The sequence below is a fragment of the Salvelinus namaycush genome, chromosome 1, assembly GCF_016432855.1.
Source record: "Salvelinus namaycush isolate Seneca chromosome 1, SaNama_1.0, whole genome shotgun sequence".
Taxonomy (NCBI): domain Eukaryota; kingdom Metazoa; phylum Chordata; class Actinopteri; order Salmoniformes; family Salmonidae; genus Salvelinus; species Salvelinus namaycush.
The window spans coordinates 75216331-75340915 of record NC_052307.1 but is presented as its reverse complement, the minus strand read 5'-3'; the positions used below and the strand labels follow the sequence as shown (position 1 = coordinate 75340915).

General features: G+C 42.3%; 2 protein-coding genes across 2 annotated transcripts; both read left to right on the top strand.

Moving 5' to 3' along the window:
• Positions 1-19119: 19119 nt before the first annotated feature.
• Positions 19120-54001, top strand: LOC120056849 (neuronal acetylcholine receptor subunit alpha-7-like). The gene is made up of 9 exons (XM_039005094.1): positions 19120-19293; positions 27182-27226; positions 30402-30511; positions 31740-31819; positions 47453-47620; positions 48386-48580; positions 51317-51403; positions 51900-52009; positions 52511-54001. Exons 1-9 carry the CDS (start codon positions 19120-19122, stop codon positions 53042-53044), a joined length of 1503 nt encoding a protein of 500 aa, XP_038861022.1. The 3' UTR covers positions 53045-54001.
• Positions 54002-63007: 9006 nt separating this feature from the next.
• Positions 63008-124345, top strand: trip4 (thyroid hormone receptor interactor 4). The gene is made up of 12 exons (XM_038995100.1): positions 63008-63190; positions 63600-63769; positions 64051-64403; positions 64566-64641; positions 66359-66467; positions 67073-67288; positions 67792-67921; positions 68055-68248; positions 72100-72224; positions 72407-72498; positions 95567-95669; positions 124234-124345. Exons 1-12 carry the CDS (start codon positions 63111-63113, stop codon positions 124296-124298), a joined length of 1713 nt encoding a protein of 570 aa, XP_038851028.1. The 5' UTR covers positions 63008-63110; the 3' UTR covers positions 124299-124345.
• Positions 124346-124585: the final 240 nt, after the last annotated feature.

The following is a 124585-nucleotide window of genomic DNA, read 5'->3' as shown; positions in this document are numbered from 1 at the left end:
TCCTCATCTCGTTACCACCAGGTAGAGCATCTAGTCTCACGCTGCATTCATTTCCAAGTTCTCTAAGGTACAGTATAACAATTAACTAAGCCCTTGCACTCGTGGGAATTGGCCTGTATGGATAGGGCTACATTGAAATGTTTCTTACAGAAGAAATATGGAACGCATAACCATGGTAACAATGAGAAGGGAACAATTTGGCTTTTATGGGAACATTATTAGACTAAAGGTGAGGACACAACAGACTGAATTCAAACCTTACACTGTTGATTTGATGTGAGTTTTACATTAACTGTACTTTTCGCCGAGAGGTCTAACTGGTGTTTCCAAGTGGCCACACACCTCTCCAAAGTGTGCACATTTCTTTAAAGGAAAGATTCACCCATTTTGAGTGTTATATCGTATGTGTGCATCCTTTGAGCGACGTTCTATCGATTCCCGGAGTAATTTCATGTTTTGAAGTGTATCGGAGCTATTCGCCGTTCAAGCAGGCAGAAATACAGCCGGTATGATGAGTTTTACATCCGTCTGCTTCAAGCAAGCAGCAGTTTAATATTGGACGTGAGGAGCATAATTTTACAACGAACCGGAACAGAGCCCTAGGCACTAGATATGGAGAAGGAGATGTTTTGGGATCACACTGAATATCACAGTTCTGTTGTACATATTGTGATGTTTTGCCGACAGCCTAACTCTCGTTAGATGAATTAAATGTCAGCTGATGATTTAGCCTCACGGCCAACAGCTCTACTTCTCCAGCTGATCTGTGCACTGTAGAATAGATACACTGTAGAATAGATGCACTGTAGAATAGATGCCTTGTAGAATAGATACACAGTAAAATAGATGCACTGTAGAATAGATACAATGTAGAATAGATACACTGTAGAATAGATACACTGTGTCAGCAGGTTTCTGTAGTTCAATTGTGTCAAGATGAATGAGCAGACAGTACTGCTCTTAGATACGGTATAACAACCACAATATGATGGAGTATCATTTCTGTCTTGGCTGTGAAGTCTGCAGTATGAAAAACACAAGGGAAGCAACATAAACAATGATTTATGAGAAGTTCTCTACAGGTCTGATCTATTAAATGGTATTACTGTTCCATTTCTCCATAGTTCAAACGCTTAACAATTTAGTTATTGTGGTGGGTCATTCTTGAATTGTGGTGGAAATGCTGTCCTTTGACTTTGGCACCATGTAAAAACACTTTACAATTACAAAAACATGACAAATACTAAATGTTCAGTTTTATTTAACTGTTGTTTAATAACAAAACATGTGTACATCCTTTATACTGCAACACATCTATTTGTATGCATTGTAGAAACTACTGGGGGCCAGCAAATTGGTTTGTGCCACTGGTGATGTGTAGTGACATGGTTTTGGGATTTAGAGCCAAGGAAGCAGCTACTCTTCCTGGGATCCAACCAGACTTAAAGCATCACAACAAAACACAACAGCAACCTACATCCTCAATCAAACAATACATCATAAAAAGGTATTATTCTAATGTGAGCCAGAGGTGTCAGGGAGGGACAGAACGATCGGTCAGGGATACACCAAAACACATTCCTGGTGTTGTAGTAAGGACACTACAAAAAGAAAAGCACTGTCCAAATACATCCAGTTGAACATTTTCCACAACTTGTATGCGCACCCCAACCAGCTCTTTAAAATAATCCTTAAAGGGGCAGTCGGCAGGTCCTACATGAATGTTTGTATAAATACATTTATTTTATATACTCATTGATTCTTGAAAAACTTAACTTATAAATGTCTCATGAGCTTAGTTCAACTGTCACACCCGATCAAAACCCAACATAGAAGCTTGTTTTACTCCGATGTTGGTAAACAATGAAAATGTAAACAAACACTGTAGCCTCAACTTGGTTAGAACTATAATTTTGATATCATAGATGGTCAGTCCTGTCATCCATAGCTCTGTCTATGAATTAGGTGGTTACATTTCTCTATCCCCATCCCTCAGAAATACTTTTTTCAACTGCTGATTGCTCCTTTAACAATTTGGACTGACCAACCAGAACAATTCCATGCTTAGGAGAGAATAGACAAACAGTGCCTTCAGAAAGTATTCAGACCCCTTGACTTTTTTTCACATGTTACATTACATTTTCCCCCTCATCAATCTACACACAATACCCCACAATGACAAAGCAAAACCAGGTTTTTAGAATTTTTTTCACATTCATTAAAAATAAAAAACAGAAACACCTTATTTACGTAAGAATTCAGACCTTTTGGTATGAGACTCGAAATTGAGCTCAGGTGCATCCTGTTTCCATTGATCATCCTTGAGATGTTTCTAAAACTTGATTGGAGTCCACCTGTGGTAAATTCAATTGATTGGACATGATTTGGAAGGGCACACACCTGTCTATATAAGGTCCAACAGTTGACAGTGCATGTCAGATCAAAATCCAAGCCATGAGGTCAAAGTAATTGTCCGTAGAGCGCCGAGACGACAGGATTGAGTCGAGGCACAGATCTGGGGAAGGGTACCAAAACATTTCTGCACCATTGAAGGTCCCCAAGAACACAATGGCCTCCATCATTCTTAAATGGAAGAAGTTTGGAACCACCAAAGACTCTTCCAAGAGCTGGCCGCCCGGGCCAAACTGAGCAATCAGTTATAGGTTTGAAGAACTCCTCAGGACATTTCCTCACACCGTATTATAGACAGACCTTGATTTTCATCTCAAGAAAGCTTTTGATGTTTTTTTCTCTCTGTCCATCCTTGTAGCCACATTCAAAGGGTAAGAAAGAGAACATTAGTGGTTGGTATTCCGCAAATACATATACAAATACACTTCAATAATGAACACAAATAGGCCCGCTCAATACATTATGGAAACAGAACAAAACTCTAATTCTCTTGGACGATCACTAGATGTCACCTCATCTTTAAAATAGAATATCCGTATCTGTGTTCCCTTTTGAGCATACATTTATAAATTTTATGTTGGGGTGTTGTTTGTGAATGGAAATAGAAGAAACAAATGCAGTTCTGTCCAGCTGATATGTCATCAGAGCAGATATGTCATCAGAGCAGATATGTCATCAGAGCAGATATGTCATAAGAGCAGATATGTCATAAGAGCGGATATGTCATCAGAGCAGATATGTCATAAGAGCCGATATGTCATAAGAGCTGATATGTCATAAGAGCAGATATGTCATCAGAGCAGATATGTCATCAGAGCAGATATGTCATAAGAGCAGATATGTCATAAGAGCAGATATGTCATAAGAGCGGATATGTCATAAGAGCTGATATGTCATAAGAGTGGATATGTCATAAGAGCAGATATGCCATAAGAGCTGATATGTCATCAGAGCTGATATGTCATAAGAGCAGATATGTCATAAGAGCAGATATGTCATAAGACCACTAGCGGCAGAACTTTCATGAAGGTATGTGCCAGTTCGACAATGAAATACTTAAATGCTAAGTAGGAATGTGAATATGATAAAGGTGTTCATATTTTAATATTATTTTGCATGATGCCATCATGCCATAATTAAATTACAAAAGTTAAAATGATATTGAAAATGGTTAATTGGAAAGGGTTAACAGAAATTCTAAATGAAAATTGTAAATCATAAATGCAAAATGGTAAACAGAAAATCGTACTTGCAAAGTGAAATTGAAAGTGTCTGTTTTCATTTTCTAACTATCCAATGTAGTATTTCCTGTTTAAAAATTTTTTTTTTTAAACGTATGCAAATTGATTCCTGGAGGCGTGAACCAGGAGAGCAACACCACACCCCCATGTAGTAGTACATCCTAGCCATGTCAGGCTCTCTGTCACTTAATGTTAGACTGGAGAAACCAACAGGGTTAGAAACCCAGATCTCCTGCGCACCAGAAAATAGTTGGCCTGCTAAGCTGAAGCCTAGGCATTGACTCAGGGGGCCAATGCAACTCTTCAGGTCTCAGGCAAGGTTAGGCCTATTCATCATGTACGTGTGATCGCTGAACCACCTCTGTTACAATTCACCATCCTTTGACCTCCTTACAGAGATCCATCTGAGCCACGGCACAAATGACTGCCAGGGTTTGAACAAGGGTGTTCTGAACATCAGAAGAGATCATTATTTATTTTATTTTATTTAACCTTTATTTAACCAGGTAGGCTAGTTGAGAACAAGTTCTCATTTACAACTGCGACCTGGCCAGGATAAAGCAAAGCAGTTCGACACATACAACAACACAGAGTTACATATGGAATAAACAAACATACAGTCAATAATACAGTAGAAAAAATTAAAATTTATATACAGTGAGTGCAAATGAGGTGAGATAAGGGAAGTAAGGCAATAAATAGGCCATGGTGGAGAAGTAATTACAATATAGCAATTAGACACTGGAATGGTAGATGTGCAGAAGATGAATGTGCAAGTAGAGATACTGGGGTGCAAAGGAGAAAGATAAATAAATAAATACAGTATGGGGATGAGGTAGTTGGATGGGCTGTTTACAGATGGGCTATGTACAGGTGCAGTGATCTGTGAGCTGCTCTGACAGCTGGTGCTTAAAGCTAGTGAGGGAGATATGGGTCTCCAGCTTCAGTGATTTTTGCAGTTCGTTCCAGTCATTGGCAGCAGAGAACTGGAAGAAAAGGCGGCCAAAGGAGGAATTGGCTTTGGGGGTGACCAGTGAGATATACCTGCTGGAGCGCGTGCTACGGGTGGGTGCTGCTATGATGACCAGTGAGCTGAGATAAGGCGGGCTTTACCTAGCAGAGACTTGTAGATGACCTGGAGCCAGTGGGTTTGGCGACGAGTATGAAGCGATGGCCAGCCAACGAGAGTGTACAGGTTGCAGTGGTGGGTGATATATGGGGCTTTGGTGACAAAACGGATGGCACTGTGATAGACTGCATCCAATTTGTTGAGTAGAGTGTTGGAGGCTATTTTATAGATGACATCGCCGAAGTCGAGGATCGGCAGGATGGTGGTATGTACGAGGGTATGTTTGGCAGCATGAGTGAAGGATGCTTTGTTGCGAAATAGGAAGCCGATTCTATATTTAATTTTGGATTGGAGATGCTTAATGTGAGTCTGGAAGGAGAGTTTACAGTCTAGCCAGACACCTAGATATTTGTAGTTGTCCACATATTCTAAGTCAGAACCGTCCAGAGTAGTGATGCTGGACAGGCGGGCAGGTGCGGGCAGTGATTGGTTGAAGAGCATGCATTTAGTTTTACTTGCATTTAAGAGCAGTTGGAGGCCACGGAAGGAGAGTTGTATGGCTGAAGCTCGTCTGGAGGTTAGTTAACACAGTGTCCAAAGAAGGGCCAGAAGTATACAGAATGGTGTCGTCTGTGTAGAGGTGGATCAGAGAATCACCAGCAGCGAGAGCGACATCATTGATGTATACAGAGAAGAGATTCGGCCCGAGAATTGAACCCTGTGGCACCCCCATAGAGACTGCAAGAGGTCCGGACAACAGGCCCTCCGATTTGACACACTGAACTCTGTCTGAGAAGTAGTTGGTGAACCAGGCGAGGCAATCATTTGAGAAACCAAGGCTGTTGAGTCTGCCAATAAGAATGCGGTGATTGACAGAGTCGAAAGCCTTGACCAGGTCGATGAATACAGTTGCACAGTAATGTCTCTTATCGATGGCGGTTATGATATTGTTTAGGACCTTGAGCGTGGCTGAGGTGCACCCATGACCAAGCTCGGAAACCAGATTGCATAGCGGAGAAGGTACGGAGGGATTCGAAATGGTCGGTAATCTGTTTGTTGACTTGGCTTTCGAAGACCTTAGAAAGGCAGGGTAGGATAGATATAGGTCTGTAGCAATTTGGATCTAGAGTGTCTCCCCCTTTGAAGAGGGGGATGACCGCGGCAGCTTTCCAATCTTTGGGGATCTCAGACGATACGAAAGAGAGGTTGAACAGGCTAGTAATTGGGGTTGCAACATTTTCGGCAGATTATCCCGCTAAGCCAAAGCCTGTAGCAAATGCAACTCTTCAGTTATCAGGCAAGGTTACTCATCATGTGAACAACTAGCCAGGAAGAGCCATTACCAGAGGAAGCTGTGGGATTGTATTGTGATTGTAGTTGTCTTTCAGTGTGCCTGGTGCTAGTGTAACAGAGGCAGTTCTGTGGCCACGCACATGACGAGTAACTTTGCCTAGTGTTGAGTAACTTTCCCTGACACTTGAAATATTTCATTGGATCCCCAAGCTATACTGAACAAAAATATAAACGCAACATGTAAAGAGATGGTTTCATGATGTCATGACGTTGGCCTGTTGGGGGAGGTTTGTGACCCCCATAAATACCTTTCCCCTTTTCTCTCTCTCTGTCTGGTAACATCAAAAGGTGGGAAACGGAACCATATTTCGGTAATCCAACCAGTTGAAAATATGTGTTGGCACTTAATGAATGTGATCTCAGATCAGTTGTTGTCTGAGACATTACTACTAATGACAGGAAAGTCAACACATTCTAGTTATCAGATTCACATGGAATTGTTGTGCAATTTAAATGTTTAAATATGAAACTATTTGTGAAAAGATGAAATGTAATTTTAGCTTCTTAAATGAGAGAACGGTTTGTCATAGAGAAACTCTGCTCACTCAGAGGCCCCGCCCAAGTGAACAGACATTGGTTGTAAACTATGAAACACGCCCTTCTCTTCACCCCGATATAAGCCCGTTGATGAAAATCCAACTTGGTGTTCCAAGGACGAGAGGACGGCGGTCCCCACGTTGAAAGGGCTAAGACAAGAACCTAACGAAATTAGCATTGAATTTCAACGTGAAGATGACGATCAACACGCCGAAAGGATGAATTTCGACTATACCAGCCAGAATATAGCATGAGCTTAAAGTATGGCAACTTGGTGTAAACTTTGAACTCTTATTCACTAAAGAAGTGATACCTCCTAGCCGATTGAGTTAGCCGCAGCAATGGTAAACTTGGGCTAGGAGAGGACGGACAGAGTATCCATTCTACCACGCTCCAGTTCACCACTAGACATTCTTCAGAGGACAAGAGATCCATGCTGGACCACCCGGCCTTCTATCTACGACCAATCTACCGAAGCGCAGCTCAGAGTAAATATTTATTGCATTTTCCTTTTTCATATGGGCAGTTATTTAGAATGCATAAAATACTGTATTTACGATAGCATAGCTTCTCCCTTTGTTACTCAGTCTCCCCGCTCTTTCACTCAAACCCAACCCCCTTTCTTTGTGTAACCAGCCATCATATCTGTTCCGTCCGCTAGGGACGTTTTCCTTTATGACAATTAGTATTCAATGTATGATCTATTCTGTGTACATGTAATTCTGTGTGATTATTTAGGTATTTGGTAAATAAATAATTAAACCACATTTTGTATTGCTGATTCAACCTGTTAGCCAGGGTTCGTGAAGATAACCAAGAATTTACAACTTTCAGATGAGACTGAATAAGGTGAGGATTAAATATTGAGTGCTACTGATGCAAAAGCTTACTAGGTCTTTAAGAGTTTATTCGGAAGATAACAGCTCTATAAACATTCTTTCGTGGTGCCCCAACTTTCTAGTTAGTTACATTTATCTGATTAGTTTAATCAGGTAATATTAATTACAGAGAAATGATTTTATAGAATAGCATGTCATATCACTTAATCCGGCATAGCCAAAGACACGACAATGAGCAGAAATAAAAGATCCCAGACATTTTCCATACGCACAATGTAAAATGTAAAATGTGTTTACATCCTTGTTAGCAAGCATTTCTCCTTTGCCAAGATAATCCATCCACCCTACAGGTGTGGCATATCAAGAAGCTGACTAAACAGGATGATCATTACACAGGTGCACCTTGTGCTGGGTACAATGAAAGGCCACTCTAAAATGTGCCACAGATGTCTCAAGTTTTGAGGGAGCATGCAATTGGCATGCTGACTGCAGGAATGTCCACCAGAGCTTTTTCCAGTGAATTGAATGATCAATTCTCTATCATAAGGCGCCTCCAACGTCGTTTCAGAGAATTTGGCAGTACGTCCAACCGGCCTCACAACCACAGACCATGTATGCCCAGGACCTCCACATCCGGCTTCTTCACCTGTGGGATCATCTGAGACCAGACACCCGGACAGCTGATGAAACTGAGGAGTATTTCTGTTTGTAATAAAGCCCTTTTTTGGGGAAAAACTGGGCCTGGCTCCCCAGTGGGTGGGCTTGGCTCCCAAGTGGGTGGGCCTATGCCCTTCCAGGCCCACCCATAGCTGTGCCCCTGCCCAGTCATGTGAAATCCATAGATTAGGGCCTAATGAATTAATTTAAATGTCCTTATACGAACTGTAACTCAGTAAAATCGTTGAAATTGTTGCATTTATATTTTTGGCTTTACAGGCTAAGGTGTTGTTCTGGTGTACAGAACAGCAGGTTCCAACCCTGTCATTACACTAGTCTAAAATCAATGCGCAGAGAGCCCGACATGTCTAGGATGTACGGTGGTGCATGGTGGTGTTGTGTTACTGTCCTGGTTCATGCCTCCAGGAAGCAATTTACATACATTAAACACATTTTTAAAATGCTAAATTAGGCAGTTGGAAAATGAAAACAGGCACTTTCCATTTCACTTTGCACATTGCATTTGCCATTTTCTGTGTACCATTACCTGCTTACCATTTTCTGTTTATCATTTACCATTTTCATTAAACATTTCGCTTTCCATTTTCCATTTTTCAATTAACCATTTTCAGTTTAAAATGTTAATTAAGTTTATTGTGGCAAAAATAATGCCCACTAATTTGAAAATATAAATACGTTTATCATTTTCACATTCCAATTTAGCATTTCATTTTCAAAGTGGCACTGATTATCCTCCACATCAGCATGGTGTCAGAGAAAAATCCAATCAACTGCGTTACTGAAAGAAATGAGAAAACATTCAGAAACACTTCAGATGTCATGTTTTAATAGCCTGAACATTTACTTTTACATTTCCCTATTTGAAGTAACATGTAGACATCATTTGACAAGCAAAAGTGCTGTGCGTAAAGTTTGGCCACTGTAGCTATCATCAACATTGCTGCGCGCGTAAATTGTATAACTAGTCAGGTGGCACAATGTCTCCAGTAATAGTGACAATGGTTTACTTTATTGCACTTTTGGGAAAGGCAACAGCAAGTCTGTCACTGCAGCGCAATGTGACAGACCCCTCTCTTGTCAAACATATTTAGTAGGAGGGGCGGCGGTGGCGGCTTCATCCAGGTCCCAGTCCCACTGCTGCCGCCTCCTCCGCTCACATCTCTTCCAGCCTTCACACTTCAGTGAGGAAGACTATGGAGGACGATCAGTGATGTTTGATATTTTTATGAGTTAAAATACATCCGGAGTTCAGCGGGTCTATGCCAGACACTTCTATTGAACGCAATGATGGGTCCATGGAATGCTCTCCTCTACATTGCAGTCACTGTCTGCCTATTGCAAGGTAAGAACTAATGCATGTATTTTAATTGTATTGTTATGTGCGTCCTAAATGTTCATTAGATGTGTTATTGGTGTTCAGTGCTGCTTTCAAATCAAGTTGTTGGTCAACGTCAGTTGTGTACATGTACATACATACAGTGAATACATTTTGACAGTTACTGTGCTGAACATACTGTGTCACTCCATGTTTTCAATGCATGTATCCTAGCAACCACTGTCTGATCCTAATCTATCCATGTATTACTACTGTCTATTCACATGTTGAATCCCAGGACTGCTTCAACAGGCTTGATTCAGGCTGCTACTCAAAATCTGACATAAAAAGTTTTAAATTAATAAATCATATGACAGCTTGTAAATAGATTATAATTAGATGCTGTATTTACATCAGCAACATCACTATGCAGATGGCTTTTGCAGGCACAAAGAGAATGAACAATGACTTATGTGCCATGCATTTACATGTAGTTACGACCAGTAAGCCTAGTTAGTTATTCCGCATTAGAACTGTGATGAAAGCATGCACTCCATATAACAAGGTGTGGACATGATCTGCATATTCAAGACAGTGAGAAATAAATTAAGCAACAATCTATTGTGAGAAAATTATGAGAAACAACCTTTGTTTGGACAGATATGATATACACTTAAACTTATATATGGTATACACCTCAACTTATATATGGTATACACCTCAACTTATATATGGTATACACCTCAACTTATATATGGTATACACCTCAACTTATATATGGTATACACCTCAACTTATATATGGTATACACCTCAACTTATATATGGTATACACCTCAACTTATATATGGTATACACAACAACTTATATATGATATACACCTCAACTTATATATGGTACACACCTCAACTTATATATGGTATACACCTCAACTTATATATGGTATACACCTCAACTTATATATGGTATACACCTCAACTTATATATGGTATACACCTCAACTTATATATGGTATACACCTCAACCTATATATGGTATACACCTCAACTTAGATATGGTATACACCTCAACTTATATATGGTATACACCTCAACTTATATATGGTATACACCTCAACTTATATATGGTATACACCTCAACTTATATATGTTATACACCTCAACTTAGATATGATATACACCTCAACTTATATATGGTATACACCTCAACTTATATATGGTATACACCTCAACTTAGATATGATATACACCTCAACTTAGATATAATATAGACCAAAACTTATATATGGTATACACCTCAACTTATATATGGTATACACCTCAACTTAGATATGATATACACCTCAACTTAGATATGGTATACACCTCCACTTATATATGGTATACACCTCAACTTATATATGGTATACACCTCAACTTAGATATGATATACACCTCAACTTATATATGGTATACACCTCAACTTATATATGGTATACACCTCAACTTAGATATGATATACACCTCAACTTATATATGGTATACACCTCAACTTATATATGGTATACACCTCAACTTATATATGATATACACCTCAACTTAGATATGATATACACCTCAACTTATATATGGTATACACCTCAACTTATATATGGTATACACCTCAACTTATATATGGTATACACCTCAACTTATATATGGTATACACCTCAACTTATATATGGTATACACCTCAACTTAGATATGGTACACACCTCAACTTAGATATGATATACACCTCAACTTATATATGATATACACCTCAACTTATATATGGTATACACCCGAACTTATATATGGTATACACCTCAACTTATATATGGTATACACCTCAACTTATATATGGTATACACCTCAACTTATATATGGTATACACCTCAACTTATATATGGTATACACCTCAACTTATATATGGTATACACAACAACTTATATATGATATACACCTCAACTTATATATGGTACACACCTCAACTTATATATGGTATACACCTCAACTTATATATGGTATACACCTCAACTTATATATGGTATACACCTCAACTTAGATATGGTATACACCTCAACTTATATATGGTATACACCTCAACTTATATATGGTATACACCTCAACTTAGATATGATATACACCTCAACTTATATATGGTATACACCTCAACTTATATATGGTATACACCTCAACTTATATATGGTATACACCTCAACTTATATATGGTATACACAACAACTTATATATGATATACACCTCAACTTATATATGGTACACACCTCAACTTATATATGGTATACACCTCAACTTATATATGGTATACACCTCAACTTATATATGGTATACACCTCAACTTATATATGGTATACACCTCAACTTAGATATGATATACACCTCAACTTATATATGGTATACACCTCAACTTATATATGGTATACACCTCAACTTAGATATGATATACACCTCAACTTATATATGGTATACACCTCAACTTATATATGGTATACACCTCAACTTATATATGATATACACCTCAACTTATATATGGTATACACCTCAACTTATATATGGTATACACCTCAACTTATATATGGTACACACCTCAACTTATATATGGTATACACCTCAACTTATATATGGTATACACCTCAACTTATATATGGTATACACCTCAACTTAGATATGATATACACCTCAACTTATATATGGTACACACCTCAACTTAGATATGATATACACCTCAACTTATATATGGTATACACCTCAACTTATATATGGTATACACCTCAACTTAGATATGGTATACACCTCAACTTATATATGGTACACACCTCAACTTATATATGGTATACACCTCAACTTATATATGGTATACACCTCAACTTATATATGGTATACACCTCAACTTATATATGGTATACACCTCAACTTAGATATGATATACACCTCAACTTATATATGGTACACACCTCAACTTAGATATGATATACACCTCAACTTATATATGGTATACACCTCAACTTATATATGGTATACACCTCAACTTAGATATGGTATACACCTCAACTTATATATGGTACACACCTCAACTTATATATGGTATACACCTCAACTTATATATGGTATACACCTCAACTTATATATGGTATACACCTCAACTTATATATGGTATACACCTCAACTTAGATATGGTATACACCTCAACTTAGATATGGTATACACCTCAACTTATATATGGTATACACCTCAACTTAGATATGGTATACACCTCAACTTATATATGGTATACACCTCAACTTATATATGGTATACACCTCAACTTAGATATGATATACACCTCAACTTATATATAGTATACACCTCAACTTAGATATGGTATACACCTCAACTTATATATGGTATACACCTCAACTTAGATATGGTATACACCTCAACTTAGATATGATATACACCTCAACTTAGATATGGTATACACCTCAACTTAGATATGATATACACCTCAACTTATATATAGTATACACCTCAACTTAGATATGGTATACACCTCAACTTATATATGGTATACACCTCAACTTATATATGGTATACACCTCAACTTATATATGGTATACACCTCAACTTATATATGGTATACACCTCAACTTATATATGATATACACCTCAACTTATATATGGTATACACCTCAACTTAGATATGGTATACACCTCAACTTAGATATGATATACACCTCAACTTATATATAGTATACACCTCAACTTATATATAGTATACACCTCAACTTATATATGGTATACACCTCAACTTATATATGGTATACACCTCAACTTATATATGGTATACACCTCAACTTAGATATGGTATACACCTCAACTTAGATATGATATATACCTCAACTTATAATCACACATAATAATAAGGAGATTAAGACCAATGACAATTTTAAGTCATAGGTCATAGGTCAATGAAATGGTCATTGTGACAAATATCAGTATTGGCAAAGCATCATATTAATTTGCTTTCCAAGGTGATGTTTCCCATTGAGTGCTGCATTGTCATGGATGGTCACACTCCCCCATGTGGCTTGTAGCTCTTGTTTAAGACAAAGCTGTCACAAGATGTCATGACATGACATCCTGAGTAACAGTATTACCCACTCCCCTTCCTGCCTGTGCTTACTCTGAAAGCATATATACTCTGTCTTTCCTTGTTCATGTTTGTTTATCAGTCATATATACAGTGCATTCGGAAAGTATTCAGACCCCTTGACTTTTTCTACATTTTGTCACGTTACAGCCTTATTCTAAAATGGATTAAATAGTTTGTTTTTTTCTCATGAATCTACGCACAATACCCCATAATGACAAAGCAAAAACAGGTTTTTAGAATTAAATATAACATTTACATAACTATTAAGACCCTTTACTCAATACTTTGTTCAAGCACCTTCGGCAGCGATTACAGCCTCAAGTCTTCTTGGGTAAGCTTGGCACACCTGTATTTGGGGATTTTCTCCCATTCTTCTCTGCAGATCCCCTCAAGCTCTGTCAGGTTGGATGGGGAGCATTGCTGCACAGCTATTTTTAGGTCTCTCCAGAGATGTTTGATCGGGTTCAAGTCCGGACTCTAGCTGGGCCACTCAAAGACATTCAAAGACTTGTGTAGAGGCGCTGAAAAACAACCCCACAGCATGATGCTGCCACCACCATGCTTCACCGTAGGGACGGTGCCAGGTTTCCTCCAGACATAACGCTTGGCATTCAGGCCAAAGAATTCCATCTTGGTTTCATCAGACCAGAGAATCTTGTTTCTCATGGTCTGAGAGTCTTTAGGTGGCTTTTGGCAAACTCCAAGCGGGCTGTAATGTGCCTTTTACTGAGGAGTGGCTTCCTTCTGGCCACTCTACCATAAAGGCCTGATTGGTGGAGTGCTGCAGAGATGGTTGTCCTTCTGGAAGGTTCTCCCATCTCCACAGAGGAACTCTGGAGCTCTGTCAAACCATCGGCTACTTGGTCACCTCTCTGATCAAGGCCCTTATCCCCCGATTGTTCAGTTTGGCTGGGCGGCCAGCTCTAGGAAGAGTCTTGGTGGTTCCAAACTTCTTCCATTTAAGAATGATGGAGGCCACTGTGTTCTTGTTGACCTTCAATGCTGCCGATCTGTGCCTCGACACAATCCTGTCTCGGAGCTCTACAGACAATTCCTTCGACCTCATGGCTTGGTTTTTGCTCTGACATACACTGTCAACTGTGGGACCTTATATAGACAGGTGTGGGCCTTTCCAAATCATGTCCATTCAATTGAATTTACCACAGGTGAACTCCAATCAAGTTATAAAAAGCATATAAAGGATGATCAATGGAAACAGGATGCACCTGAGCTTAATTTAGAGTTTCATAGCAAAGGATCGGAATACTTATGTAAATAAGGTATTTCTGTTTTTTATTTTTAATACTTTTGCAAAAATGTCTAAAAACCTGATTTGTCATTATCGGGTATTGTGCGCATATGGAAAAACATTATTTAATACATTTCTGAATACGGCTGTAACGTAACAAAATGTGGAAAAGGGGAAGGGGTCTGAATACATTCCGAATGCATTTTATACATGGAGTACACAGTGCAATGAAATGCTTACTTGCAGGTCCACATCTCGTCAGGTTCACCTCTCGTCAGGTTCACCTCTCATCAGGTTCACCTCTCAACAGGTTCACCTCTCGTCAGGTCCACCTCTCGTCAGGTTCACCTCTCGTCAGGTTCACATCTCGTCAGGTTCACCTCTCGTCAGGTTCACCTCTCGTCAGGTTCACCTCTCATCAGGTTCACCTCTCAACAGGGTCACCTCTCCACATGTTCACCTCTCGTCAGGTTCACCTCTCGTCAGGTTCACCTCTCGTCAGGTCCACCTCTCGTCAGGTTCACCTCTCGTCAGGTTCACCTCTCGTCAGGTTCACCTCTCAACAGGTTCACCTCTCGTCAGGTCCACCTCTCGTCAGGTTCACCTCTCGTCAGGTTCACCTCTCGTCAGGTTCACCTCTCGTCAGGTCCACATCTCGTCAGGTTCACCTCTCGTCAGGTTCACCTCTCGTCAGGTTCACTTCTCGTCACGTTCACCTCTCGTCACGTTCACCTCTCGTCAGGTTCAACTCTCGTCAGGTTCACCTCTCGTCAGGTTCACCTCTCGTCAGGTTCACCTCTCAACAGGTTCACCTCTCGTCAGGTCCACATCTCGTCAGGTTCACCTCTCGTCAGGTTCACATCTCGTCAGGTTCACCTCTCGTCAGGTTCACCTCTCGTCAGGTTCACCTCTCGTCAGGTTCACCTCTCAACAGGTTCACCTCTCGTCAGGTCCACATCTCGTCAGGTTCACCTCTCGTCAGGTCCACATCTCGTCAGGTTCACCTCTCGTCAGGTTCACCTCTCGTCAGGTTCACCTCTCGTCAGGTTCACATCTCGTCAGGTTCACCTCTCGTCAGGTCCACATCTCGTCAGGTTCACCTCTCGCCAGGTTCACATCTCGTCAGGTTCACCTCTCGTCAGGTTCACCTCTCGTCAGGTCCACATCTCGTCAGGTTCACCTCTCGTCAGGTCCACATCTCGTCAGGTTCACCTCAACAGGTTCAGCAGCAAAAATAGAAGAAAGGAAAGAGTAATACTAAAATGTAATTGTCTGCAGTCCATTTAGTAAGACCTCCGCTCTGGAGTCTCCAGTCTATTTGCAATACCTAATTGAATTCTCGGAGGGAGAGAGAGATCGAGAGATTAAGAGTGAGATGTAGAGATGGAGAGAAGGGGGGAGAGAGAGATAGTCTTGGCCAGCTCTCTGCTTTATCTATCTAACTGACATTGGTGGGTCTCCTAGATTTAATCAAGAAGTACAGGAGATGCTTTGTCTCCGTCCTCTGCTCCCCAGCCTCCCTTCGTATTGGAAAACATCAGAAAGCTACTTTGTATTCCCGTCAGTAATATTACTAATGTACCCTGATGAATGACTGATACATCTTTACACAATAACACAGTGATGTTATCCCACTGATGGTAACACTGAAATGTGATTATGAAGAGGGCCCGCGATCCAGAGGGGAATCAGACCGGAGACAAAGAACAAGCTTTTATCTGATCTTCCAGTTCTGAGAGCCTCTGTATGCGACCTGGGTAACTGATGAGGGACATAGATGTTTTCTTACAGAACTTAGAAACAATTTCAAAATAGACAGTGAACCCTTGAGCTCTCCGAGCAACCAAATCAATGGAGTAAAGTGCTTTCCCAGAGGTGGTTCTGGGTAATTGGGTTTTGGATATCAGAAAAGTAAGTAGCCATCCGGCGTCTGAAGCGCCTTAAAATAGAGTAAGACCTTTTCAGAGAATTTAAGAGGGAGGACTCTGAATGAACTGAATACACTGTGCTGTTATGGTCCATGTGCAGCCGGGAGAAAACACCTGGGTTCTGTTCAGTGCAGCGCACCGTGACAATGTTTTGCAATAGTAAACAAAAATCTGTGATCTCATTGGACAATTTTAGGTAGTTTCAAAACGTTTTTTTCTGTACTGAACACAACCATGGACATTTATTCCAATGACTGGTACTGTAGAAGGGCTTAGTAAGACATTAGAGATTACTGAGGTACTGAGAGTTATAGGGTGTCAGTATGCTTCTAGCTGAATCTAGCTGGAGAACGTTTGATGAGCCTCTTGGATCAATAAGCAAGCATCCAAATGAGCTGGACCGGCTGTCCACCAGGTGGTTTATAGTCTCTCTCAATCTCTCTCTCTCGCTCTCTCTCTCATTCTCTCTCTCTCTTGCTCTCATTCTCTCGCTCTCATTCTCTCTCTCTTGCTCTCATTCAATCTAGCTCTCATTCTCTCTCTCTCTCTCTCATTCTCTCTCTCATGCTCTCTCATGCTCTCTTTCTCATACTCTCTCTCTCTCTCTCTCTCTCTCTCTCTCTCTCTCTCTCAAGCTGCTTTATTGGCATGAAAAACGTTATCAATATTGTCTATAATATACATTGTAATAAAATAGTAAAGAATAAAGAATAATAATATAAAATGGTAGTAAATAATAATACAAAACAATTCTAAAAATAACAACAATAAAATGGTAACAGTCAATAGTAGAAATATAATACATAGAAAAGGCTAAACATGGAAAATTAAACTATAACTAACTTAGAACTAACTGTCATTGTAAGGATCTGGGTGTAGCTGGTGCAGAGGAGTCAGGCGCAGGACAGCAGAGATGAGTAACACAAGGAACTTTACTCAAAATATCTAAATACATGAAGTAACACCAGGCCCACAAACAACGGACCGAACTTACAATAAACAAACACGCACAAAAACCATGGGGAAAACAGGAGAGGGACCGACTTCGGCGGAAGTTGTGACAGTCATCCTCACCATTACATCAGTACTGCAACTACCATCATCATTACTACTACTACTACCATCACCATCATTAAACTACTATCATTACCATCACCCCTACTACCCATACCACTACTATTTGGAATAATAATCACAACAATAATAATAAAAGTAATAATAATAATACCACTAATAATAATAATAATAGTAATAACAATAAAACGAATAATGAGTAAGTTACTGTTTACTATGCAGATGTTATTATTCAGTGTCCCTCAAGCAAATACATATTTGTTTATTTGAATTCTTTCTTTAGAAGCAGTGCTGGTGTCCGTTTGGTTGGTTTGGTCCAACACCAGCTGACTGAGAGGGCTCGTTTCTGGGCTCAGTTCTTGGGTTTGAAGTGCTTTAAATTGGAGACTTGAATTTGGACTTTAATTTAGGTGTAGCCAAAATGTGTATGATCTTCAGATATTTTTTTCAAATAGAATTCTGCATGTAGGGCTTCAATTGGATGTTTGTCCCACATTTTAAAGTCCAGTTTATTGAGTGGCCCCCAAACCTCACTTCCATAAAGAGCTATTGGTAGCATTAGGCTGTCAAATATTTTGGTCCAAATTCTAATTGGGATGTTGATTTTTTTATAATAACATTTTTATTGCATACAATGCTTTTTCTTTGAGTGCATTCATTGCCATATTAAAATTTCCCATATAAAAAATGTTGCTCTCATTCTCTCTCTCTCATGCTCTCTCTCTCTTTCATGCTTTCTCTCTCTCATTCTCACTCTCTCATTCTCTCTCTCATTCTCTCTCTCATTCTCACTCTCATTCTCTCTCTCATTCTCACTCTCATTCTCTCTCTCTCATTATCTCACTATATGGGAGATTAAGTGAAAAAGTGTATGGTCCATCTGCTGATCTAGTTTACAGCATTATCTCATTTACTGCTCTAGTTTACAGCTTTATCTCATTTGCTGCTTTAGTTTATAGCGTTATCTCATTTTGATGCTTTAGTTTATAGCGTTATCTAATTTTGCTGCTCTAGTTTATAGCGTTATCTAATTTTGTTGCTCTAGTTTATAGCGTTATCTAATTTTGTTGCTCTAGTTCACAGCATTATCTTATTTTGCTTTGGGTCATGTATGTATGTGAAAGGAATTAGTAAAAAAGCATGACCATGTTTTACCACACTGTGGTTAACAAGACATGTTATTTTCGACTGTACAACAGGGACTACATACACATCTACGTAAAGTCTATCGATCTTCAGAGAAGACCAAGCACATTTTAAAACAGAGGCTCAAATGTCTACCTCTGTTGTGCTTTTTCCCCTGGCAGTGTCCCTCCAAGGGGAGCCCCAGCGGAGGCTGTACAAGGATCTTATGGCCAACTACAACCCACTAGAAAGGCCAGTGTTCAATGACACCCACTCCCTCACCGTCAACTTCAGCTTTAGTTTGATGCAGATCATGGACGTGGTGAGTTACTGTGGTACGCAAGTTAACAGAGCTGACATTTTTGTGCTAGCCCAACACTAACAAACCTGATTCAACTCAAATCAAGGGTGATTAGTTGTTTTGTATTATCAGATGTGTTAGCCCTGGGCTGGAACAAAAATGTTCACCTCTGGGGTCCTTCAGGAATGGATTGAGAAACACTGGGTTGTTGTATTACTTTATTCTCTGATGATACAAACTGACATGTTCATCTATCTCTCTCTGATGATACAAACTGACATGTTCATCTATCTCTCTCTGATGATACAAACTGACATGTTCATCTATCTCTCTGATGATACAAACTGACATGTTCATCTATCTCTCTCTGATGATACAAACTGACATGTTCATCTATCTCTCTCTGATGATACAAACTGACATGTTCATCTATCTCTCTGATGATACAAACTGACATGTTCATCTATCTCTCTCTGATGATACAAACTGACATGTTCATCTATCTCTCTCTGATGATACAAACTGACATGTTCATCTATCTCTCTCTGATGATACAAACTGACATGTTCATCTATCTCTCTGATGTTACAAACTGACATGTTCATCTATCTCTCTCTGATGATACAAACTGACATGTTCATCTATCTCTCTCTGATGATACAAACTGACATGTTCATCTATCTCTCTCTGATGTTACAAACTGACATGTTCATCTATCTCTCTCTGATGATACAAACTGACATGTTCATCTATCTCTCTCTGATGATACAAACTGACATGTTCATCTATCTCTCTCTGATGATACAAACTGACATGTTCATCTATCTCTCTGATGATACAAACTGACATGTTCATCTATCTCTCTCTGATGATACAAACTGACATGTTCATCTATCTCTCTCTGATGTTACAAACTGACATGTTCATCTATCTCTCTCTGATGATACAAACTGACATGTTCATCTATCTCTCTGATGATACAAACTGACATGTTCATCTATCTCTCTGATGATACAAACTGACATGTTCATCTATCTCTCTCTGATGATACAAACTGACATGTTCATCTATCTCTCTCTGATGATACAAACTGACATGTTCATCTATCTCTCTCTGATGATACAAACTGACATGTTCATCTATCTCTCTCTGATGATACAAACTGACATGTTCATCTATCTCTCTCTGATGTTACAAACTGACATGTTCAGCTATCTCTCTCTGATGTTACAAACTGACATGTTCATCTATCTCTCTGATGATACAAACTGACATGTTCATCTATCTCTCTGATGATACAAACTGACATGTTCATCTATCTCTCTCTGATGTTACAAACTGACATGTTCATCTATCTCTCTCTGATGTTACAAACTGACATGTTCATCTATCTCTCTCTGATGATACAAACTGACATGTTCATCTATCTCTCTCTGATGATACAAACTGACATGTTCATCTATCTCTCTCTGATGATACAAACTGACATGTTCATCTATCTCTCTCTGATGTTACAAACTGACATGTTCATCTATCTCTCTCTGATGTTACAAACTGACATGTTCATCTATCTCTCTCTGATGTTACAAACTGACATGTTCATCTATCTCTCTCTGATGTTACAAACTGACATGTTCATCTATCTCTCTCTGATGTTACAAACTGACATGTTCATCTATCTCTCTCTGATGTTACAAACTGACATGTTCATCTATCTCTCTCTGATGATACAAACTGACATGTTCATCTATCTCTCTCTGATGTTACAAACTGACATGTTCATCTATCTCTCTGATGATACAAACTGACATGTTCATCTATCTCTCTCTGATGTTACAAACTGACATGTTCATCTATCTCTCTCTGATGTTATAAACTGACATGTTCATCTATCTCTCTCTGATGATACAAACTGACATGTTCATCTATCTCTCTCTGATGATACAAACTGACATGTTCATCTATCTCTCTCTGATGTTACAAACTGACATGTTCATCTATCTCTCTGATGTTACAAACTGACATGTTCATCTATCTCTCTCTGATGATACAAACTGACATGTTCATCTATCTCTCTGATGATACAAACTGACATGTTCATCTATCTCTCTCTGATGTTACAAACTGACATGTTCATCTATCTCTCGCTGATGATACAAACTGACATGTTCATCTATCTCTCTGTGATGTTACAAACTGACATGTTCATCTATCTCTCTCTGATGATACAAACTGACATGTTCATCTATCTCTCTGATGATACAAACTGACATGTTAATCTATCTCTCTCTGATGTTACAAACTGACATGTTCATCTATCTCTCTGATGATACAAACTGACATGTTCATCTATCTCTCTCTGATGATACAAACTGACATGTTCATCTATCTCTCGCTGATGATACAAACTGACATGTTCATCTATCTCTCTCTGATGATACAAACTGATATGTTCATCTATCTCTCTGATGATACAAACTGACATGTTCATCTATCTCTCTGATGTTACAAACTGACATGTTCATCTATCTCTCTGATGTTACAAACTTACATGTTCATCTATCTCTCTCTGATGATACAAACTGACATGTTCATCTATCTCTCTGATGATACAAACTGATATGTTCATCTATCTCTCTCTGATGTTACAAACTGACATGTTCATCTATCTCTCTCTGATGATACAAACTGACATGTTCATCTATCTCTCTGATGATACAAACTGACATGTTCATCTATCTCTCTCTGATGTTACAAACTGACATGTTCATCTATCTCTCTCTGATGATACAAACTGACATGTTCATCTATCTCTCTGATGATACAAACTGACATGTTAATCTATCTCTCTCTGATGTTACAAACTGACATGTTCATCTATCTCTCTGATGATACAAACTGACATGTTCATCTATCTCTCTCTGATGATACAAACTGACATGTTCATCTATCTCTCTGATGATACAAACTGACATGTTCATCTATCTCTCTCTGATGATACAAACTGACATGTTCATCTATCTCTCGCTGATGATACAAACTGACATGTTCATCTATCTCTCGCTGATGATACAAACTGACATGTTCATCTATCTCTCGCTGATGATACAAACTGACATGTTCATCTATCTCTCTCTGATGATACAAACTGATATGTTCATCTATCTCTCTGATGATACAAACTGACATGTTCATCTATCTCTCTGATGTTACAAACTGACATGTTCATCTATCTCTCTGATGTTACAAACTGACATGTTCATCTATCTCTCTCTGATGATACAAACTGACATGTTCATCTATCTCTCTGATGATACAAACTGATATGTTCATCTATCTCTCTCTGATGTTACAAACTGACATGTTCATCTATCTCTCTCTGATGATACAAACTGACATGTTCATCTATCTCTCTGATGATACAAACTGACATGTTCATCTATCTCTCTCTGATGTTACAAACTGACATGTTCATCTATCTCTCTCTGATGATACAAACTGACATGTTCATCTATCTCTCTGATGATACAAACTGACATGTTCATCTATCTCTCTCTGATGATACAAACTGACATGTTCATCTATCTCTCTGATGATACAAACTGACATGTTCATCTATCTCTCTCTGATGTTACAAACTGACATGTTCATCTATCTCTCTCTGATGATACAAACTGACATGTTCATCTATCTCTCTCTGATGATACAAACTGACATGTTCATCTATCTCTCTGATGATACAAACTGACATGTTCATCTATCTCTCTGATGATACAAACTGACATGTTCATCTATCTCTCTGATGATACAAACTGACATGTTCATCTATCTCTCTATCATGTTACAAACTGACATGTTCATCTATCTCTCTGATGATACAAACTGACATGTTCATCTATCTCTCTCTGATGATACAAACTGACATGTTCATCTATCTCTCTCTGATGATACAAACTGACATGTTCATCTATCTCTCTCTGATGTTACAAACTGACATGTTCATCTATCTCTCTCTGATGATACAAACTGACATGTTCATCTATCTCTCTCTGATGATACAAACTGACATGTTCATCTATCTCTCTCTGATGATACAAACTGACATGTTCATCTATCTCTCTGATGATACAAACTGACATGTTCATCTATCTCTCTCTGATGATACAAACTGACATGTTCATCTATCTCTCTCTGATGTTACAAACTGACATGTTCATCTATCTCTCTGATGATACAAACTGACATGTTCATCTATCTCTCTGATGATACAAACTGACATGTTCATCTATCTCTCTCTGATGATACAAACTGACATGTTCATCTATCTCTCTCTGATGATACAAACTGACATGTTCATCTATCTCTCTCTGATGATACAAACTGACATGTTCATCTATCTCTCTCTGATGATACAAACTGACATGTTCATCTATCTCTCTCTGATGTTACAAACTGACATGTTCAGCTATCTCTCTCTGATGTTACAAACTGACATGTTCATCTATCTCTCTGATGATACAAACTGACATGTTCATCTATCTCTCTGATGATACAAACTGACATGTTCATCTATCTCTCTCTGATGTTACAAACTGACATGTTCATCTATCTCTCTCTGATGTTACAAACTGACATGTTCATCTATCTCTCTCTGATGATACAAACTGACATGTTCATCTATCTCTCTCTGATGATACAAACTGACATGTTCATCTATCTCTCTCTGATGATACAAACTGACATGTTCATCTATCTCTCTCTGATGTTACAAACTGACATGTTCATCTATCTCTCTCTGATGTTACAAACTGACATGTTCATCTATCTCTCTCTGATGTTACAAACTGACATGTTCATCTATCTCTCTCTGATGTTACAAACTGACATGTTCATCTATCTCTCTCTGATGTTACAAACTGACATGTTCATCTATCTCTCTCTGATGTTACAAACTGACATGTTCATCTATCTCTCTCTGATGATACAAACTGACATGTTCATCTATCTCTCTCTGATGTTACAAACTGACATGTTCATCTATCTCTCTGATGATACAAACTGACATGTTCATCTATCTCTCTCTGATGTTACAAACTGACATGTTCATCTATCTCTCTCTGATGTTATAAACTGACATGTTCATCTATCTCTCTCTGATGATACAAACTGACATGTTCATCTATCTCTCTCTGATGATACAAACTGACATGTTCATCTATCTCTCTCTGATGTTACAAACTGACATGTTCATCTATCTCTCTGATGTTACAAACTGACATGTTCATCTATCTCTCTCTGATGATACAAACTGACATGTTCATCTATCTCTCTGATGATACAAACTGACATGTTCATCTATCTCTCTCTGATGTTACAAACTGACATGTTCATCTATCTCTCGCTGATGATACAAACTGACATGTTCATCTATCTCTCTGTGATGTTACAAACTGACATGTTCATCTATCTCTCTCTGATGATACAAACTGACATGTTCATCTATCTCTCTGATGATACAAACTGACATGTTAATCTATCTCTCTCTGATGTTACAAACTGACATGTTCATCTATCTCTCTGATGATACAAACTGACATGTTTCATCTATCTCTCTCTGATGATACAAACTGACATGTTCATCTATCTCTCGCTGATGATACAAACTGACATGTTCATCTATCTCTCTCTGATGATACAAACTGATATGTTCATCTATCTCTCTGATGATACAAACTGACATGTTCATCTATCTCTCTGATGTTACAAACTGACATGTTCATCTATCTCTCTGATGTTACAAACTGACATGTTCATCTATCTCTCTCTGATGATACAAACTGACATGTTCATCTATCTCTCTGATGATACAAACTGATATGTTCATCTATCTCTCTCTGATGTTACAAACTGACATGTTCATCTATCTCTCTCTGATGATACAAACTGACATGTTCATCTATCTCTCTGATGATACAAACTGACATGTTCATCTATCTCTCTCTGATGTTACAAACTGACATGTTCATCTATCTCTCTCTGATGATACAAACTGACATGTTCATCTATCTCTCTGATGATACAAACTGACATGTTAATCTATCTCTCTCTGATGTTACAAACTGACATGTTCATCTATCTCTCTGATGATACAAACTGACATGTTCATCTATCTCTCTCTGATGATACAAACTGACATGTTCATCTATCTCTCTGATGATACAAACTGACATGTTCATCTATCTCTCTCTGATGATACAAACTGACATGTTCATCTATCTCTCGCTGATGATACAAACTGACATGTTCATCTATCTCTCGCTGATGATACAAACTGACATGTTCATCTATCTCTCGCTGATGATACAAACTGACATGTTCATCTATCTCTCTCTGATGATACAAACTGATATGTTCATCTATCTCTCTGATGATACAAACTGACATGTTCATCTATCTCTCTGATGTTACAAACTGACATGTTCATCTATCTCTCTGATGTTACAAACTGACATGTTCATCTATCTCTCTCTGATGATACAAACTGACATGTTCATCTATCTCTCTGATGATACAAACTGATATGTTCATCTATCTCTCTCTGATGTTACAAACTGACATGTTCATCTATCTCTCTCTGATGATACAAACTGACATGTTCATCTATCTCTCTGATGATACAAACTGACATGTTCATCTATCTCTCTCTGATGTTACAAACTGACATGTTCATCTATCTCTCTCTGATGATACAAACTGACATGTTCATCTATCTCTCTGATGATACAAACTGACATGTTCATCTATCTCTCTCTGATGATACAAACTGACATGTTCATCTATCTCTCTGATGATACAAACTGACATGTTCATCTATCTCTCTCTGATGTTACAAACTGACATGTTCATCTATCTCTCTCTGATGATACAAACTGACATGTTCATCTATCTCTCTCTGATGATACAAACTGACATGTTCATCTATCTCTCTGATGATACAAACTGACATGTTCATCTATCTCTCTGATGATACAAACTGACATGTTCATCTATCTCTCTGATGATACAAACTGACATGTTCATCTATCTCTCTATCATGTTACAAACTGACATGTTCATCTATCTCTCTATCATGTTACAAACTGACATGTTCATCTATCTCTCTCTGATGATACAAACTGACATGTTCATCTATCTCTCTGATGATACAAACTGACATGTTCATCTATCTCTCTCTGATGATACAAACTGACATGTTCATCTATCTCTCTGATGTTACAAACTGACATGTTCATCTATCTCTCTGATGATACAAACTGACATGTTCATCTATCTCTCTGATGATACAAACTGACATGTTCATCTATCTCTCTCTGATGATACAAACTGACATGTTCATCTATCTCTCTGATGATACAAACTGACATGTTCATCTATCTCTCTCTGATAATACAAACTGACATGTTCATCTATCTCTCTGATGTTACAAACTGACATGTTCATCTATCTCTCTCTGATGATACAAACTGACATGTTCATCTATCTCTCTGATGATACAAACTGACATGTTCATCTATCTCTCTCTGATGATACAAACTGACATGTTCATCTATCTCTCTCTGATGATACAAACTGACATGTTCATCTATCTCTCTCTGATGATACAAACTGACATGTTAATCTATCTCTCTGATGATACAAACTGACATGTTCATCTATCTCTCTCTGATGATACAAACTGACATGTTCATCTATCTCTCTCTGATGATACAAACTGACATGTTCATCTATCTCTCTGATGATACAAACTGACATGTTCATCTATCTCTCTCTGATGTTACAAGCTGACATGTTCATCTATCTCTCTATCGTGTTACAAACTGACATGTTCATCTATCTCTCAATGCAACAGGATGAGAAGAACCAGGTTTTAACAACCAACATATGGCTGCAGCTGGTAAGATTTGCCTGTTTTAACACGTTTAATTTCGACTATATACTATACTGTACTTGTCAATGGGTGTATCGGAGGCGAAGTCAGGTACAGGAGAGCAGAGTATAATAAACAGGCACACTTTTATTATAGTTCCAAACATGGGAGCATCACATAAAACAAACGCACTCAAAAAAACTGAACGTAAAACTAAAGCGCCTAAACTAACACCACATAACATGAAAACAATTACACACAAAACATAATGGGAAACAGAGGGTTAAATACAAGTAGCTTGATTGGGAAATGAAAACCAGGTGTGTATGGAAACAAGACAAGACAAATGGATATATGAAAAATGGAGCGGCGATGGCTAGAAAGCCAGTGACGTCGATCGCCGAACGTCGCCCGAACAAGGAGAGGAGCCGACTTCGGCGGAAGTCGTGACAGTACTATACTGCACTATACTATACTGTATTGTTCTGTACTGTACAATACACTAGACTACACTACACTACACTATACAATATTATACCATACTGCAGTACACTACACCTCCATCTATCTTGTAAATTGGTCAACTCAGGAACAATAACTAAGCTACTCAGTCACACAGAACTGAATGACGTTTATGTTTGATGACAGTCAGCCCTCTCCCGCTCTCGCCTCATCAGCAAACTGTAAGAATGTTGTGTTGGCTGTTTTAAATCACCTGAACGAATGGACAACCTCCAGACAGTCAGTCCTTCATAGAGCCACTCCATAGACCTTATAGATAGAGTTGACCTTACTCCAGAAATAGGCTATTATAGTATCCCTCTGATAACTATCCATTGTATGTGGCTCAACCCACTGGTGGGGAAGACATAGTTACATTAACACAATGAAATCTATACAAACCAACATCCATCTCTAAACTCATGGGGTGGCAGTGTAGCCTAGTGGTTAGAGCATTGGACTAGTAACCGAAAGGTTGCAAGTTCGCAACCCCGAGCTGACAAGGTACAAATCTGTCGTTCTGCCCCTGAACAAGGCAGTTAACCCATTGTTCCTAGGCTGTCATTGAAAATAAGAATTTGTCATTAACTGACTTGCCGAGATAAATAAAGGTAAAATAAAATAAACTCGGAGGTAATCTGTTTGAGGACAACTTGCTAAAGAAAGTAATTGAGACCGAGTTGATATTGCTACACTTGATATTGAGAGTGGTGTAACCTCTATCTGTTATGTCTGCTAACACTTATTGATTACAACATGACTGCCAACCTCCCATATAAAGAAGGAAAACTGACGATACACTGGCTAAAAAGCATGAACATGTAATTATTTGACAGGGTATGCTTAGTCATGCTCCATACTAGGGCTCCGTTTGTTGTGATGTGTCATGACATATCAAACATGATGTATGGAAACCTCACCTTGGCAACAGTCTGGTGTTGTTGAAATGATAAACAGTCCACACTACCCATCTCAAAGTATGATACAGGATGTGTAGGCCATTGTAAGATGCATTACCTTTTCAAACCAATAATTTACAACCCTCAAACTGATTGATAATGGTCACTATGTCCATGACTTGTTTAGTCATCCACATTTGGATTAGAATTGGAATATACAGGTAACTGCCAGAATAAAGGAAACACCAACATAACGTGTCTTAATAGGGCCAGAATAGCTGCAATGCACCTTGGCATAGATTCTAGAAGTGTCTGGAACTCTATTGGAGGGATGTGACACCATTCTTCCACAAGAAATTCCATAATATGGTGGTGGAAAACGCTGTCTCAGGCATCCAGAATCTCCCATTAGTGTTCAATTGGGTTGAGATCTGGTGACTGAGACACACACACACACACACACACACACACACACACACACACACACACACACACACACACACACACACACACACACACACACTTTAAACCCCCTATGCTCCTTTGAGACCCCTCTTTCAATGTCACTGAGGCATTTTTATACATGGCCCTAAGCATGATGGGATGTTAATTGCTTAATTAACTCAGGAACCACATCTGTGTGGAAGCACCTGCTTTCAATATACAGTACTTTGTATCCCTCATTTACTCAAGTGTTTCCTTTATTTTGGCAGTTAAATGTAGATCTTAGAAAAGATTGGAACATAGCCTTAATCGCATAAAATGTTTATTCCTTGATACAATTGTTTACTATAGACTGGGACAGATTCTAATCTGATCTGCTCTGTGTGTTTAATAAAGACTGGGACAGATTCTAATCTGATCTGCTCTGTGTGTTTAATAAAGACTGGGACAGATTCTAATCTGATCTGCTCTGTGTGTTTTAATAAAGACAGGGACAGATTCCAATCTGATCTGCTCTGGGTGTTTAATAAAGACAGGGACAGATTCCAATCTGATCTGCTCTGTGTGTTTAATAAAGACAGGGACAGATTCCAATATGATCTGCTCTGTGTGTTTAATAAAGACAGGGACAGATTCCAATCTGATCTGCTCTGGGTGTTTAATAAAGACAGGGACAGATTCCAGTCTGATCTGCTCTGGGTGTTTAATAAAGACAGGGACAGATTCCAATCTGATCTGCTCTGGGTGTTTAATAAAGACAGAGTTCTGTCAGCAACACCCTTATAGTCCCACAGGAGGCTGCTGAGGGGAGGACGGCTCATAATAATGTATTGAATTGAGTTCATGGAATGGTATCAAACACATGGAAACCAGGTGTTTAATGTGTTCGATAACATTCCATTTGTTCCATTCCAGCCATTACTATGAGCCGCCTGTGCCTTAGACATAACAAGTAGTAATACAAACAGTTAGTCATGACAAACAGCTATAGTTAACACTCCTACACTTCTTATACCCTTTAAAGATGTTCCTTTTTAAACAGCTTCTTGTTGCTATGCAATTGTAACCGATGTGAAATGGCTAGCTAGTTAGCGGTGGTGCGCGCCCGGGTCGGGGCGAGGGGACGGGCTAAAGTTATACTGTTACACAATGCCTGATTTCCCCAGTTACCACAAAACCTTTACCATTTCCATTTTCAGATTAATCTGCATAGATGGATACTTTATTTATCAAACCATGATTAGGTTCAACAAGCGATGTGAGGCCACAGAACCTCCCACTAATCGATTTAGCTTGTCTGGAAATGTGTGTGGAGGAGTGGTGAGAATATGATGAGTGTATTATGTTTCTCTCTCCAGTACTGGAATGATTATTACCTGCAGTGGAATCAGTCTGAATACCCTGGGGTGGACAATGTGAGATTCCCTGATAGCCAAATCTGGAAGCCAGACATCCTGCTGTATAACAGGTTAGTACTATACCAGTAATCTTGGACCCCATAAGGAATTCTTGCTCAATACAGCTGGCCAACTCCATTATTATGGCCTCTAATGTATTACCATGAGGTGGAAGCAGGACTTATATAGTTTGTAAGACAGGTGTTGAGCTCATACCTCCTGTACATTAAATGCTTTTGAACATATTGCAATATGACAGTGTTGGTTTGAGGAAATAAACTATTTTCCTAACATTGGAAATGTACAATAGATTATAAAATTATAGATTACAGATTATGATAGCATGAACTGCTTCTTTAGGAGCCAGCCTGATCTCGTGAGCTTACAGAATGATGAGCATTTTAAGTAAGGCTGGCCAGCAAGGCTATTCTTCATGCAATAAAAGTCAGAAAAAAGCAAAAGAGTATTTCACCAAAAATGCTGATTTCCATATGCTATTGTATACCATTAACCCTCATAGGCTTTCTTCAAGGACAATCACAGTGATGAAAATGGAAATAAATGTAAATAAAATGGTAACAGCAGAACCCCCTGCCTGTTTCCCCCTGATGCAGAAACAACATTCTCATCCCTATCTGCCACTGGTCTACTGCACAAAGCCTTAGTTTCCCCCCAGTCGATCACATTCCACTACGGTGGCTCTTTGCCTCCCGTGGAATGGCAACTCTTTTAACTTGAGCTCACCTTCCTCCATTCCTATTGAAACCCTTGGGAGTTCATTTGGAGGAGTGCCTTATGTGTTGCGAGAGACAGAGCTCTACACTGACTAGGCCATCTCTAGGGGAATGTAGCTGGTTGCTATGCTGCAACAAAGGAACCATACTTCAGGTCTTCTATCACACGCTAACCTATAAAATAATGAGGCAGGAATACTCATTTCGAAGGCAGGCATATCTTTTTAACTTTTTAACACCAGCTACAGTATTAGAATTGATACCTGCCTATACATTAATGTAGTGGTTCCCAACCCTCTTGTAATGGCCTGCCAACCGCTCCAGTGCAAGCACACCTAATTCCACTAGTCAACCAATCAGCACACCTAATTCCACTAGTCAACCAATCAGCACACCTAATTCAACTAGTCAACCAATCAGCAAGGCAATCATTTGTGAAATCAGCTGTGCTACTGTGGTGTTGGAATGTAACTCGTATTTGGGATGGCTGGGCATCCCCAAGGAGCGGGTTTGGGAACGACTGCACTAATGCCCACTAACTGAACACATCCATGTTCTCCCATAGTGCCGACGAGAGGTTTGATGCTACCTTCCATACCAATGTGTTGGTCAACTCCTCTGGGTCCTGCTCCTACTTGCCTCCAGGTAAGTATAGCTCAAGTACCATCCCTGGATATCCATATTCAATATCTTCCACATTAACTCTGTTTTCCCAAGTCAGTTCCACTGAACCATAAAAGCTCACCTTCTATGGTTTTGACCTGTTCAGTTGGTTCTGGGGTCTAAGCTAGATGCCCTCAATCTCACCCAAATTATCATGGAACCTACCAGGTACAACCCCAAATCCGTAAACACGGGCACCCTCATAGATATCATCCTGACCAACCTGCCCTCTAAATACACCTCTGCTATCTTCAACCAGGATCCCAGCGATCACTGCCTCATTGCCTGCGTCCGTAATGGGTCTGCGGTCAAACGACCACCCCTCATCACTGTCAAATGCTCCCTAAAACACTTCAGCGAGCAGGCCTTTCTAATCGACCTGGCCCGGGTATCCTGGAAGGATATTGACCTCATTCCGTCAGTAAAGGATGCCTGGTTATTCTTTAAATGTGCTTTCCTCACCATCTTAAATAAGCATGCCCCATTCAAAAAATGTAGAACTAGGAAACAGATATAGCCCTTGATTCACTCCAGACCTGACTGCCCTTGGTTCACTCCAGACCTGACTGCCCTTGGTTCACTCCAGACCTGACTGCCCTTGGTTCACTCCAGACCTGACTGCCCTTGACCAGCACAAAAACATCCTGTTCTGTACTGCATTAGCATCAAATAGCCTCCGCGATATGCAACTTCTCAGGGAAGTTAGGAACCAATATACACAGGCAGTTAGGAAAGCAAAGGCTAGCTTTTTCAAACAGAAATTTGCATCCTGTAACACAAACTCCAAAAAGTTCTGGGACACTGTAAAGTCCATGGAGAATAAGAGCACCTCCTCCCAGCTGCCCACTGCACTAAGGCTAGGAAACACTGTCACCACCGAAAAATCCACGATAAATGAGAAATTCAATAAGCATTTTTCTACGGCTGGCCACGCTTTCCACCTGGCTACCCCTACCCCGGTCAACAGCCCTGCACCCCCCACTGCAACTTGCCCAAGCCTCCCCCATTTCTCTTTCACCCAAATCCAAATAGCTGATGTTCTGAAACAGCTGCAAGTTCTGGACCCCTACAAATCAGCAGGGCTAGACAATCTGGACCCTCTATTTCTAAAATTATCCGCCGCAATTGTTGCAACCCCTACTACTAGCCTGTTCAACCTCTCTTTCGTATCATCTGAGATCCCCAAAGATTGGAAAGCTGCTGCGGTCATCCCCTCTTCAAAGGGGGAGACACTCTAGACCCAAACTGTTACAGACCTATATCTATCCTACCCTGCCATTCTAAGGTCTTCAAAAGCCAAGTTAACAAACAGATCACCGGCCATTTTGAATCCCACCGTACCTTTTCCGCTATGCAATCTGGTTTCCGAGTTGGTCATGGGTGCACCTCAGCCACGCTCAAGGTCCTAAATGATATCATAACCGCCATCGATAAAAGACAATACTGTGCAGCCGTATTCATCGACCTGGCCAAGGCTTTCGACTCTGTCAATCACCGCATTCTTATCGGCAGACTCAACAGTCTTGGTTTCTCAAATGACTGCCTCGCCTGGTTCACCAACTACTTCTCAGACAGAGTTCAGTGTGTCAAATTGGAGGGCCTGTTGTCCGGACCTCTGGCAGTCTCTATGGGGGTGCCACAGGGTTCAACTCTAGAGCCGACTCTCTTCTCTGTATACATCAATGATGTCGCTCTTGCTGCTGGTGATTCTCTGATCCACCTCTACACAGACGACACCATTCTGTATACTTCTGGCCCTTCTTTGGACACTGTGTTAACTAACCTCCAGACGAGCTTCAATGCCATACAACTTTCCTTCCGTGGCCTCCAAATGCTCTTCAACCGATCGCTGCCCGCACCTGCCCGCCCATCGAGCATCACTACTCTGGACGGTTCTGACTTAGAATATGTGGACAACTACAAATACCTAGGTGTCTGGTTAGACTGTAAACTCTCCTTCCAGTACCTCTACTTGCACATTCATCTTCTGCACATCTATCACTCCAGTGTTTAATTTCTAAATTGTAATTATTTCGCCACTATGGCCTATTTATTGCCTTACCTCCCTAATCTTACTTAATTTGCACACCCTGTATATAGACTTTTTTATTGTGTTATTGCATGGACGTTTGTTTATTCCATGTGTAACTCTGTGTTGTTGTTTGTGTTGCACTGCTTTGCTTTATCTTGGCCAGGTCGCAGTTGTAAATGAGAACTTGTTCTCAACTGGTCTACCTGGTTAAATAAAGGTGAAACAGAAATATAAATATAAAGTTTCCCCTAGGTACAGTGGCTTGCGAAAGTACTCACCCCCCTTGTTTTTTTACCTATTTTGTTGCCTTACAACCTGGTATTAAAATAGATTTTGGGGGGGGGGGGTTGTATCATTTGATTTACACAACATGCCTACCACTTTGAAGATTTTTTATTGTGAAACAAACAAGAAGACAAAGAAACGGAAAACTTGAGCGTGCATAACTATTCACCCCCCCCAAGTCAATACTTTGTAGAGCCACCTTTTGTAGCAATTACAGCTGCAAGTCTCTTGGGGTATGTCTCTATAAGCTTGGCACATCTAGTCACTGAGATTTTTGCCCATTCTTCAAGGCAAAACTGCTCCAGCTCCTTCAAGTTGGATGGGTTCCCCTGGTGTACAGCAATCTTTAAGTCATACCACAGATTCTCAATTAGATTGAGTTCTGGGATTTGACTAGGCCATTCCAAGACATTTAAATGTTTCCCCTTAAACCACTCGAGTGTTGCTTTAGCAGTATGCTTATGGTCATTGTCCTGCTGGAATGTGAACCTCTATCCTAGTCTCAAATCTCTAGAAGACTGAAACAGGTTTCCCTCAAGAATTTTCCTGTATTAGCGCCGTCCATCATTCCTTCAATTCTGACCAGTTTCCCAGTCCCTGCCGATGAAAACCATCCCCACAGCATGATGCTGCTACCACCATGCTTCACTGTGGGGATGGTGTTCTCGGGGGGATGAGAGGTGTTGGGTTTGCGCCAGACATAGCGTTTTCCTTGATGGCCAAAAAGCTCAATTTTAGTCTCATCTTACCAGAGTACCTTCTTCCATATGTTTGGAGAGTCTCCCACATGCCTAATGGCGAACACCAAACGTGATTGCTTATTTTTTTATTTAAGCAATGGCTTTTTTCTGGCCACTCTAACGTAAAGCCCAGCTCTGTGGAGTGTACGGTTTAAAGTGGTCCTATGGACAGAAAGTCCAATCTCCGCTGTGGAGCTTTGCAGATCCTTCAGGGTTATCTTTGGTCTCTTTGTTGCCTCTCTGATTAATGCCCTCCTTGCCTGGTCCATGAGTTTTGGTGGGCGGCCCTCTCTTGGCAGGTTTGTTGTGGTGCCATATTCTTTCAATTTTTTAATAATGGATTTAATGGTGCTCCGTGGGATGTTCAACATTTCTGATATTTTTTATAACCCAACCCTGATCTGTACTTCTCCACAACTTTGTCCCTGACATGTTTGGAGAGCTCCTTGGTCTTCATGGTGCCGCTTTCTAGGTGGTGTCCCTTGCTTAGTGGTGTTGCAGACTCTGGGGCCTTTCAGAACAGGTGTAAATATACTGAGATCATGTGACACTTAGATTGCACACAGGTTTACTTTATTTAACTAATTATGTGACTTCTGAAGGTAATTGGTTGCACCAGATCTTTTCGTATTTCTTTATTTTAAGTTTTTTTTTCTTTCATTTCACTTCGGCAATTTGGACTATTTTGTGTATGTCCATTACATTAAATCCAAATAAAAATCCATTTAAATTACATGTTTTGCAACAAAATAGGAAAAATGCCAAGGGGAGTGAATACTTTTGCAAGCCACTGTACATATCCAGGATCAGCTTCCCCTCCCCCAATCATAACCTTAACCATTAACTTCACTCTACTCCTGGAAAGAAAGGGTACCCAAACGCGCTTTAGCCCAGCTTGACAACAGCTTGACCTGTTGAAGTATCCTGGGGTAAGGAAGGATTTTTGCATTCACTCTACTCGTTTCAGTTACCTTGAGTTAATGTCAGGTTTCAGGGAAGATGAAGCCACAGTGAGGCTAGTCTTGCTTGGACTATCTGACCTCCACTGCACAAGCCAAATGCACAGTCAGTCATTAGATCAATATCGCGGTAGGAAGGATGTTTGGGCTTTCAAAGCACTTTATTTATTGTTTCGTCTAACATCCCAGAACCATAATCCAATTTCATCTTTGATATCAGATGATTCTGAAAGCTCTACCACTATGTTCAATTGACCATCTGTTCTTTAAAGGGGCAATCTGCAGTAGCTACATCCATTTTTGGACTTATGAAATAAATGTACCTATTGATTATTTAAGAATATAACTTATAAATGCCCCATGAGCTTAGTTCAACTGTCGTACCCCATTGTAACCCAAAATATACGTTTGTTTTATTCCAATGTTTGTAAACAAACACTCTATAGCCTCGAAACATGGTTTAAACTATAATTTTGATATCATGGCTGGTCAGTCCTTGCATCTATAGCTCTGTATATGAATTTGAGTGGTTGCATTTCTCTAGCCCCATCCCTCAGCTTTTTAGTGAAACAGTGGCAGGGAGTTTGCTTTGTTATCGTTTCAACTGCTGATTGCTGCTTTTAAAGATGTGTCCAGATATGACAATAAACCATTCTCAACATTTAACCCAGCGTGAGAAAGAAATGCAATTGATTTTGGTTGAGTGGGATTTTTATACAGTACTTATACTGTAAGTGAAATGAACCCAGTTAGCCCAATCTAATATTTTTGGACATTTGATATCCGCACTAAGCAGATTTAGCACCATTCTGTCAGTTGAGAAATATTACTTTGAAATACATGTCTTTGTATTATCACAAAATACACTACTTAAATCTTGCCCTATTATTATCTGTCCATTTCTACACTTCTGGGAGCCTGAAATTGGTGCAGAATAATAATAGTAAGAAGGATTACGAAGAAGAAGAGGAAGAAGATAATTAGAATGCTGTGTCTTTCATTCCAACCAATACAAGACCACTCCAGTTTTAGCCCCACTTCACTGCAGATTAAATCAATTTATTTGTTACTTTTCTAGCTTGTCCATGTTTTTTTTTCTCCCACCCAAGAGACCCGACAATCCTCCTGTAACTTCCCTTCAGTCAATCAGGATGCAGGTCATCATGGTACGTCCCAAACAGCACCCTATTCCCTATGTAGTTCACATGCACTACTTTTGACTAAGCCAACATCACATGTAGGGAATAGGGTGCCATTCGAGACACAGCCATAGTCCCTGAAGATATCAAAGAGAACAGTAGGTGGTAGAATCTTCTCATATAGAATTGCAACATTCTACCAAGGAGCTGTGGGTGTGAAAACACAATGTTAAAGGTCCGATGCAGATGTTTTTATCTCTATCAAATTATTTCTTTGTAACAATTAAGTAACTTACTGTGATAGTTTTCAATTAAACTGGTCAAAAAGAAACAAAAATGGCTTCTCAAGCAAGATTTCTCAAGCAAGAATTCAGCTAGGACTGTCTGGTAGTGGTCTGAGTGGGGAGGGGACAACTGAAAACTAGCTGTTATTGGCAGAGAGGTTTGGAACTCTCTTTCTGATTGGTCTATTAACTAATTCACTGCCTGGTGATGTCACCAGGCAGGCCAAAACTCCATAACACCAAAACAGGCTGAAATGTATTTTTAAACAGCTCTTCTGAAAACAACTGGGCATTATCATAATTTTCACAATTTCACAGTATTATTCCAACCTCATAGAGGGGAAATATATATAAAACACAGGAAATCACGTTTTTGACTGCACTGGGCCTTTAAACTACCTTTTTAACTGTGGTTGGGTGTGGAGTAGATTTTTTTCAGTTGCTACAATCTTCAACACTGTCATTCTTATTTTGTCTTCAGACAACAACACAATAAGTACAAGTCTTTTTCAGTTTCTGTTTTACTTTGGCCGACAGTCTGATTCCCTAACAAACTATTAATTGGATTACTTCGTATCCATCGAGTGTTTCCTCCATTGCATTGATGTTAATTTGTGATGTGTTTCAAATGCATTCTACATTTGAATTCCACATCAGTGCTGCTTGGTTCATAAGATTGGCTCTGTTCATTCTGTAGAATAACATGTGTAGGAATGAGATTGGCTCTGTTCATTCTGTATAATAACATGTGTAGGAATGAGATTGGCTCTATTCATTCTGTATAATAACATGTGTAGGATTGAGATTGGCTCTGTTCATTCTGTATATTAACATGTGTAGGATTGAGATTGGCTCTGTTCATTCTGTAGAATAACATGTGTAGGATTGTGATTGGCTCTGTTCATTCTGTAGAATAACATGTGTAGGAATGAGATTGGCTCTGTTGATTCTGTATAATAACATGTGTAGGAATGAGATTGGCTCTGTTCATTCTGTATATTAACATGTGTAGGAATGAGATTGGCTCTGTTCATTCTGTATAATAACATGTGTAGGAATGAGATTGGCTCTGTTCATTCTGTATAATAACATGTGTAGGAATGAGATTGGCTCTGTTCATTCTGTATATTAACATGTGTAGGATTGAGATTGGCTCTGTTCATTCTGTATAATAACATGTGTAGGAATGAGATTGGCTCTGTTCATTCTGTATAATAACATGTGTAGGAATGAGATTGGCTCTGTTCATTCTGTATAATAACATGTGTAGGAATGAGATTGGCTCTGTTCATTCTGTATAATAACATGTGTAGGAATGAGATTGGCTCTGTTCATTCTGTATAATAACATGCGTAGGATTGAGATTGGTTCCCTCTGTTTTTGTCAGAGATCTGGGAAGTGGGAAGATACTGTAGTGTAAGTGAAGTCTGACCAAGCCCTTAATATACTGTAGTGTAGGCAGAGCCGGTCCTGTCCTCCCTGGGGCCCTAATCAACATTCTGCTAAGGGGCCCTCCTACCTGACCCGTGAGAACATGTAAACCATTTACCATTGTCACACCTGACACCTTAGTGCTCCCACTACAATCCTGCCTCCTTTAAAACAGTTTGCTCCATCTGTCAGTCTAAGAATAAGTAGACCTATACAGAACAGACAGAGGTAATAACAAGCATTATTTATTTAATATAATATTTTCTATAGAATCTTAAGTGAATACTAACATTAACATAAATAAGAAATTGTAGAAAATAGAAAATATGGAAAATAACAAAATATAACACTGAGCTTTGGCTCTGCTGTTTGGTAATTAGTCCAGTCCTCACAATATTATACAATTAGCTTTGTCTATACAATGTAAACATAAGCCTATAGGCTATGGCTGCAGCTATATGTCTCAAAATAGTAAAATTAAACCCACAGTTGAAGTCGAAGGTTTACATACACTTAGGTTGTAGTCATTAAAACTAGTTTTTCAACCACTCCACAAATTTCTTGGTAACAAACTATAGTTTTGGCAAGTCGGTTAGGACATCTACTTTGTGCATGACACAAGTCATTTTTCTAACATTTGTTTACAGACAGATTATTTCACATATAATTCAATGTATCACAATTCCAGTGGGTCAGAAGTTTACATACACCAAGTTGACTGTGTCTTTAAACAGCTTGGAAAATTCCAGAAAACGATGGCATGGCTTTAGAAGCTTCTGATAGGCTAATTGACATAATTTGAGTCAATTGGAGGTGTACCTGTGGATGTATTTCAAGGCCTACCTTCAAACTCAGTGCCTCTTAGCTTGACATCATTTGAAAATCAAAAGAAATCAGCCAAGACCTCAGAAAAAAAATTGTAGACCTCCACAAGCCTGATTCATCCTTGGGAGCAATTTCCAAATGCCTGAAGATACCACGTTCATCGGTATAAACAATAGTACGCAAGTATAAACACCATGGGACCACGCAGCCGTCATACCGTTCAGGTTGGAGACGAGTTCTGTCTCCTAGAGATGAACGTACTTTTGTGCAAAAAGTGCAAATCAATCCCAGAACAACAGCAAAGGACCCTGTGAAGATGCTGGAGGAAACAGGTACAAATGTATCTATATCCACAGTAAAACGAGTCCTATATCGACATAACCTGAAAGGCCGCTCAGGAAGGAAGAAGCCACTGCTCCAAAACTGCCATAAAAAAGCCAGACTAGGGTTTGCAACTGCACATGGGGACAAAGATATTTCACAAAATAGATGGCATCATGAAGGAGGAAAATTATGTGGACATATTGAAGCAACATCTCAAGACATCAGCCAGGAAGTTAAAGCTTGGTCGCAAATGGGTCTTCAAAATGGACAATGACCCCAAGCATACTTCCAAAGTTGGCCCATCCAAAGGAATGGGCCAAAATTCACCCAACTTATTGTGGGAAGCTTGTGGAAGGCTACCCAAAATGTTTGACCCAAGTTAAACAATGCTACCAAATACTAATTGAGTGTATGTAAACTTCTGACCCACTGGGAATGTGATGAAAGAAATACAAGCTGAAATAAATCATTCTCTCTACTATCATTCTGACATTTTAAATTCTTAAAACAAAATGGTGATCCTAACTGACCTAAGACAGGGGATTTTTACTAGGATTAAATGTCAGGAATTGTGAAAATTAAATGTATTTGGCTAAGGTGTATGTAAACTTCCGACTTCAACTGTATACAGCTATGTGATTAACTTTGGTTCCCTCTACAGCCTGGGCATTTTCATTATCATTTATGGGCACCAGTCTGTCTGGACTGTCTGGAAGATATTGAGAAAGTATGTCACATAGTTAGTTAAGAAGTCATTTACACAAATGCACCTCTGCTATACAATCTTAAATGTTACTATGTGTGTAAACATTTGAATGTTTGAATTAAAATCTTACCATCAAAATATTCCTCTTCTGCACTTTCTTGAGGCAAAATCATCAATGATGTCATCATAAGACATGCGTTTCACCACATCATGATTTCTACTCATGATGGCCAGACCACTCAAACGTTCCTGTGACATGGAAGACCTCAGGTAGCTTTTGATGAGCTTTCATTTTGAAAAGGTTAGGACAGAGTTCCTCCAGGTTTTTCTCACAGAGAAAGGAAAGCAGCTCAAAGGCAGTCATCTTGTCTGATGGCAGATCAGATCAATTCTGAATCTCGTGTGCCAGATCCATTCCACTGATGTCACAGTCATCTCTGAAGGTTAGAGTGTTTTCAACGTCCATGCAGTGAGCCTTTAAAGATTTACTGGACATCTGAGAGGCAGTGCTGAAGTTCAGCAACACTCCATATTTGGTTTTCACCTGGTTGAGTGTTTCAACTACTGTACTTCACCTGGGTCTGTGTTAGTACTGGCTGAGGCTGCCTGTACTTCACCTGGGTCTGTGTTAGTACTGGCTGAGGCTGCCTGTACTTCACCTGGGTCTGTGTTAGTACTGGCTGAGGCTGCCTGTACTTCACCTGGGTCTGTGTTAGTACTGGCTGAGGCTGCCTGTACTTCACCTGGGTCTATGTTAGTACTGGCTGAGGCTGCCTGTACTTCACCTGGGTCTGTGTTAGTACTGGCTGAGGCTGCCTGTACTTCACCTGGGTCTATGTTAGTACTGGCTGAGGCTGCCTGTACTTCACCTGGGTCTGTGTTAGTACTGGCTGAGGCTGCCTGTACTTCACCTGGGTCTGTGTTAGTACTGGCTGAGGCTGCCTGTACTTCACCTGGGTCTGTGTTAGTACTGGCTGAGGCTGCCTGTACTTCACCTGGGTCTGTGTTAGTACTGGCTGAGGCTGCCTGTACTTCACCTGGGTCTGTGTTAGTACTGGCTGAGGCTGCCTGTACTTCACCTGGGTCTGTGTTAGTACTGGCTGAGGCTGCCTGTACTTCACCTGGGTCTGTGTTAGTACTGGCTGAGGCTGCCTGTACTTCACCTGGGTCTGTGTTAGTACTGGCTGAGGCTGCCTGTACTTCACCTGGGTCTGTGTTAGTACTGGCTGAGGCTGCCTGTACTATATCTGGGTCTGTGTTAGTACTGGCTGAGGCTGCCTGTACTTCACCTGGGTCTGTGTTAGTACTGGCTGAGGCTGCCTGTACTTACCTGGGTCTGTGTTAGTACTGGCTGAGGCTGCCTGTACTTCACCTGGGTCTGTGTTAGTACTTGCTGAAGCTGGCTGTACTGGGTCTGTGTTAGTACTTGCTGAAGCTGCCAGTACTGGGTCTGTGTTAGTATTTGCCGAAGATGGCTGTGTTGGGTCTGTGTTAGTATTTGCTGAATCCGGCTGTATTGGGTCTGTGTTAGTACTTGCTGAAGCTGCCAGTACTGGGTCTGTGTTAGTATTTGCCGAAGACGGCTGTACTGGGTCTGTGTTAGTATTTGCTGAAGCTGGCTGTACTGGGTCTGTGTTAGTACTTGCTGAAGCTGCCAGTACTGGGTCTGTGTTAGTATTTGCCAAAGACGGCTGTACTGGGTCTGTGTTAGTATTTGCTGAAGCTGGCTGTACTGGGTCTGTGTTAGTACTTGCTGAAGCTGCCAGTACTGGGTCTGTGTTAGTATTTGCCGAAGATGGCTGTATTGGGTCTGTGTTATTATTTGCTGAAGCCAGCTGTATTGGGTCTGTGTTAGTACTTGCTGAAGCTGCTAGTACTGGGTCTGTGTTAGTATTTGCTGAAGCTGGCTGTACTGGGTCTGTGTTAGTACTTGCTGAAGCTGCTAGTACTGGGTCTGTGTTAGTATTTGCTGAAGCTGCCAGTACTGGGTCTGTGTTAGTACTTGCTGAAGCTGCCAGTACTGGGTCTGTGTTAGTATTTGCTGAAGCTGCCAGTACTGGGTCTGTGTTAGTATTTGCTGAAGCTGCCAGTACTGGGTCTGTGTTAGTATTTGCTGAAGCTGGCTGTACTGGATCTGTGTTAGTATTTGCTGAAGCTGGATGTACTGGGTCTGTGTTAGTATTTGCTGAAGCTGGCTGTACTGGGTCTGTGTTAGTACTGTCTGAGGCTGGCTGTACTGGGTCTGTGTTAGTATTGTCTGAGGCTGGATGTACTGGGTCTGTGTTAGTACTGGCTGAGGCTGGATGTACTGGGTCTGTGTTAGTACTGGCTGAGGCTGGATGTACTGGGTCTGTGTTAGTTCTGGCTGAGGCTGGATGTGGATCAACTGAGTCTGTGCTTGTACTGGCTGATGATCCAGCATCTCCTCTACTGACAAACTTAAGCACAGCACCTGTAAATTATAGATAACAATACTATTTTATCAGCTGCATCAGGCCCATTCAAACTGGCTCCCAGATTTCCTTTTATACATTTTCAAGTATAAAATATTATTTATACTATGGCTTGGCTGAATACTTGATGGTTATTATTTACTGAGAGATGTGCATCCATATTGCCCAGTACGCCCAGCTAATCAACATTTTAAATCCAATATATAAATCAATAGTCAATGTCAATCCATTGCTTTCCATCTTGCATTAGTCCAGAGTTGTAACTAAACCTTGATTGAGAGACTAGAAAATCATTGTCTTGTTTTAAAATGATGTGCACCTATGAGGAGTGCCATCACGCCCATATATTGTCTGGACTGGTCCCCACAGAGGTTGCTGCTGGAAAGTGCGAGTTTCATTTCGTCCACGCGCATATGAACGCATGTTCACGCGCGACGCGGTTATCTTTTCCGAGCTGCAGTTTATAAACACCGTTGCCCGTTGGCGTTTATCAAACGTAATAAATAGTTGTATTTCACTCTCACTTTTGTCAGTCACAAAGTCACAGAACAGCCCTGGAAGTGGCTGGCAAGCAAGCAAGCAAGACACAGACAGAACAAGAGATGCACTGCCCAGCTAGGTTAGCAAGACAGACAGACTAGAGAGAGATGCACTGCAAGCTAGCACATCAACTTAACGTTACTGTTATTTGCTGATAAACTTGGAGAGGGGAGAACACAAGTTTACCTGATTGCTGTTCCCGCAATTCACTCACATGGTGTTTTTTCCCCGCTCTTTTCGTGACCAGAAGGATAGTTCTGCTTCATCCTCTCATCGAAGTTGTTATCATTGACACGAGGGGGAGGCGGGGCCCTTGCGTAATTTGTGGGGCCCTACGCAACTTGCGTAGTGAGCGTATAGGGCCGCCCGGCTCTGAGTGTAGGTTCTGTCTGACCAAGCCCTTAATATACTGTAGAGTAGGTGCTGTCTGACCAAGCCCCTTAATAATATACTGTAGAGTAGGTGCTGTCTGACCAAGCCCCTTAATATACTGTAGTGTAGGTGCTGTCTGACCAAGCCCCTTAATATACTGTAGTGTAGGTGCTGTCTGACCAAGCCCTTAATATACTGTAGAGTAGGTGCTGTCTGACCAAGCCCCTTAATATACTGTAGTGTAGGTGCTGTCTGACCAAGCCCCTTAATAATATACTGTAGAGTAGGTGCTGTCTGACCAAGCCCTTAATATACTGTAGTGTAGGTGCTGTCTGACCAAGCTCCTTAATATACTGTAGTGTAGGTGCTGTCTGACCAAGCCCCGTAATATACTGTAGTGTAGGTGCTGTCTGACCAAGCCCCTTAATATACTGTAGTGTAGGTGCTGTCTGACCAAGCCCTTAATATACTGTAGAGTAGGTGCTGTCTGACCAAGCCCTTAATATACTGTAGAGTAGGTGCTGTCTGACCAAGCCCCTTAATAATATACTGTAGAGTAGGTGCTGTCTGACCAAGCCCTTAATATACTGTAGTGTAGGTGCTGTCTGACCAAGCCCCGTAATATACTGTAGTGTAGGTGCTGTCTGACCAAGCTCCTTAATATACTGTAGTGTAGGTGCTGTCTGACCAAGCCCTTAATATACTGTAGTGTAGGTGCTGTCTGAACAAGCCCCTTAATATACTGTAGAGTAGGTGCTGTCTGACCAAGCCCCTTAATATACTGTAGAGTAGGTGCTGTCTGACCAAGCCCCTTAATATACTGTAGTGTAGGTGCTGTCTGACCAAGCCCTTAATATACTGTAGAGTAGGTGCTGTCTGACCAAGCCCCTTAATATACTGTAGAGTAGGTGCTGTCTGACCAAGCCCCTTAATATACTGTAGAGTAGGTGCTGTCTGACCAAGCTCCTTAATATACTGTAGAGTAGGTGCTGTCTGACCAAGCCCCTTAATATACTGTAGAGTAGGTGCTGTCTGACCAAGCCCCTTAATATACTGTAGTGTAGGTGCTGTCTGACCAAGCCCCTTAATATACTGTAGAGTAGGTGCTGTCTGACCAAGCCCTTACTGAACCAAAACTATCAAGACACACAGCGTCAAAAGAGCCATGACACTGGCTTATCAACTCCGCTCCTCCGATACACACACACACACACACACACACACACACACACACACACACACACACACACACACACACAGACAGACAGACAGACAGACAGACAGACAGACAGACAGACAGACAGACAGACAGACAGACAGACAGACAGACAGACAGACAGACAGACAGACAGACAGACAGACAGACAGACAGACAGACAGACAGACAGACAGACAGACAGACAGACAGACAGACAGACAGACAGACAGACAGGTACGTGCGTTTACCATGTGAGTACGTCCTCATCCTGTCAGTGTGGGTGATTACTGCTCTGTTCCCTCTTACTTTTCCCTTACTGGAAGACAACACTGGGTGTCTGTACCTCAGCATCCAAATCAATATGGCTGGAAATAGCCCATTACTAGATGTCCTCTGAATTGATAGTGGCGTTGTGGACAAATTGCTTCCTAACTTTTCAAAATGAACACTTGTTCAATCAGACAAACCATTATGGCACAAAGCTTTATCAATGCTTTACTGCACAAGAAAGCCATCGGGTAAGACCACAATGGTTGAGCGGTATGAGTGAAGAGGCAGGCAGAAACGGTGTAGAGAAGATCAGTGTTCAGAACCAAATTACATTTTCGGGCGTTTGTCTTCGTGGGCCGGTCTCCATTGCATGTAAAATGGAAAACCATTTTGCACTGCCTTCTCTTTTATGGCCTTTGTCTCCCGCCAGAGAGTTGTCTTCTTATCCTCTAATAGTTTTCTTCAATAAAGATGAAGATGTTTTATGCCTGTCTTTCTCATGATGTATTACTGGGCACTCATTCCTATTTTTCTGATTTGAGTTCTCTGTTGTGGTGTATAGGACTGTCTTTACTGTTGTTGTGGTGTATAGGACTGTCTTTACTGTTGTTGTGGTGTATAGGACTGTCTTTACTGTTGTTGTGATGTATGGGACTGTATTTACTGTTGTTGTGGTGTATGGGACTGTCTTTACTGTTGTTGTGGTGTATAGGACTGTCTTTACTGTTGTTGTGGTGTATAGGACTGTTGTTGTGGTATATAGGACTGTCTTTACTGTTGTTGTGGTGTATAGGACTGTCTTTACTGTTGTTGTGATGTATGGGACTGTATTTACTGTTGTTGTGGTGTATGGGACTGTCTTTACTGTTGTTGTGGTGTATAGGACTGTCTTTACTGTTGTTGTGGTGTATAGGACTGTTGTTGTGGTGTATAGGACTGTCTTTACTGTTGTTGTGGTGTATATGACTCTGTCTTTACTGTTGATATGGTGTATAGGACTGTCTTTACTGTTGTTGTGGTGTATAGGACTGTTGTTGTGGTATATAGGACTGTCTTTACTGTTGTTGTGGTGTATAGGACTGTCTTTACTGTTGTTGTGGTGTATAGGACTGTCTTTAATGTTGTTGTGATGTATGGGACTGTATTTACTGTTGTTGTGGTGTATGGGACTGTCTTTACTGTTGTTGTGGTGTATAGGACTGTTGTTGTTGTGTATAGGACTGTCTTTACTGTTGTTGTGGTGTATGGGACTGTCTTTACTGTTGTTGTGGTGTATAGGACTGTCTTTACTGTTGTTGTGGTGTATAGGACTGTCTTTACTGTTGTTGTGGTGTATACAGTAAGACTGTCTTTACTGTTGTTGTGGTGTATAGGATTGTCTTTACTGTTGTTGTGGTGTATAGGACTGTCTTTACTGTTGTTGTGGTGTATAGGACTGTCTTTACTGTTGTTGTGGTGTATAGGACTGTTGTGGTGTATAGGACTGTCTTTACTGTTGTTGTGGTGTATAGGACTGTCTTTACTGTTGTTGTGGTGTATAGGACTGTCTTTACTGTTGTTGTGGTGTATAGGACTGTTGTTTACTGTTGTGGTGTATAGATTGTTGTTGTGGTGTATAGGACTGTTGTTTACTGTTGTTGTGGTGTATAGGACTGTTGTGGTGTATAGGACTGTCTTTACTGTTGTTGTGGTGTATAGGACTGTCTTTACTGTTGATATGGTGTATAGGACTGTTGTTGTGGTGTATAGGACTGTTGTGGTGTATAGGACTGTCTTTACTGTTGTTGTGGTGTATATGACTCTGTCTTTACTGTTGATATGGTGTATAGGACTGTTGTTGTGGTGTATAGGACTGTTGTGGTGTATAGGACTGTCTTCACTGTTGTTGTGGTGTATAGGACTCTGTCTTTCATATCTTTATACCCTCTGAAAATTATCTCTCTAGCTCTAACTTTTGTTTCTCCCTCTCTCTCTCTCTCTCTCCAACCCTCCCATTTATCTCCCTCTCTTTCTCTCCTCATGTTTCTCTCCTCTCTCCTCTTCATGTTCCAACACAGGCATCTTCAAGAGCACCTGCTACATTGATGTGCGCTGGTTTCCCTTTGATCTCCAGAGGTGTGACCTGAAATTTGGCTCTTGGACCTATGGGGGCTGGTCTCTGGACCTACAGATGATTGAGGCAGATATCACAGGTTACATCCCCAATGGAGAGTGGGACCTAGTGGGTAAGAGTTAGTGGCTGGCCAGTATTGGACAAGATATTGTCACCACAAAACCTGGGTTCTGATGGCAAGGTTGTTTGGAAGACTGTGCTGCCAGTCCTGTATGGGCCATATACCGATATTCTTCTTACAGTATGTATTTTGGATAAAAGTGTCTAAATTACAATATTACATAAAATTATTACAATAACTGTTTTGAACAAGCATGGAAGTTTGGGAAAACTCGCAAATACCCAGACTATTATTTTTAAATTTTGAGTTTAACTTTCAAACTCGATGGTCAAACTATAAAAGCTAGATCCTGTATGTATGATTGATCACATTTAAATAAAATAGGAGAATTCTTTTTAAAGGCTTTTCCTCAGCAGTACAGATCTTTAGTGAAATTGGCTTCGACGGAATCCCTGGCAAATTGACTAATGTATTTCCAAGAGAGGGCTTCTAATGAAATGCCATCCCAGTGCTGGCAGCCAGTGGTAGGCTTTACTCCTTTGAATATAGTTTTTCTTGCATGTTGGACTGCTTATAAAGAAAAATGGCAGACACTATTACTGTAATGGGGAACTGATGAAAACTAACAGGACCATTTGATTCAGGGTCAAACTCCCAACATCCTTAACTTACAAAAGTTTCCTTATTGTGAAACACCATTCATTTGCCTGGGGAAAGAATACAGCCATTACTGCAAATCATTTCAGTACAGCCCAAATTGAGTCCTCAAACTGTAATTGACTTCCTATATTGTTGTCTTCCTGGTGTATGATACAGAGGTGCCGGGGCGCAGAAACGAGCGCTTCTACGACTGTTGTAAGGAGCCTTACCCTGACGTAACCTTTACTGTGGTGATGCGTAGACGTACCCTCTACTATGGCCTCAACCTCCTCATCCCATGTGTTCTCATCTCCACCTTGGCCCTGCTCGTCTTCCTGCTGCCTGCAGACTCTGGGGAGAAGATATCACTAGGTCAGCTCCGTGGGTGGGTGGGTGGGTGGGTCAGCTCCGTGGGTTGGTGGGTGGGTGGGTTGGTGGGTGGGTGGGTCAGCTCCGTGGGTTGGTGGGTGGGTGGGTGGGTGGGTATTGGATGGATGGATGGTTGGGTGGATTACTACTATTGGACATTAAACATAAATAGGTTATTAAATCAACAACTGTAACTAGGGGTGTGGGGTTGTCATCTAAGGAGTTCTCATTGTGACAAATTCTAAAATGAATGTACAAACATGATATTCATTGATGTCAATGGGAGATTTGTGTGGCAATTAAGCGTATATTTCAAGCTAGGATCAACCTACATGCCAGGCAAGACACCCTATACTTCTCACAAGGTAATGCATTATTATTATTATTATTATTATTATTATGAGTTTATAACTCAGTATTCACTCAATCCACACTGAGGGAAACCAGCAACTGGAAAAAATATTCATGAAAAGCTCCAGCAGTTGGTCATCAAGCAAATTCTTATGCACCTCTCAGAAGTCAGGCTTCAGTCTCCAGATTACTCTGATTTATCATTCAGTGCTAAGAGAATCATATTGAAAATCCCATTTCCATCTCTCAGATCCTGGCTGAGTGCTGACTGTTGGCTTCGAGCTGTATAAGGCATCAAGGCATGCCGGGCGATTTATGTATGTCTACACGTCTCGTTGGAAAGATTAGGATCCTGCAATGGAGATGGTTTCCTTAATTAACCCAGTGTTTCTCCAAAAGAGCTGTGTGTGTGTGTGGCAGCTGTTTGGGTGTCTAGAGGGGTGACGGGGAAAGCAGGAAATGTGTTTGATGTAGTCAGTCAAACTTCAAACGAAGAAGAAAAACATCTTGCTGTAATGTATATGATTTAATGCTGCCGTGTTGTTTTTAGTACAGTATTTACACACTATGCAACATGAAAGATTTATGAATCAAACTTAGTTGAAAGTGTGACCATCACAAAACACCCTCTGCCTTTATGATCAAGACTTACTGTATCAACCAACCAACACCATTATCTGTCAGCCTTTTTAGAAGTGATCAATGCACAACAGAAGACGTATTCAGCTTCAGTTCCTTCTGAGGAAACTGCGGTGGCTGACTTGAACAGAGACAGGGACTGTTGATCCGGGGAAAGAGAGACATGAATATCCAGGCAGGGTCAACACTGCTGTTGTCTTTATGGTCCTTGGGTGTGCAGTGAACACACCTGCCAACAATTTCTTGTGTCTCAAATGGAACCCTATTCCCTTAATGGTGCACTCCTTTTGACCAGAGCCCTATGGGTAAAAGGGTTCTATTTGGGACATAACTGACATCCCTGACAGTGAGTCACAGGTCAAGCCTCTACGATCAATAGCTGTCGGAAATTAAATCAGCGAGCTGTCTGCTCAGTTTAAGTCTTATTTTAGACATGCCTGGCTGATTTTTATTTAGAGAGGAGAATTGTGCTTCAATCTGAGAACGCATCGAGTGAGTCACGGCCGTTTATAATTATATTTCTACTGTCTTTAGTTTTTTGTCTTATTTGTTTTATTTTCTTAGTTCAGACATGCTCAGACTCTGGGCGGATTCGATGGGGATATTTTCAACATTTCCCTTTTGTAATGTGTCAATTGATAACCTATATGCCATTCAGCAGATGCTTTCTCATCCAAAGCGATTTACAGTCATGCGTACATAGATGGTTTACGTATGGGTGGTGCCGAGAATCAAACCCAATATAATATCCTTGTGTTGCAAGCGCCATGCTCTACTAACTGAGCTGCAGAGGACTGTGTTCTACTAACTGAGCTGCAGAGGACCTACTGAGGATATATGGCTACTATTTGTCTAAGATTGAAATAATTTAGCTACCAAGCACCTTATTTACTGAGTTGTTACCTGGCTGGCAGTTTGTTACCTGGCTGACAAGTTTGACATTTGGGAAAAGTAACTGTTGCTATGGTTATTGTCAGGAACACACAGAAGAGAAGTTCCTAGCGAGTGGAAGGTGAGCCAGTGTGCTTTGAGATACCCAGGAATTGACACCTAATCACTTAGAGATATTCAGCCCCCTTCTATGTCTGGAATTCAGTGGCTTAGAGACCCAGCCAGCTCGTTAGCAAGCTTCAGGGGGGATTGTCTTAAATCTCCACCCACAGGTGTTTGATGTCGTTCCCACATTTCCACTCGAACCCTGTAAGCCTCAAGGCAGTATGATGATGAACCATACTAGTAGATGTTGCTATTTCAGATCCCTCTGTCATTGTAGACTAAAACCCAGTGAAGCAGCACTGGATTCTGAAAAAAGCAGGAAACGGAAGACTGTGTAAATTAGCATAATAATAAAACAGAATAGTGTTTGATTACATGGATGGGATAAACAATAGAACTGAGCACAGTGAAATGCAGAAACACAATGCCACTCAATATACCTTGGTGAAATCCAGTTCAACCCATTGGGTACACAGGGATATTATGCTGCAATGTGACACAATACAGCAGATGATTCCACCGGAATAAATTATAGATTGGTATTCATAGCAAGCCATTTTGTTAAAAAAACAACGACTCAGAAATGTGCAAAATAATGGTAGGCCTATGTGTAAAATGGTGTTTATTAAAATGTGTAATGTCTGTTTAATATAATTTTAAGGATTATTTCACATTCCAAAATAACCATACTGTTAATCACACAGACTACATTAACCCCTTCCTGAGTGCTAACTAATTTACGTTTCGTTCCAGGGATAACAGTGCTGCTCTCACTGACCGTCTTCATGTTGCTGGTTGCAGAGATCATGCCTGCAACCTCTGACTCAGTACCTCTAATCGGTAAGATTGTCTATTTTTAAATTGGAAATTACAATTGTAATGGCTGCCATTTTGAAAAGGCCAGCAGTATAATTTCATCATCTTCAGGAGAGGAAGAGCTATTGGAGGCTTGGAAGTGACTTAGTGTAAATTCCTAATCTCTGTATTTATCAAACTCAATTGTGTGGGGGGCTATTTCTCAACCTGAAGAATATTGATTCGGAAGAGTGACAAATGAGCACCCCTCATTGAGATAAAATGATGCCCATTTCAATAACTCCTGGTATAGGGAGTTCTGTCATTTAGCCACTAGTCCTCTGTCCACATTCATCTCTCTTCCTCTCCGTCCTCTCTTTCTCTCTCTTTCTCTCTCTTTCTCTCTCTCTCTCTCTCTCTCTCTCTCTCTCTCTCTCTCTCTCTCTCTCTCTCTCTCTCTCTCTCTCTCTCTCTCTCTCTCTCTCTCTCTCTCTCTCTCTCTCTCTCTCTCTCTCTTTCTCTCTTGCTCTCTGTATTGTAGCTCAGTACTTTGCCACCACCATGGTCATTGTGGGTCTCTCTGTGATCGCTACGGTTCTGGTCTTACAATATCACCATCACGATCCTGATGGAAGCAAGATGCCTAAGTGGGTGAGTGTATTTTTACACAAACCCATAACCTGAAATTACAATGAAATCTTATTACTTACTCACTATTTCTACATCCGGACTCCCATTGTTGTGATTCTGCCAAAGAAAGCCTTTCAGTGGTAGAGTGCTTTATAATAGGTCTCAAAACCCTTTGCCTGGGAAGGGGGAAGTCATTCACTGACAATGTGTAGCACCAATCTGAGTGATGCCCAGCAGCCATTTTGTGCTAGAACATTGGCTATCATAGTGGAGGGCTGAGGAAGACATTTGGACAATTAGAAGCAGGGGAGGATTAGGCAGCCATGATAGCGTGAAGGGCCAGGGAACACTGTTGCCATGCGATCGTCACCACTGACCACTGAGTGTCAGAACACCTCATTCAAATGAATCATGCTGGGAGGATTTGAGTAAAAGTTTCATATTCTATCTCTTAGTATCTCCAGTCAGTACACTGCTGTGCACAGTACATTCATTCTGGTTTTACTTTCTGATTGTGTGAAGACTCGGGTGATTCTGCTCAACTGGTGCGCCTGGTTCCTGCGTATGAAGCGGCCCGGTGAGGACCGTGTACGCCCGGCCTGCCACAACAAGCATCCCCGTGGGAGCCTCACCAGCCTGGACCTGAACGCCAGCGCCTCAGCCCCCCACTCCACCAACGGCAACATGCTCTACATCGGCCTGGAGAGCATGCACTACGCTACAGCTGCCACCTCCCCCGACTCCGGGGTGCTGTGCGGCCGTCTGGTGTGTGGTGGGAGGGAGGACGAGGTGCTCTTGCCCACGCGGCCCACCTCTTCGGCGGGGAGCCTGGAGCCCGATCTGGCCAAGATCCTGGATGAGGTGCGCTACATCGCCAAGCGTTTCCGCGACCAAGATGAGGATGAGTTGGTGTGCAACGAGTGGAAGTTTGCGGCGTCAGTGATCGACCGGCTCTGTCTCATGGCCTTCTCTCTCTTCACCATCCTCTGCACCATCGGTATCCTCATGTCGGCACCTAACTTTGTGGAAGCCATTTCCAAAGACTTCTTTACCTGAGTGCTTGAAACGTTCACATGCAATACACTACATTGTTTTTGAAATCTTATGGAAAATCGTGTTGTATGTAACTGGCTTAAAGGAATCTAGGCCTTAGATGTTACAGCCAACCAACACAGAAGAGTTAATAGCCATGCCTTGTATAGCTTTATAAATACCAAGGTTACTTCAATTGAATCCAATGTGTTTTTGTCCACTTGAGTAATTGCTTATTGGCTACCCTTTATAACGTTTCAAACGTTTTCTCTTATGTGGTGTAAAGAAAAATTGATGGATACCTTTGGGTTCAAGGTTTCTGTCAAAGTTATTGTTGGTTTTGTGTTTGTAGAGCGTGTGGTGATATGTAGTGTGTAGTTTTCTGTGATTTGAAAATATCCATCACAAAAACACCTTTTTGAGTTTCGGCAACTTTATTGCATCATCATCATTATGTCTACAAGAACAAAACACAATACTCCATCAGCATTATGTTTGCACCTGTACATTTAAAAAAAAAAAAAAAAATTGATTTAATTGCCTTTTTGTTTATTTACTGATCATTTCAATACGTCGTAGTGCTTGGGCTTAGAAAGCATCCCTAGAAGATTTGTAACAGGTGCAGCATGTCCTCCATCAGCCTGGTCTCATAGACTAGACGTAACATAGTAAATATAATCAAATTAGTATATGTTATGTTTGGTATGGTTACATAAGACAGTGTCTTGGATTTACGTAAATAATAATATGAAATGCTCTAAGACCAGGTGGCCTCCATTCATGACATTCTCACTAAAGTGTTTGTTACCACTTGTTTTTTGTGTTTGTTTTTTTACAGTTTTACTGTAGATGCTGTTCATGGAATTTGAGGACTGATGTCAGTGCATACTTCCTCTCTAAAACACATGAATGGAATTTGAGGACTGATGTCAGTGCATACTTCCTCTCTAAAACACATGAATGGAATTGAACCCGTTTTGATTGAAGCGCCATCTTTTATTCTATTATCAAGTATCTGTGCCACATACAGTATGTTTTGTGGACTCTCACTAATAAATGTATTTTTCTAGATGTGAACTACAATGTATCTTGATTTAATTACAGTTTCATTATCATTTACTAAGTATGTGTAAAGTGGGATATTTACGCAGTATATTACAGTTAATATTGCTATACTTTCAGCACTTCAGTTCATCAATAAGAGCATACACTTTATTACAGTATCACCTACATAACATATAATGTCCATGTTGTCTTCAAACAGCAAGAGCAAACCTGATATGGTGATCCCTCAGAAATGTAGTCATTGCTTTAATGGGTATTCAAGAGCAGAAATAATGATCAGTAAGATATACAATTTACTTTATAATGACTTGATCTCCCATTTTAGGCTAATATTACAATGTTATGATTATGAATAGATACAGCTGTTGGCAATCTACTTTGTGCAGTATATAGGATGGCAACATATAGCTATAAGGCTGTTGTGTTATTTTCTATTGCAATCCATTTTAAGAATCAGACTAAGCATAATGATTCTGAAATAGAGCTCTTAAATGTCATTGTTTACAACATTGGGATGTCATGTGAAGCCAGCAGCACACTATTTATTACATATAAACCACCTTTGTCAGATAGTCAGTGCTTGACTTGGGCAGGAGCTCACCGGAGCTGAGGACCGGCACCTACATTGTTCTACTGTGGAGCTCCTGTTCCTCTTATAGAATATTATCTCAAAAGTACTGTGGAGCTCCTGTTCCTCTTATAGAATATTATCTCAAAAGTACTGTGGAGCTCCTGTTCCTCTTATAGAATATTATCTCAAAAGTACTGTGGAGCTCCTGTTCCTCTTATAGAATATTATCTCAAAAGTACTGTGGAGCTCCTGTTCCTCTTATAGAATATTATCTCAAAAGTACTGTGGAGCTCCTGTTCCTCTTATAGAATATTATCTCAAAAGTATTGTGGAGATCCTGTTCCTCTAATAGAATATTATCTCAAAAGTACTGTGGAGCTCCTGTTCCTCTTATAGAATATTATCTCAAAAGTACTGTGGAGCTCCTGTTCCTCTTATAGAATATTATCTCAAAAGTACTGTGGAGCTCCTGTTCCTCTTATAGAATATTATCTCAAAAGTACTGTGGAGCTCCTGTTCCTCTTATAGAATATTATCTCAAAAGTACTGTGTAGCTCCTGTTCCTCTTATAGAATATTATCTCAAAAGTATTGTGGAGATCCTGTTCCTCTTATAGAATATTATCTCAAAAGTACTGTGTAGCTCCTGTTCCTCTTATAGAATATTATCTCAAAAGTATTGTGGAGATCCTGTTCCTCTTATAGAATATTATCTCAAAAGTATTGTGGAGATCCTGTTCCTCTTATAGAATATTATCTCAAAAGTATTGTGGAGATCCTGTTCCTCTAATAGAATATTAGCCTAAAAGTATTGTGGAGCTCCTGTTCCTCTTATAGAATATTATCTCAAAAGTATTGTGGAGATCCTGTTCCTCTAATAGAATATTAGCCTAAAAGTATTGTGGAGCTCCTGTTCCTCTTATAGAATATTATCTCAAAAGTATTGTGGAGCTCCTGTTCCTCTAATAGAATATTATCTCAAAAGTATTGTGGAGCTCCTGTTCCTCTAATAGAATATTATCTCAAAAGTATTGTGGAGCTCCTGTTCCTCTAATAGAATATTAGCCTAAAAGTATTGTGGAGATCCTGTTCCTCTAATAGAATATTAGCCTAAAAGTATTGTGGAGCTCCTGTTCCTCTTATAGAATATTATCTCAAAAGTATTGTGGAGCTCCTGTTCCTCTAATAGAATATTAGCCTAAAGGTATTGTGGAGCTCCTGTTCCTCTAATAGAGTATTAGCCTAAAGGTATTGTGGAGCTCCTGTTCCTCTAATAGAATATTAGCCTAAAGGTATTGTGGAGCTCCTGTTCCTCTAATAGAATATTAGCCTAAAGGTATTGTGGAGCTCCTGTTCCTCTAATAGAATATTAGCCTAAAGGTATTGTGGAGCTCCTGTTCCTCTAATAGAATATTAGCCTAAAGGTATTGTGGAGCTCCTGTTCCTCTAATAGAATATTAGCCTAAAGGTATTGTGGAGCTCCTGTTCCTCTAATAGAATATTAGCCTAAAGGTATTGTGGAGCTCCTGTTCCTCTAATAGAATATTAGCCTAAAGGTATTGTGGAGCTCCTGTTCCTCTAATAGAATATTAGCCTAAAGGTATTGTGGAGCTCCTGTTCCTCTAATAGAATATTAGCCTAAAGGTATTGTGGAGCTCCTGTTCCTCTAATAGAATATTAGCCTAAAGGTATTGTGGAGCTCCTGTTCCTCTAATAGAATATTAGCCTAAAGGTATTGTGGAGCTCCTGTTCCTCTAATAGAGTATTAGCCTAAAGGTATTGTGGAGCTCCTGTTCCTCTAATAGAATATTAGCCTAAAGGTATTGTGGAGCTCCTGTTCCTCTAATAGAGTATTAGCCTAAAGGTATTGTGGAGCTCCTGTTCCTCTAATAGAGTATTAGCCTAAAGGTATTGTGGAGCTCCTGTTCCTCTAATAGAATATTAGCCTAAAGGTATTGTGGAGCTCCTGTTCCTCTAATAGAGTATTAGCCTAAAGGTATTGTGGAGCTCCTGTTCCTCTAATAGAATATTAGCCTAAAGGTATTGTGGAGCTCCTGTTCCTCTAATAGAATATTAGCCTAAAGGTATTGTGGAGCTCCTGTTCCTCTAATAGAATATTAGCCTAAAGGTATTGTGGAGCTCCTGTTCCTCTAATAGAGTATTAGCCTAAAGGTATTGTGGAGCTCCTGTTCCTCTAATAGAGTATTAGCCTAAAGGTATTGTGGAGCTCTTGCACCTAAATATAAACAGTACCGGCACCCAACATTAGTACTGACACCTATTTCAGTCCAAGTCAAGCACGGCAGATAGTCAAGATTTCACTTGGAGCTCATTCAACAGAGCCATTATGCTAAGAAGGAAACTAAGTGGATTGTGCTAAATATTTGCTGAGTGTGACAAACCACCGACACCCATTTCTTAAATAAATCTTTGTTATCAAAAGAGCATTTGAGCACTGGATAATTTAATGCTGCAGTAATGGAAAGGCATATTCCACTTAGTATTTTGGCAACCCTTTCCATAATCATACTGGCAGTATAATGTTGAACAAATCAGACTTGAGGTACTGGAACTATGGCCCTGTCACGCCCTGACCTTAGTTCCTTTGTTATGTCTCTATTTTGGTTTGGTCAGGGCGTGAGTTGGGGTGGGCATTCTATGTTTTTGTTCTATGTTTTATATTTCTATGTGTTTGGCCAGTGTGGTTCTCAATCAGAGGCAGCTGTCTATCGTTGTCTCTGATTGAGAACCATACTTAGGTAGCCTCATCCCACCTGTGTTTTGTGGGTAGTTGTTTTCTGTTGTGTGTCTGCATCAGCCAGAACTGTTTCGGTCGTTATCTTTGTTATTTCAGTGTTCATTTAATAAATATGGACATGTACCACACTGCACCTTGGTCCTCTCCTTCCAACAGCTGTTACAGGCCCATAAAAGGCATTGTAAAGAGTATTTGGTATCTACTATATAACAATGACGTGCCTATAAAGTTTTATTCTCCCTGCAAGTACAATGATGAAGTTGAAATTTTGTCTATTGATTTCAGATTGAGGCCTAGGTGGGTCTACGACTGACAAACTTCTGAAAAAATCTTTCTGATTAGGGCATTTATATAGGCCTAGTTACTTACTGTATGAACATTTTTAACTACTGATTTTTTAAATTACATTTTGTGGCTATTTGATGTTCTACGGTTAACTCAAAATAGGGCTACTTAATGTTATCCCTCACTTCAAAGGCAGTTATAGTCAATGAACTAATCACTGATCATAATCTTGATGTGATTGGCCTGACAAACAGCTTAAGCATGATGAATTTACTGTGTTAAATGAGGCCTCACCTCCTGGTTACACTAGTGATCATATCCCCCGTGCATCCTGGTTACACTAGTGACCATATCCCCCGTGCATCCCGCTAAAGCGGGTGTTGCTAACATTTACGATAGCAAATTTAAATTCACAAAAAAAAAATGACGTTTTCGTCTTTTGAGCTTCTAGTCATGAAATCTATGCAGCCTACTTGTAACGCTCGTCGTTAGGCAAAAGAGAGGAGGACCAAGGTGCAGCGTGGTAAGTATCCATTTTAATAAGGATACTTGAACAAAGAACAATAAACCGACAAACGAACGAAGACAAAACAGTCCCGGAACAGGAACAATCACCCACAACCCACAATGACAAAACAGGCTACCTAAATATGGCTCCCAATCAGAGACAACGACTAACACCTGCCTCTGATTGAGAACCATATCAGGCCAAACACATAGAAACAGACAAACTAGACATACAACATAGAATGCCCACTCATATCACACCCTGACCAAACAAAACATAGAAACATACAACGCAAACTATGGTCAGGGCGTGACACTACTCAATCACTTTTTATAGCGTTCCTCACTGAGTTCCCTGAATTCCTATCGGACCTTGTAGTCATAGCAGATAATATTCAAATTTTTGGTGACTTTAATATTCACATGGAAAAGTCCACAGACCCACTCCAAAAGGCTTTCGGCGCCATCATCGACTCAGTGGGTTTTGTCCAACATGTCTCTGGACCTACTCACTGCCACAGTCATACTCTGGACCTAGTTTTGTCCCATGGAATAAATGTTGTGGATCTTAATGTTTTTCCTCATAATCCTGGACTATCGGACCACCATTTTATTACGTTTGCAATTGCAAAAATGATCTGCTCAGACCTCAACCAAAGGAGCATCAAAAGTTGTGCTATAAATTCTCAGACAACCCAAAGATTCCTTGATGCCCTTCCAGACTCCCTCTGCCTACCCAAGGACGTCAGAGGACAAAAATCAGTCAACCACCCAACTGAGGAACTTAATTTAACCTTGCGCAATACCCTAGATGTAGTTGCACCCCTAAAAACTAAAAACATTTGTCATAAGAAACTAGCTCCCTGGTATACAGAAAATACTTCCAAGCTTCCAGAAAATTGGAATGGAAATGGCGCCACACCAAACTGGAAGTCTTCCGACTAGCTTGGAAAGACAGTACCGTGCAGTATCGAAGAGCTCACTGATGCTCGATCATCCTATTTTTCCAACTTAATTGAGGAAAATAGGAACAATCCGAAATTTATTTTTGATACTGTCGCAAAGCTAACTAAAAATCAGCATTCCCCAAGAGAGGATGGCTTTCACTTCAGCAGTAATAAATTCATGAACTTTGAGGAAAAGATCATGATCATTAGAAAATAAATTATGGACTCCTCTTCAAATCTGCGTATTTCTCCAAAGCTCAGTTGTCCTGAGTCTGCACAACTCTGCCAGGACCTAGGATCAAGGGAGACACTCAAGTGTTTTAGTATTATATCTCTTGACACAATGATGAAAATAATCATGGCCTCTAAACCTTCAAGCTGCATACTGGACCCTATTCCAACTAAACTACTGAAAGAGCTGCTTCCTGTGCTTGGCCCTCCTATGTTGAACATAATAAACGTCTCTCTATCCACCGGATGTGTACCAAACTCACTAAAAGTGGCAGTAATAAAGCCTCTTTTGAAAAAGCCAAACCTTGACCCAGAAAATTAAAAAAAACTATCGGCCTATATCGAATCTTCCATTCCTCTCTCAAAATAAAAAAGCTGTCGCTCACTGCCTTCCTGAAGACAAACAATATATACAAAATGCTTCAGTCTGGTTTTAGACCCCATCATAGCACTGAGACTGCACTTGTGAAGGTGGTAAATTACCTTTTAATGGCGTCAGACCGAGGCTCTGCATCTGTCCTCGTGCTCCTAGACCTTAGTGCTGCTTTTGATACCATCGATCAACACATTCTTTTGGAGAGATTGGAAACCCAAATTGGTCTACATGGACAAGTTCTGGCCTTGTTTAGATCTTATCTGTCGGAAAGATATCAGTTTGTCTCTGTGAATGGTTTGTCCTCTGACAAATCAACTGTACATTTCGGTGTTCCTCAAGGTTACGTTTTAGGACCACTATTGTTTTCACTATATATTTTACCTCTTGGGGATGTCATTCAAAAACATAATGTTAACTTTCACTGCTATGCAGATGACACACAGCTGTACATTTCAATGAAACATGGTGAAGCCCCAAAATTGCCCTCGCTAGAAGCCTGTGTTTCAGACATAAGGAAGTGGATGGCTGCAAACGTTCTACTTTTAAACTCGGACAAAACAGAGATGCTTGTTCTAGGTCCCAAGAAACAAAGAGATCTTCTGTTGAATCTGACAATTAATCTTGAGGGTTGTACAGTCGTCTCAAATAAAACTGTGAAGGACCTCGGCGTTACTCTGGACCCTGATCTCTCTTTTGACGAACATGTCAAGACTGTTTCAAGGACAGCTTTTTTCCATCTACGTAACATTGCAAAAATCAGAAACTTTCTGTCCAAAAATGATGCAGAAAAATGTATCCATGCTTTTGTTACTTCTAGGTTAGACTACTGCAATGCTCTATTTTCTGGCTACCCGGATAAAGCACTAAATAAACTTCCGTTAGTGCTAAATACGGCTGCTAGAATCCTGACTAGAACCCAAACATTTGATCATATTACTCCAGTGCTAGCCTCCCTACACTGGCTTCCTGTTAAGGCAAGGGCTGATTTCAAGGTTTTACTGCTAACCTACAAAGCATTACATGGGCTTGCTCCTACCTATCTTTCCGATTTGGTTCTGCCATACATACCTACACGTACGGTACGGTCACAAGACGCAGGCCTCCTAATTGTCCCTAGAATTTCTAAGCAAACAGCTGGAGGCAGGGCTTTCTCCTACAGAGCTCCATTTTTATGGAATGGTCTGCCTACCCATGTGAGAGACGCAGACTCGGTCTCAACCTTTAAGTCTTTACTGAAGACTCATCTCTTCAGTAGGTCATATGATTGAGTGTAGTCTGGACCAGGATTGTGAAGGTGAACGGAAAGGCTCTGGAGCAACGAACCGCCCTTGCTGTCTCTGCCTGGCCGGTTCCCCTCTCTCTACTGGGATTCTCTGCCTCTAACCCTATTACAGGGGCTGAGTCACTGGCTTACTGGTGCTCTTCCATGCCTTCCCTAGGAGGGGTGTGTCACTTAAGTGGGTTGAGTCACTGACGTGGTCTTCCAGTCTGGGTTGGTCCCCCTTGTGTTGTGCCGTGGCGGAGATCTTTGTGGGCTATACTCGGTCTTATCTCAGGATGGTAAGTTGGTGGTTGAAGACATCCCTCTAGTGGTGTGGGGGCTGTGCTTTGGCAAAGTGGGTGGGGTTATATCCTGCCTGTTTGGCCCTGTCTGGGGGTATCATCGGATGGGGCCACAGTGTCTCCTGGCCCCTCCTGTCTCAGCCTCCAGTATTTATGCTGCAGTAGTTTATGTGTCGGAGGGCTAGGGTCAGTCTGTTATATCTGGAGTATTTCTCCTGTCTTATCCGGTGTCCTGTGTGAATTTAAGTATGCTCTCTCTAATTCTCTCTTTCTTTCTTTCTCTCTCTCGGAGGACCTGAGCCCTAGGACCATGCCTCAGGACTACCTGGCATGATGACTCCTTGCTGTCCCCAGTCCACCTGGCCGTGCTGCTGCTCCAGTTTCAACTGTTCTGCCTGCGGCTATGGAACCCTAACCTGTTCACCGGACGTGCTGTTTTCAACTCTCTAGAGACAGCAGGAGTGGTAGAGATACTCTCAATGATTGGCTATGAAAAGCCAACTGACATTTACTCCTGAGGTGCTGACTTGTTGCACCCTCGACAACTACTGTGATTATTATTATTTGACCATGCTGGCCATCTTGGCCATGTTCTGTTATAATCTCCACCCGGCAGAGCCAGAAGAGGACTGGCCACCCCTCATAGCCTGGTTCCTCTCTAGGTTTCTTCATAGGTTTTGGCCTTTCTAGGGAGTTTTTTCCGAGCCTCCGTGCTTCTACACCTGCATTGCTTGCTGTTTGGGGTTTTAGGCTGGGTTTCTGTACAGCACTTTGATATATCAGCTGATGAAAGAAGGGCTATATAAATACATTTGATTTGATTTGAACTTTAGGTGAGCTAAACTTCTACATACGCCAGAAATGTGTATCTAACTGCACCTAACTCAACTTTCAGGGAAAGTAGGCTATGCTTATTGTATAGTCTCCCTAGGCAGACGGGTTTCCTCCCAGGCTCCCACATGCCCTTGGTCTTGGATTGAGAATACCTATTGCATACATTTGATACCAGTTCACTGAGATGTTCATTCCATATAGATGTATAGAGGACTCTAGTGCCCAAAAGCCTGGTTAAAAGTGGGCAGCGCCATTGAGGACTTTCAACATTTTTAAGTAGTCAACTGGATGGAACTTCCTATGGGTTAAGGAAGGATCACATAATTCCATCCAGGTCATCAGGAGGGATCAGCCAAATAATTATACTCCTGAGCAAACATTTCATAACTGCAGGTGACACTAAATTGCCAACCTTGACTGTATACCTGTTGAGACAACACACTCCAGGTGGCAGTATGCACCCTTTCAGTTTATTTACCAACAGTTTATTTGCCCATGCTCTCACAGATGCCATCATGGGGCAGATACAATGTTGCAATCTCAATACATCTCTATAGTTCATTCTCACAGAGGTTTTGTCTATTCTTAAACTGCCACCTAGTGACTGTAATGCTGAATCAAGCTTATAGGCAGAAGAGGCACGTGACTTGCTGTAATAAAGGTGGGGTGGCTAAAACCTACATTGTTGTTGTACTGTATGATTGAAATGTCCACCTTCCATGTGAATTGATTATATGCTGACATTTTATAATGCTTCGTATTGTATGAAGTCATTGACATAATTTTCTGTCAAAGTTGGGAGGAACCTTCAGTATCCTTCAGTACACTATTTCTGGTGGGAAGGGATTATTTGTTGCACTCTGCGTGCGCATTTGTTATTCAACCGGCTTACAACAGGAGTAGCTAACATCCTTATCTTGAAATTGCCATATTAAAGTTGTTTTAACTTTCATAATGTCGGATGCCTTGCTTCGATGGTGTGTGGACCAGTTGCACCACAACTTTGGCTTGGAGGCCTGTGAAGACATAGTCCGGTAAGTAGCTAACGTTAGCTAAATGTTCATTTAAAAATAGTGAGCTAGCCAGCTGTCTGTTTTTTGACAGTTGCTCCTCTCTTGTTAAAGTTAACACAATTGTCAACGACATCATTATTACTATTAAGTCTGTGAAATTGTCAATCTTTCCAGTTCATTCCGCTAGCACGATATGTAGCCATTTGCACTTGCCTGCTAGCTAGCTAGCTTTTTCAGGTGGCCATATCTTAATGTCACGTCGTCAAAATCATGGTATAAGTTACTAAGCCAAAGCATGGACTGATGGTAAACCTAAATCAAGGTTTACCAAAGTAGGCCTAGTTGTCATAGGGCAACCTTTCAACAACGAGCTCCACTATCTAGGCTAGCTATGAAAGCGTATCATTGACATTCTTCTCACTCTCAATAGGTATATTCTGGACATCGACAATGCGGACGAGATAGCGGAGTATGTTGGGGACCTCCTTCAGGGCACTGATGGAAGGAAGAAGCAGTTTATAGATGAACTCCTGGACAGATGGCAGACACTGACTCCTGACAGCACTGGCCTGTTCCCCATGAACTCTCTGTCAGGAACAGGTAGGATGCCTTCTTCCGTTGCCACATTGGCACTGACCTGTTGCCACATTGGCACTGACCTGTTGTCTTATTGTTTGATATGTTTATTTTTAAAGTTATATATATTTTATAAATAGTTTTCTTGTCAGGCTATATGGTTCCTAATGCACAATGCCAACAGTACAATGGAAGTGAGTCTGAAGACTGTTGTAATGTCCATCCTGTCCTTGTTAAGTGACTGTCCAAACACAGTAACAAGTACATGCATGAGAGGGAAAGCTAACCAGTATATGCTTCTCTAGATGCTCAAGACATGTCCAAGGACTCCCAGAAGAAATCCAAGCGCAAAGGCAGGAACAAGCAAGAGGTGATGACTGTTAGCCAAGCAGAGCCTGAGCCTGAGGTGGTGAAAACTCCCATTGACCTAATGAAGGCCCAGGAGAGTGGCAGCTCCTCGTCACAGAAGAAGAAGAAGAATACATTTGTGAGCCTCTACAATAAAGACGGCCAGGACAAGCTGGCTATCCTGCTGCCCGGGCGCCATTCCTGCGAATGTCTGGCCCAGAAGCACAACCTCATCAACAACTGCATGAGCTGCGGACGCATTGTGTGTGAGCAGGAGGGATCAGGGCCCTGCATCTTCTGCGGCAGCCTGGTGAGAAAACGACCCGTTTTAGATCACTTGACCTCTAACTTTATCATTGTTTTATGTTTCCCCAGTAAGTTATTAGAATGCATGTTACTAATACAAATTAAATATGGCCTCTTAGAGAAGTATTTTCCCCTGGTTTCGCATGTTCTTCTACGAGGTAACCAGGTATGCACCAAAGAGGAGCAAGAGATTCTGCAACGAGACTCCAACAAAAGTCAGAAACTGCGCAAGAAACTTATGGGTGAGACAAGCCACCAGTAGTATCTATCTACGTAGCATATTAGAGTTGTTGAAGTCGGAAGTTTACATACACCATAGCCAAATACATTTAAACTCAGTTTTTCACAATTCCTGACATTTAATCCTAGTAAAAATTCCTTGTCTTAGGTCAGTTAGGATCACCACTTTATTTTAAGAATGTGAAATTTCAGAATAATTATTTCTTTCATCACATTCCCAGTGGGTCAGAAGTTTACATGCACTCAATTAGTATTTGGTAGCATTGCCTTTAAATTGTTTAACTTGGGTCAAACGTTTCAGGTAGTCTTCCACAAGCTTCCCACAATAAGTTGGGTGAATTTTGGCCCATTCCTCCTGACAGAGCTGGTGTAACTGAGTCAGGTTTGTAGGCCTCCTTGCTCGCACACGCTTTTTCAGTTCTGCCCACAAATTTTCTATAGGATTGAGGTCAGGGCTTTATGATGGCCACTCCAATACCTTGACCTTCTTGTCCTTAAGCCATTTTGCCACAACTTTGGAAATATGCTTGGGGTCTTTGTCCTTTTGGAAGATCCATTTGCGACCAAGCTTTAACTTCCTGACTGATGTCTTGAGATGTTGCTTCAATATATCCACATAATTTTCCATCCTCAGGATGCCATCTATTTTGTTAAGTACACCAGTCCCTCCTGCAGCAAAGCACCCCCACAACATGATGCTGCCATCCCCGTGCTTCACAGTTGGGATGGTGTTCTTCGGCTTGCAAGCCTCCCCCTTTTTCCTCCAAACATAACGATGGTCAATATAGACAAACAGTTCTATTTTTGTTTCATCAGACCAGAGGACATTTCTCCAAAAAGTACGATCTTTGTCCCAATGTGTAGTTGCAAACCGTAGTCTGGCTTTTTTATGGAGGTTTTGGAGCAGTGGCTTCTTCCTTGCTGAGCGGCCTTTCAGGTTATGTCGATATAGGACTCGTTTTACTGTGGATATAGATTCTTTTCTACCTGTTTCCTTCAGCATCTTCACAAGGTCCTTTGCTTTTCTTCTGGGATTGATTTGCACTTTTTGCACCAAAGTACGTTCATCTCTAGGAGACAGAATGCGTCTCCTTCCTGAGCGGTATGACGGCTGCATGGTCCCATGGTGTTTATACTTGCGTACTATTGTTTGCACAGATGAACGTGGTACCTTCAGGCGTTTGGAAATTGCTTCCAAGTTTGAACCAGACTTGTGGAGGTCTACAATTTATTTTTCTGAGGTCTTGGCTGATTTATTTTGAAAAGAGGAACTGAGTTGGAAGGTAGGCCTTGAAATACATCCACAGGTACACCTCCAATTGACTCAAATTATGTCAAATAGCCTATCAGAAGCTTTTAAAGCCATGACATCATTTTCTGGAAGTTTCCAAGCTGTTTAAAGACACAGTCAACTTAGTGTATGTAAGCTTCTGACCCACTGGAATTGTGATGCATTGAATTATAAGTGAAATAATCTGTCTGTAAACAATTGTTGGAAAAGTGACTTGTGTCATGCACAAAGTAGATGTCCTAAACGACTTGCCAAAACTAGTTTGTTAACAAGAAATTTGTGGAGTGGTTGAAAAACTAGTTTTATTGACCTAAGTGTCAATAAAACCTAAGTGTATGTAAACTTCTGACTTCAACTGTATCTACATAGCATAGTAGGGAGTTGTTTGAATTCTTTGTAATGTCTGTGTGCCCGTCTGTGTCTCTCAGAGGGGGCATCGGAGAGGGGCTATCTTCCACACCAAGAGGCAAAGATGAAGGCAGGGTTAGAAAAGGCACTTCAACATAAAGACAAGCTGCTGGAATACGATAAGAACAGGTTGGGATGTAGTGTGCATGTAGTATTGATGTGATTTCACTCTCTCTGTTTAAAGTCAAATTCTTTATACTTTCTTCCTGATGCATTTGGAGGCTATGTCCTTATATTTGGAGGCTATGTCCTTATATTTGGAGGCTATGTCCTTATATTTGGAGGCTATGTCCTTATATTTGGAGGCTATGTCCTTATATTTGGAGGCTATGTCCTTATATTTGGAGGCTATGTCCTTATATTTGGAGGCTATGTCATTTATATTTGGAGGCTGTCATTTATATTTGGAGGCTATGTCCTTTATATTTGGAGTTTATATTTGGAGGCTATGTCCTTTATATTTGGAGGCTATGTCCTTTATATTTGGAGGCTATGTCCTTTATATTTGGAGGCTATGTCCTTATATTTGGAGGCTATGTCCTTATATTTGGAGGCTATGTCCTTTATATTTGGAGGCTATGTCCTTTATATTTGGAGGCTATGTCCTTTATATTTGGAGGCTATGTCCTTTATATTTGGAGGCTATGTCCTTTATATTTGGAGGCTATGTCCTTATATGCCGATGACAGGAGTGAGATTACCTTCATATCCCCTCCCCCTGTTTACATCGACAGTACGCGACGAACGCAGGTCCTGGATGACGAGTCAGACTACTTTGCCACCGACTCCAACCAGTGGCTGTCGCCTAGCGAGCGCGAGCACCTGAGGCAGAAGGATGAGGAGCTACGGGAGCTTCGCCACGCCTCCAGGAAGGACAGGAAGCTCACACTGGACTTCACAGGCCGACAGGTGCTTGACGAGGGAGAGAATAACAGTCATTACTACAACAAGTGAGTGAATGACTTGAGAACATCTCAATTCACACCACAGGAGGTTGGTGACACCTTAATTGGGGAGGACAGGCTTGTGGTAATGACTGAAGAACAATAGGTGGAATGGTATCAAACACATGGTTTCTATGTGTTTTAATGCCATTCGCTTCGTTCCAGCCTTTATTGGGAGCCGTCCTCCCCTCAGCAGCCTCCACTAATTCACACCCTGCTCCTCGTATAGTTTACTACTGCAGACCGGAGCACCATGGACTTGCTGATAGGACAACATGTCAGGTGGAGCAGAAATAGACTTAGTCCCAGGCTTAGTTCTGTGAGTGCTTGGGTTACATAAACAAGAGTAGGTTTTTAATACACCCTTCAGACCTTCACAACACAGTGACAACCTCCATTTCTCCTGGTAATGTATCCACACTGTTACAGCTAGAGAGGTTCACGTGTGTGTAGTTTGAAACAAGGCATCTAAAAAGCATCGTAATGACCACACTCCTTGGTGTTTTTAGGTTTGACGAGACGGTCAAGGCCCTCAACACAGGCACCAAGGGGAAAGCTCCCCAACGCCCTGAGGGACCAGCGGGACGGCAGCACCTGAGAGAGCTGGTCAACCCCAACATCGTACAGGCTGCACCCAAGGTAGGACACACACAGTATTTTCTCATGTTGTGGCGTGTCTATTTACCTTGTTAAATCCCTCTACAACTGCTAACATTTTGTCAACATAGTTCTGTGAATCTCTACTCATATCTTTCTTTCCATGCATCTCCAGTGGGTGGACGTGGGTAGTGGCCCTCGGAGATCTCAGGATAAAGGGGTTGTTGGTACAGAGGGGGATGGCGCTGTAGGCCCAGAACGCTCCAGACTCCGGCTGCAGGACAGAGAGCTGCAGGAGATGGCAGACGGGGGCTGGTGCCTCAGCATGCACCAACCATGGGCCTCACTACTGGTCAAAGGAATAAAGAGGTACAGAACACTCTAATAATGGGCCTCGCTATTGGTCAACAACATCCCTACTGGCAATGCTGTTGGTCAAACGCATCCCTACTGGCCATGCTATTGGTCAAACGCATCCCTACTGACCATGCTATTGGTCAAACACATCCCTACTGGCCATGCTATTTGTCAAACATCCCTACTGGCCTCACTATTGGTCAAAAACGTCCATATTGGTCTCGCTATTGGTTAAACACATCCCTACTGGCCATGCTGTTGGTCAAACACATCCCTACTGGCCATGCTATTGGTCAAACACATCCCTACTGGCCATGCTATTGGTCAAACACATCCCTACTGGCCATGCTATTGGTCAAACACATCCCTACTGGGCATGCTATTGGTCAAACGCATCCCTACTGACCATGCTATTGGTCAAAAACGTCCATATTGGTCTCGCTATTGGTTAAACACATCCTTACTGGCCATGCTATTGGTCACACACATCCCTACTGGCCTCGCTATTGGTCAAAAACGTCCATATTGGTCTCGCTATTGGTTAAACACATCCCTACTGGCCATGCTATTGGTCAAACACATCCCTACTGGCCATGCTATTGGTCAAACACATCCCTACTGGCCATGCTATTGGTCAAACACATCCCTACTGACCATGCTAGTTGTCAAACGCATCCCTATTGACCATGCTAGTGGTCAAACGCGTCCCTACTGGTCATGCTATTGGTCATGCTATTGTTAGTGTGTTATGCTATATCAGGAAGCACATAACACACTAACAATAGGCCCTGCAAAGGAAGTTTTTATTTATTTCACCTTTATTTAACCAGGTAGGCTAGTTGAGAACAAGTTCTCATTTACAATTGCGACCTGGCCAAGATAAAGCAAAGCAGTTCGACACATACAACAACACAGAGTTACACATGGAGTAAAACAAACATACAGTCAATAATACAGTAGAAAAATAAGTCTATATACAATGTGAGCAAATGAGGTGAGATAAGGGAGGTAAAGGCAAAAAAAGGCCATGGTGGTGAAGTAAATACAATATAGCAAGTAAAACACTGGAATGGTAGATTTGCAGTGGAAGAATGTGCAAAGTAGAGAGAAATAATGGGGTGCAAAGGAGCAAAATAAATAAATACAGTAGGTGGAGAGGTAGTTGTTTGGTGGGCTATGTTAGATGGGCTATGTACAGGTGCAGTAATCTGTGAGCTGCTCTGACAGCTGGTGCTTTAAGCTAGTGAGGGAGATAAGTGTTTCAGAGATTTTTGTAGTTCGTTCCAGTCATTGGCAGCAGAGAACTGTAAGGAGAGGCGGCCAAAGGAAAAATTGGTTTTGGGGGTGACCAGAGAGATATACCTGCTGGAGCGCGTGCTACAGGTGGGTGCTGCTATGGTGACCAGCGAGCTGAGATAAGGGGGACTTTACCTAGCAGGATCTTGTAGATGACCTGGAGCCAGTGGGTTTGGCGACAAGTATGAAGCGAGGGCCAGCCAACGAGAGCGTACAGGTCGCAGTGGTGGGTAGTATATGGGACTTTGGTGACAAAACGGATGGCACTGTGATAGACTCCATCCAATTTATTGAGTAGGGTATTGGAGGCTATTTTGTAAATGACGAGGATCGGTAGGATGGTCAGTTTTACAAGGTTATGTTTGGCAGCATGAGTGAAGGATGCTTTGTTGCGAAATAGGAAGACAATTCTAGATTTAACTTTGGATTGGAGATGTTTGATGTGAGTCTGGAAGGAGAGTTTACAGTCTAACCAGACATTGAGTAGGAACAAAACACAACAAACAATGGACTATGTTATTGGTAAAAAGCATCACTATTGGCCTTGTTATTGGTCAAAAGGCAGCCTTTTTGACTAGCCATTACAAAGAAGGGGTACAAACTGATGTATGTAGTACTCTGTAGCTCAGTTAGTAGAACCTGGTCCTCTGTAGCTCAGTTAGTAGAACCTGGTCCTTTGTAGCTCAGTTAGCAGAACATGGTCCTCTGTAGCTCAGTTAGTAGATCACGGTCCTCTGTAGCTCAGTTAGTAGAACCTGGTCCTTTGTAGCTCAGTTAGTAGAACATGGTCCTCTGCAGCTCAGTTAGTAGAACATGGTCCTCTGTAGCTCAGTTAGTAGAACATGGTCCTCTGTAGCTCAGTTAGTAGAACATGGTCCTCTGTAGCTCAGTTAGTAGAACATGGTCCTCTGTAGCTCAGTTAGTAGAACATGGTCCTCTGTAGCTCAGTTAGTAGAACATGGTCCTCTGTAGCTCAGTTAGTAGAACATGGTCCTCTGTAGCTCAGTTAGTAGAACATGGTCCTCTGTAGCTCAGTTAGTAGAACATGGTCCTCTGTAGCTCAGTTAGTAGAACATGGTCCTCTGTAGCTCAGTTAGTAGAACCTGGTCCTTTGTAGCTCAGTTAGTAGAACCTGGTCCTTTGTAGCTCAGTTAGTAGAGCACGGTCCTCTGTAGCTCAGTTAGTAGAACATGGTCCTTTGTAGCTCAACTAGTAGAACCTGGTCCTCTGTAGCTCAGTTAGTAGATTACGGTCCTCTGTAGCTCAGTTAGTAGAACCTGGTCCTCTGTAGCTCAGTTAGTAGAACCTGGTCCTCTGTAGCTCAGTTAGTAGAACATGGTCCTCTGTAGCTCAGTTAGTAGAACCTGGTCCTTTGTAGCTCAGTTAGTAGAACCTGGTCCTTTGTAGCTCAGTTAGTAGAGCACGGTCCTCTGTAGCTCAGTTAGTAGAACACGGTCCTCTGTAGCTCAGTTAGTAGAGCACGGTCCCCCCCTGTAGCTCAGTTAGTAGAGCACGGTCCCCCCCTGTAGCTCAGTTAGTAGAGCACGGTCCCCCCCTGTAGCTCAGTTAGTAGAGCACGGTCCCCCCCTGTAGCTCAGTTAGTAGAGCACGGTCCCCCCCTGTAGCTCAGTTAGTAGAGCACGGTCCCCCCCTGTAGCTCAGTTAGTAGAGCACGGTCCCCCCCTGTAGCTCAGTTAGTAGAGCACGGTCCCCCCCTGTAGCTCAGTTAGTAGAGCACGGTCCCCCCCTGTAGCTCAGTTAGTAGAGCACGGTCCCCCCCTGTAGCTCAGTTAGTAGAGCACGGTCCCCCCCTGTAGCTCAGTTAGTAGAGCACGGTCCCCCCCTGTAGCTCAGTTAGTAGAGCACGGTCCCCCCCTGTAGCTCAGTTAGTAGAGCACGGTCCCCCCCTGTAGCTCAGTTAGTAGAGCACGGTCCCCCCCTGTAGCTCAGTTAGTAGAGCACGGTCTTCCCCCTGTAGCTCAGTTAGTAGAGCACGGTCCCCCCCTGTAGCTCAGTTAGTAGAGCACGGTCCTCCCCTGTAGCTCAGTTAGTAGAGCACGGTCCTCCCCTGTAGCTCAGTTAGTAGAGCACGGTCCCCCCCTGTAGCTCAGTTAGTAGAGCACGGTCCCCCCCTGTAGCTCAGTTAGTAGAGCACGGTCCCCCCCTGTAGCTCAGTTAGTAGAGCACGGTCCCCCCCTGTAGCTCAGTTAGTAGAGCACGGTCCCCCCCCTGTAGCTCAGTTAGTAGAGCACGGTCCCCCCCCTGTAGCTCAGTTAGTAGAGCACGGTCCCCCCCCTGTAGCTCAGTTAGTAGAGCACGGTCCCCCCCCTGTAGCTCAGTTAGTAGAGCACGGTCCCCCCCCTGTAGCTCAGTTAGTAGAGCACGGTCCTCCCCTGTAGCTCAGTTAGTAGAGCACGGTCCTCCTCTGTAGCTCAGTTAGTAGAACATGGTGATTGCAATGCCAGGACAGTGGGTTTGATTCCCGGGAACACCTATATGTTAAAATGCATGACTGTAAGTCAGTCTGGAGTAAAGCGTCTGCTAAAAGGAATATGATGTGTGTCCAGGGTGGAGGGGAGGAGCTGGTACACATCCCACCGCGGGCTCCTGTGGATAGCAGCTGCAGCCAAGAGGCCCACCCCTGAGGAGGTCACTCAGGTGGAGAACATGTTCCTTCAAATCTACAAGAGAGGTACACACACACACTGTTACACACACACACACACACTGTTACACACACACACACACACACACACACACACACACACACACACACACACACACACACACACACATCAATCAATTAAAATATTTATTAGGATGTATGTAAACATACTGTTTGTTGACTCTCACCGACCACCCTCCTCTCCCCAGATCTTAAGTTTCCTAAAGACTACCCGACCGGCTGCCTGCTGGGCTGTGTCAACATAACCGACTGTCTGTCTCAGGAGCAATACAAGGAGCAGGTTAGTGTGACCACGTACCTTCCTACACACACGCTTCTGTACACTGGTACGCGTACGAACATGCCCGGACACCCCGAGCACTTAGCTCTCTGTGAAGGCTATGTGATGTTCTCCTGGTTCGTGTAGGAACCACAGAGACTTCTAACAGACAGGATATAGTTTCAGTCTGGCTGGCGTGACATGTCTCAAGTCTTTCCCCCTCCCTCTCAGCCAAGAAAACACTCCAAGGGATATAAACCGAGAGTCTGGAAAAATGTATGGCATTTTAAACTGTCTGTTCCCGGATTATTGTTTTTGACTGCCGAGTGGCTCTTGTTCCAAGCGGTAGTCATCCTCTTAGATTAAACTGGGATGAAATACTTTGTTCCATAAAAATCCTGTCATTATTGTTTAAAGCAATAAAGAAATGGATTTTGAAAGTCAACATAATTACAAGGTATTAGGTGTCAGGTAACAGTTCCTGTGCCCCAGAACACCAAGGTAACCTGCCTGAATGACTACCGACCCGTAGCACTCACGTATGTAGCCATGAAATGCTTTGATAGGCTGGTCATGGCTCACATCAACACCATTCTCCCAGAAACCCTAGATCCACTCCAATTTGCATACCGCACCAACAGATCCACCGATGACACAATCTCTATTGCACTCCACACTGCCCTTTCCCACCTGGACAAAAGGAACACCTATGTGAGAATGCTGTTCAATGACTACAACTAAACATTCAACACCATAGTACCCTCAAAGCTCATCACTAAGCTAAGGAACCTGGGACTAAACACCTCCCTCTGCAACTGGATCCTAGACTTCCTGACTGGCCGCCTCCAGGTGGTAAGGGTAGGTAACAACACATCCGCCACTCTGATCCTCAACACGGGGTCCCCTCAGGGGTGCGTGCTCAGACCCTCCTGTACTCCCTGTTCACTCATGACTGCATGGCCAGGCACGACTCCAACACCATTATTACGTTTTCTGATGACACAACAGTGTCACCGACAACGATGAGACAGCCTATAGGGAGGAGGTCAGAGACCTGACCATGTGGTGCAAGGACAACAACCTCTCCCTCAACATGATCAAGACAAAGGAGATGATTGTGGACTACAGGAAAAGGAGGACCGAGCACGCCCCCATTCTCATCCACGGGCTGTAGTAGAGCAGGTTGAGAGCTTCAAGTTCCTTGGCATCCACATCACCAACAAACTAGAATGGTCCAAACACACCAAGACAGTCGTGAAGAGGGCACAACAAAGCCTATTTCCCCCTCAGGAGACTGAAAAGATATGGCATGGGTCCTCAGATCCTCAAAAGGTTTTACAGTTGCACCATTCAGAGCATCCTGACGGGTTGCATCACTGCCTGTTATGGCAACTGCTCGGCCTCTGACCGCAAGGCACTACAGAGGGTAGTGCATACGGCCCAGTACATCACCGGGGTCAAGCTTCCTGCCATCCAAGCGGTGTCAGAGGAAGGCCCTAAAAATTGTCAGACTCCAGCCACCCTAGTCATAGACTGTCCTCTCTGCTACCGCACGGCAAGTGGTACCGGAGCGCAAAGTGTAGGTCCAAGAGGCTTCTAAACAGCCTCTACACCCAAGCCATAAGACTCCTAAACAGCTAATCAAATGGCTACCCAGACTACCCCCCCCCCCCCCCCCCCCCCACGCTGCTGCTACTCTGTTATTATCTATGCATAGCCACTTTAATAACCCTACCTGCATGTACATAATTACCTCAATTACCTCGACACCTGTGCCCCCGCATATTGACACATTGACTCTGTACCGGTACCCCCTGTATATAGCCCCGCTATTGTTATTTACGGCTGCTCTTTAATCATTTGTTTTTCTTATCTCTTACTTTATTTTCTTAACTGCATTGTTGGTTAACTTCTTATGGCTGCAGGGGCAGTATTGAGTAGCTTGGATGAAAGGTGCACAGAGGTGCCCAGAGTAAACGGCCTGCTCCTCAGTCATAGTTGCTCATATATGCATATTATTATTAGTATTGGATAGAAAACACTCTGAAGTTTCTAAAACTGTTTGAATTATGTCTGTGAGTATAAACAGAACTCATATGGCAGGCAAAAACCTGAGAAGAAATCCAACCTGGAAGTGAGAAATCTGAGGTTGGTCGATTTTCAACTCATCGCCTATTGAAAACACTGTAGGATATGGATCTGTTTGCACTTCCTACGGCTTCCACTAGATGTCAACAGTCTGTAGAACGTTGAATGAAACTTCTACTGTGATGTGGGGCCGGATGGGAGCTGTTTGAGTCAGTGGTCTGGCAGAGTGCCAGGTCCTGGTCATGCGCATTCCACATGATATCGACTTGCGTTCCATTACTTCTATGGACACAAAGGAAATCTCCGGGTTGGAACGTTATTGAATATTTATGATAACATCCTAAAGATTGATTCTATACTTAGTTTGACAAGTTTATTCGACCTGTAATATAACTTTTTGAAGTTTTCGTCCGACGTTCGCCTGGACCTGCACGAGCGTTTGGATATGTGTACAACAGCGCTAACAAAAGTAGCTACTTGGACATAAATGATGGACATTACCGAGTGGGAGTCCTGGGAGTGCATTCTGACAAAGATCAGCAAAGGTAAGTGAAGATTTATAATGCTTTTTATGAGTTTTGTTGACTGCACAATTTGGCGGGTAACTGTATGGCTTACTTTTGTGGCTGATTGCTGTTTTCAGATTATTGAATATTGTGTTTTGCTGTAAAGCTTTTTGAAATCTGACACAGCGGTTGCATTAAGAACAAGTGTATCTTTAATTCTATGTAAAACATGTATCTTTCATCAAAGTTTATAATGAGTATTTATGTTATTTGACGTGGCTCTCTGCAATTTCTCCGGATATTTTGGAGGCATTTCTGAACATGGCGCCAATGTAAACTGAGGTTTTTGGATATAAATATGAACTTAATCGAACAAAACATATATGTATTGTGTAACATGAAGTCCTATGAGTGTCATGTGATGAAGATCATCAAAGGTTAGTGATTAATTTTATCTCTTTCTGCTTTTTGTGACTCCTGTCTTTGGCTGGAAAAATAGCTGTGTTTTTCTGTGATTTTGCGGTGACCTAACATAATCATTTGTGGTGCTTTTGCTGAAAAGCCTATTTGAAATTGGACACTTTGGTGGGATTAACAACAAGATTACCTTTAAAATGGTATAAGATACATGTATGTTTGAGGAATTTTAATTATGAGATTTTTGTTGTTTGAATTTGGCGCCCTGCACTTTCACTGGCTGTTGTCATATCATCCCGTTAACAGGATTGCAGCCATAAGAAGTTGGGCTTGTAAGTAAGCATTTCACTGTAAGGTGTACCTCTTGTATTCGGTGCATGTGACAAAATTTGATTGAACAAGGATAGTTAATATAATCTAATTCAGTTAGTTACTTCAGTTAGTTACTTTAGATTGGTGCTAATAGGTACGTAGCCTAGCAGTTAAAACATTGGGCCAGTAACTGAAGGGTCGGTGATTTGACTCCCCAAGCCGACTATGTGAAAAATCTGTTGTTGTGCCCTTGAGCAAGGCACTTAACCCTAATTGCTCCTGTATGTTGCTCTGGATAAGAGCATTAGCTAGATGATTTAAAATGTACATGTATCTGGTACAAAGCATAGCTTTTTTATAGCTTTGTTTTCCTTTTCCAGTCTTTACACGTATTTATTTCATCCCAGCACTAACACACCTGATTCAAATAGTTCGCTAATAATCCAGCTGAAGTTGAAGTAGAACACGTATTCCGCGGCTGGGCATCCCATAGAGAAACAGATTGGCAGAGGTAGAAAGTAACTAATTACAACTACTCTTGTCACTGTAATTTAGTAGCTTTTCAGAGTACTTGTAAAAATAATTGTTGTAATTTTAGTTTTATTTCCCAGAGAAGAACCGGTTGGTGATTTAGGCTAGGCTGTAATTGATTCTACTACAATGATATCATTGGCTTTCCTCTTTTCCGCCCTACTGCTATACAACTTCTAACCAGCAGAGGGCGTACTGCACCACTTCAGCATCAACCCACAGCCAGCCATTTTACACTGACTGGAGGCTACAGCACAATCACCATAAAGCACTGCTGAACCACAACACAATTCAACCCACATTACTCCCCTTCTCTATCGTCTAAAACACAAACGTGATCAACCAAACCCACATGGTATTAAGTTAACCCACGTTCCCATTACGTCTAGAGCAGTTAGATGAGATGGAGAGAAACGCTGTATTTCAGGGAGGCAGATTGACTCGCATCACCCTTTGATGTATAATGAATCAATCGGGTGCGCTGGTGCTCTCGGTGGTCTTTAATCTTTTGCCTTTCATGCTGTTTAAATGTGGAGATGCCTCAATGCCTGGATGGCCCAGTAAGGCAGTACCACTCCACCCCAAACCACTATGACTGAGGCTGCCAGCAGCTCTTTGAACATTGTAGTCTTTCTAACATGGATTGATTGAAAGCTATGTCTGTTTTGTTTTAACCATGAGGAATGGGGTTCTTTGTTGTTTTGGTTAGGTTTATTTACAATGGTTTGGTGGGGGGAGGGGGTTCCATCGGCTCCCTGTTCCTAAGGAGGTTTACCACAGAGGTTTTGAGCTGGTTCTTTTCTATTATGTCAGCCATTATGTTGACCAGCGAAATCACTGTCTTAAAAAAAAGGAAGCATGTTGTTTTGTGTTCCGTGCGTGTCTGGGTGATTCCTTGAACAGAAAAAGACCCTGATAATAAACATGAATATTGAAAATATATATATTTGTAGATTATGTAATTTGTTTGTATGTGTGTGAAATAATCTGTCTGTAAACAATTGTTTGTGTCATGCACAAACTAGATGTTCCAACCCGACTTGCCTAAACTATAGTTTGTTAACAAGACATTTGTGGAGTGGTTGAAAAACTAGTTTTAATGACTCCAACCTAAGTGCATGTAAACTTCCCACTACAGCTGTATATATATATATATATATCGCAACATATAAAGTGTTAGTCCCATGTTTCTTGAGCCTAAATAAAAATAAACAAAAATCCATACACACAAAAGCTTATTTCTCAATTTTTTTGCACAAATGTGTTTACATCATTGACATTTTCATCTTCAAAGTGGTAGGCATGTTGTGTAAATCAAATAATTACAAACCTCCCCAAAAATCTATTTTAATTCCAGGTTGTAATGCAACCTGTATTTATTATCTAGTTTGGTGAAGAAGCACCCTGTCTCTAATTGACCTGGCTGTTTGTTTTATTTCCCCGGATGCGATCGGGACAGTGAAAACATCTGTGACTGCATCTCTGCCACCCCTCCCCTCCTCCCCTACACACACACACACACACACACACACACACACACTCACCCCTCATACACACACACACATTAGCTCTAATGAGATATTGGCACACTTATTTTTTTAATGAGATCTATAAACTGTGCTGGTGAAATGTAATTGGCTCTGATTACTTTGCTGTACGGGTGATTCTGAAGTCTGTGTGCGTGGGAGGTGACTAGACAATGGCAACAAATCACTCTTATTTTTAAAAACTTTTGCAATCAAATTATACATTTTTCATGTATTTTTCCTGTTTAAATGGTTTGGTTTAGCTGGAGTGACCTAATAGGCGTCGTACATGGAAATAGGATAACCTACATCTGGGAAATGCACTAAACCTTGAGACCACTATAGGCTTACTGTGTGACCCTGAGTACTAGGACTATTTGAATAGGAATCTTTCCCTTTGTTCAGTCTTTCTCTCACCTTCCCAACCTTTTCAGTGCCATAAAATCATGTCGGGGGCTGTGTGACCGTCCTTTCATCTGTGTGTGTGTGTGTGTGTGTGTGTGTGTGCTTGCAGACAGGTACACAAGGCAGCCATAAATAAAAGCCCATTTCAATGTAGCCTTTCAGGAGAGGGAGGATAAAGTAGAGACCAGCTAGAAACTACACAGGACTGGAGTATAGCCTAAATACTGTATCATCCTTCGAGTAGTGTAAATAAATACGTAGGAGTGTGTGGATCGCTCTCCATTACCTTCACACTAGCCATTTAGCCGTAGCCGCCTGTTTTCCCATGTTAGAAAATGGGAGTTAGCATAACGTCGCTAGCGCTGTAGCTAGCCCGCTCCCTAGAGCCGCCGTGTGTGAGGCAGGCAGGGGATTTACTGTGTTGTAGGGCTGGTAGTTGCCAGGGACCTCGCGATACGATATTATCACCATACTCAGGTGCAGATTCAATATGTATTGAGATTCTCACGATTTATATATGTATTGCAATTTGATGTTCCAAACATATTGCTGCTGCAGAGGGACAAGGAGCTATGAGAGAACCAGTTTTGATCAGTCCTGGAAATATAAGTGCTGAAAACAAATTGCCTCCGTATTTAACAAGATGATAGAGAACAAGCTAAGTAAAATACTGGAATATTGGTGCAGGTACAGCAAACTAGCACAAAAGTAATATAGCGATATTGTCAGTACGATACAATATATCATCAAACATAATATCCCGATATGTAACTGTGTCAATGTTTTCCCCCATCACTACTGCCATGGCAGGAGGGGAAATGATGCCTCCTCAGTCCACACAAGGCTTACCGCCCACCTCTCTGTAACCTGCTCCTGGGTATCAACAGCCTGTGGAGGGAAGAGGAGAGGGAGGATTGGGTTGGGAGAAAGGAGGGGGAGGATGTAGGGAGGAAGGATTTAGGGAGAGGTTGACTAAGGTGGTTGAAATGACAAGGATGGAGGGGTGGGTGGGTGGATGGAGAGAGGGGTGGTTGGATGGATGGAGAGAGGGGTGGTTGGATGGATGGAGAGAGGGGTGGTTGGATGGATGGAGAGAGGGGTGGTTGGATGGATGGAGAGGAGAGGGGTGGTTGGATGGATGGAGAGGAGAGGGGTGGTTGGATGGATGGAGAGGAGAGGGGTGGTTGGATGGATGGAGAGAGGAGGGGTGGATGGATGGAGGGAGAGAGGAGGGAGAATGGAGAGAGGAGGGGTGGATGGAGGGAGGGAGAATGGAGAGAGGGGTGGATGGAGGGAGAATGTAGAGAGGGATGGAGGGAGGGAGAATGTAGAGAGGGGTGGATGGAGGGGTGGATGGAGGGAGGAGGGGTGGATGGATGGAGGGAGGGAGAATAGAGAGTGGAGGGGTGGGTGGATGGAGGGAGGAAGAATAGAGAGTGGAGGAGGGAGGGGTGGATGGAGGGAGGGAGAATAGAGAGTGGAGGGGTGGGTGGATGGAGGGAGGGAAAATAGAGAGAGGAGGAGTGGATGGACAGGGGGAGGTGGGGAAGTGAGAAGAGGGAAATATGTATGGGATATGTATTTGCATTAAATATGTATAAAGGCGTTATAAGTCCGTATGGACAGGGTTGTGAGTGAGGTAATGACAAGGTAAGGAATGAAGTTTCAGTTTATTATTAAGGACAGAGAGGGAGACAGAGAGGATAAAAGGGAATTTGATTGAGAGAAAGAGAACAGGCGAGTGTTTTTGAGTGATTGAAGGAAGGAGTAGGTTTCTAACATATAATTGCCAGTTATTCATGTAGGGCTGTGATGGTCATGGGATTTTGGATGACGGTAATTGGCCACAGTAAAAACAAAAAAATAAACAAGCCCACTTTCTCATCTCCTCCGCTCCTGACTGCATGTGCTGCCATAGAAATAGAATGAATAGAACGGTCATCCCCATTCAAGTCAAAGACGGCATAATGGCTGGACTGGCGGCCATTGTGAGTGTACCCTTTAGGAGCAAACCAGGAAGTAAAGTATGTGCTGTGATTTGTTGATTCAACTCAATTTGAGAGCGAGGGAGAGACTTGACTTTGATATGCACAAAAAGCTTATTTCTCTCAATTGGTGCACAAATTTGTTTATATCCCTGTCAGTGAGCATTTCTCCTTTGCCAAGATAATCCATCCACCAGACAGGTGTGGCATATCAAAAAGCTGATTAAACAGCATGATCATTACACAGGTGCAACTTGTGCTGGGGACAACTACTCTGAAATGTGTAGTTTTGTCACACAATACCACAGATGTGAGGGAGCATGTAATTGGCATGCTGACTGCAGGAATGTCCACCAGAGCTGTTGCCAGAGAATTGAATGTTAATTTCTCTACCATAAGCCGCCTGAAGTCGTTTTAGAGTATTTGGAAGTACGTCCAACTGGTCTCAACTGCGTACCACATGTAGGTCGCAGCTAGATGTTGTATACTTAAACAATAAGGCCAGAGGGGGTTTGGTATATGGCGAATATACCACGGCTAAGGGCTGTTATTATGCGCAACGCGGAGTGCCTGGATACAGCCCTTAGGCGTGGTATATTGGCCATATACCACACCCCCGGGGTGCCTTATTGCTATTGTAAACTGGTTACCAATGTAATTAGAGCAGTAAAAATAAATGTTTTGTCATACCTGTGGTATATGGTCTGATATACCACGGCTGTCAGCCATTCAGGGCTCGAACCTCCCAGTTTATAATAGTGTATGTATCCCCAGTATATAGAAAGAACTAGAGATGGAGAGATGACTGTTGGATGTGTTGGCTACACTATTTCATTCCACTTCAAAAATATATTCACCCAATATAATATAATCACATCACGTTATTTAGACAAAGCAGTTTAACATAATGTCCCACATCTACATACACTATGCGTAAATGATCTATGTCATGTGTGCGTTTTCAGATTCACTGCTAATTCATAGCCTAGGACACCCCAAGCCCCAAACCGCACACACACAATCTACCCCGACAAATAGATTGGATGGATCCAAGCTCTTAATAAGAGGCAGATTTTTCACACCGTTCCCTAGCTTAGCCTGCCTTAGCCCTGTGTTAGCGACCACAGGACAGGTAGTCTAATCTGGCATGGTTAAAGGAGATATATGCGGAGACAAAGCTCGCTCCTATTTCTCCTTTTAGTGGAGCTGAGTGCTCTATTGATCTCTATTGACTGAGCACGGGCCGGGTCATGTGGACTTGCAATTTGTGTTTCAGCAGAGGTTCCACAGTGTGTGTGTGTGTGATGTGTAATGAGTGTGTGAGGAAGAAAGAGAGTGTGTGTTTGTCTTTATGTAGCTAATGTATCATAAGAAGATCTAAGTATTCAGACATTCATATGTTACAATGTGAATAGCTACCTAGCGTGTCATTAGGTTAGTGGGTATAACCACAAGTCATGTAGCTTTCATCAGGGCTGTTCATTATGTTATAGTTGTTGTTATGACTTATTATAAGCAGTTAGAACAACAATTGGTCTCCATTTGGGATTTTCCTGTCTGTGTCTTATAGTGTTTCCAGGGCTGATCTCCAGAGTGTCTGTGTCTTATAGTGTTTCCAGGGCTGACCTCCCAGAGTGTCTGTGTCTTAGTGTTTCCAGGGCTGACCTCCAGAGTGTCTGTGTCCTATAGTGTTTCCAGGGCTGACCTCCCAGAGTGTCTGTGTCCTATAGTGTTTCCAGGGCTGACCTCCAGAGTGTCTGTGTCCTATAGTGTTTCCAGGGCTGACCTCCAGAGTGTCTGTGTCTTAGTGTTTCCAGGGCTGACCTCCAGAGTGTCTGTGTCCTATAGTGTTTCCAGGGCTGACCTCCAGAGTGTCTGTGTCTTATAGTGTTTCCAGGGCTGACCTCCAGAGTGTCTGTGTCTTAGTGTTTCCAGGGCTGACCTCCCAGAGTGTCTGTGTCTTATAGTGTTTCCAGGGCTGACCTCCAGAGTGTCTGTGTCTTAGTGTTTCCAGGGCTGACCTCCGGAGTGTCTCTGTCTGTGTCCTGTAGTGTTCCCAGGGCTGACCTCCAGAGTGTCTGTGTCCTATAGTGTTTCCAGGGCTGACCTCCAGAGTGTCTGTGTCTTAGTGTTTCCAGGGCTGACCTCCAGAGTGTCTGTGTCTTAGTGTTTCCAGGGCTGACCTCCCAGAGTGTCTGTCTTAGTGTTTCCAGGGCTGACCTCCAGATAGTGTTTCCAGGGCTGACCTCCAGAGTGTCTGTGTCTTAGTGTTTCCAGGGCTGACCTCCCAGAGTGTCTGTGTCCTATAGTGTTTCCAGGGCTGACCTCCAGAGTGTCTGTGTCCTATAGTGTTTCCAGGGCTGACCTCCAGAGTGTCTGTGTCTTAGTGTTTCCAGGGCTGACCTCCAGAGTGTCTGTGTCCTATAGTGTTTCCAGGGCTGACCTCCAGAGTGTCTGTGTCTTATAGTGTTTCCAGGGCTGACCTCCAGAGTGTCTGTGTCTTAGTGTTTCCAGGGCTGACCTCCCAGAGTGTCTGTGTCTTATAGTGTTTCCAGGGCTGACCTCCAGAGTGTCTGTGTCTTAGTGTTTCCAGGGCTGACCTCCGGAGTGTCTCTGTCTGTGTCCTGTAGTGTTCCCAGGGCTGACCTCCAGAGTGTCTGTGTCTTAGTGTTTCCAGGGCTGACCTCCAGAGTGTCTGTGTCCTATAGTGTTTCCAGGGCTGACCTCCAGAGTGTCTGTGTCTTAGTGTTTCCAGGGCTGACCTCCAGAGTGTCTGTGTCTTAGTGTTTCCAGGGCTGACCTCCCAGAGTGTCTGTCTTAGTGTTTCCAGGGCTGACCTCCAGATAGTGTTTCCAGGGCTGACCTCCAGAGTGTCTGTGTCTTAGTGTTTCCAGGGCTGACCTCCAGAGTTGCTCTCTTCTCCTTGTTAGTGCGTCCGCAAGCTCCAACTGATGCCTACGTTTCCTTGTGCGGTAATGCAATATGTATATGCTGAAAAGCCATCCTGCCACACACACACACACACACACACAGTGGATATATGGGAGACAGGTTAAAGGAAGTCACGCTATCCTATTTTTTCCCCCCTCTCTGTTTTTGTAACGTTGTGTGAATCTTCAGCTGCCCCGCTGTCTTTCCCCGTCTTCTCCTTTATCAGCCCCCGGAAAATATTGTTTTTCCTGTCGCGGCTGTGAAGGTGGATGTGGTCGTTAAGAATTACATTTCACTAGGAACAGGCTTCATTATCTTTTGTATGTGTGTCTCCACGTGCGTGGGCGCATGAGGGAGAGGCTTTGAACACTCACCCCAATTTGTAGCCACACGCTCACACAAACACACACACACACCTCCTCCCTCCGCTCTGTTTCCGTGCTAGGCAGTTTGCCATGGCAGAGAGAGGTCAGACAACATGTGATTCTGCAGTGGTGGTGTGGAATGCATTCAGCCCCAGTCCCCAGGCTCTGAATGACAACCAGCCAGCCAGCCCAGCCCAGCCCAGCCCAGCCCAGCCCAGCCCAGCCCAGCCCAGCCAGCCAGCCAGCCAGCCAGCCAGCCAGCCAGCCAGCCAGCCAGCCAGCCAGCCAGCCAGCCAGCCAGCCAGCCAGCCAGCCAGCCAGCCACAGGTCTACAACACCATGAACCATACATATGTTCATCTGCTGGACTAAATGGTTGCACTACTTACAATTTCACTACTGTTTTCAGAACCACTTAATTATATGCCTTTCAGTTTCAGTGAGGAAAGTCAGTTAGTGTTTGGTCATTTGCCCAGTTCTGTTTGGTTTTTGTTTGTTAGTGCACTGAACCAGACTAATAGTAATTGATGGATTTTGCTCACTGTTTCCTTCCTACCTCAGATATCCCAAACCGTCACATCAAATGAGTTGTCTTTGATGTTTTAAAAGCTCAGTCTTAGAATGCTGAAGACTATTATACACAATAAAAGAGAAGAAATTGAATTCCAAGATAGATTATGGATTTGGATGTTCAACAGGTTCAAAGAAACTAATTAGGTACACTGACAGTCAGTACATTTGTCGCCTTTGATTCTGAGTATAGTCCAATTCTGATTGAAGCTGAACTGTCACTTTGTCATTATACTTGACTGGTAACATAGTACAATGATAAAAGCAATTCAGACATTTTGATTAATCTTACCAAAGTATCATATCTTCAGTTCTTTTATCCTTTATACTCATCCCTGTAAGTATTTTAGTCCACTGTTTACTCAGTTGTTGAAGAAATGCCTGGACTAATAGCTATCTGAGTATTAAATTAGGATATCATTGTTAGAAAAATCTAACACCTCCATTTCATTTAACACCACAACCTCAGTGCCTTCCCAGAAATCAATGTTCCTCTTCTCTCTAATAAGCTTCAAAGAAGCAAAGAGACAGTTGCCATAGTTTTCAGTCTCCACGTCTGGTGTTCACAATGGATGCCCCAAAAATGGCTCCCTGTGAGGCCTACGTCTTTGCCAGTTTTCTGCTTGGAGTTGGGAAAGGAATGGTCCCTGACCCAGTCCAGAAACAACCCCTAGCCTCCACCAACTAGACACTTACTGTACATCTGAAAATAATTGGATAGATATAAGCAATATGATAGTTGGGTCCACCTTGCCCTCTGATAAACTAAGTGCAATTTCCGCTATATAGCTAACACCCATCCAATCTTCTCAGAACATACACAACTGCCTAATGCCTCTGCTAGGGGCTGTTTCTAGACTTGGCCTAATGCCTCTGTTAAGGGCTGTTTCTAGACTTGGCCAAATTGTGGTGTAGTCGGCAGGTGTTTGGCAAGGTCTGGAGGACGGCCATCTTGCTTGCTGGGACAGTGGAGGAATAAGGTAGGTATGCTTATGTGGAGGTGCTGCCATTGCAGAATGAAGTCTGTTGGAATGATAAAAAATAGCCGCCATGTCTGGAGCTTTTTGAGCTGGTTTATTGTGTTCACTGTGAGGCTGGTCCTGTCACCCAGGCTGGTCCAGTCACCCAGGCTGGTCCAGTCACCCAGGCTGCTGCTTGTCCCCGTGTCACAGGATCAGGCCCCCAGTCTTACATCTGTCTGACATTTAGCTCCTTTGTTTGTGTCAGCGTTCCGTGGGTGCGTCACGACATCATTTCAGCTCAGAGGACAGGGCTAGACAGGCTGTGTGTGTACACGTGAGGTGTGTGGGTGTTTTGGCACATGGCGTGCGCGCACACACGTGTCTCTGTATATATAATGTCCGTGTGTGTGTAATGGAGCAGGAGGCATCACCTTGTCAGACCTCCAGCTAAGCAGCATCACCGCTACAGGCATCTGTCTTCATGACTGAGAGAACGAGGGAGGGAGGGAGGGAGCTGTACCGCTGCTGCAGGGTCAAGAGATTACAAACTCAATTGTGCTCCTCAGGCGAAGATTTGTCTGCTCAGCAACTTCCTCCCGGTGACAGATGAGAGCGAGGGAGGCAAAAGGAGGAGAGGATGCCCCGCTGCCTCGTCCTCCTCCAGTCATCCTCCTCTCTCGCCCTGTGTGTGTCACAATCTGAGGCTTGATGACCAGACAGCTTCTCCTGTACCACCTCCACTCCAACACAGCTTCTCCTGTACCACCTCCACTCCAACACAGCTTCTCCTGTACCACCTCCACTCCAACACAGCTTCTCCTGTACCACCTCCACTCCAACACAGCTTCTCCTGTACCACCTCCACTCCAACACAGCTTCTCCTGTACCACCTCCACTCCAACACAGCTTCTCCTGTACCACCTCCACTCCAACACAGCTTCTCCTGTACCACCTCCACTCCAACAACAGCTTCTCCTGTACCACCTCCACTCCAACACAGCTTCTCCTGTACCACCTCCACTCCAACACAGCTTCTCCTGTACCACCTCCACTCCAACACAGCTTCTCCTGTACCACCTCCACTCCAACACAGCTTCTCCTGTACCACCTCCACTCCAACAACAGCTTCTCCTGTACCACCTCCACTCCAACAACAGCTTCTCTTGTACCACCTCCACTCCAACACAGCTTCTCTTGTACCACCTCCACTCCAACACAGCTTCTCCTGTACCACCTCCACTCCAACACAGCTTCTCCTGTACCACCTCCACTCCAACACAGCTTCTCCTGTACCACCTCCACTCCAACACAGCTTCTCCTGTACCACCTCCACTCCAACACAGCTTCTCCTGTACCACCTCTACTCCAACACAGCTTCTCCTGTACCACCTCCACTCCAACAACAGCCTGTGGGAAGAGCTCTCAGTCAAACCAACCAAACTATGTAACCTGAACACTTAGTATATTTTTTCTCATTTTCCATAATAATAAAAATCATAGAAAATATATTGTAACTTAACACTATTACTAGTGACACAGTACAATATTATTTTAACTATGGGATAGGTGTTCTTGTATTTTCACATGTATAGATTCACATCTTTTCTTTCATCTGTGAGCAAGCAGCCAGGACAGAGAGACCGAGAGCCAACCACTTCCCACAGGGGCTGAGTGAACACAGATGGGGGACTCTTTTCCATCGCCCCACTATCAAAGCTAACACTCACCTCAGGAGAGAGACGCGTTCATAAACTCCCTCTCTATCTCCATTTCCCTATTATCAAATCAAAATGCAGCCATGAAACGGTTTGTTAGCTGACTGGAATCCAATCCATTTCGCTGACAGTATTGCCACTAAAGGAGCTGGATTTGTGATGGGGATAAAGGGAGATTGTGGAGGAAAATAACAAGTTTTAATGCTTAAGATTCCCTGGAGTTCTTTGAAGTCTGGTTTTGAAAGCAGACATGGTAATTGTCCCTGGGGGAATTCACATGTGCGCGTGCGTGTGATTGAAGTTGGGTAAAGCCGGGTGCTAGGTAAAGAGGTTGTCTAATGCAGTGCACATGTACAATAGTCTGCCCACTAACACAATGTACATTCAACACATGTACAATAGTCTGCCCACTAACACAATGTACATTCAGCACATGTACAATAGTCTGCCCACTAACACAATGTACATTCAACACATGTACAATAGTCTGCCCACTAACACAATGTACATTCAACACATGTACAATAGTCTGCCCACTAACACAATGTACATTCAACACATGTACAATAGTCTGCCCACTAACACAATGTACATTCAACACATGTACAATAGTCTGCCCCCTAACACAATGTACATTCAACACATGTACAATAGTCTGCCCACTAACACAATGTACATTCAACACATGTACAATAGTCTGCCCACTAACACAATGTACATTCAACACATGTACAATAGTCTGCCCACTAACACAATGTACATTCAACACATGTACAATAGTCTGCCCACTAACACAATGTACATTCAACACATGTAGGTGCAATGATTCCATGATTTTACGCTGTATTATTTCTTACACTGGAGTCCTATATTTCCTCTAGCATTTTTGGCCAAGTGCTATTTGGTAACTTTTTGTGAAGTGCTACTTAGATGTTTAGGATAGGTTTACAGAGACATTTTTCTCAAGTGCATCGTTATTCCCTAAATAGTCAAAAGAAGAGATTTTTACAAATATTCTACACATAGTAGGTTAAACACAGTATTTTCCTTCTCTGTCAGAACCTAGTAGACTTCAGACAGAGAGGTAACTGTAGGCTTATACTGTATATCAGACCCAATGCCAGGAACGTTCCAACAGTGGGAAAAGTTGTTGAGTCTAAAAACACTGAGTGTTGTGAGGCCGTCCTGTTTTCTTGCCGCTCGAGGCCCACCACAGGAGGTGAAGTCATAAACATGGCTGGGAAAATGGGACTTCGCTATGCGAGGCAACCGGTGTAAATCTTCCTGCGCAAACACATGACTTCATTACAGCTGTCATCACTAAAGCTAAATTGCTAATGTGTCTCTTGCTAGCTCTTCACTGAGGCTCTCTGCGATTTGAATCGTCATGTTTGTGGAGCCCTGAGGTAAAATAAATAAACCATGATGCTCCGACCCACTTGTCAAACTGCAGGAGCTTTAAAGTCCCAGTGCAGTCAAAAAATTACATTTTCTTGTGTTTTATAGAGTTGTCCACACTGAGGTTGGGATATTACTATAATATTTTGAAAATGACCGCCTAAAATGTCAGCCTGTTAAGGTGGGATGGAGTTTTGGCCTGACTGGTGATATCACCAGGCAGTAAATGAGTTAATAGACCAATACGAGAGTTCCAGACCCCTCTGCCAATAACAGCTAGTTTTCACTTTTCCCCTCCCCACTCAGAACACTCAGACAGTTCTAGATAAATTATTGCTTGAGCAATCTTTGCTAAGAAGTTATTTTTGCCTCTTTTTGGCCATTTTAATTGAAAGCAATCACAGTAAGGTACTTCATTTTTACTCAGAAATTATTTGATATGGAGATAAAAACTTTTTCGAACAAAACATACATGCATTGTGTAACATGAAGTCCTATGAGTGCCATCTGATGAAGATCATCAAAGGTTAGTGATAAAATTAATCTCTATTTCTGCTTTTTGTGACTCCTCTCTTTGGCTGGAAAAATGGCTATGTTTTTTTATGACACGGCGCTGACCTAACATAATCGCATGGTATGCTTTCACCGTAAAGCCTTCTTGAAATCGGTCACTGTGGTTGAATTAACAAGAAGTTCATCTTTAAAATGGTGTATAATACTTGTATGTTTGAGGAATTTTAATTATGAGATTTCTGTTTGAATTTGGTGCCCTGCACTTTCACTGGATGTTGGTCAGGTGGGACGGTAGCATCGCACGTACCCTAGAGAGGTTAACAATCAGTCTGCCAGGAGAGACTATGTAATAAGTCCTTTTATAATTATCCACATAAAACAGGCTTTGTTCTTCAGATAAACTTAAATCAACACCAGAGGTCCCAGTATGGCTGTATTGGAAAGAAAGGTCCTCATGTTTAGCCTGGGTATGTAGCTGTGTTTTAGCAGTCGAGCGGACTGACACAATGGAATAATTGAACGACCCTCCTTGCCGGCTCAGAGCTCCTAATAAGCAGACATGTCTTTTCTCGGCTTGAAGGTTTTAATAATGTAAAAAAAAAATGAGTCAGTGTTGGACACTCTTAGATAATTAATGTGCGCTCTCCTACTTGACACCGGTTGATTCTGTGGCTGAAGGAGAGTCTGTAATACAGCAGTTTCATATTGATTTGGATGACTTTCTCACAATGTTCTTGTGGTGAAAGTTGTAGCAATGAAGATGTTCAGCCATTCAACATAAATGTGTTGTTATGCTACTGAAGGAGTGTTGTCAGTTTCTTGGCAATTTCAGACTTGTTTGGGTGCTTTGTGTTATTAAAGCAAATGGTTTATAAAGCTAGAATCCTTAAGGTGGTCAGTCACTTTGTTCTTCAGGATGTCTGCCCTCTCCAAATACTTCTCTTTACTAGTTTTTCCACCACTCCTCGACTTTGTAATTTGTTCAAAACATTAAATATAACACATTTTAAAAGATTTCCTAGGAGCAGTCCGAATAAACGGCTACAAAGCTACAATCAGCTGGATGAGAATGAATGGGTGGAACAAGAATGACTATATTGAAGCTCAGTGATCTGAAAAGCCACCCTCCACCACTATCATTTATTTTAGCTTGAAGTGGGTTTGCAGTGAAGACACAGGTCGCTGGGGCCTGATGTCTGGAGAGTTAACGCACTCACCTCCAGACATGACCTATCAACGGGACTCAGACCAGTCCATCTGTTTCTTTATTCTCAGTGTGAAACCAGCCTTGACAAAGCCTCTACTTAGTATTTTGTGTTTTTCACCCACTCTCTCTCTCTGTCTTTCTCTCTCTCCGTCTCTCTCTGTTTCTCTGTTTCTCTTCTGATTTCTCTGCCTCTTCTCTCTGTCTCTATCCATCTCTGTCTCTCCCTCTCTTCCCACCCTCCCTCTTTTTCCCACCCTTTGTTAAAAGCCTCCTCCACAGCTCCCTGCTCCTGTGGCTCAGTAGCTCCCTGCCAATGAAGGCCTTTTTATTGGGCTGAGATTGAGTGCAGCCAAGCGGGGCCCGACCAGGCAGGGCCAAAGCCACAGCCACACAGGCCCATTACCACCACCGCTGCTTCGCCTGGCCTCAGAGAGAGAGAGAGGAGATTGCTTGTCTCTGCCTCCCCTAATTGCCGACAGCAGCTGAAAAGGACCAGGGAGAGTGAGAGGGGGGAGGCAGAGCAAACAGTATTGGCTTGTTCACCAGTCAGAGACAAGCAGCATGGACCCATATAGCTTATAGGGCTCTTGCTGTTCTGTTAGAAGCCCAGAGCTGTGTTTTTCTGTAGTTTTGGGCCGTGCACGTTGGAGTTCACCCAACTTGTTGATCTGAAGTCACTTTCGCAGTTTACCCACTTGTGATTGAGGTTTGTGTTTGTCGAGGGTGAACTGCTCCTAGATCTGTGCTGAGGGCCAACTTCTATCCCGTGTCTTTGTGAGGGGACATAGGTGGGCGCAGCCTTTGGGGGGCATTGGTGCACTTTCTCTGCCCCTTGAATGATCCTGTAATATCCTCCTCACCTAGCCAACATCCCCATCCTGCAGAGTATGTCTCTTGTCTCCAATGGACTCTGGGAATTTCATATTATTACAGGCGCTTATTGTTGCAGCCCACTGGCAATATCCCAGCAAATTGAAAAGAATGGGCCGTTTATTAACTTGGCTGAGGCGGATGGCGAGGCTGCAAGCCATTTTTTTTCTTTTTTCCCCCACTGTGTTTATAGGGGGTTGTGTTTTCATTCAAGAGCCTCTCTTTTCTGAAATGTCTGTACTGTAGGGAAGGTGGCTAACCCACCACTCACCACCTGAGAAACTATTATTAAAGAGCTGCAGTACGTTGAGCCGCGGAATCCTTAGCAGACTGAAGACTATCAAAGAAGAGCTAGCTAGTTCACTGTGTCCTCTCCTTGAACACGCAAAAACACTTTTTTAATGAGGGTATCGTTGCAAAACTAAAAGAAGGTGCCTGTAACATTGCTGAGAGAGTTGCCATTGTCAGTGAAACCATAGCAACATTGGCAGCAGTCAAACCTGCCGGTGCCCGCTTGCTAACGATTTGGAAATTCTCCAAACTGTTGGAAGAGTTGCACATTTTGGACACATCTTCCCAGTGTTTGTGACTGTGAGAGAATTAGCACGAAACTAGCAATTGAACACTTGAACCAGTTTGAGGTCCAATCTGCCCTCATATTTTCATCAAGTCTAAGACATTTGCATGATTTGAGACAGAAGATTTCGAGAACCTAGACTCAAACCTCAATATATTTTTTTAATATATACTTTCTTTGTTGGGATGCAGTTTAATTTAAAACATTAGGGCAAACTGTACAAATGTGCCTCTTAATTAAAAATGTTAAGCTTTTAATGATGTCAAACCTTCAGTGCGTACGAGGCCTACGTTATCAGAGAGGTTTTGGAATATGGAACAATGAAGGCTTTTATGGAGTCAGAGTTTTATCCCTTTGTTAGCGTGTGTATTTTGACCTCATTAGATCATGCCTGATGCATTTGGAGTGTTTGAGTGAGCCGCGGCACTGCTTCGGCCCAATGTTTCATGCCTTTTTGATTAGCATGGTATGGAAACAATTAGACTCGGGGAGGGGAGGCAAAGCCGACTCGATTCAACAGCTTTAAATGCTAATTGGCTAATGGAGGATGAAAGAGCGGGTGACGGCTGCGTTTTTGACATGAGCTCACTCAGACGCTGGATTCAGCTACTCTCAATTCATCTGGATTTAGATGGACCACCACAACCACCATTTTGTTTTCCTTTCAAAACCTGGAAAAATACTACTACTGCCATCTCAAAGCTGAATGTGCTTACACACTCCCAAGTTAGCTTTAAGTGAGAATATTCAAGCACGCATCACAGCAGTCGAAAACACATGTAAGGAAAGCATTTAACATCTTCTGTAAGGGACTGGCTGCACCGGTCTTGAAAATACACCTCCCCCATAGCCAAGTGAAACAAGGAGGCCTCTCTTCCTCAAAACTGCCGTTCATAATTGCCATAGTGGGATGCTTGCTTTAGGATATGGGCTATTTCCCCTGACTGAGATGATAGAAGAGGATAGCTATGCAGTATGATATAGGACTTCCATCTTTTCTGTGGACAACCCCTGTGTTCGCTAACCCCCGTAACCACTCGGAATGTTGCAAAATTGGTGAGAGATTTACGCCGCTACTCTCCCACTTTAGCAGAGAAGCACTCAAAGGTTGAACCTCACACTTCGCTACCGGAGTGTCATTCAGAGTCGGACTGCAAAACCCCATCACCACTAGTGTGTTTCTATCGGGTTCTACAACAAGCCGTCACTGTGGAATCCCTGTTGAGCTTCAGAGGGTGTTCAACAATGTTTCATCATCACATGTGGTTATTACGGTCAGTTCAGCGTTGACTGGGAAGTGTAATAAGCAGCCCCATCACCTCTCCCAGTTTGTCAGGAACCACAGAATCTAGTCGATTCTCCTGAAAGCCCTGGATTTGTCACAACCTTCAGTGCTGCTCTTAAGAGAGACAGAGGGGGTGTAGAGGAAAGAAGCGAGCCGTCATGAAAAGCCGCCGCTTCCTGATTTCGCAGAGATGCAATCACAGCACTATCTGATAGACGTGCTGGAGGAAATTGGATGAGCTGAGAGCTGCTACACCTGGACAGATTGGAAAGATGACTCCTTTGTCATGAAAGTGTCAGTCAATTCCCCCTACTGTCACCTGAACAACCAATCAGAGGGAGTGAGAGAGGTTTCTTCTCTCCAGGGCTCCATGCTTTGCAGTGGGAGTGTTAATTAACAACAACAAATGTTTTATTGTCATATACACCTGACAAGTGCAGTGAAATGTGTTGTTTTACAGGGTCTTCCATAGTAGTATGGCGCACCTGGAGCAAATTAGGTTTAAGTACCTTGCTCAAGGGCACACCGGCAGACATTTTACCCTGTCGGCTCGGGTTTTCGAACCAGCAACCTTTCGGTTACTGGCCCAACGCTCTAACTGTTAGGCTACCTGCCGCCCTATCTATGTATCTACAGTACTGTCTGGAGCTAGGGCCTGGAAGAGATGTCATATTGTGTAAATAATAAAGCTGTCACAGTAGAGAGATGATTACAGCTGTAATAACAAGCTACAACATGATAAAACCAATTTGGTAACGCTTCATTTTAAGGGTCCATACTAAACCATTTGTAAGGCATTTACAGTTTGCTCACCATTTATAATTCATTACTCCCACACGTGTAAATGTTAGTAAGCTAGTTATTCAGACATTAATATATATTTCCTTTAACATCCTGTGTTGTGTGCTTGTTTTTTTTTTTTTTTACCAGGTACTGCTGGAATGTCTACCAATAACATGTCCATCTTTTTGTGAGAAATTACACTGGTCACTCAAAACATTTATGAATTATTTTTAAAGTATTAATAGGACTCAATTTAGATTAGGGACTGCAAAAATAATTTACTAATGATTAGTAAATGGTTTAGGAATGTGGGAGTAATGATTAATAAATGGTGAACACACAATTTATAAATGCCTTCTAAATGGTTTATTATGGAACCTTATAAAGTGTTACCAATGATTTAATTTCCCCCACATCCAGACCCTCCCTCTTTTCTACTACTATGTCTTTACTAAATCATGTTACGTAGAACAGATGATGATGTATGTAGAATGATGATGTATGTAGAATGATGATGTATGTAGAATGATGATGTATGTAGAATGATGATGTATGTAGAATGATGATGATGTTGTATGTAGAATGATGATGATGTATGTAGAATGATGATGATGTATGTAGAATGATGATGATGATGATGATGATCTATGTAGAATGATGATGATGTATGTAGAATGATGATGATGATGATGATGTATGTAGAATGATGATGATGTATGTAGAACAGATGATGATGAAGTATGTAGAATGATGATGTATGTAGAATGATGAATGTAGAATGATGATGATGTTGTATGTAGAATGATTATGATGATGTATGTAGAATGATGATGATGTATGTAGAATGATGATGATGTATGTAGAATGATGATGATGTATGTAGAATGATGATGATGATGATGTATGTAGAATGATGATGATGTATGTAGAATGATGATGATGATGTATGTAGAATGATGATGATGATGATGTATGTAGAATGATGATGATGATGATGTATGTAGAATGATGATGATGATGATGTATGTAGAATGATGATGATGTATGTAGAATGATGATGATGTATGTAGAATGATTATGATGATGATGTATGTAGAATGATTATGATGACGATGTATGTAGAATGATTATGATGACGATGTATGTAGAATGATGATGATGTATGTAGAATGATGATGATGATGTTGTATGTAGAATGATGATGATGTATGTATGTAGAATGATGATGATGATGTTGTATGTAGAATGATGATGATGTATGTATGTAGAATGATGATGATGATGTATGTAGAATGATTATGATGATGTATGTAGAATGATGATGTATGTAGAATGATTATGATGATGATGTATGTAGAATGATTATGATGATGATGTAGAATGATGATGATGATGTATGTAGAATGATGATGATGTATGTAGAATGATTATGATGATGATGTATGTAGAATGATGATGATGATGTATGTAGAATGATGATGATGTATGTAGAATGATGATGTATGTAGAATGATTATGATGATGATGTATGTAGAATGATGATGATGATGTATGTAGAATGATGATGTATGTAGAATGATGATGATGTTGTATGTATGTAGAATGATGATGATGTTGTATGTATGTAGAATGATGATGATGTTGTATGTAGAATGATGATGATGTTGTATGTAGAATGATGATGATGATGATGTATGTAGAATGATGATGATGTATGTAGAATGATGATGATGATGTATGTAAAATGATGATGATGATGTATGTAAAATGATGATGATGATGTATGTAAAATGATGATGAAGTATGTAAAATGATAATGTCATGTTGCGTAACCTCTTTGATGATAGTGGTGTCTCAGTGTCCTGTTTGTTTCATAGAATGTCATAACAAGTTATAAGGTGTTACGTCACCCTTTCGACAGGGATGTAGAGATTCCATGTAAACATGCTTCAAACCAGGTTATATTGGTTTCATGTTTATGGTATTACTCTGATAATAACAGGTTCTATCTACCCGTAGGTTCTCTGTCATTCCTGACCAGGATGTTTTGGTCTAACAGCAATGAAGGTTCCCAGTGTCACCACTCCTGTCTGTCCTTAGGAAAAGCAGTGCTCTGACTGTTTCTGTCTTGTGTTTCCTGCAGTTTCCTCAGACCTGCGAGGAGTCTGGCTCTCCGTTCGTCTTCGTCTGCACCAACCCTCAGGAGCTGCTGGTGAAATTCCCCATGAAAGGAAAACATAAGATCTGTAAGTGCTGCGTCTTTCTGTGTCGCAGAGTAGATCCCAACGAGTTTGGTTGAGCTTTCTGTGTCGCAGAGTAGATCCCAACGAGTCTGGTTGAGCTTTCTGTGTCGCAGAGTAGATCCCAACGAGTCTGGTTGAGCTTTCTGTGTCGCAGAGTAGATCCCAACGAGTCTGGTTGTGCTTTCTGTGTCGCAGAGTAGATCCCAACGAGTCTGGTTGAGCTTTCTGTGTCGCAGAGTAGATCCCAACGAGTCTGGTTGCGCTTTCTGTGTCGCAGAGTAGATCCCAATGAGTCTGGTTGTGCTTTCTGTGTCGCAGAGTAGATCCCAACGAGTCTGGTTGTGCTTTCTGTGTCGCAGAGTAGATCCCAACGAGTCTGGTTGCGCTTTCTGTGTCGCAGAGTAGATCCCAACGAGTCTGGTTGTGCTTTCTGTGGGGGAACAAAATTCTCACACAAGCGCTGCATGTACACATACACACACACTCTGTATACACACACACATATTCTCACACACACACACACACACTGTATATATACACACACACTGTATACACACACACACACACACACACACACACACACACACACACACACACACACACACACACACTGTATACACACAAACACAAACAAACATAGGTCTTGTGCAAAAAATGAACATGATTTGCAAAAGATTTTAAAAAATATCAATGCGCTCACAAAGTCTCTCAAAGAGCAATCTGTAAAGACAAGATGTTGATGTCAGGTTGCCCAGGGGATGTGGGAGACTGTAGCTACTGTAGTGTCAGTGTTGTCAGTGTATGGTGTGATTTCTAATAGGTCAGAGCACATTCCCCCGCTGTAGCTGGGGATGTACCTGCAAGCTCTTTGTTCATATTTCACAAACTCCTGAGACATGAAGGGTTGTTTATGTCCCCCTCTCCCGTCTCCGGTCCTTCAAGATGGATGGCGGGTCTTTGGGAGATTCAAGGTAAAAGACTAGCACTGCCCTTGATCAGAAGGGGAGGATTTCAGTTGTATTGTGAAGGGGTGAACGCAAGCAACAGCCCAGAGGGTTAAGGTGCTTATGCTCATAAAAAACAACAATAGATATATCATCTGAGGAAATCATTTAGTCATAATTCTGTATTTGCTAACTGGCTACCACTCCCATTGATTTGCACGGAGTTATGCTAATGCTAAGCTGTGAGCTAACTGCGCTAACCCAAATCTTGGATCCCTGACGTTGAGTCCATAGACCACTAAGTCTAGGCATCCATTCTAAACAGTAACATGTATATTTTGCATGCACTATCCCTTTAATACATTGAATAACGCCTTATTACCTTTATATTGAGTGTAACCTATAAGATATCCAACTAGTCCCCAGACAGTTAATTTCTAGCACACTATTGGACCTGTCATCTCCTCCCCTTTTTATATCCAGCTAGTATTTCACCCTCTATTACTCTGCAGCCTCTGAAGGCTCAGAACCATCTCCAGGGAGACCACCTGTGAACCCCACACAAGCGCTGGTGGGGGGGGGGGTCTGTGTGTGTCTGTGAGTCAAAGGGGGGGAACCTGCTGTTAGAAGCTGGCCTAGTATTTAGAGGGTTAGCTACTGGAGCCAAGCAGACATTCTGTATCTATTCACAGTGTTTCTCTCTGTCACTCTCTGTCACTTTCTGTTTCTCTCTCCCTCGCTCTCTCAATTCAATTTAATTACATTTCAATTCTCCCTCGTTCAATTTAAATTCTCTTTCTCTCTCTCTCTCTCTCTGTCACTCTTTCTTTCTTGTCTTCCGCCTGGGTTGCCTCCCTAACACACAGGGTCAAGGGGCTGCTGCCGCCACTCTCGTTCAGGAAAGGACCTCTTGTCTTGTCCAGCTCGCTGCCTCAGACCTGACAGGGCAGCAGAGCGGTGGAAGGATTAGCCAGTGTTGACACTTTACTTAAAGGTCTGCTAGTCAACTGCTTATGAACGCCGTCGTATACTTTGACTTATTTAAACGATTTACTATTCAACTATTCACTATTAAATGATTTACTAATGAAAACTATTTACTGTTAAACTATTCACTATTAAATGATTTACTATTAAACTATTTACTAGTAATCTATTCACTATTAAACTATTTACTAATGAAAATGATTTACTATTAAACTATTCACTATTACATGATTTACTATTAAACTATTTTCTATTAAACAATTCACTATTAAACTATTTAGTATAGAAACCTATTTACTGTTAAACTATTCACTATTAGTTTACTATTATGACTACTATTTTATGACTAAACTATTTAGCTTTATAGTGACCCCCTGTCCACCAAGCAGTATTGCATTCAATGCTGGTACCCATGGAGAGAGGAGAGGTGTTGTGGTAAATATGGGATATAGGAACCAAGAGAGACGGGTCATTAGACTGGTCATTAGGGAGAGACTGGTTGTTAAACTGGTCATTAGACTGGTCATTAGGGAGAGACTGGTTGTTAAACTGGTCATTAGAGCGATCATTAGGGCGAGACTGGTCATTAGACTGGTCATTAGGGAGAGACTGGTTGTTAAACTGGTCATTAGAGCGATCATTAGGGAGAGACTGGTCATTAGGAAGAGACTGGTTGTTAAACTGGTCATTAGAGCGATCATTAGGGAGAGACTGGAAATTAGACTGGTCATTAGGGAGAAACTGGTTGTTAAACTGGTCATTAGAGCGATCATTAGGGAGAGTCTGGTTATTAGACTGGTCGTTAGGGAGAGACTGGTTATTCGAGTGGTCATTAGGGAGAGACTGGAAATTAGACTGGTCATTAGACTGGTCTTTAGGGAGAGACTGGTCATTATGGAGAGACTGGTCTTTAGGGGTCCTGCAGAGTAGTGACATTTAGAAGGGGAGAATGATGGGAATTCTTCATTGTGGTGTGGGTGGATGTTCAATGTAATATACACTGGACAGAGCCCATTGTGGTGTGGGTGGATGTTCAATGTAATATACACTGGACAGAGCCCATTGTGGTGTGGGTGGATGTTCAATGTAATATACACTGGACAGAGCCCATTGTGGTGTGGGTGGATGTTCAATGTAATATACACTGGACAGGGCCCATTGTGGTGTGGGTGGATGTTCAATGTAATATACACTGGACAGGGCCCATTGTGGTGTGGGTGGATGTTCAATGTAATATTCACTGGACAGAGCCCATTGTGGTGTGGGTGGATGTTCAATGTAATATACACTGGACAGGGCCCATTGTGGTGTGGGTGGATGTTCAATGTAATATACACTGGACAGAGCCCATTGTGGTGTGGGTTGATGTTCAATGTAATATACACTGGACAGAGCCCATTGTGGTGTGGGTGACTGTGCATGCGTGTGTGCATAGATCAATGTGTTTGTGTGTGTCTGTGTGTATGTTTACAAACTGGGGACTTTCCTCTGATTGTACCCATTCATCCACACACTGTAACGACCCCAGCCAACCACTTCTGTCAGAGCTGAAGGTCACCCCGGCTGTTCAGAGCTATCAAACAACCTGACAAGTGCCTCTCTCTCTCTCTCTCTCGCTCTCTGTCATTCTTTCTCTCGCTCTCTTTCTTCCTCTCTCCCTCCCCTCTTTCTCTCGCTCTCTTTCTTCCTCTCTCCCTCCCCTCTTTCTCTCTCTCTATTTCTCCTCCCCTCTCTCTCTGTCTCACTCTCTCTCGTGAGATACTGCAGAGTGCTGATCCAGACCCTTCATCTGCTTGCTGGCTACTGCACATGTTCCAGTCTCTCCAGTTACCAGCCTTTAGTGTCTAACTCATCTCCTTAAAGAGTGTGACCCAGTCATCCTGAACACCTCTCCGTTTCACTTGGTTTCATTAGGACACTATTCACTTAGCTTTATGTGCTTCGGATGACATGTGAGGTGAAAATCTGGTCTATTCTCTCTTCTCTCTCTCTTTCTTTCAAACACACACACACATCATATAAGTAGCTACATCAGATTTTTCACAACACTTGCGGTTGCGATGAAATGCGTTTGGATACTTTACATGCCCGGGGAAGAAAAATGAACCTGTTTATTTGTACATTGTGTCAGCGAGGTGTGAGTGAGTACCACAGACAACTGTCTCTGAGAGTACGCTTCCTTGTTTGCTCTGCGTTTACTGCCGTGTACACAGAGCCCCTTCCAGCTGTCTTGTCACAATGCCATTTGCATCCATGTTGTTGAATACATTGACAAGCACTGCAATATGTATGGCTGCCATCCCCCAGGTTACACATACATATGGAAGTGGTTTGATAATCCCACTGAAGTGAAGGGGGGGGGGGGGGTTGCTCCAGTAACCATCCTACCTGGCGGTTAGCTCTTTGTTTTACCACGTTGAAAACACAGTGCCATGGGATTGAAACAGAGAAAGCCAATTAGCTTAACCAGCGTCCAGCTTTTTTTCCCAAGGTGGTCCTTGCATTTTCTACCTCTTTTTACTCATCCGCCGGGAGACTGAAGAGGTTAGCGAGAGAAGAAAGTCCTCTTCTTTTGGTTATTTATTTATTCATGGATCCATTTAATATTCATGATTTTTCCAGGACTATCTGGATGCAGAGGGGAATTTACTGCTCTGGAGGCGACGGACTGGGGACCAAATCACGTTTTAGCTCCATTGAGCTTTGTAGATGAAGGGAAGGGAAAAAAGAGAGAGAGGGAGGGAGAAAGAGAAGGAGAGGAGGGTTTATGTGCTCTCCAGTAAATGGGAGGTAGGCCTGTAAGGTGACAGGCTGTGTTCATTACTGATCTGTCAGCCGGTTAATGGGTAGAGGAGAGTGGAGCAGAGCAGCTCATATAGAGGCCAGGCTGTAACCTCATGGCAGGCAGAGAGTGAGCTCTCAGCAGTGGTCTGGATTCATAGTACTACTCTGGCAGACCCAGTCTTCAACGTTGCTTCCACAGTCCCCAAAGAATAACCCCATCGCTTTCTCTACATTCTCGACCGACATTCTCCCCCAGACTTTATTTTCAGTTTCCCCCTCTCCCTCATAACAGGCAGAGAGAGCTCTTAACAATGGGACTCAATGCTAGTACTACTAACAGAACCAATGATAGTACTACTAACAGAACCAATGATAGTACTACTAACAGAACCAATGATAGTACTACTAACAGAGCCAATGATAGTACTACTAAGAGAACCAATGATAGTACTACTAAGAGAACCAATGATAGTACTACTAACAGAACCAATGATAGTACTACTAACAGAACCATTGATAGTACTACTAAAACCCATGATAGTACCACTAACAGAACCAATGATAGTACTACTAACAGAACCAATGATAGTACTACTAACAGAACCAATGATAGTACTACTTACGTAACCATTGACCGTACTACTCCAACAGAACCAATGATGGTACTACTTACGTAACCAATGATAGTACCACAAACAGAATCCATGATAGTACCACAAACAGAATCCATGATAGTACCACTAACTGAATCCATGATAGTACCACTGACAGAATCCAAGATAGTACCACTGACAGAACCAATGATAGTACCACTGACAGAACCAATGATAGTACCACTAACAGAACCGGTGATAGTACTACTGACAGAACCGGCGATAGTACTACTGACAGAACCGGTGATAGTACTACTGACAGAACCGGTGATAGTACCACTAACAGAACCCATGATGGTACCACTAAAACCCATGATAGTACTACTTACGTAACCAATGATGGTACCACTAACAGAACCAATGATGGTACCACTAACAGAACCAATGATGGTACTACTAACAGAACCAATGATGGTACTACTAACAGAACCAATGATGGTACTACTAACAGAACCAATGATGGTACTACTAACAGAACCAATGATGGTACTACTAACAGAACCAATGATAGTACTGCTAACAGAACTAATGATAGTACTGCTAACAGAACTAATGATAGTACCGCTAACAAAACCCATGATAGTACTGCTAACAGAACCATGATAGTACCACTAACAGAACCAATGATGGTATTACTCTAACAATACCAATGATAATACTACCCAACAGAACCCATGATAGTACTACTTACGTAACCATTGACCGTACTACTCCAACAGAACCCATGGTAGTACCACTAACAGAACCCATGGTAGTACCACTAACAGAACCCATGGTAGTACCACTAACAGAACCCATGGTAGTACCACTAACAGAACCCATGGTAGTACCACTAACAGAACCCATGGTAGTACCACTAACAGAACCCATGGTAGTACCACTAACAGAACCCATGATAGTTCTACCCTAACAAAACCCATGATGGTACCACTAAAACCCATGATAGTACTACTTACGTAACCAATGATGGTACCACTGACAGAACCAATGATAGTACCACTAGCAGAACCAATGATAGTACCACTAGCAGAACCAATGATAGTACCACTAACAGAACCAATGATGGTACTACTAACAGAACCAATGATGGTACTACTAACAGAACCAATGATGGCACTACTAACAGAACCAATGATGGTACTACTAACAGAACCAATGATGGTACTACTAACGGAACCGGTGACGGTACCACTAACGGAACCGGTGTGACGGTACCACTAACGGAACCGGTGTGACGGTACCACTAACGGAACCGGTGTGACGGTACCACTAACGGAACCGGTGTGACGGTACCACTAACGGAACCGGTGTGACGGTACCACTAACGGAACCGGTGTGACGGTACCACTAACGGAACCGGTGTGACGGTACTAGTCTTACAGAACCCATGATGGTACTAGTCTTACAGAACCCATGATGGTACTAGTCTTACAGAACCCATGATGGTACTACTCTAACAGAACCAACGATAGTACTACTGAACAGAACAGAACCAGTGTCCAAGGCTGCTTTACAGTACATCCACCTCTCTCTCCTTCTGCTAAACCTTTCTGTGGTATTGATCGGGCTCAACGCTGTGCTGTGTAGGCGGTGTGATTAATATCCTTGATTAGGAAGAGATTACCCTGCTGTGGGGAGTTAGCGCTGGTCCTGCTAGAATTCATCGCACTTAGGCTGCTGCCTTGTTTTTGTTCATTTGTCAGGTCAGAAATCAAGGATCAATCGCTGGTTTATTTGCCTAGTTCAAGTAGCAATGCAGGGTGAGGATGTTATGATGGACACTTTCAATCTGACTGGTCACAGTAGTTGACATTGAGTGGGCAGCGATTGGCGTCATTTGTTTACAGATTCTGTGTCTGATTGTGAAGAATTGTGTTGTTACTAGTAAAAGGACTGTGAAAAGGGTTGTGTGACATGATCCACTTGGAACCGTGATTGCCGTATCGTGAGGTATCGTAATATATTTTCTGTTGTGGTATGTATTGTGAGCTTACAATACTTATCCCTACTATTTAATGCACCCACCTTTTTTAAAGCAATTCAATTCATGTATGTATTATTTATAGAGTTGTTTTGATTCATGCGTAGTGTGGAAATGTTCATGTACAAACTGCATTTTGTGTTATTTACAGCTGACTGTTGGCCCCACTGTGTAGCCAAAGCATCAAAATCCAGACTTCAGTAAACTGTTTACCCAACATGCTCATTCACCACATCTGTCAGAAAGATCAACATTACTCAAGTCCTTCATCAGCTTACTGTCTCCAACCTGCCTCTCCTGAATACAAAAAAACATGTGGCTACTTGTGATTCTCACTCACTTAAAGCCTCTTCTCCATTTTGAGAAGACCGATGCAATAGCTATTGTTGTCATGGAGACCGCACAGTCCATGTTTAACGGGCTGTTTTTTTACAGTCCAAGAGAAAACTATGCAAACAGTGAGCTGTGTATGCCCTGTGTGGTTGAGCAGTGATCCAGGAACGCGCTCAGTCGACAGTTCCCCCTGACTCCAAACAGACCATGACTCCAGTCCTCATTATAACAGTGAGACGGACCACCTGAGGACCGAACATAAATAATGCAGAGAGAACCAGAGTTCTGCTGACAAACCCTTCCCCCTCGACCACGTGGTTGAACCCCTAGCCCTGGAGGGCATGGTAAAGACATCCCTTACGACACCATACCACACCGTTATGACACTCTATTCCTGTGAGTGACGTATTTTCTACCTCCTCTCCACGGGGCCCTATATGGGGTTTCCTATGGATGTGGGCAAGGGCCAGCAGCTTTGGCTTTGAAAAATAACCCGCAGCAAAAAAATCTAATTCTTTATTTTAATTTGATCCTAATTTCCTCCGACAGTCGCAATGAAAAGTGTGAGATGAAAGAGTTGAAATTCCAATGAAGAGGTAATGACCATGGCGAGTCGATAGTGATATTGGTCTTACTCTGCTGTGTGTTTTCCCCATCTCCCGTCTGTATGTTTAGCTTGGTCTCTCTTAAAATGTAGACTATTTCCTACTTTGTTACCAGAGGCAAGGGCCCTTGACTCACTGCCACCAGCCTCTGCCAAGACAGCCTTTTTAAGCTGTGATAAAAAATTTACGAGAGAGAGAGAGAATGCTATGGTGGAGAACAGAGGCCACATTCGGAGAGAAGCAGCTGCTCCCTGATAGCGGTTGGAAGGTCTCCTCAGTACTCGGCAGTGTTCTGCTCTCCCCATGCCCACCATGAATATTGCATTAGCCCACTACAGGGCCCCTTGTGTTTGCCCCCCAAGAGAGGAGAGTAGAGCAGCCATGGTACTGGAGCGTACGAGGAGTCAAGCCCACACCCCCCCACACCGCCAGGCCCATCCACATTTAGCTTGCACAGGCAGACGCTCCAAACTCCAGACCAGCTTTCCATCAGCATAATCTCCCAGACTGACTCAGAGGACTCCTGTCTCATAATGTGTCAACCTCAATTATATTAATGTGCGCACCCGAGAAAAATGTCTGACATTTGCTGGCATTTACAGGACGAGTAACTGTTTTCTGGCTGGTGTTTTTTGCTCAAGCTGAGTCGTCTTAGAGGCCCTTTTTGAAATGAATAAACCACATATTGGCTCTGTGATGACCCGTCTCCCACTGATTAGCTAAAGAAACAAAGTTATGGTAAATAGCAACACCGAGGCCACAATTATGTCAAAATACAATTTTTTTGTTTATATAATCTCCACAGCAATTGAAAATTGGCACCTCCTTTGAACAAGGTCAATGATGGTACAAGTGAAGTGGCCATTTTGAGAGGCTAGCCTAGCTGGCTGTTATTAGCCATTAGCCTAATTCCCTGGCCTTTCAACACAAACACCTGGAGGCCAGGGGCAGTCCTGACCGTGAGGTCAGCCCCTGTTAAGCTGAAGCTTTCGTCTCGCGAGCTCCCTCCTTCCCCATCTCCCCCTCATCCTCCTCCTCCATAGTGTTTCATTAGTGTTTCACCGACTCCATTACCCTGCTGTAATGTGCACTTAGCCGCCTAATCTCCATGCGGCTGACATGTGACTCCCCCAGTGCACTTTGCACACCTTCTCTCATTTGAACAGGGGACATTCTCTGAGAATGCCAATTTACTGGTTAATGCAGAAGAGGCATGTGTTCCTTCCTCACTATCGCTCACCTTCCTGTAGCTGCACTCTGTCACACCCCCCGCCTTAATTCTTACGTAATTTTTAAAATTCTGTCCCATTTCCTCGTTGCTGTTTCCGCTCAAGGCGTTATTTTCAATGCTAATGAGGCACAGCAGTGAGCAGCGGTTTGTGGCGAGGGAAGCTGAAAAGATGGATAAGATATGATAATAAAAACAGTTCAAACACCAGCGATTCTCCTCAATAAAGCTACAGCGCTACATGCTGTTATGCTTGAGGTCAGTGTGTTCACTTCAGCACCGTTCTTCACTACTACAACCCATGAGACCTGCAAAAGGACGACCAGTAATTGAAGAAAGCGCATACTTACTCAAGACTAGCACTTAAAAACAGTTCAAGGGTTCAAACTACCTTGAAGAGGTAAACAACTTGTTCTGGGTTTTTGTTGAAGGCATAGGTTTTGCCTGTCCATCTGTGTTTACCTCAATGGCTTATGTTGTCTCTATGCATCATGTTTGCTAGCACTGCTGCACTTTGCCCACTCTCACTGTGAGCACATGCCCAGCAACTAGCCATAACTCTCTCTTGTAGTCTAGGAGATGTGCTGATCTGTCCAAGCTCTTGGATAGGTTTGGAATTCCATTTGTAAGGGCGGCAGGTAGCCTAGCAGTTAGAGCGTTGGATCAGTAACCGAAAGGTTGCTAGTTCGAATCCCCGAGCCCCAGGGTCGCCGTTGATAATGGCAGACCCTGGCCATGACCCCATTCTCCAAGAGTGTCTCGGGGGGGGGGGGGAGTTGGCATATGCACAAAAACACATTTCCATTTCACACCTGCGTGTATATGTACATGTGTGAAATAGGACAAATATAAGCATCTAATTATTATTATAAGCCTCCAGCAATTAGGCCAATGTTTCTGGCATTCCCTATCGCTAATTAACTGGAACCAGCAAAGCTTTCCTCTGAATCTCGACTGGGTTGTGTCTTCCAACAGATCTCATGTCCCAGTTTAGTATCCCACTCAGTTTTTCACACCAGAGATATAGCCGCAGATCGAGACCGTAATCACTGGGAAATATCACATCTTTTCCCTCCATTTTGACAGTTCACATTGCAGAGATGTACAGCTCACCAGCCTGTGCATCTGAAAATAATCTCCTTCGTCTTGATTGTCAGAACAAAATGTGAGAACCCAGAGGGGTTCTCCACTGAGTCAGCGATGAGGGAGGGAGATGTCAAAGACGCTGTGGCTCTATTTCAAACCAGTTCCACCTGCAGGCAGCTTTCACTAAGTAGTTCCTGTTGTTTAGCTCGCCACAGCTAAGGCCAATGAAAAGAATGCCGTGACGAGCTAAAGCAACGACTAAGTAAACTGATTAATGCGTAACTGTGAGCAAAGTTGGCCCCAGGTAGTAAGCTACATCTGTTACAAATGACTTCATAGATCTATGGAGAGAGACTTAAAATGGCATGATGTCAGCTAGACTCACTGCAGGTGTTTAGCTTCAACGTTATGTTATTAGCTTCACTGTTTTGCTAATGTGAAGAATTTATTCAAGTCTTCCTTTTGCTTGTGGTCTGTCACCCACTTCTTTTTTAATTATATGGAAATGCATACATATGCTGTCTGTCGGTGGAGCATGGCACTTACCATGCCAATGGTCTTGAGTTGGATTCCCGCTGGGGCCACCCATATGTACAAATGTATGCATGCATGACTAAGTTGCTTTGGAGAAAAGCGCCTGCTAAATAACATATTATACTACTATAGCATCCAGTTTTTCCCCCCAGATTATTCCATTATTATTATTATTATTATTATTATACTATTAAGTAGCACAACTTGTCACCAAAGTTTCATCATATAAACGAATATATCAACTTTAGCCCTAAAGACTCTTTACTTCTACTTTACACTTGTGGTGTTAGGCTAGTTGTCATATCAACCAATATATCAAATTTAGCCCTAAAGACTCTTTACTTCTACTTTACACTTGTGGGGTTAGGCTGGTTGTTGCATTGTTCTGACCAACATGTTATCTCTGCTAATGTCTGTTCTAACCAACTTAGCCCAGGATCAGGGACCTGAGCAGGATAATCCCTCGTCTGGCTCCACCCACCCACACCCCCCTCCACGTTGGGCCAGCAAGCTGTCTTTGTGCCATGCATCCTGAGTTGGGCTGAGGTGTGGTGGGGGTGCAACTTAATATAAATCTTAGAAACAACACCCCTTTCCTCACTTTATGGCTATGCTAACCTCTTTTAAAGCTAGAATCCTTAGTTGCTACATCCACTTTTGGACTTATAAATGAATGATATAACTTGTACAGTAAATGCCTCATGAGCTTAGTTCAACTGTCTTACCCCCATCATAATCCAATTTATAAACTTGTTTTACGCCAATGTTTGTAAACAACGTAAATGCAAACGAACAATGTACAGCCTCAAAACATGGTTAAAACGATACATTTGGTATCATGGATGGTCAGTCCTTGTATCCATAGCTCTGTCTATTAATTTGAGAGTGGTTACATTTCTCCAGCCCCATCCCTTAGCTTTTTAGAAAAAACAAGGGGTACAGAGCACGCTTTGTTATTGTTTCAATTAAGGATTCTAGCTTTAAGCTAGCAATTAGCTATGCAGCCAACGTCTAACAATTGTAACTGTTACTTACCGCAAGTGATCTGGTACGTGCTTCCTTTCTTCCTGCCTTCCTTGAAGCAATCACTGATCCAACATTATTGGAATGGTAAAAGCTACATGGAGAGATACTTGCTTTCACCCATACTATCGGGTAGGATCTGTGAATACATGAAGAAAGATCATTCTGGGGGGTCTTTAAAAAGCTGCAGACTGTGTGAATTTGTTTGCTTACCCTACAATAACTAACACATAAACCTCCGTTGATGTGACTTGTAGACAAGAGCTAGCTTTCTGAAGCAGGCTAGTTGCTACGCTCTAAGAAAAAAAGGTGCTATCTAGAACCAAAAAGGGTTATTCGGCTGTCCCCATAGGGGAACCCTTTTAAGAACCCATTTTGTTTCCAGATATAACCCTTTGAGGTAGAATACTTCTGGATTCCATGTAGAACCCTCTCCACAGAGTGTTGTACATAGAACCCAAAAGGGTTCTGCCTGGAACCAAAGAGGGTTCTACCTGCAATCAAAAAGGGTTCTCCTATGAGGACAGCCTCGGGAACCCCTTTCAAACCCTTTTTTCTAAGGGTGTAGATAACCTGCAAATCATACCGTGTGCAACAATTTCCTAGTCCAATGTAAAGAAACAGTCCTTGGCTTTCTTGGTTGCAGTATGTTCTTCCAACGTTAGAGTGCTACCAAGACTGGTGTACAGTACATGGTAATAGATTAGAGAGAGAACTGAAGACAGGGATTTTAGAGAAGGCAAGGTGAGTTTTAAAGACAAATGGCAGTAATAAAGAGAGATGAGTCATAAGAGTTCAGAGTATTTCCGTTGTATGAACTTTGTTAAAAGTCAAGGAATTTAAAGTAATAGAGGAAGCTGGAACAATCTAATAATGAATGTATCCATTGAATTTCAATTGTCAAGAAGGGATATTTGTTCTGGGGAAAAGTGGATGTAAAACAGGTGGAAGTGGTTATATAAGATGTCTCTGGTGAACTCAAAATAGTTGTGGCTTTGGAATCTGCTTCAAATTCCTCACAAAGAGTTATAGGCCACACTTTTGTATTTGAAGTCGGCTGAGAAGACTGAAGACCACTCTTAATGTTTCAATAAATGGTTTATTTGGAAAGGTGGCTGGGGGATTCTAATAGTCCTGCAGTCTATGTTTTATTATTAATGGCATGCATTTCCTCTGTGCCATGAACATTCATCTCACTCGTTACTGGATTCCTCCTCCTTGACTTTTCAGCAGACATATTTATTACGGCCGGGACTATACCAGTATCACGATGCTTGTTAGTATCATGGCAAGGAAACAAAACACAAAGTGGATTTAACTTCTTTAGGAAAACAGTCCTAATGTTGAAAACAAACATCATTATGATGTCATCCAGAGTCGCATGTATTTATTTTCCATCTGTAGCTCACAATATTTTACATACAACAGGTTTTTAAACGACCGAAGAGTTTGGTCTGCTTCGTGTTTTCCCATGGATTTTTTTGGGCGACACTGGTATCGTCACATCCCTAATATATTAAACGATATTAAGAAAAATGTTCTTTCACATTATAAATTGGCTCTATTCTTTATAAATCCAGAATTTGTTTTTAGTAATCAATTATCTTTAGGGTTATGACATTTTATGTTTGATATTTACATTTTAGTCATTTAGCAGACGTTCTTGTCCAGAGCAACTTACAGTTGCTGCATTGATCTGAAGATAGCTAGATGAGACAACCACACATCACATCAGGTACATTTTCCCTCAATAAAGTAGTTATCAGCAAAGTCAGCGCTAATAGGAGAAGGTAAGTGCAGGGTTAGATATATTTCAATATTTCAAGTTTTAAAAACGCAAATTGGTGGATCATCACTTCAAACCGATGGTTGAGAATCTTCCATGTCAGACACCAGGCACATGATCCCACCGGCACTTATTTAGTGCTTGGGCATGGAATGTTTAGGCTAATGTTCATATTGAGTGATTTGGTCATTGGCTGTATGTTGGTTGCATCTTGTCAAGTAGTTAATGCATTAACATATTGCCTTCTATTATGTAGGGCCGGAACGATACTAGTAACGCTATATTGTTTCCGTGGCAAAAATGAAAACACGAAGAAGATCAACCTCTTTGGTCCTTTAAAAACATGCTGTATGTAAAATATTGTGCTATAGCTTGGAACATAAATACATGTGACTCTGGCAACATAATGATGTTTGTTTTCAACATTATGGCTGTTTTTCAAAATAACTTAAATCCGCTTTGGGGTTTGTTTGCTTGCCACGATACTAAGGAGTATCACGATATTGGTATGTTCCCAGTCCTACTGTAGTACTATGGTAAGCTGACGTTTGTGTCCCCCCAGTATGACTTGTTTAAAGACAGTAATGGGCTTACGGAAGATAAAGTACACAATCCGACTATTTGCTTCAAACCAAAACCAGTCCAGAACCAGCTGAGTAGACAAGTAACAGCAGATTGACCTTGGGGTCAACGTTGATTAAGCAGGCTTATGGAGCGAACCAGTTAGCTCTCAAGCATATGTTCTGCCTCAGCCTGTTTTTGCTGCATCAAGCAAAAACAATTAACCAACCAACTGAAATTGTCACGGCGATACAGTACCTCCCATCTGTTTCCTCCTGCTGCATGATACTTCCTTACATGCTTTTTCACCACATAATGTTAGCCTGCACAGTCTGTGTTTGTAGACGGATGTCAGCTTCTTTTTATAGACCATATACAGTACCACGTGCCACACACTAAACGTTTCTGACATGTGACAGGCAGGTCCCTTGGGGTTGCCCTCTGAAGTTTTACGTTGCTAGCTACCTAGCCAACTGTGTTGGCTGCCCTCTGCCTTGCGTCACCGGTTTATTCTTCTTCACACACCACCTAAGAGCAACTGAGCTTCCGGAACACTATGTACGCAAGTGTCAGTCCCAGCTGAGCCTCTCTTACAGTGGGCTAAATGAGCTACTTAACGCCCCCAGGCTTGCAAATAACCTGATTACCAATGACTGTAAAATGATGTCGCTACAAAATGCTACTGATGCTGACAGTCCTTTTTATATTGTTTTGGAATTTGGTGTTCAGCTAGGCTCTACATTTAAAATGTTCCCCGATCAGCCCACACCAACCTCTCTCTTCATAATTATGGAGCACGCCGTCTTAATTCCTCTGGCTGCTCGTTAAGCTCTGGAGGAGCAGGGTTGACCTATTTTACATGGGAGCCTATGGAACCCCTGGTGAACAGACAAGCCCCTCTCCTGCACCAGGAAGCTCTCTCCCCCGACTCTCCAACTAGAATATAATATTATATGACGTTTAGTAGACACTTTTATCCAATGCCACTTAGTCATGCGTGCATCCTTTACATACAGGTGTTCCCGGGAATCAAACCCACTATCCTGGCGTTGCAATTGCCATGTTCTACTAACTGAGCTACAGAGGACCGTGCTCTACTAACTGAGCTACAGAGGACCGTGCTCTACTAACTGAGCTACAGAGGACCGTCCTCTACTAACTGAGCTACAGAGGACCGTGCTCTACTAATTGAGCTACAGAGGACCGTCCTCTACTAACTGAGCTACAGAGGACCAGGTTCTACTAACTGAGCTACAGAGGACCGTGCTCTGCTAACTGAGCTACAGAGGACCGTGCTCTGCTAACTGAGCTACAGAGGACCGTGCTCTGCTAACTGAGCTACAGAGGACCGTGCTCTGCTAACTGAGCTACAGAGGACCGTGCTCTGCTAACTGAGCTACAGAGGACCGTGCTCTGCTAACTGAGCTACAGAGGACCGTGCTCTGCTAACTGAGCTACAGAGGACCGTGCTCTACTAACTGAGCTACAGAGGACCGTGCTCTACTAACTGAGCTACAGAGGACCGTGCTCTACTAACTGAGCTACAGAGCACCGTGCTCTACTAACTGAGCTACAGAGCACCGTGCTCTACTAACTGAGCTACAGAGCACCGTGCTCTACTAACTGAGCTACAGAGGACCGTGCTCTACTAACTGAGCTACAGAGGACCGTGCTCTACTAACTGAGCTACAGAGGACCGTGCTCTACTAACTGAGCTACAGAGGACCGTGCTCTACTAACTGAGCTACAGAGGACCGTGCTCTACTAACTGAGCTACAGAGCACCGTGCTCTACTAACTGAGCTACAGAGCACCGTGCTCTACTAACTGAGCTACAGAGGACCGTGTTCTACTAACTGAGCTACAGAGCACCGTGCTCAGGTTTTTAGAGCCACATGCAAAATTTTATTTGAGTCTTATGCATTATAACCATTGTCGTGTCTTTGGCTATGCCGGATTAATTGCTATGACATGCTATTCTATAAAATACTTTCTCTGTAATTAATATCACCTGATTGAGCTAATCAGGCACATGTAATTAACTAGAGAGTCAGGCACCACGAAATAATATTTATAGAGTCGTTATTTTCCGAATAAACTCTTAAAGATTTAGCAATATTTTACATCAATTAGCAGTCAACATCAATCGTCATCTTACTTCATATTCTGAAAGTTGTAAATCCTTGGTTATCTGCAAGAATCCTGGCTAACAAGTTGAATCAGCAATACAAAATTGGGTTTATTTATTTACTAAATACCTAACTAATTACACAGAATCACACATACACAATTAAATCCTAACTTGATCACAAATTGCCGTCATAAAGAAGAACGTCCCTAGCGGGCGGAATAGATATGACAGCTTGTTACACAAAGGGAAGGGGCTGAGTTTTAGTGAAAGAGCGGGAGACTGGAACATAGGCGAAGCTGTACCATCGTAAATACAGTATCTTATGCATTCTAAATTACCGCCCATTTAGAAAAGGAAAATGCAATAAATATTTACTCTGAGCTGCGCTTCAGTAGGTTGGTGGTAGATGGAAGACCGTGTTGCCAAACCGAGTCCTCTGTCCTTTGAAGAATGTCTCTGGTGGTCACTGGATACGTTGTAGTAACGTCGTTGTGTAGTAGACAGGATACTCTGACTGTCCTTCCTAACCTGCGTTTGTAGCAGCTGTTGCTAACTCAACGGCTAGGAGGTATCACTTCTGTAGTGAATACGAGTTCAAAGTTCATACCATTCACAACCAAAGTTCATGCTGATGTTGGCTTAGTTCTGTAGTTATTATCTGAACCATTCTGACATGGGATCGTCACCCTCATCTCCTCGGAACAGAAAGTTTTATATTTTTGTCAATGGCTTTATATAGTGGAGGGAGAGGGGTGTGTCTGAAAAGTTTATTACCCATGTCTCTTCACAGGGGCGGGCCACTGGTTGAGCAGAGGCCCAAACTTATGAAAACCCAAATCTCTCATTTGGAAGCTAAAATTACATTTCATCTCTATACAAATAATTTCATATTCAAGCATTTGAATTAAACAACAATTCCATGTGAATCCGATACCTCTGTTTCCACAGTAGAGTTTGTCATCCTATCATTGATGAGAATGTCTCAAATGACAACCGAACTGACATAATATACCTTAAGTACCACCGCATATGTTCAGTTGGTCGGATTACCAGAATATAGTTAATTTCCCCCCAACTTCTGATGCTCCCAGAATCTCTATGTTAACCAAAGGGTTTTCTTATGTCACATCAGTATAGTAGGGAGAGGGAAAGAGGTATTTATGACTGTCATAAACCTACCCCCAGGCCAACGTCATGACACCATTTACGCATTTATTCAGGCTTTCATAAGGGCCTTTTATGATAGTATGTTTTTAATGCCTAATGCATCTATGTGATTCATTCTGAATGCATCTGTAGCATAAGGGCTGTTCAAAGGAGCCAGTCTTCTCATGCACTTCTCATGCATGTACTATAAATGAATTGACTATGCATTATACACAGGTGGTTCTGGTAGAGATGTTCTGCCCGTACTGTGGTCCACTCACTGAATAACACAGGCATAACTTTCTGTGCCTGGCTATGCAGGTTGATCTCTGACACAATCGATCACTGTTAGAATGTAAGATTTAATTAAGCAATAAGGCACGAGGGGGTGTGGTATATGGCCAATATACCACGGCTAAGGGCTGTTCTTAAGCACGACACACCGCGGAGTGCCTGGACACAGTCCTTAGCCGTAGTATGTTGCCCATATACCACAAACCCCCGAGGTGTCTTATTGCTTAATTAAATCTTACATTATAGTTATTTAAAAGCTATTATAAACTGGTTACCAACGTAATTAGAGCAGTAAAAATACATGTTTTGTCATACCCGTGGTATACGGTCTGATATACCATGGCTGTCAGCCAATCAGCATTCAGGGCTAGAAGCAGTTTATAATAAACCATATTCCATTATTGTATTTGAAGGAGCTCCATGCTGTAATGTTTATACACCCCTCTGACATGTACAAAGTAATGAAAGTGTAACGAGCTCTGAAATTGGACCATGTAGGTATTCAGACATTGACTCCTCTGGTCTTATTAGCAATGTATCAGTGATGAAGAATGGGGCTTCCATCATGTAGGCAGTACACACACACACACACACACACACACACACACACACGCGCACGCACGCGTGTCAAGCAGAGCTCTCACACAGAGAAGCCAGCAATACAATACACAACGTTAATTATCCATTTAAAACCATGGCCCATTGGCAGTGCTGAAGCACCGCTGCTGGAAAAGCCTCTCAGAGAGCCATAATTGCTTCTTATCTTTTGGAGGTCACACTGTGTCCAGTAGAACTAATCAATCTCTGGCTCAGACCTGCTGTTAGCCCAAAGAGCTCCATAAAATAACATTCTGAACATTTGGACCATTTTAGATACCCACCCGCCATCAGCAGCTATTGATTTCTTTTAGGAGAAGGTGGGGTAAGTCTGCTCTGTTGCTAAGGAATAGCTGCGGGGAGCTGGCCGGTGGGTAAGTCTGCTCTGTTGCTAAGGAATAGCGACGGGGAGCTGGCCGGTGGGTAAGTCTGCGTTGTTGCTAAGGAATAGCGACGGGGAGCTGGCCGGTGGGGTGGGTCAGATTGATTTAGTATTACGCCGCTCGCTTTTTTAAAATGAAGGGTCCTCAGTCCGACCGCTCGCCTCTGCTGCTCCCATTTCTTGGGGTGATGGCCAGTGTGATGAGGTTACCAGTATCACGTTAAGTAGGGGGGAAAACGTTTTGAAATAGCACGATCTGAAAAGGTCATTTTGTTTGCCAAGACATAATTCCTACGGCTTCAGTTCCTACTGATTTGTGTAACAGGAAGTAATGCTTTGCCAAACAAGAATATGAGGGCGCTAGTTGTGTGTTGTGACACGTTTTCCATAATTAGCAGCCCCCCACCAAAGCCTGCATTTAATTGTTAACCCTCTTAAGTGTTTCAATAGGAAACATAACAGCAAACCGTTAATCAGAAGGGGCTTTATTACCCCCTGTCGGTTTCCTCTTCTCCTCCCCCCACCTCTCCTTATCCATTTCATAGCCATGCAGGCATTTGATGTGTTAGTTTGCTGCCTGAGGAACAGAGGAATGTAGTAGTATCTAGGGGAGGACATAGGGAGGTGGTAGGCTTTGAATTGTTCCAGTCGTTTAAATGTCACCAGGACAGCTCTGGGAGGTAGGGGTGAGGAAGGTGAGACGCTAGCTGCTGGTACAGAGCGCGTGTGTGTGTGTGTGTGTGTGTGTGTGTGTGTGTGTGTGTGAGAGAGTGATAGCAGCATGGCTCAATTTCCATTTTTATTAACAATCCAGTTACCTCTTCATGGAGAGGGATGGAAAGGGCCCGGCAGATCAATGTCATCGTGCCTCCAGCATGCCAAGGAGCCTGGCCGCGGTGTTAACCACTTCCTCCCCCCCTTTACACACATTGCCCTCTCCCACCAATCAGTAGCCTGAATGGAGATTGGCAGGCCCATCAACACTGCACTCCCCACTCTGAAGACAGACATGGGGAGTGCAGCCCCTGGAGACTGCATCGTAACCTTGGGCTAACATAACCTTGGGCTAAATGGACTACTTAACCAGACCCCTTGATCTTCCTGTTAGCAGTAATGTCACATTCACAAATACCATTGACTCCTTTAAAAATGGCGAGCTACTGTACTGTAAAAGACTTGTCAGAAGAAAATCCTGTCATTTCTAGTCAGAAATATGGGTATTAAATTATGTCAGAAGTGTTTTTTTTAAGCCGTTGACGAGGCTCAGAGAAAGCGTTGATGGCTGCTCTAAAACATAGCTCGTCCGTCATCAGTCTCTGACGTCATATTAGACCGCTCAGAGGAGATAGTCACACCCCAGGATATTCTGTCAGAAAACACATTCCCCCGTGTCTGCTTATAACTGTCACAATTCAAAAACAACAATACATGTTCTCTAGTCTACTTTAAGTTGTCATTCTTTGGCACCAACAACGTCTCGCCAACATAATTTATCAATCATTTATCAATCGGCAGTCGCATGCGCGTAAATCGTCAGCAAGCGAGGCCAGCGTCTGACGGACATTTCAATTACCAAAGTTTTCATAGCTCAAATGGGTAACAAACCATGTGAGAGCTGTAAGAGAGTCATTTGAGAAATGGCAGTCAGATGAATATAATGGGATTCAATAGATAAGATGCTTAGATACGGGACATTGGACATTGTTTTGCTAGCAGTGTAGTGCTCCTACAGTACTCTCACCAGAGTGGGAACACAGAGGCACTGTATGGAGGATGGTTGCTGAGTTAACATGAACTGTGGCTGGTGTTGGATACAAAGCATTGCTCCTCTTTCTCCTCGCCATTGGTCCTTTTAAAGCCATGTGTGCATGTCATGACAACAGTGTATATATCTATTAATAGTTTTGTTGTGGTAGTGGAGCAACCCAAATATTCATCCCCATGTAGGTAAAAAGTCATGTTATATTTATAAACCAAGCTTTAGAGGGAAATAAGCTACTGTAGGGATTTAGATCATGACTACATAATGTTTCTCTTGTTATGTCTCTAGCTTACTCTCTGTTTCACACACACACACACACACACACACACACACACACACACACAGAGATTTCTCCGTGTGCATGGAGGCACTTCACTGGGGCTTTTCCCCAGAGATGAGCCTTGCACTTGAGCTGACCGTTAAACAAACGCTACTGTACACAGTCACGTGGGAACACAGCAATCCTCCCACCTGATGTCTGTAGTGTGTGTGTGTGTGTGTATCAGAGGGAGCCTGAGAGAGCGCCTGCAGGGGTGTCAGTGAAGGTTTAAGATATTCAGCTTGCTGTCAACGCTGACACATTTCTCCCTCTGCTCCGCTGCACTGATATGCAAATGCAGCCTCCTCAGAATGCAGAGCACTAGATCAGCATAAACGTATTCCCCCCTCTGCTCTCTCTACCCCTCTTCTCGTTCTCTCTGAGACTCTCTCCCCTTCTCTCTCTTGCTCTCTGAGTCACTCTCTCTCTCATACTCTCTCTGAGTCTCTCTGAGTGTCTTTCTCTGGGTCTCTCTGGGTGTGTCTCTCTCTCTCTCTCTCTCTCTCTCTCTCTCTCTGAGACTCTCTCTGAGACTTTCTCTGTCTCTTGCTCTGAGACTCTCTCTGTGTCTCGCTCTGAGACTCTCTGTCTCTCGCTCTGAGACTCTCTCTGTCTCTCGCTCTGAGACTCTCGGTCTCTCGCTCTGAGACTCTCTCTGTCTCTCGCTCTGAGACTCTCTCGGTCTCTCGCTCTGAGACTCTCTCGGTCTCTCGCTCTGAGACTCTCTCGGTCTCTCGCTCTGAGACTCTCTCTGTCTCTCGCTCTGAGACTCTCTCTGTCTCTCGCTCTGAGACTCTCTCTGTCTCTCGCTCTGAGACTCTCTCGGTCTCTCGCTCTGAGACTCTCTCTGTCTCTCGCTCTGAGACTCTCTCGGTCTCTCGCTCTGAGACTCTCTGTTTGGTCTTGACTGTTCTGTTCTTGACTTATGCCCCTGATAAAGGAATTGATTGTTTCTCTCAAAAGAAACTGTGATGTATAGGCAAGAGAATAGGTCTACACACACACACACACAAGCGTTCTGAAGGTTGGTGTGTGTGTGTGTTTGTACATGTGTGTGTGTGTGTAACCCCTCTCCAAATCCCCAATGATAGAACAATGACAGCCCATTACCGCCAATGCTGAGATACAATTAGCTTATTTCAGAGGCGTTGGTGATAAGACTATCTCCCCAAAATACTGTGTCATCAGTAATCTAGTCCCGACATAACATCATCTAAATGCCAATGTCTATCCCCAGTGATCCATTCAAAGCCCACGCCACATTTCCATTGTAATTAGATGTGTGCAGTCAACAGGCTTCTTTATAGGAACCTGTTTTAATAACCAGCAGTATTCACTTTTTCAGAGTCCCTCAGTGGCTGTTAGAAAGAAGCTCCTGTTGATATTCTGTCCCTTTGACATTGGGGCTGCAGGGGAACGAAGTCTCTGTCTAGAAACGCAGCGTAAACACACGCGTATCTCTAAAGCCTGTCATGTTGTTTCTTTGGGCTCTCTGTATTTGCAGTGGTGTACAGAGATGAGAAATATACACCAAAAGAGAGCGCTGTCCCTGCAGGACTTCACCACTGACACTATTCTTATGACCGGTTTATTAACACGCAGAGAACAATACAAGAATCTTGATTGAATATTTGACTTCTTTTAATTCATTCAAAAAGGATTATGTCACTTACCATTAGAAGAAGGTTGAATATAAACACAGTGTCCTGATCCACCATGATGGAGCAGTGTGTCATTCTTACAACTTTAATACAGCCATTGTGATATGCCACTCAAGTTATATCAATGTCTTATTATGATTGAAATAATACAAAAGATTAATTTGTGTTGCTCCCTCAGCAGTTTAGCTGATTTGATGATTTTTATAGCCGGGCCAATGTTTCTGAGGCATTTGACTACCTGAGGAGACATGGAGATTTTAGCGACGGCACTTTGCGTTAACGAGAGTGCCATGATCGAAGCTAATGCGAAACGAATGAAGTGTCTTCTGGACGCTTGCCCTCGCTGCAGCAGCATTGCCTTGGGGGTGTTCACGTCACACCAGGTCGGTGGTGATTCAGCATTAGCGCAAGCACGATCCCACTGTATCTAACACACTGCGTCGCTGCTGCACCAGTCACTCTGGCTCTCACTGTAAGAGCCCAGGATGATTGATGACCACTGGGGAGCTGGCTCCTTACTGGAATTACTCATGTACACAGGAGGAATCTGTTTCCCTCGGTTGGAGCACATTAGTATGGGTGACCCTTGTCACTGGGAGATTTTTCACTGGAAAACCTCCAGTCAATGTTATGTGAGTAGGTTATAGAGTTATTAGACCAGAATGTGCTCCCTCCTTCTCTCCCTCCTTTTCTCCCTCCCTCTTTCCCCCTTAAACATGTCCATTCTGGGCATTCTGTCCATTCTGGAAGTGGCCAAATATCCAGGAGTAGATTTCTGAAACGCTTCTTGATTATTTAAACCAACTAATTTGAACATGGTGTCTTCATAAGAGTTGTTCTGCTATTTGTCTGGCCAATCTCCTGGAAAGAGATGCTGTGAAGCAGGATTAATACCATGATGAAGTCATAGAAGAAACATGGACGCCACACATGGCAGCCAGACTGATTCCCTCCATTTCGGCTCATTCACTTCCATTGGCTTTAGCTCCCCCATGTAGCAGGGTAAACCTCCAGGAGAATTGTTAAATATGATTCCACAAAGCACTTTTCTATTCCTCTCTATCTCATTATTGTCTCACTTCCCCTCCTTCCAACCCACCTGAACCCACCACCCATTCCCTGGACAAGGTGCGTGGCAGCAGGTGTGATCGACGGAGCGTCAGCCCCTATTTGGGACAGCGGCGTAAACACGTTGTCACCCTGCCTCGGAGTCGCTAGCTACCCACGCTCTGTCATTTGCCCTTCCCTTCCTTAACTGCCAGACTCAGGCTGCCGGTCCGGTTAGCCTAGCCTGTTGTGTGACTGACTAAAGCAGCGCTGCAACAACAGCAGCAGTAGAAATCACTCAGCCATTTCAGCCCCTCGGTGTCTGTGAAAACAGCTTGAGGGGGAGAGTAGAGAGAGAGGGGAAGAGGGAGAGATCCTCCAAGGGGAAGCTGCCTGCCTGCAAGTCGACTCACACAGCAGTACAACCTCCACTTGTAAATCTACCAGCCAGGGCTGGAAGAGAATGTAAATTAGGTGTGACTAACACCGGGATGAGAATCCAGGCAGGTTTCTTTCTTTTCCCCTCCCTCCTGCTGAATGATGTGTACACATCCACTTGGCTGCAGTAGTCAGTGTAGAGCCAGGAGATGTAGTCTAGGTCTGGCATGTAGGGATTCTCTTGAGGCTCACTGAGTACGAGCTCTATTGGAAAAAACAGAAACAAGATGGATGCCATAGTGTCATCCCCATGCCTTGGCTTTAGGCTTTATCTACACATAGATTTATACCCTGGGTATTCTCATGCCCTGTTGTATTCCCAAGCAACATTAGAATATAGACTATTCTTTAATAGGCCATCATTGTAAATAAGAATTTGTTCTTAACTGACTTGCCTAGTTAAATAAAGGTTAAATACAGAAATATAATTATGTATTTGTATGCTTTTTCTCTCCTCGTCCTCATCACAATCCTCTGTTGGTGTGGAGTAATTGCCTGTAGTCTGAGTGTATCAAGCTTTGGTTATATTTGCATAGCAATCATAAATCACCTTAGTGAATGGGGATTATCATTCTCCAATACAAGGTATGAATACAAATAGCTCCCTAGCTGATTCATTGATTGGCATATCGGATATTCATTGTTCCTTGTTTACGCCTAGAATTATTCCATTATCCCTCAATCGACAGTGAAGTGTTGCCTTTCAGTGTTTATGATCATCTCAAGGCCATTGTATTTAATTGGTGCGGTTGTCAATGGTCCTTCGTTACAGGGTAGTAGTATACAGACAGACCTCTTGGCTCCATCTCTTGGGTTCTGAGGCTGGATGTGAATGTTTATCAGAAACGTATCGGGCTCCTTCCCATCGAGCTGTAATGAGAACAGTGTGTGTATAGTATAGGGTCAGAATAGTAGTTTGGAGTGTGGCTACATATCAACTGGATAGTCTGTCCATAAGGGAAAATGCTATATTAAGCTTAGGTTCAGGGTTACAATTAGAGTAAACAGGGTTGGGAGTTTGGGTTAGAGTTAAGATTTAGGGAAAATATGATTTAAATGGAAATGAATTTGAGGTCCCCATGAGGATAGAAGAACATAACGTGTGTGTGCGCTCAAATAGGGGTGTATTTTACAGGCTTGATGATGTAGCGCTAGCCCTCTGCAGACACACTCCACCTATTATTGGACCTCCCCGGCTGTAGTGTGTGGGTAATAAACCTCTCTACAGCAGCCCCCAAACAGACCAGCAATCAATGGGAAATTATCTCACCCATCCATGTGACAGCCTCTCTCTTTCTGTCTCTATATCGCTTGCCCTTTCTCTCTCTGTCTCTCTTGGTCTCTCTCTTCTCCCCATCTCACGCTTTCAGCATCCACTCTGAAATGCTGTTGCTCAGCAGCCCACTCAGCAGCCCCTCCAGCCATTAACAGAGGAACTAGACTGAGCTGGTGTTAGCACTTCCCAGACACAATCAGCCGAGCTGGCCAAACGCTAACTCTTAATTACGCACTTGACAAGTGAACTATCAGCTTGCCATTCTGGCTTGTTGTTGTTCAGCTCCGTGGGTGTCATGGTAAATCGTTTAGGGGGGAAATACTAGTTGATTTTATATTGAGGCAGAGAAGCAGTCAAATACTGTTCTTGATTTGGTATGAGTGAAACTAGTGTACATGTTCTGTTAAAACCAGTCACCTGGTTTGGATTAGCCTATGCAAGAACACCATTTTTCTGCAAGAATTCATGTTAGATGTACAGTATGTACACAACTTCAGGGAAACTGTTATTTTTACTCAGCCTAGAAACAAAGTCCTCTGTGTGGTGCAGGGCATTGGTTTGTGACATAAACATTCCCAAGCATTCAACATTGTCACTTGGGCAACCACTGTATTTTTAGCTAGTTGCCAGAATCCAGAGGCACTCCCTTTGCTGTGGAGATTTGGCTCCAGGCATAACAGAGAGACACACAAATAATACATGTCAGTATTTGAGGCAAGTTTGGAAATGGTGAGCAAACAGCACTTCTCCTTAACAGCGTGCTTACACAGCCACTACCAGGGCATGGAGTTGAGCTCTAATGTGATGGGACACATAGAGAAACAAACAGAAGTGACAACCACTGCTGCCTGTTATACATACATCATGTTTGTCCTACCTCAGCCCCTTGGAAAACCAACCTCAGTGCGAACTGTCTGAATAGTATGAGTGTTTCTGGGCTCCGCCGTGCTAGATTACAATGTGTTTAGTTGTTAACTGCTGCTTCCACACAGATGATCTAACCTAATATGGCTTGTAGTGGCCAGGGATTACTTGAGGGGCCTATGTGGTGTGAATGACCTCTGTTGGGGGAATAGAGATGCTCAGTTTGGCACTAGCTACAGTATTAACGTTTTGCAAGGGCTTTGAGAATAAATAGGTAGGGTTATGTTAAATGTAGAGCCAGGTGACTAGTTGAATAAAGAAGAAATGGATGGGCAATGTTGGCGCTAAACTCCCAGATGGCTTCGATACGGCAATGAATAAGTACTGCTGAGAAATAGCCATGCTAAGAGCAACGCAAATGCTAATTCAAGACTTGCAAAGAGTTCAATGTCACCAGAGGGCCTACAAAGCAGAGACCAGCGTACAGCCAGCTCTTGATACCTGTTGTGCCGCTTGAATATCCACAGAGCTTTCTAGGTCAAACAGCCGCTGCTACATTTCAGTTTGAGTGATTTAGGAGACGCTCTTATCCAGAGCAGTTTACAGGAGCAGTTAGGGTCAAGTGCCTTGCTCAAGGGCACATCCACAGATTTCTTTACCTAGTTGGCTCGGGGATTCGAACCAGCGACTGTACCCACCTGGAGAGAAACAGAACCAGGGTTAAAACACTACACTAACCCTCCAACGCTCTTAACCACTAGGCTACCTGGCTGCTAGCCTGCCATTGCAGATTAACTTGAGTTTTCTGCACAGCGTGCCATCTGCCACTGGCCCAGGGTTGGCTTTCAACTGCTTATCTTGTTTGTGTTAACAAGCTAACTAGTAAACATTGCTTAACCTGCGATTACAAGATATCATGACTATGCTGCGGTCCTGATTGGTGTCAAAGTCTTGGCTGTTCAAATAATCCAGTCATACAACTAGGCCTACTGCAACATAATACTCTTCTGCTGTTTTGTACAATCTATCCTTGCCAGCAGCAGTCATATTGAGCCCTGTCATCACCCAAAGAGGAAAGTCTGCCTAGAGAGATTCTAGTGGATGACTAACTTGAAATGGTTGGGTAGGATGAGAAAAGGCTGGTACTCACTACTCAGATATACTTCAGAAAAGCAATCAGACTCATGTTTGCAATGAAGGAAGGGACAGTATCTGCTGGACATGTCTTGAATTGATGGTGTCAAAGACCTGTGGAAAGCTTCTATTAGGCTCTTATCTCCTCCATTGCAGGCTATGAGGCACGTTAGTGTATGTATGGGGGGTTTCTTTGCCACTTTGACTGGTCCATAAAGCCTATTAGGAAGTCAGTCAGTGGTGTAAAGCTGGGTTAACACTATGCTCTGTATTGATGGTCCTTTGAATGTAATATGCTGTCACCGTAGTAGCCTAGCGCCCTGTGAGGACACTTATCAAATATTTAACCATTTTTATTGATTTTCCACTGCAAAGGAATTGATCCCCACTCTGATAACCTTCCAGTATATATTCTTAATGATGAACTGGGTGGTTCAAGCCATGAATGCTGATTGGCTGACAGCCGTGGTATATCAGACCGTATACTATGTGTATGACAAAACATTTATTTTTACTGCTCTAATTACGTTGGTAACCAGTTTATACTAGCAATAAGGCACCTCGGGGGTTTGTGGTATATGGCCAATATACCACAGCTAAGGGCTGTATCTAGGCACTCCTCGTTGCGTCGTGCGTAAGAACAGCCCTTAGCCGTAGTATATTGGCCATATTGCTTAAAAGTGAACCACCTCGTATAGGAATGGTTCTGTCCAGATGGCCACTATAAGCAGGGGCTTATTAGACCTAGTTATAAGTGTAGTGTGATTTAGCCTAGAAAGACTTGACTAGATGTACCCAGAACAAAAAGCTGAAGGCTAGTCTGTGGTAACAGCAGGATAAACAGCCTCGCTGGCCTTTTCCCTCCTATCTGCCCTGGACGCCTCTAATCAGCAGGCCTTGAGCTCTCCGAAAGGTCATTCTGTCCCTTTGATGGTGTTTTGATTCATTCCTCCCTCCCTCTCTTCCCTCTCTCCTCCCCCCTCCCTTCCTCTCTGCTTTCCCCCTTTCACAGTCAAGCTGGAGAGTCAATATCATAGGGGTGCGAAGATGGGACTGGTTCCGTCGGCGGCCGTGTGACGTTGGCGAGAGAGCGAGAAAGCGAAGAGAGAGTGTGGACCAGATGGAGGAGAACATCCAGAGTGGGTCATATTCTGACTACTGTGTTTTATCAGGAGTTCCAGCAAAAAATAAATATGGACACACTGGCTATACATGGCGTCCTCTCAAGGGATTTACAGTTTATAGACTATGACTGAGCAGACATTCACCACACAGGAAAGTTATTACCAGGTTCTCTACATTCTATACTGTCTACTCTTGAACACTTGTATTTTCTGCAATAAACAATGTTGAAATTTAATTTC

What these genes read in the sequence shown, in the direction of transcription:
- LOC120056849 (XM_039005094.1), top strand. Translation starts at nt 19,120, where the DNA reads ATGTCTACCTCTGTTGTGCTTTTTCCCCTGGCAGTGTCCCTCCAAGGG. An exon ending in CCAACATATGGCTGCAGCTG is followed by an intron (nt 27,227 to 30,401) that starts GTAAGATTTGCC and finishes TTCTCTCTCCAG; the next exon opens with TACTGGAATGATTATTACCT. An exon ending in GAAGCAAGATGCCTAAGTGG is followed by an intron (nt 52,010 to 52,510) that starts GTGAGTGTATTT and finishes GATTGTGTGAAG; the next exon opens with ACTCGGGTGATTCTGCTCAA.
- trip4 (XM_038995100.1), top strand. Translation starts at nt 63,111, where the DNA reads ATGTCGGATGCCTTGCTTCGATGGTGTGTGGACCAGTTGCACCACAAC. An exon ending in AACAGTCATTACTACAACAA is followed by an intron (nt 67,289 to 67,791) that starts GTGAGTGAATGA and finishes TGGTGTTTTTAG; the next exon opens with GTTTGACGAGACGGTCAAGG. An exon ending in AGGAGCAATACAAGGAGCAG is followed by an intron (nt 72,499 to 95,566) that starts GTTAGTGTGACC and finishes TGTTTCCTGCAG; the next exon opens with TTTCCTCAGACCTGCGAGGA.